General features: G+C 44.1%; 1 protein-coding gene across 1 annotated transcript; it reads right to left on the minus strand.

Moving 5' to 3' along the window:
• Positions 1–52,409: 52,409 nt before the first annotated feature.
• On the minus strand, positions 52,410–105,673 carry adamts18 (ADAM metallopeptidase with thrombospondin type 1 motif, 18). Its single transcript, XM_014126501.2, has 23 exons — positions 105,287–105,673; positions 105,096–105,174; positions 104,025–104,344; positions 86,445–86,712; positions 85,725–85,924; positions 85,425–85,508; positions 85,167–85,317; positions 84,201–84,306; positions 83,010–83,147; positions 82,714–82,867; positions 81,655–81,750; positions 80,978–81,126; positions 71,578–71,750; positions 69,726–69,856; positions 69,374–69,497; positions 68,345–68,589; positions 62,659–62,779; positions 61,987–62,113; positions 57,258–57,462; positions 56,302–56,496; positions 55,665–55,898; positions 55,126–55,312; positions 52,410–55,022 (listed from the first exon to the last, which is right to left on the minus strand). Exons 1-23 carry the CDS (start codon positions 105,386–105,388, stop codon positions 54,904–54,906), a joined length of 3,708 nt encoding a protein of 1,235 aa, XP_013981976.1. The 5' UTR covers positions 105,389–105,673; the 3' UTR covers positions 52,410–54,903.
• Positions 105,674–144,179: the final 38,506 nt, after the last annotated feature.

Below are 144,179 nucleotides of genomic sequence, written 5' to 3' on the forward strand. Positions count from 1 at the left end.
TTTCATAGTGTTGTTGTTTCCAGTACTTGTCTTATATTATCTCAAATGTATTGTCCATGTAAAAATGAAGGATGAATAATATCTGACAAAACCTTTTTAGTTCTATGCACTAAGCATTTAGTTAGAATTTTTTGCATCAGAAAACTGCAGTGTAAGAGGCCTCCCATTTTTAAAATGGACTGGATCTTTATATATACCACTTGGATCCTGTTTCAGTAATAATGAAATCTGACATTCTTGTTGAGTGTCCGATAAACTACGATTTATGTGGTAGTGGTTAAAACATGCAATAATGGTCCTCTGTGTATATCAAAAAAAGTTTAGTATACCTCCACTGGTATGCCACCCAGCCCTGGAGTTTTCACGGACTTAAAGGCTTTAATTGCGTCAAGAAGTTCATCTTTTGTAAGTTGGCCTTCACATGAGTCTTTCTGTACAGCTGTTCATTTTACATTATTTACAGGGAAAAAATCCATTCAATTAGCTTCGGTTATTGGAGATGGTGGAGACTGAAATGAAAACATATGCTTGAAGTACTTGACTTCCTCTTTCAAAATATAATTCGGTGAATCATGAGTAACTCCATCATTTGTAACAAGTTTTAGTTTAAAAACTTTGGTAGCATTTTTATGTTAAAGATTGAAAAAGAATCTGGTGCATTTTACCCCATATTCCATCCAGTTCGCTTTATTTTTATAATCTATTACGCTGGATCTTTTTTGAATAAGTTCCTCCATTTCTTTTTGTTTTTCCTCTAACTTACTCTGAGCCTCTATGGTAGATTGTTTTTATTGATATCTATCTGTACTGTTAGTCCTTCAATTTCCTTTGTTAATATGGACTCTTTTGACCTAAATTGCTTTTGTTTTATAGATGAGAACTGAATTGTGTGGCCTCCTAGGGCACATTTAAAAGTGTCCCATATAATAAGGGGATCTGCTGTACCTATGTTATGTCAGAAAAGGTCAGTTATAAATTCTTTGGTCCTAGTTAAAAACAAGTTATCATCCAGTAGGCTTTGATTAAATTTCCAATATCCTCACCCACGTGGAAATTCTGCGAGAGTAATATATAATTATGTGATGGTCCGACCGCATTCTGTCCCCTATCAACAATTTTTTAACTTTTGATGCCAGAGAGAATGTCATAAGAAAGTAATCAAGATGACTAGCTTGATTAAGCCTCTGCCATGTATATCTCACTAGGTCAGGGTATTTAAGTTAAAGACTATCATGATATACCATGGCCTCTTGTGCATTATGCCTGTATTGTCTGATAATCTCACTGTTTTAATATCCAAACATTCATTGAACGTTTAAACATGTTTCCGCTGTGACGATAATCATCAACACTTGGGAGTAGTTTTTCAAACAAACCTTTATTACTTGTTATGACATTTGCCTAATAATGATAATATTTGTCTGCTGTTTTTCAAAAAGCAGGAAATTAGTATGAGCAGCATTCAGGCAAGACGAGCATCTCCCTTTCAGACCTTTCATTCTCTTTCTTCTTCAAAGGAGCAGGGTGCTTATGACACTGAGATGAGAGTCTTGTATTCCTGAACCTCTTGCCACAGAGTCTTTCATGCTATCACCCACAGTTATGTATCAGTGTCAGCGCTGGGTTCACCCTGGTTTCAAAAAGACTTTGAGCAACTTTCACAGTCAGTGCTGAGTTCTGACTTTTTACCTGGTTACCACAAAAGGAAATACAAGAAAATGTGAGTGCCTCCTCGAGTGATGTGTTGCAGTGCCTACCTTCTCCTCATGAAAACATGCATTCAAACAGAGCTTGCTCACACTGGCACGCACACACGCACACACACGTGTGCCAACACACTGAGACATAAAATGTACCTCTAACAGTGAAAGTTATAAAGACCACAATAACTTTGTTAATGAGATGATACCTAGCCTCTACAGGATTCCTTATGCATTTGGCAATTAAGGACACCTGTTTAATTGCCCATTTACATCATCCATCATTTAGGATAAAAGTAAGTGAAATCAAATCAAAACAAATGTTATTAGTCACAATACAACAGATGTAGACCGTACAGTGAAATGCTTACTTACGAGCCCCTAACCAACGATGCAGTTTAAAAAAAAATCTATATAAAAAATACAAATAAGAAATAAAAGTAACAAGTAATTAAAGATCAGCAGTAAAATAACAATAGCGAGACTATATACAGGGGGGTACCGGTACAGAGTCAATGTGTGGGGGTTAGTCAAGGTAATTAAGGTAATATGTACATGTAGGTGGGGGCCAATGCAAATAGTCTGGGTAGCCATTTGATTAGATGTTCAAATAAACCAGAGCGTATTTTCATATCTTAACCTTTGGAGCCAGAGCATTAAGTACACATTTAAATATAATGTGTTGCATTAGTGAGTCACTACACTACACATCTGTCCTTGGTTTTGTCCTGACCTCCTATGTGAAGAGGTTACCCAACATTTGAAGTGAGATACATATAAGTTAATGTTTAATAAGTTGAACAAATATAAAAGGAAGAGGCAGATGCTATCAAGGAACAACATTATGTGAAGGTTTTTTTGTTGTTGCATTTTTTAGTATGGTATGTTTCAGGGTGGATTTCAATATGCACTACATGAAGTCCTTGTATGACATTATAAACAGCATAGCCATTTGTAGCCGTATTCAATTATAGCCATTTGATTTTAACAAATAAATGTGAGTCATGAAAGATGCACTACAATTTCTTGAGGATTAGATAGGATGTTGACAGTAGCAATGCTGTTTGACGGAGGTACTGTGAGTCAAAGTGGAGCTACATCAGAGTTCTATTTCATTTTTCAAGGCTAGATCATACCATAATTCAGCAGATGCTAAGGGCCTTTCAAGAAAGATGTTGAATCTGGCCTGAAGACGAATGAAACTTGTTGTACTGAATATATGTCAATATCAATTGCCAGAGTATATCTTGACATACAACACACATGGTCTTTCACAGCATATTGCGATTGTACACCATAATCACCTAATAATATATGAAAATGATAACCTGGAAAGGCCTCACAGCTTAAGTGCATTTCGGCTCTTGGTTCTGTTCCCTATCACCTATACCCCACTGTGCTCTGTGAATCAGAAGAGGAAAGGTGAACAGCATGCCTGTGAAACGGTGAGACATTTAAACACAGCTTTTCCTTTTCTAATTGCTTACAGGCTAATAACGTTGTTGCTTTAGAAAACAGACTGTTCTAAAGAAACATTATAAATGCGTTCCACATTGTTAGGCATTCCATTGTCTTTATTTAGTATCCACAGTAGGTCCACTGCCCAATATTAACATTCATCTAACCCATTTTGTCTTTTATAATTCTCATTATTTTATCTGGTGAGTTTCATTTAGAATGTAGCTCTTTTTAGTTTCTGTAATTTCTTTCATTGAAAGGGTGATCTCTTTTTTCATCTGCTTTGACTAATGGCAAGCTCATTGCTTGTTATATTTGACTTATCTGACAAACAGTGTGTTGTGTAATTTCAACGCAAATGATCTCATTAGCTTCCTTTGATATAACTTGTGTCGGCTTGAGAGAGATGAGGAGTAGGAGGAGAAGGAGGTGCATGTCGGGGAGAGGAGATAACAGTTTGCCTGCTCAAGCGTAGGGTTCAAAAGAGTGTTTAAGGGAACAACCTGTTTTCTCTTGATAAAGTGTATGATTCATAAACCTCAAAGGGCATTTCTGCCTGTATCTTGATGTAACTGCAGCCATGTTTCAGGTTTGACAGGTCAATCTACATGCCAAACATTGCTTTTAACAGAGATCTCAGTGACAGACATGGTGGTAGGGGAAAATAATTGGTGGAAAGAAAGTGGTAAGAAAATGGGCAGACAATTGTTCTGAGAGAAAGTGAAAAGTGAAGCGCAATAAAGACAAAAGCTCAAAGGTGAAAGTAAGTCTGAATTGCATCAAAGATATGGTACAGCATGCCATGAATACAAGCTCACATTCTCTCACACACCTATCACAGAAACCAACATTGTTCATTAATGCGGTATCTCACAATCTCTTTTGTTCTTGTTTAATTTCCCTGATCTGAGGCGATAACATTATAGCTCCACCAAGTGTTTGGAGGAGGTATGGTGAAGATGGAAATGAACAAAGAAGTGATGAACAATGAACAATGAACAAAGAAGAAATATACAATGTGCATTTATCCAAAAGTACAGTTTCTGGGAGGTGAGGAAAATAGTGGGTGTTCTAGTAATATGTCCGTGTTTTGTATAGGCATTTTGTAAATATTTTTTTTTTTTTTTTATTCATCATCACAATTGTCCACATAAGGTTATGCTGTGTGTATGTGATATTGCATGTCATACTACCACTTCAAAGAAGGATTCCAATACTCTGGTAATTTTAGGTCAGCCTGGCCCAGTCTGAAAGGAGAACATTTGAGAGGTATTGAGCTAGGTCAGAGAGCTCTACCCTCTTAGGGATCACTGTGCCCTCGTCTATTTCCTTCTCTCTCCAACCCCCCTACTCTGCTCTCTACTAGTCAATCTTCATTCTCATATTTTTTTCTGACTTCCTCCTGCCTACTGAAAGAGGAGTCACAATTTTAGCATGGCTCTGAAGAAGTCTGATGAAATAGAAAACCAAATACATTAGGTGAAAGGTACTACCCGTACTGATGAATGCCAAATCGACTAGCAATCATGCTGTTGGGGAAATTGATCCCAGCTTGGTCATTTCTGTGGTGCCGGTCAGCGTGAGCCCTGTTGCCTGCCCCATTACAATAGTATGCTCTGTAATATGTCAGTTGTCACACGCGTTATCACAATGTCAGTTCCAAGGTTGTAGCTGTTCATGCGAATGTGGGTTGATTGTGATAGTTCTAATCTAAGTGGATTCTGCCTACAGAACCCTGTCACATTTACTCATGTTACCCATGGTGCTGGTCTTCTGGGTTTGCAGTGTAAATAATACAGTTGTATCGTTCTGCAAATTACAACAGAACTTATCACTTATTCATTGTACCGTATCACAAGAACTGCTCAAACTATACAAAAGCTTTTAATAAATCAGAGTCTTTTGTTTAATGAACTTGGAAGAGTACCAGATCTGAAAATTAACCAACAGTGTTTGTTTTTCCTGTGAGTGTCCGCTTTCCCCTCTCTCTCCGCAGAGAGGGTGAGCTGATGTTTTGTTTACTGGCTCTCTTTTTGATTACTCTCTCAGCTTGGTTCTACTTTCATAAAAGAATGAATATGTTCATCGTGAGTCACTGGGAGATGTGGCTCACCAGGAGACCCCATGAGAAAATTATGGAGCTTTTTTGACAAATGCATATGCACAACGGAGGGGCTTACAACGCAGGGTTGAGCCCTGGCGGGTCCACTGGCAAAACACGTGTGCACGCACACACACACACACACACACACACACACACACACACACACACACACACACACACACACACACACACACACACACACACACCTCAAAATTAATTTAGACGATCGAAGAGCAATGGGAGTTGTGCTATATTTGAGCCCTCCACAGTAGGCCTACAGTAATTGAAGACATGTCACGTATGGTCCTGGATTTAATTGGCCATTTTAACTCTCAAATGTCATTTGAAGTGCAGTTTGGAGTCCATCTAAAATGTAAACACACAGCAGTTAAGTGACTGAGTTAACGTCGCAGCGCAGTACATTTTTAGGAGCTCCCTTGAAAATGATCATCTGCTCCTCATTCGCTGCTGCCTGTATGACCCTGGCATCCATGTTCTGCCTGGCTGAACCTGATTCTGATCTTTGGCCACAGGGCTCTGAAACTACAGGTAGAGTATTCATTTAGAGTGTGTGGTAGAGAAACCGGGAGACTGATACCCAAGATATAAGAAATCTTAACCTAGGTTTCATATCTAAAGCATGATGAGAATATAAAATGAGAACAGATGTTTTGGTATGTTTTTTTTAGCTAGTGAGTAGTCCTCTGAGTACATGTGCTCTGTAAATGTAGTCATTGAGTAAAATTATAACCATATAGGCAGTAAGTAGGAACAGTGGCAGATTTAGGTATAGGCGACACGGGCAGCCACCCAGGGCGGCATCTTGCCGGGGATGGCACATGGCGCCTGCACAAAAAAAAATCTGAATGGTGACATTTGCCCCATCGGTTTTCTGTCGCTCATTTGTACGTCACATCATTGATATCATGTCACCGTGTGGAAACGGGGGTCAGTTAACCTTGTCGGAGTGGGCGCCCTGATTCTAGTTTGTGAGCTAGGCAGGCTACTGCCTGGCAAGGTCTCCTACTCAGAAGTACGAGATGAGGAGGGGAGGTTGACCTCAGGTCTCCCCACTGGAAGCCCGAGGTAGGAGGAGCGGGGGAATCGACCAAATAGTGCACCTCTAACTTTGTACAGTACTAATGCAATGAGTAAAATCAGTCACACTACGAAATGCTACCAAATAAACCACAATTCATTCATAATATTATGAATATATACTGTAGTTTCACAGACAAATTGTTGCATTTTTTTCCTGGTTTGTGCGAAATCGTTAAGAATGGTTTAAAACCAGCCTGCACACCACCAAGGTGAATTGGTTTAGTCTTGACTCTTGGTTGCCAGTGTTGGGGGATGGGTAATGGATTGATGCTCGAGTGCCAAATCAACATAAATTTGTTTTTATTTGTCTTTGTTACTTCTTTTTGATATTGATGAGTCTTATTTTTATACATATTTTTATATGTATATCGTTTTCAATTTTATGATGATTTTTTTGTGTTGTTCCAAATGTCTGAATAAAAATGACAGTTAATGCAGAATGGTGCTTTTTTGGGGGGTTCGCCCAGGGAGCCATACAAACTAGAACCGCCACTGAGTAAGAATGTTTGTATCTGATATCTTCAGAACCCACACCACAGTGGATGATTATGTCATGTGCTGAGGGTGATGGAGGTTGTTTTTATCGTTCTATAACCAGGAATATATCTTCCATATTCTTCTCCTTTTAGCAAGCAGTTCCCCTTGTAGTACTGTCCAGGGCGTACCGTTTTATTGGCAAAGGACCCAATCCTGCAGACGGCTGATCGCTCCCTCAGCCCACCAGTTGTGAGCAAGTTAATCATTTTAGACCAGGCTAAGAACATCCCCCAAGGGGAGGCTGGGGTTCTGCTGTCGAGGGATTATTCAAGTTTGGGGAATACTGTCCCTTTATCGCTCACCAGCTTCTTTACAGAAGCTCCTCTCGGGCTGCCTGTCAGTTCAAAGCCCTTGAGTTTGGATGGTTTTATCAATGGTGATCCTCCCACTATTACATAGACCGCCATCTCTCTCCGCCTTCCCTTTTTGCTGATAATTCCTCATTGTGAGAATGAAAAAAAGTTATCACTGTTAAAACCTGGGTAATTTTGAGCTTCACTTAGTAATGGTTCCTTTTTTCTGTCTGTGGCCTTGTCCCACATTCCAACCTCGCCTGTACCAGTATGCTGACATGGTCTGTGCTGGAATAATATTATTCATTTGTGAATCGTGGCCTATTCTCAGGCAGCGGCACCGGCTGGTACAGTGAGACAGCAGTTTGCAGCGAAATGCATCTGAGGGCCATTGTACTTACTGAAGGTTATCGTCATTTTCTTCTTATCCCCACTCTATAAACTCATCCTTTTCTCAACAGAGGATTAGCACATGTATTATCTGTGTGACCTCAGAGCTGAGGGTCTGAGGGCCATCCTGTCTATGGTTTTTAATTCCCCAGGGGGCACAGAAAGGAGGGGAAGCAGTGTCACGTGGAGGGTAAGCAAACCAGACCACGAGCTCAACATATCTGGATGGGGGCACAGAACGGGAGAGTGACAAAGGGCTGGATTTTGATTGGCAATTATAGTGGAGCCCAGGCACAATGAGGCTGTGGATTTTATTTTTGTCTCTCTGTCTTTTAATCACATTGCGCGCCCTCTCAGACAATGAATTAATGTCCCACTTTTTCTTCTTCTTCTTTTTCATGTGGCTTTAATAATGGTGGGTAATACAATTTACAGGCACAGTCTTAAAATTTAAATAAGGAGACTGAAGGAATGAAAGGCTGGACGGACGTCTGTGGAGAGTTGCTGGTGCAGGTGGGAGAGAGGAAGAAAGTGTATAGGGATATGATAAGCACACACTCTTAGATGTCAGCCGGGGAGTTCAGGTAGGTTTTTAAGCACACTGTTTATTAGCTGCAAGTGTTGCCCTTTTATTCTTTTGTGGTTAGGGCTGATCATGATCAAAAGACTCAGATGAATCATGTACGATTGCCGTAGGATAAAAAAATTAAATAAATAAAAGGTCTTACGGTTTTACCTTTTGAAATCTGAAAAGTTGCTTCAGAATAACTACTTCTATTTAATTGACCGCTAGGCCTAGCATCCACTAGCTAGCAACACTAGCTCTGTTCTGGCTGTCTTTGAAACACTATCACTATATGTAATTATACTCAACATCCCAGTTCTCCATATCAGCATGGATCCACAGAGAGAATCCGGAAAAAAAACTTGTTATGTTGGTAAACCGTAAAGGCAAACTAAACTCAAATTAAGCTCTCGTCTGCATAGAATAATGTGCTGTGATTAGGTTGGCAATACAAGGGTTAACATCTAGCATCTAACCTAATAACATCCCTGTCCAATACATCATCCCTGAATTCGATTAAAGCTGTGATTTATTTATTTGTTTAGCAGTGAGACCCTGCTGTCATTATTTTCTCTTGTAAATAATTCAATAAAAGTGTCAGCTCCCTCCCTAGTCTACATTAAAATGATGTGTAATAAAGATAGTGAAGCCATGCAGCAGCACACGGGTGCAGTGCTCAGGACTAGCACAAGAAGCAGCAATAAACCTTGTTCTTTAACTTCCCTCTACCTATGGGCAGCAGTTGTCTTTTGGTTGTTACTTCTGGGGGACAGAGAGGCAACCGCCAACCCATGTGTCCTTCTGCACCTCTTCTTTCTAAGCCGGCCCACCAGGAGCCAGTTCTAATCTCCTGTAGGTGTGTGGAAGGCATTGGAACATTGGAACGGCTGGTTGCAACAAAAAAAAAGCCATTGGCACTCAGGGGACCATTTCTCCTCTAGAAGTGGCTGCTAGACATTAATTGCAGCAAGTCTGGTAGGTGAGAGGGAATATGACAATCTGAGATGGCAAATAGATTTTTGCTCTGCATGGAGCTGAGGCTCACATAAACAAGGAGAGAAAAAATAATTAGTTGAATGGGGAGAGGAAGCTGGTGTTCTATTGGGCAGGGTGGTATTGTATCAATTCCTGTTGCAGAAAACATATAAATATTACAGAGAGGTATTTCAGACGCCTCTCAATAGGAATGTTTCATCACACAGAATATAATTCCCAAACAATGTTGTTAAAACAACCTTTCCTCGCAAATTAATATAGTTTCTCATTAAGATATATATTTTCTTTTTTTTTACTTCAACTGCTTGGAAACGGGGATTCATAGAATTGTGGCATTCCATTTCAAAGAAACGTACACATAGCTTTCATAGCAATCAATACGGCATATTTATCACTTCAGTATGGTGGAGGCCTGACATTTTTCTTCTGAGGTTTTCTATAGGAGTCGTGTCATATTGTGTTCATCCAACATATTTTCTCTTGCAGGAAACCCATTGTCTCAGTAAAAAGCCTCTCATTTTATTCTTCGACTTGTTTACTTGGCTTAATGTGACTGATGCTTGCTTTGTTGAACAGTTGTGGAGCGTGACAGTGCTGTGCCGAGCTTGTGTAGTTTGGCGAAGAAAGGGAGAATTTTACATTTGATGTTGGGGACTCTCATATGAGACTTAATGACTCATCGCCAGCTGCCATAATTGCTCTTTCTGATTTTAATAAGAAATTGGACATAATACCATTTTAATGTGCAGTGTCGTGAACACTGCTTTTTAGAAATGCTTTCCTTTTTAGCTATGATAATAATGGTAATTACAAAGATTATGCTTTAATTGCTAGGGGGATAAATTACTGGGTTTTTCTCCCCTATCTACCAACTCTCTCATTGTGTAGTCTTGCAACAGGTTGCATCAGACATTAAAGGAATATTTGAACATACAAACTGGTCATATACAACTACAGCAATGTCAGAATTCATCAAATGATTGAGGATTTTATTCAACCTGCATGAAACTTTACTGTCAAGACACATTTTTTCGTTGAAGTTCTTGCAATTTCAGATTTAAAAAAATCGAACAGATTATATTATACATATGTATCTATTATTACTGGTTGTTAGCTATAACCTCATCATTTGAAATCAATTATTGAAACAGAGCTGTCTGGATGTAACACACGAAACAATATAATCTACAGTAACGAGATTTGTCTTATTATCATCCATTTGTTTGTTTGTTTCAACATGTACTGGATGGAACATCTGAAAACAATGTTTGACCTTGGAGTTAGTTATTTTTGCCAGAATGCAATCCTGGGTAAAAAAGACCAGCGTTTGCAATTAAAATTGAATCTCATTACGTGCTTCTTTGAAGAAATAGGAACAAATATTTACACAACGCACACACGCTCACGTAAACACACCGACAGATTACAATGTCATACAAACCTAAACTGCACATTTTCCTATTCCAGACCAGTAATTATGAACTTGGTGCCATCTGTTTGACAGGCTCATTCCTCTCCTCTTTGAGGATATCTGACGGGGACATCACCTTAGAGCTGGGGTGTCAGCTTTGAAAACTGTCTGATGGCTCTTCAGAAAGAGACCTCATGCCTGTGGTGAGGTGAAAGCCTATTGTTATGTTTATTTAATATCAACAGTGCCGTGACAATCTCAATAAAGGGCCATTGGGCTTCTTTATCTGCGTTACGGCACTGGGGATTGGTGTCATTGGAATTCTCCCTATTCAGGCTTTGAAAGCATTTTCTCCTGAAGCATGTGAGGGGAATACAGTTGAGTTTCTGCCACAAAGGGCATTGCATTAAAAAGCCATACCTCTGCTGGGTGACCTTTCACTGCACTGGGAGGTTGGCAAATTCCCTTTGGACACCTCGTCTGGCACTGTGATGGGAATGGCTCATGTGGTCAATTGATTCCAAATCAGGGATTCAAGGTGCAAAGTCAAAGACCATCCAGGCAAATGGCAACTTGTTTTGAGCCATTTCTATTGAAGCTCTCTCTGGGTGACTAGATGGTATGAATGCATGTTGGGGGCAAACAAGACTAAACGTATAAATTAAGACCCCACAGGAACAGAGGATGCTCAAACTGCTTCCTGCTCTGTTGCTAAGACAGATGGCCTCTCGAGCCTGTGCTCATTCAAGTAAGGTAAGCATTTCACCGTTAGTCTACAACAGTTGTTTACGAAGCATGTGACAAATAACATTTGATTTAATACATTTTATTCTAAATGCAGGCTTTTTAAATGCATGAATCTGCCCCATGTACTGTGTCGCCATACAAAGTATTACATGGTTTAATATAGATTTTGCTTATTCTTTGCGAAGCCCTTTAAAATTGATTTGTAGATTTTTATGCAGTTTCATCTTCGATCATGGGGTGCCGATGATGTCAACAGATTTCATTGGGCATGTACTAACAGCCAGGGCCGGCCCCAAGCATTGTCACGGCTTTCTTCGTCGGAGGACGATATAGCGAAATCGTCGTCTGAAAAGGTGGACCAATATGCAGCAGAGTTGGTGTTCATTTTCTTAATTTATTAACGAACGTTGAACACGGAAAAAACAAGAAAACAATAAGCACGACAAATGACAGTTTTGCAGGCTCACAAAAACACGCAATGCAAAAACAATCTCCCACAAATACAAGACAAACACACCCAACTAATATAGGACTTCCAATCAAAGGCAACACCAAACAGCTGCCTTCAATTGGAAGTCCACCCCAATTAACTCAACATAGAAACACACTCACTAGACTACACATAGAAATACATAAACATAGACCATAACTCAAAACCCGGAAATAATAAATCAAACACCCTCCTAACTAACACACCACCCTGAACCACATAAAACAAATACCCTCTGCCACGTCCTGACCAAACTACAATAACAATTAACCCTTATACTGGCCAGGACGTGACAGTAACCCCCCCCCCTCCTTAAAGGTGCTAACCCCGGAAGCACCTTAAAAAAAAAAAAAAACACAACCCCAAACAACAAAACAAAATTTGCCCTCTACTAAAAGGGAGGGAAGGGAGGGTGGCTGCCGTCAACGACGGCACTGTGCTACACCCCCCCTCCCCAACCCACCTATATCAGGAGGTTGCTCCGGTTCTGGCCGTCCGTCCGGTTCCAGGCAGTCGGGCCACTCTGGCAGCTCGGGGCAGTTTGGCCAGTCTGGCAGCTCGGGGCAGTCTGGCAGCTCGGGGCAGTCTGACCAGTCTGGCAGCTCGGGGCAGTCTGGCAGCTCGGGACAGTCTGGGCAGTCTGGCAGCTCGGGACAGTCTGGGCAGTCTGGCAGCTCCGGACAGCCTGGGCAGTCTGGCAGCTCCGGACAGTCTGGGCAGTCTGGCAGCTCCGGACAGTCTGGGCAGTCTGGCAGCTCGGGACAGTCTGGGCAGTCTGGCAGCTCGGGACAGTCTGGGCAGTCTGGCAGCTCGGGACAGTCTGGGCAGTCTGGCCACTCCGGCAGCTCGGGGCAGTCTGGCCACTCCGGCAGCTCGGGGCAGTCTGGCTCGGGGCAGTCTGGCCACTCCGGCAGCTCGGGGCAGTCTGGCCACTCCGGCAGCTCGGGGCAGTCTGGCCACTCCGGCAGCTCGGGGCAGTCTGGCCACTCCGGCAGCTCGGAGCAGTCTGGCCACTCTGGCAGCTCCTAACTAGTGGGTGGCTCTGGCGATTCCTCACTGACGGGCCGCACTGGCGACTGTTGACTGGCGGGCGGCACTGGCGACTGTTGACTGGCGGGCGGCACTGGCGACTGTTGACTGGCGGGCGGCACTGGCGACTGTTGACTGGCGGGCGGCACTGGCGACTGTTGACTGGCGGGCGGCACTGGCGACTGTTGACTGGCGGGCGGCACTGGCGACTGTTGACTGGCGGGCGGCACTGGCGACTGTTGACTGGCGGGCGGCACTGGCGACTGTTGACTGGCGGGCGGCTCTGGCGACTGTTGACTGGCGGGCGGCTCTGGCGACTGTTGACTGGCGGGCGGCTCTGGCGACTGTTGACTGGCGGGCGGCTCTGGCGACTGTTGACTGGCGGGCGGCTCTGGCGACTGTTGACTGGCGGGCAGCTCTGGCGACTGTTGACTGGCGGGCAGCTCTGGTGACTGTTGACTGGGTTTACGCACTTGAAGCCTGGTGCGTGGTGCTGGTACTGGGCATAACAGATTGGGAACACGCACCTCCAGGCTAGTGCGGGGAGCGGGAACAGGACGAGTCGGACTGGGTTGACGCACTTCCGGGTCCGCACGAGAGACAGGAGCTGGAAACCCAGGGCTATGGAGGCGCACAGTCAGTCTTGATCTTACCTCCTGCACAACCCGTCTTGGCTGGATGGAACTAGTAGCCCTGTACGAGCGGGGTGCTTGTACAGGGCAGACTGGGCTGTGCAGGGGCCTGATGGTAGCCGTGCGTAGAGCGGGAGTTGGGTAGCCTGGTCCTCGGAGGCGTACCGGCGACCAGATGCGCTGCGCAGGCATCCTCCTACCAGGCTGGATGCCCGCTCTAGCACGGCACCTGCGAGGGGCTGGAATAAAGCGCACCGGACTGTGCGTGCGTATGGGTGAGATAGTGCGCTCCTCAGTGAAACATGGCGCTCTCCACCTCATACGCTCCTCCATATAACCACGGGTAGCTGGCTTCCGGCTCTTCCTATGCCTAGCCAAACTACCCGTGTGCCCCCCCCCCCAAAAAAAAATATTGGGGGTGCCTCTCGTGCTTCAACGCCAGTCTTGATCCTCGGAAACGTTCCCGGTCCTTACCAGCCATACTCCATGGGCCTTCTCCGGCCATAACCTGCTCCCATGTCCATCTCTCCACATAGTCCAACTCATAATCCCACTGCTCCTTCCTCTGCTGCTTGGTCCTGGTTTGGTGGGAGATTCTGTCACGGCTTTCTTCGTCGGAGGACAATATAGCGAAATCGTCGTCTGAAAAGGTGGACCAATATGCAGCAGAGTTGGTGTTCATTTTCTTAATTTATTAACGAACGTTGAACACGGAAAAAACAAGAAAACAATAAGCACGACAAATGACAGTTTTGCAGGCTCACAAAAACACGCAATGCAAAAACAATCTCCCACAAATACAAGACAAACACACCCAACTAATATAGGACTTCCAATCAAAGGCAACACCAAACAGCTGCCTTCAATTGGAAGTCCACCCCAATTAACTCAACATAGAAACACACTCACTAGACTACACATAGAAATACATAAACATAGACCATAACTCAAAACCCGGAAATAATAAATCAAACACCCTCCTAACTAACACACCACCCTGAACCACATAAAACAAATACCCTCTGCCACGTCCTGACCAAACTACAATAACAATTAACCCTTATACTGGCCAGGACGTGACAAGCATAAGCGACATAAGCGGTCTCCTAGGGCCCCAGGTATATATATATGTATACTTTTTGGAACTCAATCTGTTGAGAGTTAGAACAGTAGAATACACCAGGTTCATTTTCAAAATTTGTTTGCGAATCAACTGTTTTTTTCTTGTTTGGTCAGATACTGACAGTTACTCAGTTAGCCCATGTCAGCTAACAATTTTTTAGATTGGTAAATTAGTCTAGCCGGGCCTCTCGAGTGGTGCAGTGGTCTAAGGCACTGCATCGCAGTGCTAGAGGCGTCACTACAGACCTCGGTTTGATCCCAGGCTATGTCCCAGCCGGCCGCAACTGGGAGACCCGTGAGGTGGCGCACAACTGGCCCAGCATGTCCAGGTTAGGGGAGGGTTTGGCTGGCCGGGATATACTTGTCCCATCATGCTCTAGCGCTGACTTCGGTTGCCAGGTGTCCGGTGTTTCCTCCGACACATTGGTGCAGCTGGCTTCCGGGTTATGCGAGCAGTGTGTCAAGAAGCAGTGCAGCTTGGCAGGGTCGTGTTTCGGAAGACATGTGTCACGTCCTGACCAGTAAAGGGGTTATTTGTTATTATAGTTTGGTCAGGACGTGGCAGGGGGTATTTGTTTTATATGGTTTTGAGTGTGTGTTTATGTAGAGGGGCGTTTGATTTATGTATGCCGGGGTTTTGGTCATTGTTCTATATTGTATTTTTCTATATCTGTTCTAGGGTGTTTAATTCTATGTTTAGGTTTTGGAATTGGGGCCTTCAATTGGAGGCAGATGTGGATCGTTGCCTCTGATTGAAGGTCCTATAATTAGGAGTATGTTTGTTTTGGGGATTGTGGGAGGTTGTTCGTTGCACTGCTGTATTTAGCATGCAAGACTGTTAGTTTTGTCGTTTCTTGTTTTGTTTAATATGTGTTCACAAATAAAGTTAAGATGAGCACTCGACCCGCTGCGCCTTGGTCCATTTACTACGACGACCGTGACAGTATGGCTCTCGACCTTTGCCTCTCCGAGTCTGTACGGGAGTTGCAGCAATGGGACAAGACTGTAACTACCAATTGGATACGACAAAATTGTGGAGAAAAAGGGCTAATTAAAAAAATTAAAAAAAATAAAATAAAGTCTGGCATTCTCTAGATTTATGGTGCTTTCAAGACAACTGGGAACTCGGAAAAAAAATGGGTTGAATCATGATATCGTCATTGATCTTCAGATCGTAGCTCTCGAAAGAGGCTGGATTTACAATTCCAAGTTGGTTGACCGTTCAAAACATATTTTCCCCGTCGGAGCTTGTTTATTCCCGACTTCCCAGTTGTCGTGAACTCACTGAAGTCAAGTTTTCACAGTTCCAAGTTAACAGTTGGTTTGAGCGTGACACAAATCATGCTTCATTGACAGCATGGCCAATATTGAATGTTTATCATTTTAAACTTGGAAAAAAAGCCCCTTAATCACAGCCACTCCACTGAATAGCAGGCTAGTGATTGCTTTGCAATGCTTGCAGTTAGCCACTGTCACTTATTCCTACTAAATGATTCCTACTAATTAATCACTGATTCCTACTAAATAAAAAAATAAAAAATGTTTTGCCTGTGAGGTGGTGGGGCCCCCCAACAAAATTTAACTTAAGGCCCCGCAAAAGGCTAGACCCTGCTCACAGCACACGGTAAAACCCTTCACACCTCATCTATAATCTTATATTTAGACACTTTACAATTGGAGGGTCTACATTATCATTATGAAACTGGAACCTTACAATTTTCTGAATTAACAAGGTAGATGCATCAAACATTTCTTGCCTCATTATAGCTTGTAATGTGTCAGTTGTAGGTTTTAGGGTTTGAAGATTGAGAGAAAAGAATAGGAATTGCACTTAATCCTGTGACAATTTAGCGTTTCAGCATGCATGTGACTTAATGAGTCATGGGACAAGATGAATAACCATACATACATCGCTGTAGAATTTTTTTAAAGAAGCTTCAAAATATGCTTAATCCTGTTCATAAGTGTTTTGAAGGAAAGCATTCCTGTCACATTTGTTTTCGTAAATACATGCTGAATCTGTGCATTTCTCTATTGTATTCGACAATGAAATATCATAAATAAGATTATGTTAGACATCAAAATTGGATATATTTGGTACATGCTGGAGAATAATTTTCCCACTTGAGATGGTAACATCTTTTATACATAATTATGACTATCACCCTTCAAGGATCAGGACATTATTTAATATCCAGTCTTGTGGTACTCCTACAGGCACTCTCTTCAAATGAGCTCACTCACTCAGTCACACATTAGTATATCAGCTAGATAGACACATAATAAGACTGACTCTAATATATGTATTCAACGTTTGTTTTTGTGACATTCAAAAGGAATTTTATGAATATCTCTTAAGGCAAATCATTGTTAGTTGCCAGGCTGCTGTCCATCATTATCCATGTCTCTTTCAGTGCACATTATCAATATCACAATGTGGTTAAACATATCCTGACGCCTTAAGGGGAATCAGAACTGGTTACAGAAATCATTTTCTTTCTCGTGGAATCTTCCAAGTTTCTTATGTCTGCATAGATGTACCTTGTCTCATGAACCATATCTTCCAGGTCTTATTATTATTAAAACAATTATATCAGTGTTCACCTCAAGCTAGGCTTAAAGTGTTTTTACCTTGTTAAAACAGCATGTTTTTTTTATAATTAAGATTCCCTGCAGCTGTTGTTGACCTATTCCTCCTCGCCGAGAAACTGCTTTACAGGGAATCAAAGGGAAGAGTTCCCACCACCGTCTCTTTCCTGAACTGTTAGCAGCATGAGTGGGGTTGTGGATGGTGAATATGTGTGAGAAGAATGCAATCTTTGTACTTCATCTATTTTTCTCCCCCTGTTCACTTAGCGAAGACATAAGGACTCTCACAGTCAGGTACATTTGGGCCTTAATGATGTCATGGTGAGGCCAGCTCGATGCTGAGCTGACCTTGATGAACACATACTTTGTTTTTACAGATGCAATTCCGTACAAAACATTGAGACATCTATTGCAGACATTATTAATACAATTCTCTCAGAGCCCCAATTAAATATACAAACATGCAGAAAGACTCAAACTCTTGGCATGCACCAACCACCTGAGAGTTGGCACTACCTACTGTATGTATATGACTAAAGAGTTCAGCACTGACACTGTAATGACACTTTCTGCTCACATGAGGTTAGGAGGACATTTCCGGGGTAGATGTCCTTGTCAGCCAAGAAGATAGCATTAGCGACAATGATCAAATCCACTGAAGATCTCAAGTTCACTAGCCTCATATTCGGCTGTGTTTATGTAAGATCCCAAGATGCCCGTAACTTAAATGAACTGTCAGAGAAGAAACAGATTCTACCAAGAGAGTTGAATATCAAATATGAGTATGCAGAATACTCAGAAATGCCAGAATATACAGAATATATATCAGATGGATATATTGAACAAGCATATCCCTAGACTCAGGCAACAAATAAATGAGTCAGGTTCGCTCTCCATCTTTCACCTTCTTACTTCCTCTCTCACTCACACAGCTGCATGCACCTGCACAACCGTAAGCACAGCCACTCTCAAATACACACACTACTGTAATTCACACACTGTTTTGCCAAGTGTGTTGTGTGAGCCAAAGTGAGATAGGATTAGGCAACAACAGAGCACAGCAGCCAGGGAGAACATCTGGCCCTCATCAGGGTGGATCAACAGGGAGCTTGGAACAGGGCAGCAGATGGTGGAGAGGTTTCCACACAATGGGGAAAGCCTCCCAGCCCAGACCCACAATCCCCGACACACACTTAGCCTCTCTACTACTCCCGGCTAACAAAGACAGACCCATAATAACTCAATGAGTATATTTCTACCTGTGTCATACTCCAAAAGAGAAGAGCATTACAAATTCACAGATAAATGCAACCTAATTCACTTTGGAAGTTGTGGCAAGCGGACATTTTCAAGACCACTTATTTGAGGACCTAAAATGATCAACGTTGAGAGAGAACCAGGTACTTGATGGCAATAAAACATAAGGGTTTGCTTTGTTTAATGAATTTTTTATAACCTTACGTGTCTCTGTGATTTATCTTTGAGTTAGAACACCATACACAATTCAGGAAACTGAAAGGAAAAGCGTTATTTAGCATAAACAAGGGCACAGCAACTGATTTTCAGCATCCATAAGATCTATGTTATGGACAGCACATCGTTTCACATAGAGTTTACATGGGGGGGGGTATGGCATTTTTATAAAAGGTAGGCAAATGTGGTAATTAAAAGTGTTAATTTCCTCATTTATATAAAACATGACTTTCTAATTAAGCAATTCTGTCATTTAAATGGCCGTCAAACTAGAATTGGCAGGGGAAATTCTATTGCCCATGCAGTGAGTCATTCCCATTCAACCTCTAGTATCTTACACTGTCAAATGTCACAGCCCTCTTCCTCAATTACTATTGGAGGCCTAAACCAAATTGGTTTGAGTGAGTAATCTGTGAGCAATCCGTGTTTGCTGAGGCTAAGGGAATGAGACTGAGAGGCTGTAGCAGCCCTGCCTCCAGGCAGCTGCTTTCTGCATTCCAGAATCGAGCAAGAGCAATTAACAGTTCTATTGCCTTTTCCCAGCACTTGACTGTGTTTGCTGTGTGCCATTAGCAGCGGGTATCACCTGTCAATGGACGCCCAGTCTCCCTGCCTCTACCCAGCCCCCAAGACTCGAGCTGTGATTGATGACAGGTCAGCCAGAGACAGCCCTCTGAATTTTCTATTCTTCCACAGGGAAATTGCTCATTTCTTAGAAGTCCATTTCCATTTTTGCAACAAGACAGCGTGCTAAGTTTATATATTACTCTGGTCCCAGGCGCTGAATTGTGATGAATTGTGCCACACATTGGACAGGAAAAATATTAATTTGTCGAACTTTATTGTTTGCTTTTTTTCCTCCTTGTCAGGGGGCCTACTTACAACAAAATGTAAATTTAAGTTGGCATGACATTCTTATTCAGATAAACGCAACGGAGCCTTCCCTGCGGTACCTACACAGTTAAGACTGTCACTTTGACATTGTGTTATTACTGGGGTCTCTAGCTTTTTAAAATACAAAACTTGTATCCTATTTGACGCGGCATTGGCTTCAAAGGGGTTATTTGTCATCATACAGATTTATGCTGTCATTCGGAGACATTTATATCACTTTAAGCTCTTTGGGTGTTCTACTTGTGGATAGCAATACCTCAGTGACAACAGCCTAGAATGAGACTGCAATGATTGTGACTGCGTTAATGTTATAGCTATGCTCCAAGAAATCAGCATCTGGTGATGAGATGTGGCCAATACCACTCCTATTGACTTTAGTAATCTACAGGTTCAGTGTAGGGAGATGGATTTTTTTCCATCTGGATTTGGAACAGGAATAAGTAAACATACTTTGAGAGAGATTTAGAGTTCTATGATTGACAGTGTTATCCATCTACACACCTGCAGATGTTCAGAGAAGCAACATTGCACAACTGAGTACTGCTTCTTCGACCACAAAAATAAATAAACTTGCCCTCTGTAGTTTTCTAACGTATATTTACCTCCATAGACGTGAAACAATTCCCATCAGAATAGATAGTGAACTACTTTTCTTTGAGTGTTGAAATACGAATGTTGAATACTAGCTGACAGGGTTCCAAAGGTTTTGTCCCTTGACGCCCTGATGGTGGCAAATCGATTCCTGACACCCCTGCCAGCAGTGATCTTGTCATATCCCGACATGGAGGTCTGGAGAGCAAGAGACCATAAAAGCTCTCATTGCATCCAAAAAATAAGTAAATTCATACTACTGAACACACTAAAATAGATAAGGATTCCAGTGACTGCATTACTAGTGTGTCCAGAAGTGACCTAATTCAGCCATCATTATACTGTAAGTACATTTTCGTCCTACAAATTGCCAATTTCTTAAGCTAACCACGGTCCACCTGGGGGCAGGGAGAGTATGTTTAAACATGATTTACAGCAAATTACTTCCACTGGAGGGCACAGGGCTGCTGTACTGTAATCACACTGGAAAAGTGAAATGAGAGAAATATATGTAGAATATGAGGATACAGTATATCATCTTTAGGATACCTTGGCTCTACAGTATATGTCCAATCCTAGTCAGACTGATTATTCCACTTGTTCACCCACATTACAAACTAAACTGCAGAGGCAGCATGAGTCTACAGAAGTATGAATGAGGTTTGTGTCAGCGCTTTCTGGTGCATAAGGGCTTGATGCACATGTAGTGTTTGATGACATCCACATCACACCCCATTGTGAGGAAAAGTGCTGAATTAGTCACCTGGTCTAGAGAGCAGACGTTAGTGCTAGTGGGCCTTGTTTCCCAGAGCCTTCCTAGTGTGACGTATCTTTAAGTGTTTCCCAAAACACCGTGGCAAGCACTCTCTTTGCGTGGATGTTTGGGAAACATTTAACGATGATAGAACATTTTGTAGATGCTAATGAATGCAGGAAATGAAGATGCAGAAAATGAAGCCCTGTTAATTGGTGTCTCTTTTAAGAAGGAGTGTGATAGGTGAATATTGGCAGTGCAGGCTAGAACCCAGTTTTGGTCGTCCGGGTTACAGACCCGCATTTTTTCTTGGTCAATTTTGAAAAATTAACCCGTTTTGTAATGTAATTTGTAGCGTACTATCGTCTTTATACATAATCGATTCCTATTATTCCTCTCGCCCTCTTTTTCTCTCTCGCACACACCCGCCCGCCCACCCACTCACACACACAAACACACACAAGGGAGCTGACAGAATGCGGTTCCCCCGCCCCCTGAGTGCCCTTCCCAGAGCCTCTGTCAGGACATCTTACTGCTGCCCGGTCTGAGAAGGCCACACAGCTTTGTCACCTAAAGAAATAAAAGTCACAGTTGATTTACCTGACGAGGGCTCTTTGTTTGGGCTCCCCTTGACCGCATACTGTATACCTTTTCGGGCTGGTGCAATGTTCCCTCCTTCCTGCCCTAGCTCTTTCCTTATTCAAAGGGTGCTCTGTTTTGGCAACAGTTCAGCTCAGTGGTGCTCAATCTTTTTAGAGGGTGATGTGGATTCTGAAGGTTCCCTGTGACCACCCACAACCCACAACCCCCCCCCCCCCCCCCCCCAGCCTCACACACAGTCAAAGTGACATTTCCTCAAGGTTGTGGTATGCAATGGTTGATCACTTGCATGACAAATAATCTGTATTTATATGATACAGAAAACCCTGTAGCAGAACAACACATCTATAATGCACAGTGTAGATGTCTCTTGGAAACAATTAGATTTCAACTATGTATGTGCCCTGTGGTCTTGGTAATGCATGGGTCACAGTCCTTGTCTCGTTAGATGTGTCGGCTCCTATTCCCTCCCGTTTTTGCCTCTACAATGTCTTAGACAGCTTTGTCTACGGAATGTTAAAGGTCACAAGCCATGTTACGTCGGCATGTTAATTGCTTTGCAGTTGCTTATAGCATTGTTGGCCTGACAAACTTTTCCTGGACAGCTCCGTTACATCATCCCAGAATCAATTGTCTAGGATCAAGGGCATTGAAAAGCTACATTGAAAAAAAAATGAAGGGATAATGGTAAATCATTCACTGGTATTGAACATCGAAGATACTAAGACTTTCAGGGAGCACTTCATGGACGTGTGATGACATTCAAGCCACATTTCTGTCTCATGCTCATTATCTGCATTCAAACCCAGACTAAGCCGACCATCTCTGAATCACTCAGATTTCCTCAAGTTTATGTCCTGATGTAATTGTGTTTTATCGATTCGGCTTTGCCTTGACACCTGGATAGCTCAGTAAATGGGCTGCAGAGATACAGTGGGTTTACCTGTATAAATACAAATAATTCAATGTAGGTATTACTTTTCTGAGACTGACTTTCAAGTGTTGATTTCCCCCCCCCCTCTGCAAGTGTTATTGATGTTACCAAACAGCAGGCTAATGGGGTCCTATACTAATGCTTTGTTTACCTACTAGGCTGGGCATGCCCTACTGGGCATTCTCTTCTAAATAGAATGTATGGAATATATTGAGAAAACATTCAATTACTGTACATATTTGTAATCTGGGCCCACATGTCATCTTTGGCACACAAAGTTGAATCTTCTCTGAAATTGATCATATGATAACATGTAATGATTTTTATAAAACAGAATTGCCAGAATGACATTCCCTAGCGTTGTGTTAGTTCAGTAACAGGTTCAAGCCAAGGCATTTCAAAGTACTGACAAAGACACACCAGTAGGCTGACTAGCCATTAAACCACAACTCAGATAGACAACAACAGAGATATCCCACATCAACTCATTCCCTCTCGATATAAAATATAATAAATTGCCATTTCTTATCTCCAATTCCTTTTTTTCTGTTATTTTCCTTGAAGTACTCGTGTCTTTCATGGTTCCAAGAAGGGCTCGTGAGCTGCAGTCTGGCACTGGGACCAAGAGTCACAGGGCTTTGAGAGTGGAGCTGAGACTCCATAGGGTCCTGAGATTGCTTTTGAACACAGATCTACCTGCACACTCGCCAGCAGCCGCTATGTACATCTTAAAGGCGTCCTTAAAGTGCCCTCTTCCTTGCTGCAGCGAACGGGAGAACGCATTAAGGGGATAGCTTAAAAGGCAGGTAGAGCCCTTGCGTGTGTGTGTGTGTGTGTGTGTGTGTGTGTGTGTGTGTGTGTGTGTGTGTCTCCAAGGTAATTTCACAACAATGTGGATGGACTTCAATGACATCCAGAGCATTAATGATAGATGTAAGTCCCAGTTCTCAGTTTTATTGACTGTCCAGTCAACAACTCAAGAGGCTTTGCCCTAGTAACACCCTCAACCACAATTACATCGCTGTAACATACCATCAACTGGAATTATCTTACTCTGACTTCAGAGCAGACACATTCTCCTTCCCCAGAGGACACATGGCTAGGGTTTGACTGTCGAAACTACTCACCTTTGTATTTGTATTTATTACGAATCCCCATTAGTTCCTGCCAAAGCAGCAGCTACTCTTCCTGGGGTTCAGCAAAATTAAGGCAGTTTATACAATTTGAAAAACGTTGCAATACATTCACAGATTTCATAACACACTGTTTATTCAATGGTTAATAACAATTTCCAATCATTTTTTCTCAAATAAATACTTATATAACACTTGTGGTTGTCTGCCATGGTCTGAAAAACAACAAGAAGGAGGAGGTAGGGAAACGTATTGTAGAGCGAATACTTTGTCCTACCAGTGAGCGGAATTGGCCCTTGGAGAGCTGAGCAGTGTCTGGCAGTGAAGTCAGGGGGAAAAATGGTGTGGCAGCATAAATTAGCACCTGAGCCCAGAGAAATCTGATCCACTGTGCCGAGCACATTCTGATGGCATCTGTATGCTCAGAGTCATTCCATTATCACACCAGAGGAAAAACACATACGTGTTCGTGCCTGTCTGTGTACGTGTCCTTTAAATATAAACCGTTGTTCCAGTAACATGGTACGACATGGGTGGCTCTTTTCCAAGTACAGAGGCCGTATTTGCATGTATTCGAAGCTTTTAAAAATAAAAATAAATGTGTTACTCTGTATCATTAAATATAATGTAACACAAGGGTGTCCTTGGGTTGGAACAGGGATATTGGAAAAATGACCCTGAGTAATAGAGTGTAGAAGTTAGTGCTAACAACAGACTGTGATTCTCTTGTTATTGAGTGTTTCATATTGGTAAGAGTTTAAGTGTTGTCGGAACTAATAGAGCTGGTGCTGCGATTGCTCCCTGGGGCAGGAAGAGGCAATACTCAGAAACTAAATCTGTAGGAGGCTGCCTTCTGCAGAGCTAACTGATGGACTTTGAGTAATTAGAGCTGCTATTTCCAAAATGCCTATAAAAGAGTTCCTTTACATCTGATCTGAGATGCTTTGTTTATTAAAACAATATTGGAAACCTGATCTTATACTACCTGGATGTTAGGCTGTACAGAACTGTAGCCAGATGTCTCATCATTAATATGACATGTATTTGTCTAGAGAGTTGTTTAAGAATTAATTACCGTGCTTTCTCATTCGTGAAAGAGTGATTTGCCAGGTGGAGTTGGATAAAATGAATGTGGAGGGATGGGCTGAAATGATACTGCCATGATAAACACACGGTCGGACCTGATCCATCAGAGAAGACAAGCCTGTAGATGTGAAATACACCAGTAGTGGCTCCTCCTATTTACATGAAATGATTAAATGTGTCCTTCACGGAGAATGCCAGAGCATTGGACAGCTCCCATTGACTTTGCCGTCTTGCCTCTGTCGGGTGCACTTTGTGATATCTAAATGTTGCCTTGACTGACTGCAGAATCTAAGGGAAGAGAGTAAGATATGCTGGAACAACACTAAATACAGAGTTTTTAATAATAAACCTTCAGTACTGTTCTTCAGAAAGTTCTGGATCAATACTATTCTTGAAAAGCAGACAAAAAGGAGTGTATCTTTGGGGATCCACAGTATTTTTTTGTCTTTTTTTTTTACGGCAGTGAGTGATCGTTTGAATTGATTCCAATAGATCCGTGTCAAACATTATTCATCTTGTGGACAAAAGTATCCCTATGGCAAAATAAATATCTGGATTGCAAGCAAAGAGGCATGAGAGAGTTAGCTGCTTGCTACTGGCATGGTCTAAGGTTCATAATGAGAGACAGAAAAAAAACATGGCCAAATATCACTTCCCTCCACTGAGATCATTTATTAGCCTGTCAGCCGGCATCTCATACTTAATTCATTCCACAATCATTTAACTAAGTGCAAGAATTATTTACATGTTTAATGCCGCCATAAACAATATTGACCCTACAGGTACACCGTTTTCAGAATTCCAAACTCATTGCCTATCAAGCAGATCAAGTTACGGAGATATGTACATTGAGTGCTTTTCCCCCTCCGCTATGGAGACTTCTGTGATACTTTCCCAGTTCCATGGGGACATTTTTTATGGAGACATTAGTAGACGCTAATATCTATGTTAATAACAAAAATCTAGTTCATCCACAGTCGGTGCTATGAGATAGAAATGATATCATAAACATGATCGGCCTGAGGATCATGTGTCAGTTCCATCACAGAGCTTAAGGAACCTTAATCATATCAGACGAGTGTAAGCACTAAGGTTTTATATTCCATCCGCATCACTTATTGTGCCTGATAATCCCACCTCAATGAATGAGCTGAATATCAGAAATGAATTACTGCCAGACTCTGTCATATCATGCTGTTGATGCCGTGGATTTATCACGCTGGGTTTATTTCTGCCTTTGCCTATGGAGCCATTGTATTGCCTGGGTCTCTGCAGTATGACTCCTAGGTAATAGCTCCGTAACTTGGCATTCTACAAGCGTGAATGAAGCTACACTGGGGACATTTGAACAGCATGAAAAAGACAGCACATTATACAGACTCTATCACTCAAAATGTTTCAACTGTCACTGATAGCGCCATTGTCTAATTTTACTACCTATGTATTTACCTGGTTGTTACAGGGTTGTTACGTAAGCAAGTAACAACCATTCCTCTAATAGCTTAAAGTCACATGCTTCTACATATGGGCTTTAAAGTCGCGTTGAAGAAAAACAACAGAGTGTGACGCTGACTAGTGCACCAAGCAACATAAGAATCTGCACTCACAGCTGTGTCTACAGACTACTGAAACGTTACCATTTTTTAATATGTCTATATATTTACTGTTTTGGGTCCAGTCTGTGGCGTGTTTCACTGGAAGTGTGGTTCTGGGAGGCGATAATGAGAGTATTTCTTGTGGTTCAGCGTGTAAACACTGGAGGAGACTGAACTCTGGCAGTAGCCATTCCCATTTGGCTCAATTAGGCCTGAAACTGAGACCATCAATGGCACTGGCCTTTATGGGAGCACGGCTGTTGGCGATGTTGGTGCACAGACTAAAACAAAATGGGAACAATCAAAGTCCATAATTAGTTGGCCCGAGAGGGTGCAATGGTATGTTTGGTATGTTTTCACTTGGCTTACCCAAGCAGAGTAATTCAGATGAATGCATATAGCCTCCAGGAAAAGAAAACAAAGCATTGCCGTTACCCCAATGTCGCATTAGCTTCCAACATATAGGGGTAGTCATTCCACCAATTGAATACCATGGGAGCGGTTGGATATGATGAAGATCTAGAATCATTTTTAGATGAGGGTTTAGGGGCAGAAGATGCACGGGGAGTGAGAAAAGCAAAACCTATCATCCCTTTAATGTGGTGTCAGTATGGAAACATGGGGACGGTTGGAAGCTTAGCCCAGCGCCAGGGTGTCTGAGATCTGGATTGGGATGTGAAGGCTTTTGGCAGGCTATGGAGAGAGCAGCAGATGTGACAGAGGATTGCTGCCCTGTCTCCTCCACAGCATGGCCTTCACATTCCCTTCTCACTCCTGCCTGCCCTAGCCTGGGTGGGTTCATTGGCTCTGGGCCCTCTTCCTCAGCACAGGGCTTCTAGTGGGGCAAATCAATGGTCATTTGACTGTGCTACTGGTGGGCAATGAGGAGTAGGTGGTGTGAGGTTTGGGCCTCAGTACTCCTGGTGTACTCACAGAAGGTAGCAGGTCTAATGATGGAGATTATTGCATATTTGGGAATGGATGCCAAGAGGGGGGTTTAGGTGCCCCGGGGGTGGCGGGGAGTTGGAACTAGATCACAAAAGCTGGATTGGCAGACCTAATCCCCCACTGCCACCCCCCACCCCCCTACCCACCATCCACCCACTACCCCCTACCCATGTCCTGTGATACAGAGATATTAAAATGCGGGGTATAATGAAAGTGCACAAGACTTGCATTACAAGCATGGATCTGGAGGGATAATGGAGTCACTTGATGCAGAGCAGCAAATGGTATTGTGTAGCACCACATGAATAGCAATGGACTGTACCTTTTAGACCAATCATGTATAGTAGAAGTGTCTCTGGTGAGTGGTGTGTGACTCACATTTGACAGAAATTAAAAGTGAAAATGTATTAGCAATGTCGAGATATTTCCATTTGTTCCATCTCTCCCATTGGTTTCAGATCTCACTGTGTGTCATTGTGTGGGGTTCTTCTGGGACGAAGTCAACTACTCAGTTGTACAACAATACTGGGGTGAAACAGTATCTTAAACAAGATACATTGTTATTAATAATTTAGTGTATTCACCTTTATTTATCTTTCAATACAATATTTACTTGTTGTCAAATGCATTTCAGGGTTTTTCATCATGAGTATTCTCTAAACACAGGCTTGGGGCTACACTTTGGCAACAGTCTACAGTGTTAATGTTTGATGAATGCCACAATAGGGAAGTAGAGATGTCTATACCTGTGCCAGTCTCGTTTTTTTGTCAAACTCTATTGATAACTGTTTATGGCTTTTACTTGTCATAGTTTCTCTCAGGAAGGAAATTTCTTTCCGGAGTTGTTTTCCCCTGAGGGCGGTTTGGGGGGATTGAATCAGGCAAGAGAAAATGGGTCACTCACTTTGATCACACTGCTGTAAGTCTAATACTTAATTCAGATATTTTTTTCTCCTTGTGTGCACATGCGTAGCCTACTGTGGCAAATTAACACAAACACTGATTCAATTAGCCATCATTGGACGACCATAAGATCATGTTATTCATGTCTCTGTTTCTGTAACTACCTTGTGGCCAAAGACCATTCTGTTTAATGGATATTCATTAAAATGTTTATAGTTTCTTGCTTCTTTACACCTCATAAAGAGCGAAATTGTGTTTTCTTGCTTTTTAGATTGGGTGAGGTGGGGGTTAGTGGCCCTCCGCTCCACAGACATGTTGCACACAATTAGAGCAGTGCAGAGGGACGGTATGGCTGTCATGTCGCCTGTTATTGTGTTACAGTGGTGCCTGTTCAGACGGCGGAGTGCCCTGTATACACGATTTGCGTTCCCCTAGGGCCGTCGCTGTTTAACATGTTCAAAGCACAAACAGTGCAACGCACGATTCCATGCGACAGAGCCCTCGCTTGTGCTGAAGTGAAATTTACAGTATGTGATATTATTGTGCTGTAATGGTTTGGAGGTTGATTCATGTAGACTGCAGTGCTTTCTCTTGTTTACCACACAAAAGTCAAGTGTCACCAGTCTCCAGCAAAAAGTGGAGCAAGCCATATAGGTTTGTCTGAGGCTATTGTGTCATTTAATCAGTTCACATGACTGGTCAGTAAGTTTTCACTGTGGCAACCTTTGTCTCTATATTATTCAAATCAAATAATCATAATAAAGGGTGCGTACATTTTGTTGTGTGTAAGATATTGGTGGTTTAAAAAAATGATAATTATGTTCATGAAATGATTCAGGAACCCACTGCAAGTGAAAAATGAAATCTGAAATTTAATTCATACCCCGGAAAGTAGTAGCCTATCTGTTTTCAGCACGATGAGACTAATCGGACCGGCTACAAAAAAAACCCAGTGTGTAGTTTGACAGACAGCAGAGGTCATAGCCCCATTTCTCTGGCTACGGGGCAAATGTGCACAATTCATTTGTAGGAAATATTGACAGTATCATTTGCATGTGTGCCATGATGGTGGAAGGTGGTTGATAGGAATGACAGAGAAATAGAGTATGATAGCTCCCAGAATCCTGGTGGGACGATTTAGGACAACAAATGACCCAATGAGCGCCCATAGGCTGTGACTGACAATGATGTTCAAGCTTTGCGTTTTCTGTTGCAATCATCAACCAGAAATACTTGGGCCATATACAAGCAGTTACATTTTTTTCCCTGATTCCTTTTCTGTTTAGGTTTTTCCCAAATTCTGTTTTCTCCAGGTTTCCTTTTTCCCAGTTTTCAGTCTCAAAATAACCCCTTTTCATATAAAAACCACTAGATTTGATGTTTTATCTCCACAACAATGCTTAAACCACATCAGCAGACCACTTTTGAGGTCTGGGAAAAATTGAAGAAACCTTTCATTCAAGTGCACACAAGTCAGAGACCATTGTTTGGTTAGAGATATTTCTGTAGTGCTCATGTGATTGAAGACTTTGCATAGTAAATGGCCACTGGATTTATGAAAATAATCATAACATCATTCTGCCAGGTACGCATAGGCTACTTGTAGTTACCATTTAATTGAGAAGGTTTTTGGGAAAGCCTTTGCATTTTTACCAGACGATGGCTATCATTAGCATCATCGCTAACAGCTACACAAAGGGTAGACAAATACCGTTTCAGAAAGTTGCAGGACAATACGACTCACTAATGCATTTTGTTGATGTCTTACAGTATGATTAACTTGGAAAATGCTTGAATTTTCAAATATGTTCAATCCATTTAGTGTATTTCCTAAGTTCAATACGTTTTTGAATATTGTTGAATTTCATTTTAATGTCTGTATTCCTTGATTCCGTCCGCATTCTCCGCAACACAGATTTTATAGCAGGTTGGCATTTATTGGGATGACTCATGAACTGGAGGCAGCTGCAGGGTAGTCACTAGCTGGCACAGCCACAAAGTCATCAAATCAGATTTTAAACCTAACCCTAACCTTAACTCTAACCTTATCACACTGTTAACCTTATGTCTATCCCTAACCTTAAATTAATTCCCAACGCACCATATTGGTCAGTGCTCTCCGGGCTCCTTGGGATGTCCATAACCTAAAGCCTAATCCTAACCTGAACCACTACCCTTACCCTTACCCAAAGCTCCAGACTTCCTCTGTGGAGATGGGAGAACCTTCCAGAAGGACAACCAACTCTGCAGCACCACCAATCAGGCCTTTATGGTAGAGTGGACAGGCGGAAGCCAATCCTCAGTTAAAGGCACATAACAGCCCACGTGGAGTTTGCCAAAAGGCCCCTAAAGGACACAAACCATGAGAAACAAGATTCTCTGGTCTGATGAAACCAAGATTGAACTCTTTGGCCTAAATGCCAAACATCACGTCTGGAGCAAACCTGGCTCCATCCCTACGGTGAAGCATGGTGGTGGCAGCGTCATGCTGTGGGGATGTTTTTCAGCTGCAGGGACTGGGACACTAGTCAGTATCGAAGGAAAGATGACCTAAGCAAAGTACAGAGAGATCCTTGATGAAAACCTGTTCCAGAGTGCTCAGGACCTCAGACTGGGGTGAAGGTTCACCTTCCAACAGGACAACGGCCCTAAGCACACAGCCAAGACAACGCATGAGGGACTTTGGGACAAGTCTCTGAATGTCCTTGAGTGGCTCAGCCAGAGCCCGGACTTGAACTCGATCGAACATCTCTGGAGAGACCTGAAAATAGCTGTGCAGCGACTTCCCCATCCAACCTGACAGAGCTTGAGAGGATCTGCAGAAAAGAATGGGAGAAACTCCCCAAATACAGGTGTACCAAGCTTGTAGCGTCATACCCAAGAAGACTCGAGGCTGTAATCACTGCCAAAGGTGCTTCAACAAGGTACTGCGTAAAGGATCTGAATACTTATGTAAATGACTACCTCATGAAACTGATTGAGAGTGCAAAGCTGTCATCAAGGCAAAGGGTGGCTACTTTGAAGAATCTCAAATATAAAATACATTTTTATTTATTTAACACTTTTTGGTTACTACATGATTCCATATGTGTTATTTCATATTTTTCATGTCTTCACTATTATTCTACAATGTAGCAAATAGTAAAAATAAAGAAAAACCCTGGAATGAGTAGGTGTGTACAAACTTTTGACTGGTACTGTATACATATGTATATACATTAAAACAAGATACTAAGTAGTTTAAACAAGACAGTACGTTATATCTTAGTAAAAAAAAGAAATATATATATATATATATTCAAATGAGATACTAATTCGTTTTAACGAGATACTAAGTTGTCCGGACAAGATCCCAGATCATTTAGTGGGAAAACAAGATCTCGTGGTTTTACCAATTTGACTTCAGATTCTGACGCTTATCCATGTTGCTCCAATCATCAAATTTCAATGTATTTTTTGACAACCTGGGGTGTAATTCTGAATGCTTATGCTTAGGGTTAAGGTTTTTGGATAGGGTTAAAAGAAAAACAACTACACTGTTAAGTTTATGCATTCATTCCAAATGGTTAAGGTAAGGTATACATGTGCTACACATAGAATTTCGCTGAATTTCTCCCATATTTGGAAGCTAGGTGAATTGCAACAGCAGTAGTATGCATTCAAAACAAATCCTCCCCCTCCCCCGCATCCCATTTCCCAGTAACATGGCGGAGACTCACACTTAAACCATTTACTTTCGGTTTTGGTCCACCAGCTTCAAACAGCTGTTAAAAACAATATTTTTTGTTATTGAAAATATATTTCACAGCGATGTAGATGGTAAAATGATTCCCTCCACTATTCAGTGCTTATTTTCTCACATAAACTGAAATTGAGCAAACAGTGTAGAATTTGAGCAACCAGGAAATGAGAGTGATTTCTACGTTGGCCATTTGACCCCATTTCCAGTAGATAACATAGCCACAAAGTCAAAACAGCTTTTCTATTTTGACAACAGATGCTGGCCCGGCGGGAGAAATCAACAGGCAAATATCACAGCCAATCAAGTAATACTGTGAAACAATATCCTTCCACTATTACTGAAGATATACTATGGATATTTTCTGAAATTACAATGCAAATATTCAAAGCAATCCTATGTGTAGCACCTTTAAGGTTTGGGATACGGTTAAAACAAAACAAAAATTAAACAAGTGTGTCACGTCCTGACCATAGTAAGTTGTTATTTTCTATGGTAGAGTAAGTCAGGGTGTGACAAGGGATGTTTGTCTGTTTTTGTATTTCTATGTTCAGTTTCTAGTTTTGTATTTCTATGTTGGCGTTGTTTGGGTTGATCTCCAATTGGAGGCAGCTGATCCTCGTTACCTCTAATTGGAGGTCATATTTATGTTGATGTTTGTCCCACCTGTGTTTGTGGATGATTATAATTTTGAGTAGTGTGTTTTCCTCTCTGCGTCACAGTTTGTTGTTTTTGTATTTCTAGTATTTGGTGTATTGCAACGTTTCACTATAAATAAAAAGATGTGGAACTACAAACATGCTGCATTTTGGTCCGATCCTTCAAACAGCCGTGACAAAGTGTTTTCCACTGGGATTGAAGACGCAACCCTTGGAAGGACGATGCTGAGCAGGATGAGCAACCCAGGATGTCAAAAACATTAATTTGAAATTTGACGTTTTAAGAAATGTGGATAAACATCAGAATCTGAAGTCAAATTGGTAAAACCGTGAGATCTTGTTTACCCACTTACATGAGCTGGCATTCAAAAGCAGCCCTGGTGCAGGTTATCAAATAATTCTCAAAGAATAATCTTATCAATGGATGGAATCAGTGAATGAATGTCTGCAGCAATGGTCTGACAAGCACAACTCGCGCTGCATAACAAATGAGGCCTAATTAGACAAAGGTACAATTAAGTACGAGATACTAAGTCAATCGAACAAGATACTAAGTCGTTCGGACAAGATAATTCCAATAGTCTAATTTGCTTAAAAAACTTGCCTTGGGGTTCATTTTTCACCATGCATTTTTTTTGGTACTTTTTCTTCAGCATCACGAGTCAATGTTCGCTCATTATTGTTAATCCTGCGTCTTCTCACTTAGGTGGTTTATTAGACATTCCTGAAAACATCTTGGTTCTGTTTACTGATTGTCTGGGTCAGTGGAGAGACACAGATCTTGACCAGTCAACTATCCCTTAAATGAATTTGAAATAAATCTGCTGGACTAGCCTACTGTTATAATCATTAGAGGCCAACGGACTGTGGGGACTGTTGGCTTTTAGCACTCTCTAAACCAGAGGATAAGCATGAGAAATAAAGAGGGAATGAGAGATAAAATGTAGCCCAACTTCCTGATTCTATCTGGTGGTATTGTAGTAGCTTGCTAAGTAGCTTGCTAAGTAGCTTGCTAAGTAGCTTGCTAAGTAGCTTACAGGACTGCATTTTAAGGCAGTGAACTTTAACTACATAATGTACAGTCTGAGGATGTGCTGTTAACTAAAGGATAGGATATCTTTATCACCCACAAATTGATGGCATATTTGGCAACGTCTAACAGCTTTTGCACTTGTAGCTGTGTTCTGCTCTAACCAGCTGGGCTACCAAAGTTGCAACAGGAAAGTAATACACTTGCTTAACGATTGACTTCTACTGGCCTAAAGCAAACTCCAAGAAACAAACGCTTCAAACTGTATTTGTATTCAACCATCATATAGAGAGGAGAAGGGGAGGGGTGCTCTGGTAGTTAATGCACTGAGGACTGGAGAGGTAGGACAAGCCTTTTAGGTTAAAAGGTTTTACACCAAAAGGAATGGGGGGGTATGTTGAAGGTCAAAACCATTGAGGAAAAGAAAGAAGAAACTTGTGGATTTGAGCTCAATACCTGTGTTTCCTTGCATGGAGTAGAGGGCCCAGGTACTCTCTGGCCCTTTAATGATTAATCAATACAATACGTCCTAAATTCCCAGGCCTATCTGTTCAGATATTTAAGGGCTAACGCAAAAAAAGACCCATCATCCATCTGGAAAATGTGACAAGGAAAGGTCGATATTTGTTTCTGCGAGTGGCCTGGTTACAGATTGATCGCACCTGACCAGAGCTGAGGTGATGTGCTGTTTAGAGGGAGCTGAGAGTGAGCTGCTGCTCAGACGCTCATTAAAACAGAATGGAAGCCAAACATCTGGAGCCAGATATGTGGGAATAGATCATCTCACATCCCATGATGAAAAACAGGCCCTCTGTCATCTCTATCTACCTCATCTCTGATGCTGGTACGCACTCTATCTTAGTTACTCTGTGTTTTTTTCTGTCTGACTATCTCTCCTAGCACCAGTTAGTGAGATCCTCTTGCTTTAATTCTGAAAGGCTGTTTATTTGGTGTTTGAGAACTGGCATAGAAACTAGAAAGTTCATTATGAGGGGTTTTGTGATACTTTTCACAGAGCACGGCTAGATCCCATTTAGCCACTCTGTGAAGCTGGTGACTCTCCAAGACTCTTGTATTTGATCTCTCCCCTGAGAATGTCTTATTCCCATGCTTGATGTATATCCGCATGCACAGCACCTCATTATATCAGAATCAGACGGCAACAATATGAATCACGAGCACACAGGAAAGCCAAATAACGTATTCAAAGGCCAGGCATATCTTTAAGAGACGTAAATAATAGACTTATTTGACTAAAGGGTTTTAATGCCCACTTATCCGGGAAAATGAGAAATGGGCTGGGGATTACTCTTTTTTTTATATATATATATAAATGTGTTGAGCCTTTGAATATTTTCTGCCTCTTTCTTTCAGAATGCTAGCTACATTAGAGCATACGGCTAGGGATTTGCTGCATGTTGTCCCCATTTCACAACAAGCAAATGATTGCATATGCCGCACAAAGGATCAAGCTGCGATTATCACCGCAAAACTATAACAAACAATGGGCACATATGCACACAAGCACAGACGCACGCACATGCACGCACCACCATAGAAAGAGGCATAGCCCACCATAGAAAGAGGCATAGCCCACCATAGAAAGAGGCATAGCCACTTGCATGAGGCTGGTATCTGTTGAAGGACAACCATTGTTTGCCATTTAGTTATGAAGACCAATCAAAATGATCAAACAACATAGAATTGAAGATTGGAAGAGTTCATCAATCGCTAGCTACCTCTTTTATCTACAGTATTCACAAAGACCATAAAAGAGGCATGATCTAAGAACAATAGCACACCTCACTCTTAGAGGAACCAAGGTGATACACTGCCATCTTGTGAGAGAATGATATGTAGACCTTCGATCTGAGAGTCTGAGACTATAATGGAAAACCTGGCAGCCCTTATCCATTAGCTGCTCCTAGTTTTAGGTAACATCAAATGTTAGGGGATCTTTTATGTGTGTACACACTCTTTGTCCTCATGCTTGATGGACTCATCTATAGCTCCTCGGCTGTGTCAGTGTTCCACTGTTCCTATCCCTGCGTGTTGCAGGTAAGTCGGAGGTGTATTATCCCCGCTATTGTCATAGCAATGGGACTTAAAGCTCACATGAACAGACCACTTGGAACTATTTTGATGTGCATTAGTATGGTAATTGTGTGCTCCGTTTGTTAGCCTCTCATCTGTGAAAATGTCAAGGCTAATCTGTCTGATTTCTAAGGAAGGGAGTGATGATAAACAAGAAAACGTGCTGTGTTTTCCTGTAAGTCTAAAACAAGGGACGGAACTGGATCCCATGGTTAACAGATTCCATCCACAACGCCAGCTTTAAGCATCTCTTTATCCGGTTTCTCACTCACTCTCTCTCTCTCTCTTTCATCCCCTCTCAGTCTGCTGCGTGTGCAGTAAATCAGACTTTAAGAGCCATAGCACTGATGCGCTCTATCAAAATCTTATTATCAGCCTGCACACACTTTACACTGGATTACTATATTCAGCTGCACATAATGCATCTGTGCTGGGGTTATCTACATGGACACTCTCGTAAAGAGAGACGGGTAGCATTTACAACCAGGCTCACACAAATATCCAGCCCTACGGTACAGTATGTTGCTGCGTTAAAAGTCAAAGGAGGGTGGTTGGATCGCAAATGAAAATCTCAGCAATAGCAGAAGGAGTTTTTAAAATGGCTGAAATGACCACACTACTCGTGAATGGTGCTGCCCGTACCGCTCTTGATTATAATACCCAATAAAGCAGCCAGAGGATGAGTGAGCACAAAGCCAAGGTTAATGTGGAGATGGAGGGTGGCGATACGCACACTCACACTCGGCGAAAGGGACCCTGATGACTTTTCATTTCCAATGTTCATCTTGTTATCTGTAATTGTTAAGGGATGATATGAAAGAGTCAGAGGCGCTGACTAATAACCATTTGTGTGACAGCCCCGCAAATTGATGCTTATGGTCCACCACAGACGAGCAGAGGTCGAGGGAGAGATGCTGTGGGCGGGTGGAGAGGTAAAATGCAACACAATTATGAAAATGGTCATTACATAATGCAATTTCGTTACATTGACAAATCATGTGGTTTTGACCAGGCGAAGGTATTTGCAATGAAGATGGTAGACTGCAGGGCCCTCAATACAGGCACACTTATAGTGCACAGAATAATGATGTGCTATTATTATTAAAGGATGTGAACATAAGATAAGTCATGAAAAGAATATTGATTTAAGAATTGGCCCTCCTGAAATCCCAGAATTCAAAGCCTCTTCCATTAATGTCATTATTGCCAATGCTCTTCTCCTTTACTCAGCCCTAACGCGGTTAACATACATCTCTTGTGAATTCACCAGTGTAATCATTATTCATTATTAACAGGTTTGATTACTTTAATGTTGAGTTATCATTCAGATAGTGCTATAACACTATACTAACACTAACACTACAGTAATGCATAGTATCCAGAGCTGGTCTCAGAGCTGGTCTCAGCTGCTGCTGTCTCCACCAGTGGATGAAGTGTGGGGGAAAGGTCAGTCTAACTGAGGAAGTGGAGAACAGACAGATTCTAAAGGTCTGTGGCATTGTCAGGGTGTCTGGGAAGGAAAAATAAGAACAGTGGATGTGGTTGACACATACTGTATGTTTGTTCATTCGGGATTAGTTTGACAGCTGTGATGTCATAGCATAACACTGGAGACTATGGTGGGCTTTCTGGAATTAGAAATCACATTTGCAGTCACAAATATTTTGACTTGGGGATCCATGCTAGATTCCTCCCAGGTCGCTGTGGGGAAGAAAGCTGTGATCACTGAGGGAAGCCTGGAAATATAATATAGAACATGGTTTTCCAGCTGCAAACACAAATTAGATGTGGATAAAAATAGATACATAGAGAGGGAGGAGATGGTTGTGGTCCCAGAAGATATCAAATGTGTGTATGTGTATGTTTGTGGACGTGTGTTTGTGTGTGTGTGTGTGTGTGTGTGTGTGCGTGTGTGTTTGGTTTTACTATCCTTGTGGGGACCAGAAGTCCTCATAAGTTTAGTAAAACAAGGAAAATTCAGACAAGTGGAGACATTTCTCCGGTTTCCAGAAGGGAAAAGGCTGTTTTAGGCTTAGGCATTAGGTTTAGGGTTAGTGTTAGGAGTTAGGGAAAATTGGATTTTAAATGTTTTGGTCCCCACAAGGACAGTAAAACAAACATGTGTGTGCAGTGTTGTACCACTAGAGACCGGTCTTGGACTTGAGTCCGTTCTCGGTCTTGTCTGCGGTCTTGGACAATGATGACTCATAATTTCTTCCCGAGACCACCAGCGAAGTAAAAAACTCATAATTATCAGCCCCCGTTCAGTCAACACATAAAACCGCTTTGCTAGGCCAAATATCCACACTCTTTTTCATGACACATTTTATACATATTCATAAAGTACTCTTCCTACTTTACTCATAACGAGTGGTGTAAAGTACTCAAGTAAAAATACTTTAAAGTACTAAGTATTTGGGGGGGGGGTATCTGTACTTTACTATTTATATTTAATATATTTATATTTTTGGCAACTTTTCCTTTTACTTCACTACATTCCGAAAGAAAATAATGTACTTTTTACTCCATACATTTTCCCTGACACCCAAAGTACACATTGTGACAGGAAAATTGTCCAATTCACACACATCCCTGGTCATCCCTACTGCAACTGATCAGGCAGACTCACTAAACACAAATGCTTTGTTTGTAAATTATGTCTGAGTATTGGAGTGTGACCCTGGCTATCCGTCAATAAAAAAATTACAAATGAAATTGTGCAGCTGGTTTGCTTAATATAAGGAATACTTTTAGACTTTTACTCAAGTAGTATTTTACTGGGTGACTTTTACTTTTACTTGAGTCATTCTCTATTAAGGTATCTTTACTTTTGCTCATGTCACGACTTCCGCCGAAGTTGGTGCCTCTCCTTGTTCGGGCGACGTTCGGCAGTCGACGTCACCGGCTTTCTAGCCGCCACCGATCTACGTTTCATTGTCCATTTGTTTTGTCTTGATTGTACACACCTGGTTTCAATTACATTATTATTTATTCCCTATTTAACCCTCTGGTTCCCACATGGTTTTGTGCGTGTTTGTTCGTTATTAAGTGTTCGCTATTTCTGTGAGGTGGAGTATTTTCCCTGCGTGGAATTATTTTGTGGTTTATTCAAGTAAAGTACGTTTTTTTACTCAGTTCTGTGTCCTGCGCCTGACTCCGTCCTAACCGCTGCACATTGACACTTGACAGCTCAAGTATGACAATTTTGTACTCATCCACCACTTCTCATAAAATTACTGTCCTTTACATTTTGGGGGAAAATATCCTCAAACCTTGTCATGCTTGTTGGAATTTCCTTGCCCTGCTAGTAGGGGAGACAAGGGAAAATTGGTTGAGAGCGACGCGCTCGCTGAAGGGAAACCGGGAGAAGTTGTAGCATATTTTGTATTGTTATCTATTATTTATAGGCCAGTTTTAGTTAGTGATCATTTGTAAAGTGGCTTTCTATTTCTCAGATTGCATTTTCCTTTACCATTCTAAATGGCTAAAGAATCCATATTTTCCACTGATATACTGGATATTTTCAGCTCTTATTATGGTGGCGATATGACACAATTACAATCATGGTCATGGATTGGACTCGCATTGTTGCAGTCCTGGGTCTTGACTCGGACTTGCCCCCCTCAACCACCTCCCAGTCTCGGTCTTGACTCAGACTCAATTTGCTCCGGTCTTGATCTTGACTTGGTCTCGCTTTAGGTGGTCTTGAACACACCACTGTGTGTGTGTGTGTGTGTGTGTGTGTGTGTGTGTGTGTGTGTGTGTGTGTCTGTGTGTGTGCGAGTTAACTCTCTGCTCCATAGGTTTATAATTCCAATAAGTCTATAAGTCAATATGTAGCATAGTAGTGGCCCTCATCTAGTTAAACCACACATCCATACACTCTTCTCCCTTTCTCCTAGTTAAACCACACATCCATACACTCTTCTCCCTTTCTCCTAGTTAAACCACACATCCATACACTCTTCTCCCTTTCTCCTGGTTAAACCACACATCCATACACTCTTCTCCCTTTCTCCTAGTTAAACCACACATCCATACACTCTTCTCCCGTTCTCCTAGTTAAACCACACATCCATACACTCTTCTCCCTTTCTCCTAGTTAAACCACACATCCATACACTCTTCTCTCTTTCTCCTAGTTAAACCACACATCCATACACTCTTCTCCCTTTCTCCTAGTTAAACCACACATCCATACACTCTTCTCCCTTTCTCCTAGTTAAACCACACATCCATACACTCTTCTCCCTTTCTCCTAGTTAAACCACACATCCATACACTCTTCTCCCTTTCTCCTAGTTAAACCACACATCCATACACTCTTCTCCCTTTCTCCTGGTTAAACCACACATCCATACACTCTTCTCCCTTTCTCCTAGTTAAACCACACATCCATACACTCTTCTCCCTTTCTCCTAGTTAAACCACACATCCATACACAACTCATCTCCTTCTAACACAACCCAGAGGCTGCCTTCTCCTCTGCCCTGTGCTTTCCCTTCCTGGAAACAGCAAGGTGACAGGAGGATGTCCTCCTACCTCCTCTGTGGGCGGTGCTGCTGTGACAAACAGCAGCATGACAGGCCATGTGATATGGTGTGACAAACAGCAGCATGACAGGCCATGTGACATGGTGGACAAGTAGCTGATGGGCACTCCACGGTAGGCGATAAACCCTGTCAATCTCCCAGCGTCAGCCACCTCCAGTCTCCTGTTCCACACAGGCAGCCTGGCCATTAACATTTCACAAAGTGCACCAAGCCACATTGATTATGAGCTCCCACAGCTGGTTAGCCAGATAATCCCACATCCCTCCTGGCAACGCGCTCCATTCTCCACACCTTTATTAATGGTCTATTTTTACATTGTGCTGTGTAGCCAATGGGGGGCGGTATGGGGGTGGTAGGGATGAGACAAGGGAGGTCTCCAGGGTGTCTAGAAAGGTCAGGGGAGGTAAAATGTCCTGCAGCCCCACCGGGGCCTTGAGCCCGGTCTTCCTGCTGACTGGCTCCCACTCAAGGCCCCCTCTTTACATGGAGCGAGGACAGGAGAGTATGAGGAGAGAAAAAAAGTGTTTTCTTCCGTCTTATATCTCCCCTACTGATAGTTGGTATTTAAGGAAAAGAGCTTTCTGAGATTGCTTTCTAGCTCTGCATATGGATGTGGCGTTAAGAGTGCTTACTGACACGCGGAGGGGTATCTGGGGAGGACTGCATGATGCAAAGAGAGCCTCTCCAATTAGAGGCTCCTCCACATCACCGACACATGGTGGCCTGGCCCATTCGCCACGTCAAACGCTCCTTTATCCCTCTCTCCTCTCCTCAGCCGCTGCCGCTACGCACACCCACCTCCACCGACTCACTCCCCTCCGTCCAATCACCTTTGTGCAGATTCAACCCATGCCGCTGAAAGCAAGGGCGACATTAGTTTCCCTGTTTTTCTCTCTCCATAATAAAAACAGGCGCCACTCTGTGTTGTTTTTCTCCTGCAAATTGATGCTTGTCTCGTCAAATGTTGTGAGAAAGAAAACACAGTTCTTTTCAAGCTGTAGGGAGTATGTATATGTGTCGGTGTTTCATGTGTTTTCATGTGGGACAATACAGCTTATCTGTCAGCTTCTTGTTGTACTTCTGTTTTCTTTGACACAATGAGTAATACACATCAAATGAAGCACTCTGCTCATCGTGTCATTATTCTGTTTGTCACTCACCCATCGGAATTAGCCATTTTTTTCTCGTGCCGGGTCCTGTGTATTCCATTCTCTATGGAATTGGGCCCTTTAATGAATTGTATTGTTTTAAAGGAGTGCTCTGAAATGACCTCTGTGATGTTAAATGGAATATCGGTGGCTACATGAAACAAAGGAAAATGTTGACAAAGTTGTCAACAACATTATTGAAAAAGTAACTTGTACGGATGGAGGGTGGATTTTCCACCTTCATTTACAACTGATGATAAATGATGACATTGTCTTGACTGGATGCCAGAATGAGGGCAAGAATGTCTCATCCAGGCCAGATTAATGGAGGCCTCGGTATTATCAGCCTGAGGTGAAATATTGTTGAGTTTTTGTCCATCATTAAACATTAATAATGGACAGAGTGCTTGGCTGGTCTCGTCTGTATCCGGGGAAGGGAGGGGGGGGGTTGGTTGGGCAGGCTGCGTGTACTGTGGAGGTGAGGACAGAAAGTCATGACCCTCCTGACATTCTCCTGTGCCACCTAAAGACTGTAGAAAGCAGGGTGTTGTATTATTTTCCCTTTTCCAGCATGCAATGTGGTTTAAACCCTGCACGGTCGAGGTTCACTAGTGTTTCGATAATGTCCTCCCACTGGCCAAGCCACACAGGGTGTGAGTCCCATATGGCGATATGTATAATTTTCCTATTTCCAGCATTCAGCCTGGTTAAGTGGAGGCGGCTGCTATAGACTTTAGCCTGCTGTGGTTTGCCTGTCATTTAGATGCCATTTTCTTTCTTTCTCTCCTCATCTCTCCCTCCCACTATCTCTCTGGGGCCCTCTGACAGCTGTAAAGGCTTGTATCAAGGTGTTGACCTCCACTGCGCCACCGCCCCCCCCCGCCTCCCTCTCCACTTGCTGAAGCCTCCCGCCAGCTCTCCCTCTCAGACACGGCTATCTGGAGCTGATCCTCAGCAGCAGATAACAATGTCTTTTATCTATGGGTTACCAGCACAAAGGGACCTCTGCATTGATCAAATGCCAACCAGCTGATGAGTCCTCAACAGACTGCTTTTACGAAGGCTGCGTCACCGCCTGGGGAGAGGGTGTTAAACGTGAACAGAAAACACAACGCTTCAACTCAAAGGTGTCACAACTCTTAAACTACCTGCAAGAACTGTTCTGGAGCAAATAAAGATTTGAACGCATTGATGAAGGAAGATCGTTTGTCAGCTTTAGCTGAAAGTACAACTCCACTGCTGTCTTACCCTAGCATAGAGATACAGTGCCTTGCAAAAGTATTCACACCCCTTGGATTTCTTCACGTTTTATTATGTTGGGTGGGATTAAAGTGGGATTAAAATAGATTTGATTGTCATTTTTTGTTAACAATCTGCACAACATACTCTGTATGTCAAAGAGGAAGAATTTTTTAATTTTTTTTTACATTTGTTAAAGATTGATAGAAATTCAATAACTAAAATATAGTTGTTGCGTAAGTGTTCACTCCCTTTGTTAAAGCAAGCTAAATTAGTTCAGGAGTAACATTTCAGGAGTAAAATGTGGCTTAACAAATCACATAATAAGTTGCATTGACTCACTCTGTGTCACGTCCTGACCAGTAAAAGGGGTTATTTGTTATTGTAGTTTGGTCAGGGCCTGGCAGGGGTGTTTGTTTTGTGTGTTTCGGGGTTTTTGATTTATGTTCTATATTTTCTATTTCTATGTTTATTCTAGTTTTCTATTTCTATGTTGTGTTTTTCAATGACCTCCAATTAGAGGCAGCTGGTTGTCGTTGTCTCTAATTGGAGGCCATATTTAAGTGTGTTCGTTTTTCACTTGTGTTTGTGGGTGGTTGTTTCCAGTATAGTCTGTGCACCTTATTGGACTGTTTTCGTCGTTTGTTTTGTTTAAGTGTTTTTCCTTCAATAATAAAGAAGATGATCAGTATACCTGCTGCATTTTGGTCCACTCCTTACGACGAACGTGACACTCTGTTATTAAATAATAGGGGTTGACATGATTTTTGAATGGCTAACCCTTTCTCTGTCCCCTATACATACAACATCTATAAGGCCCCTTAGTCAAGTGTTGAATTTCAAGCATATATTTAACTACAAAGACCAGGGAGCTTTTGGAAAGCCTCATAGAGAAGGGCAGTGATTGGTACATGGGTAACAATAACAAATCTGACATTGAATATCTCTTTAACCTGTTAGGGCTAGGGGGCAGTATTGACACGGCCGGATAAAAAACGTACCCGATTTAATCTGGTTACTACTCCTGCCCAGTAACTAGAATATGCATATAATTATTGGCTTTGGATAGAAAACACCCTAAAGTTTCTAAAACTCTTTGATTGGTGTCTGTGAGTATAACAGAACTCATATGGCAGGCAAAAACCTGAGAAGATTCTGTACAGGAAGTGGCCTGTCTGACAAGTTCTTGTTCATCTTGGCTCTTTTTATTGAAGACTGAGGATCTTTGCTGTAATGTGACACTTCCTACGGCTCCCATAGGCTCTCAGAGCCCGGGAAAATGCTGAATGATATCGAGGCAGCCTCTGGCTGAAACACATTATCGCGTTTGACAAGTGGCCGATTAGAGTACTCTGAGACTCATGTGCGTGCACGAGTCGACCCCGTGCTTTATTTTCTTTCCTCTTTTTACCTAAACGCAGATTCCCGGTCGGAATATTATCGCTTTTTTACGAGAAAAATGGCATAAAAATTGATTTTAAACAAAGGTTGACATGCTTCGAAGTACGGTAATGGAATATATAGAAATGTTTTGTCACGAAATGCGCCATGCTCGTCACCCTTATTTACCCTTTCGGATAGTGTCTTGAACGCAAGAACAAAACGTCGCTATTTGGATATAACAATGGATTATTTGGGACCAAACCAACATTTGTTATTGAAGTAGAAGTCCTGGGAGTGCATTCTGACGAAGAACAGCAAAGGTAATAACATTTTTCTTATAGTGAATCTGACTTTGGTGAGTGCTAAACTTGCTGGGTGTCTAAATAGCTAGCCCTGTGATGCCGGGCTATCTACTGAGAATATTGCAAAATGTGCTTTCACCGAAAAGCTATTTTAAAATCGGACATATCGAGTGCATAGAGGAGTTCTGTATCTATAATTCTTAAAATAATTGTTATGTTTTTTGTGAACGTTTATCGTGAGTAATTTAGTAAATTCACCAGCAGTGTTCGGTGGGAATGCTAGTCACATGCTAGTCACATGCTAATGTAAAAAGCTGTTTTTTGATATAAATATGAACTTGATTGAACAAAACATGCATGTATTGTATAACATAATGTCCTAGGGTTGTCATCTGATGAAGATCATCAAAGGTTAGTGCTGCATTTAGCTGTGGTTTGGGTTTATGTGACATTATATGCTAGCTTGAAAAATGGGTGTCTGATTATTTCTGGCTGGGTACTCTGCTGACATAATCTAATGTTTTGCTTTCGTTGTAAAGCCTTTTTGAAATCGGACAGTGTGGTTAGATTAACGAGAGTCTTGTCTTTAAAATGGTGTAAAATAGTCATATGTTTGAAAAATTGCATTTTTTGCATTTTTGAGGTATTTGAATATCGCGCCACGGGATTACACTGGCTGTTGAGTATGCGTCCCACCTAGCCCACTGAGGTTAAGCATGGTCAAGTTAATAATTATGCTGTGGATTACATATTAAACCACCCAGACACATCAAAGATACAGTCATCCTTCTGAACTGAACTGCAGGACAGGACTGAAACTTCTCAGGGATGTTACCATGAGGCCATTGGCGATTTTAAAACAGTTACAGAATTAAATAGCGGTGATGGGAGAAAACTGAGAATGGATCAACAACATTGTAGTGACTCCACAGTAATGACCTAAATGACAGAGTGAAAAGAAGAATACAAATATTCCAAAACATGCATCCTGTATGCAACAATGCACTAAAGTAATACTGGGGGGAAAAACACAGCAAAGGAATACACTTTTTGGCCTAAATGCAAAGACGTTTGGGGAAAATCCATCAGAACACATCACTGAGTAACTGCCTCCTTATTTTCAAGCATGGTGATGGCTGCATCATGGTATGGGTATGCTTGACATCGGCAAAGACTGAGGAGTTTTTCAGGATAAAAAGAAACGGGGTGGAGCTAAGTATAGGAAAAATTCTAGAGGAAAACCTGCATCATTCTGCTTTACAACAGACACTGGGAGAGGAATTCACCTTTCAGCAGGACAAAAACCTACAACACAAAGCCAAATCTACACCGGAATTGCTTACCAATAAGAGTATGAATGTTCCTGAGTGGCCAAGTTAAAGTTTTGACTTAAATCTGCTTGAAAATATATGCAAGACTTGAAATGGCTGTCAGGCCATGATCCCCAACATCTTGACAGAGCGTGAAGAATTATGAAAAGAGTAATGGGCTAATGTTGCACAATCCAGGTGTGGAAAGCTCTCAGAGACTTACCCAAGAAGAATCACAGCTGTAATCGATGCCAGAGGTGTTTCTGACATGAATTGACTCAGGGAGCTGAATACTTATGCAACAACTACACTAACAACTTCCACTTTGACAATACAGAGCATTTTGTGTAGATGGTTCACTTTTTTTTAATTAAATACATTTTAATCTCAATTTGTTACACAATAAAATGGGAAGAAATCCAAGCGGTATGAATACTTTTGTAAGGCTCTATATAGCATCACTGTCTGAACCACTGTAGTCTGTCAGTCCTACTGTTGTTGTCAGATTTAGGTGTTGGGGAAGCCCAATTGAGCACACAGTTAATGGAAACGGCATATAGCGTGATAATGCCATCAATTCCACTCCGGGTCCCATCAATTCAGCTATTACGACCTGTACTAGTCTAGTCCGTCTTTGATGTACTGCCATGCTTAAGTGTGCATAACCACATGGGAGTTTTTTCTCTCTCTCTTTTCAGATACTGTCAGAGGAGTGTATGCATGATGGTGAGGATATGTACAGTATGCATGTATGAGTTCATATGTGCACATCTCCATCTATGTTAACACGCCGTCTGGAAGTCATCTCTTGCGACTAGCTTAGCTATAAATCGGGAACCTGCGGCAACAGAGGGATTGGCGATGAATGAGAATCGTCCCTTGTGGTCTGAACAGTCTAAATCAACATTCACCTTCCCCTAGTATCTGCCCTCTCTCAGTGACTTGCGCCTCTTTGTGTTCCAGGCTGACCTTCTAGAGGAGAAGGCATAAATAACATATGGGGAAGGATGCAGTGACCACCAAAGCTCTTGGGTATTCAATGATGAAGGATGCTGCCAGAATAGCAAGCACTTCCATCTCCCAGAGCACAAGTGGCTCTTTGGACTTTATAAAAAGCTCAATGGTGCTTTGGTTTTTGTTCCATGGAGAGAGAGAACAGACACATTAACATTCCACCCACTTATAATACCTGTATTGAGATCTCTGATTAGAAAATGGTGTCATTTTGTACCTGCCTAATACTGTGGGTAATGGTTTGCCATAGAAATACATTGTGGAGCATGATATCATCTGTGATTATACTTATCTATGAATTGAGTTGCTATTCTCATCCCCTTATGAAAATGTCACAAATGACAGTGGAGTTCTCACAGTGGGCTCCTCGTACAAACATGCATCACTTTTGCTGCAGTTTGTCTTTCTCTCATCCCGTTGGAGGCAGCAGGAAGAATTGACACAACAAAGGAACTCTTTTGGTTCTTTACCATTGAGTTAGTTGAGTAACTAATCTATATCTCCTGCTGGTTTCAAGCTCTAAATAGCTGTATTTGGGTGCTTGCCTTGCAATCATTCCACAACAGCATGCAAGGAACTTGTGTAATTAAGCTCCACCATCCTCTGTGAATCCCATCCAGGGAATGGGACTTTAATTCTCCACTAATTGAGGCCATCGCAGGGGACAGACAAGGTATCAATGGCTCCTTGAGGGTTGGTGGACTGCTGAGAAGGAAGATTACAGTGGGTAACTGGTTCTCCACAGCGCAGTCAGACATGCCTACCCACCACCAACCCCCTCCACCTCCCCCCAAGGTCTCATATAGGAAAACCCGAGCCTCCCCAAAACAAACCGTGCATATTGGCTTACGAGAAAGTTAATGATTGTTTATTCTTTGTTGTTCTGAGAAGTAGGGGAGCAGGTGGGCTGATTGATTGGCTTAATTTATGCTGATATCTATTGTAATTGTTACCGTTGTTGACAGCTGTTCCGTCAGCTCCAGTGAGATGGTAGACCATAGGGAGCTAGAGGCACCCGCTGATGCTGTGTCTAATAAGCGGGTCCATTTGTAAATATGATTTATTTATTCAGGAGTTTCAAGAGGTGTGTATGCTTTATTTGCTTTGCGTTTTGCCGAGCCAACGGGGCTGAGCTAAGGCATGCAGCCCCAACAGAATTGTTTCCTTCATTTTTGGTGACAGTTGTTTTGTGTGTAATAACATCGGCAAATAGCGTCGCTGCAATACCTCGTTGCTTTCATGCTCACTTTACCAGAGGTGATGTGAAAAGAATTGACTGTGAGGAGCGCCTGTCGCAGGACGCCGTCACGGACGCCGTCTCCCACTTTCCCCATTTCAGTGAATAATCTGACAGCTCTGATGCCGCAGAGATTCAGGTAATGGTTTGCTGCTGTTGTCTTAGGGAGTTGTCTTGAGTTATACCTGCCTATCACACGTCTGCATGAGGGATCTTCAGAGACGCAGAGAGTCACAGGCTGCTCATAAAAATAGCTCCTGTTCTGTTCCAAGAGTTGTAAAGCATCTCTGTCAATGGTTTAGGGTTTAGTTTAGATGCTGCCTAAGCCGCATCAAGCGGGTTTCACATTGTTCTATACTTAGAAGAATGGCTTGTCAGAAGTCATTGTTTTCCAATGGAGGAGTGCAGAGGTTCAGAAGGGATGCAAAGCTAAAGGCTTGTTAAAATGTGCAAAAATAATGAGAAAGCTTAATCAATAGTACATTAAATCAACCTAAAAGATATGTACAGTTGAACAGTGCATGGTCCATGCACCACATACAGTTGGGCATGCGATTTGGCCAGCTTACGGTTCTCTTTGAAACAGCGTTTGACTAGTAAGCCAAGTCATTTTGCTTGCTTGTTTGAAGCTATGCTAGACCCTTTATGATTTATTGAGGTTTCTAACCTTGGCCAATTACATACAAATTCTCTCCTTGTTTTGCTGTGATGCCGGAGAGCACCTTGGCCCTGCAAAACAACACTTTGTTGCTTTGTTTGCAACAAAAAAAATGTCAACCTTGTGTGATTCTTGTCTTGCGTACTAATGTTTTCCCTTAGCGGGCAGGGTAGTGCTCCATTTACCTATTAGATCACTGGCACACCAAAACAAAGCCCGTTTTTCCCTTATTCATCAGGGGTAACACTTGGCACAAAAATGCTCTTATGCTCTTAAAACCAATGTTTTAGGAATTTATATCAATGGAATCACACAATAACATTCCATACAGATGCTTGTCAGAAGAGGCCAGACATTAATGGGGTATAAAGTACAGTAGTATGCAAAGGTTATTATTATCAAATGCATATTATATCAAACACGAAGTGGCATGTTATCAATGAAAATTCGGATCTACAGTAGGCCTATCAGAGATAACATGCGTTTGGTTAAATCTTTGATATTTTGACTGCTGATTTAATGCCTGTAATAAAAACCAGAAACTGTGATTTGTTTCTCAAATATTTATAGCTTATCTCTGGTTGACTTATTTATCATGCGTTCAGACAATACAGGTCACCCTGGCAAAGGAAATGGTCTACTGAGAAGAGGAGGTGGTGAACTCTGTCGGAATGTGTTTTTTGGTGAGCATTGTCCTCTGGTGGACGAAAAAGTAATAGACAATATTTGATAATGGGGGTGCCTCCACCAGAACGCAGTCAGTGTCATTGTCCCCACATTTTCTCTTTATCCCTATACAAGAACTGTAGCTGACTGTACAATCAGATTCGACATTAGTAATGTATCCTGCGATTAATCTTAAATGGTTGCACTGACCCGTATGTGCCCACAAAATGACGCATTGTTGGCAGTACTGTAGGTGACCCCAGTGTTTGTATTACTATGTAAAATAAAAGAATGTCCTCCAAAGCCATGCGACTCTAGGGAGGAGGGGTGGGCTGCTGTCTTACAAGTCAGGTACACGTCAGCACTTTGAAATACAACAGCGGAAATGGATCCGCTCACAGCTTTACATTGATTAATTCAAAGGTGTCAAAAGGAAGGTCTTCCCGAATGTACATTACGACAATTTAAGAGTCATGAAATTCTGCAGTGTGGCCTTGGAGCAGGAGAGGGAAGGCAATGCCAGAGAGAGAGAAAACGAGTGAAGGAGAGAGTGAGAGAGAGAGAGAGAGAGAGAGAGAGAGGGGGAGAGAGAGAGAGAGAGAGAGAGGGGAGAAAGAGAGAGGGACCAAATCCTTTGCTTCTACTTTGCTGCTGTTTCCTCTGCTCAAGGTCAGAGAGTGCTCTGCTAGGCTCGGTGGCCGCAGCTGGTGTCTACAGGGAAGTGGATTGTAATCAATTCGAACATTTCAAGGGGGAAATGATGAGAACGAGTCGCTCAAAGGAAGATAGATGAGAGAGGGCCGCCACAAACATACAGATCAATAATATGCATAGCCCAAAGGACAAAATACAATAAATAACAATTTTAATCGATGAGCTTGAATGGAATTGGAGTGGAAAGAAAATGACAGTACACTGAGAAATGTGCAGCGGGTGGACACAAACATAAAGGCATAGACACGTCTGGCTTTCATGTTGATATCAAATGTCTGTTAGAAATAAAATATAACTGATCTTGAGAAGGATTCACTACGAATCCAGATAATTAAACCAGGATAATAACATTACATTTACATCATTTGTTTTTGGTCATTTAGCAGACGCTCTTATCCAGAGCCACTTATTGTCTCCTCCAAGTTACAGTAGTTGTTTATGCTGTTAGGACACTCTATTGCATAGTCACTGTTTAGGATATTAATGCACATTCAGCCTGGAATTTGTAAATCTACTATAGACAATGGCTTGGTTAATTGCCCTTTGAAGAAATTATTGGTTCAACCTTGTGCTCAGATGTTCATTGGGATATTATAGAGTATGCTCGTAATCCAAAGTCCTACACAGGCAAGGCCACAAATGTGTCATGTAATATGCTCCTATTGTGTTTTGTAACCATGGCCCTAGAACCAATTGAATTGATACAAGACTACGCCATAAATTACAAACCAAGTCACATTGACACATTAATCTTATTACCTCATGTCATCTCACTATGACAACCATGAGAAACATAGTGTATCGGCTGTATAGAAGTGTACACTCCATGTGGACAGATCACCTCTTGGATCCACTCCCATCTGCCAGTCCTGACTGACTAACACTACATGGGGTGGCTCTATGGTTTCCGCTGCTCTCTCATAGCCCTGTCTTGCTGTGCTCAATGCAGCGAGACACTCTAATACCACTGGATCCCCCTATGAGAGCACTAAAGCATAGGTGTCACTCCACAAACCAAGTAGTGTTTCAGACAGGGGGGTTAATGCTGCGAGTCAACCTCTACAAAGTTGTGAAGGTTTAGGAGTCAGGGCTCAGGTCTGGATTTGGAGGGTACTAGGGAGGGTGGGGGTGAAAAGCGAGAGGGGTGTTGGGGGGGGGTCTGTGCTGGCTTCTGATTCAGTTGATGTGATGGCAGCATAAAGGCGGGTGAGAAGCTGTCAGTTCCTTTAAGACGATAATCCGAGAAATCTTTGCCAGTGACAAATGGGGCGATGGAACCTGCCATCTTTAAATTATAGAAGAAAAAAAATGGACAACTTCACCTGACAGCAACAAATGAGGCTTGTGCCTGGGCTCCTGCACAATCACACAGATCTAAACCCATCTGATGCCCTAATCCCCCTGAAATAACCCCACTGGGAATATCAGACAATCTCCACACACCCTGTCTGAGAATGTGTGTATAAGAGAAGAATGTGTGTGTGTGTGTGTGTGTGTGTGTGTGTGTGTGTGTGTGTGTGTGTGTGTGTGTGTGTGTGTGTGTGTGTGTGTGTGTGTGTGTATGTGCGTACATGTGCTCACACAAGTACGTGCTCAGTGAACTCTGTCAGACATTGTAGTGGGGATGGGAGAGGTGGCATTGAAATATGACAGTTCTCACTTCAATTGAAGTCTGCCCGCAGCCTGAGCGCTGGGAGACACAGAGAGATCACTCTCACACAGAAAAGGAGACGCTTACGGACAGAGCTCTGTTGAAATGTGATTAGAGTGACTGTCAGAAGTACGCAGCTCTCCAAAGCTTCACCTCACAGGGAGCTCAGAGGTGACTGCCTGAGTGAGGCTGAAGGATCGTGGAGTGTGGGGGTTACCACCAAGTTGCCACTTAGCTGGAGTTGGTCAGATGGCAACTTGTGCTTCACTGCCTTGAAAAACACCCACGACAACTAACTCAATGCTCAGTATGAAAGAAAGAAAAAGACTGTCGACTTTCAGCTTCAAATCAAAACACAGAAACAGTGACAGACCCATTTGGATGCTGACAGAGTATATAAAGAGATACAGTACCATATTCTTTGGAATGAATCATCTCTACAGTGTATTTCTAAATAAATTAACTGAAGTACATAATGAGGAGAAATAACCAAAGGCTGCACTGTAACGCAGTGACAGGTCTGTATGTGAGTGTTGTTGTGAGTGTTGTTGTGAGTGTTGTTGTGAGTGTTTAGGGAGGATGGAGATGACAGAGACCGGGCTGGTGATCATGGATGAAACAGACGGGGACTGTTATGCACAGGACCATGACAAGGCATACATCCTCCCATGAACCGAGTGAAGAACATAGCTGAAAAACCTCCAACTCCCAGCACCATCACTGCCCCTGAAAATCGACAAAATGGCTGCACTGATCCGCTAGGTGTTTATAATTCACCCTGCCATGCCTGCCTCTCAGTAGGACTGTAAGCGTGCAGTGGAAATGATGGGGGAATCATGCCGTCATGATTCAGGTTGGATTGAGAGAAACGTGTTGATTATACCCAATCATCCCTCCCGCTGAGTGTGGCACAAAAGTATTAGGAGCATCGGAGAGGTAGGGGGAATAAATCTTGTCATAGTTTTATTATAAAACTTTGAGAAAATGTATTAAATATTACACTGATCATGGTCTATATTACAAGCAGCTCCCCTCTCAACCAATAGTGTTCAGTTTCTCAGATCCAATGAAATAGGTAATAAATTACACACTTTTCCTGTTTTTACAGGTGAAAAGACAATAGAGCATACAACAACTGTACAGGACATGGAAAATAACAAGGACACATATAGAAATATGAATTATGCAAGGCTGATGAAAAACACACGTAAAATCAAATATCCTCCTACAGTCCAACGTGATATTTGAACGTCTATTTTGAGAGCATTCGTTCAACACCATAAACCAGGGATAATTCACACAGACAACTTACAGGAAATGGCGACTAATTGAGTGGTTTTATAATACAGAGTACCATTCCTGGTGGAAACCAGTTCATAAACATGACCGTGCGAGTATAGCAAGAAAGGCAGAGGGAGCAGTCAACAGTCCATCTTTGACCCTTTGTGAGCGTAGGTTGCAGGGATGCTGTTGAGGCCTGGTGAAGGCAGAGGAGGAAGCTGTGGTATTGGAAGGAATGGTAACCTCCCGTGATAATGACAGTGTTAGCTGTGAGCAGGCCAGACCAGAGACAGAGAGAGCCCTGCCCAGCACTGCCACCGTTCAGGAATGTCCTTCAGAATCATATCAGTCTTGCTCTTTCTGTCCCTCTACACTCTTCATCCCAAGCCACTGATGGAGAGCAGGCTGAGGAGGAGGAAAAACAACTCCCTGGTCATGAGTGCCCCTGACCAGACAAGACCTCTCTCTCTCTCTGTATGGGGCCACCCCTCTCTGGGGAGCAGGGGGAGATGTAGAATCTTTATGATCTATAGCAAACAACATCCTATACTCTAGCCATGCTCTTCCTGTTTCTCTCCCTGCTGGCTGGAAGTAAGTTGCCTTTGCTGTCTGTACAATTGGCTATCCCATTGCCTTCCACAGGGCCACTAGTGCAAATGGGATTTACCATCATGTAGCTGCGATCTACAGTATTTCATAGCACTAACTGATGCTAAAAATGAAGGTGGGGGTCAGGAGAGAGGGAGCGGGGGAGTGGAGGGATGCTGACATTTTCTCAAACAAACCAAACAGAGCTGGTCTGGATGGTGAGAGAAGGGGCAAAGTAAACAGAGTGAAGTATGCAGCAGTCCTTTTCAGAGGCATTTGTTGGTCTGCTCTGCTCCCCCCCCCCTAAAGTCTGTCTGCTCCCACCACGCCAGGCTCTGTGACTAACTAGCATTCTGAAAAAGTATGTCGAGAGAAAGTCGACAACCTCAACCCCTGGCTACCCCCGCCTCCCTCCCAACTATTCCGCCAACTCTCGCCCACCACTTCTCTCCACATCTCCCACCTGGCCAGGCAGAGGAAATAAAGCATCTTCTCTGACCCGGCCCCATCCACAGCTCCCTTTACTAGCCTGCAGACATTGATTTTCATTAATGAGTGGTGGAAGTCTGGGGGATCCTCTGTGGCTATACCCAGCGCTAGTTAATGATTTGGCATCATATCTACCCGGTGTGAAGGGACCTAGGTTCAGTGCTGCTGGCCCAATAGACAGAGGATGTTTACTTATCATTATGATGGATGGGGAAAGAACATATGGTTTCCCCCGGCAGCTGTCAGAATTGCACCAATATTTTCACAAGACACTTGGAGGATACATTACAATATGGGTAAGCAAATGTTATTTTCTCATATACAAATAGGCATGTATTCACAACATGACTATGTATGGAATGTACACATGTACTGTAAGTACTGTATCTCGTTACACAATAAAGCACCAATTATGAACCATGACAGATAGAGGGACCAGGCCTGATAAGTGCATATGAGAGTTGTGATCAAGTTTGAAAGTTTTACATGTATAATGTACAGTCTAATGATTGAATCTGCAGAGTTTTTGTGGTAGGCATACCCCTACATGTAAAGAGCTTGAATCATGGCGCACATGCAGCACACAAAGCCCATGGTACACCTGACAAATGCTAAATAACATGTGGGCCATAATAACTTAAAATGTTGTCTGAAAGCAGATGCCTTTAAATATAAAAAAACATTAGTGAGCTAAAATGCATATATTCTTAGAGCTCTTTTTGATGTTGACAATGTCTGGACATACAACACATGAATTTATACAGAGAGTGTCCTGGAATAATTTGTTGCATTGTATTTCCAGTTCTGAGAAGATGCTGTTTAGCATGAATGTCTTTACCCACATTGCCATCATTAGCACAACGTGTCCACAAACATGGAGATGATTCTCTTTTATTTCGCTAATCACTGTTAGTCAAGTACTCCAGGAACAAAGACTGCGCCTCAGTTCTCTTGTGCATTATGGCCCAAAATGTATTTTTGAACCACAGTGTCCTTTAGAGTTGTAGCGCATATTATGCAATTTCCCTCCAATTTGCAGCTAGAGGCTCATGGGAATAAGGAGTCCTCCAATCTTATAGCTTTTTGCCATTGCAGGACTTGCAGCACTGCTGTCCGTAGAACTTGTGATTGCACACACTGTGCTGAGGAACCAGGTGACACCAGCTGAAGTAGTCAACACAAGACTGTTCGTCTGACGGAGAGAGGATCAGGGGGATAGTGTTAATAAACGCGCACCAACAAAAATGTCAGACAGAACTTTACAATTGTTTCTATGAGTGGTTGAATTAGTTCACCTTTGAGTGTTGGCGCAGGAGCAGGAACGTGGGCAGGTACGTGAATAGGAGGAGCAGGACAGAAGTGTGTGTTGCAGGCCCGGGATGTTACGGGTCTCTGGTGGTTCAGGCATCCAGCTGCAGGACGTCCCTGTCTCAGACACTGGATAGAACGGGACTGTACCCCTCCCCCACAGGATACAGAACACTGAGAGAGAGAGAGAGAGAGAGCGAGAGAGAGTGTTGAAGATTGCACATAGAATATATTACGAATGCATACACCATGTCCTTTACCTCCAAGCTATGTCTAGGGAGAGGAGAGAGAGCCTACATGCATACAGACATCACAGGCCCCCTGATCAAGGGGAAGTCAGATGTCAGACTGTAAGAGGTTGCCTTGGTAGATACTACATACATATACATGAATATCACCCCCTTTGGGCCTGACAACAGAGAGGGAGAGAGCGAGAGGATGCTTCACTAAATCCACATCCATTCAACATGAATCCCCATCATGTCTGGGAGAACAGGCAGGGTGGATGGAGAGTGAATATGCGTACCTGCTGCCAAGGAGAAGAGTACCAGCCCAGGACCACTGCACTGGCTGTCCTTCCTTGGGCGACAAGTCGAGGCTCTGGGCACGGCCCCCTGCTGCAGGTCTGCTGGAGATCCCCAGAGGGTTTGGGAAGGTTCCTGCACCTTCTCATAGGGAAGTCTGTGTAGTCCCCCTGTGAATCCCTCTCCCCACAACGCAGCTCTCTCCTTCTGACCCCTGGACCACAGGATGTGGAGCACTGAGGAGTGAATGGCCAGAGGAGGCACCATTAGCAAAAAGAGAACGGAGAGAATAAGACAACGTGAGAACCCTCAGAGAGAAATACAGCTGGTCCCCCAGTGGAGCGAACAAGACAAGGTCACCCCGCATCGCCATGGCAACGGAGCTCAACTTATAAAGTGAATGTCTGAATGTCTGTAACGTTTACATTTGGTATTGAGGCTATTTGCTTTGTTTCCGAAGAGGGGACACAGCATCAGCACTCTGGATGTGTATGTTTGTCGCAAATGCATATCTGTCTAGACCTTCTCAATGCATGTATTGGTTTCATTGTGCGTCGGCGTGTACAAGGTTATACAAAGTATGTGTGGGTGTGTTTGTACAGCATGTGCGTCTGTCTGTCTGTCTCCGTGAGTCACTACCTCGCCCCAGGGTGTTGTGAACCACTGCAGCCGGTCATTCTTGGGGCAGCGGCGCAGAACGCAGGTCTCTTGGGCCTTGGGTTTGAGGTGTGGCTTACACATACTGTCCGGCACCACCACAGCCTTTGCTCCGGGGTCAGTGCTTCTGCAGAACACGCCACGCTTCCTCATCCCACGCCCACACGACTTGGAACACTGAGAGGAGAGCAGAGGAACAGAGGGTCTGGTAAACTCAGCCTGAACTCATACTGGGAGGCATGCTCAGAATGAGTTGCGTCTGAACCCTGTGAAGGATGCAGTCAATAAGGGGGATGTAGTCAGTAAGGGAGGTAGTCAGTGCACTGTAAAGTGCACTCTGTCTACAGTCCGAATGACCTGTGTCTAAATCACTCTGGGCTCTCTCTACAAAGAGACACACTCATCTTGAGATGGCCTGAGAACTCTGAAAAACAGTACAACATAACAGCGTAGGTCAGGTATGTTGCAGTGAAGAGGAAACGTCCCTCCAGGTATCTGCAGTATCGCTGACAGACAGGCGTTTACAGAAACAGCAGGTGGAGATCCCAGTCACCACTGACTCAGACGGAGAACACTGTCGCTGATCATGACTAGGTATCATAGCCTCTATAAATCCGGCCATGTCAGTTTTGCCTAGCCAACTCTAAACTGAGGGACTCACAATAATGGTGCGTGATTAATGATGATAATATGATTGAAATAGTTATGTTATATAGTACTGTTCTCAGGCCAGTGAGTACGCAATTAACCATGTGTCCAGCAGAGGGCAGTAAAGTGTTTTCTCCATGCAATAGGCCACCGCAGACATTTGCTTATTAATTGCAGCGTTACCTGACATATCTCAAAGTCCTATATTATCAAATTAAGAGATTTCCCCCCCAAACATTTTTTTCATAATGTAATGGCAGTATATGGGCATGTCGTGCAGTGTGGCCTACCTGTGACCAGGCCCCAGAGCTCCACTCAGGTGGGCAAGCCTGGGTGTGGCAAGGCTGCACCTGGGCTGGGGCGATGACGGGGCACAGGGAGTGAGCCACCACCTCCTCCCGCTGGTACGTCACCTTACGCAAGCACTGGATGTGACGTGTCTGTTGGCCACCTCCACAGGACTGACTGCAGGGCCCCCAGTTCCCTGTTGTCCAGCTGAGGAGAGAAACGGAGAGAGATGTGTCAGCCCATGTAGCAAACCAACAAACGCTCCTCAAAAAAGAGTGACTGAATTATGAGAAACAGAATGGCGGTAAACCTCTTAGACTGACTCATAAACCTGCACATAATCTCACTGTCACAAACACACACTGCAGAATAACTGCTGTACTCAGCAGTCAGCAGGGAACCTATCCAAACAGATGATTCGGCTGTATACTTTCCCCTCCTAACCTCTGTCATAAGCGTGTCAACCACATGACGCAGATCCCTAATCACGGCAAGGAACCACAGATTTCCTACATTTATTTTGGGTCTAAACACACCCATCACTCTCTACTCTATGCCCACAGGAAGGACAGAGACACACGCACACACATACAGGCATATACACACGCACCCACACTCACACAAACATACTGCACATGTGCTGTAACAGCATCAGTGCCCACCTCTGCACGCAGCACACACACGAGAATCTAAACATAAACAGTACATCCCTGGGGCAGACCTCCCAGCCACCCAGGTCTTCTATACCAGGCGGTGTCAGAGGAAGGCCCTAAAAATGGTCAAAGCCTCCAGCCACCAAAGTCATAGACTGTTCTCTCTGCTACCGCACTGCAAACGGTACCGATGCAGTCTGGAACCAACAGGACCCTGAACAGCTTCTATCCCCAAGACATAAGACTGCTAAATAGCTAGCCAAATTATCTGCGTTGACAATTTCTGCACTCACTTTTTTTTTGACTCATCACATACACTGCTGCTACTGTTTAGTATCTGTCACTTTATTCCTAGTTATATGCACATATCTACCTCAAGTTACCTAGCACCCCTGCACATCAACTCGGTACTGGTACCCCGTGTATATAGTCAAGTCATTGTTACTAATTGTGTAACTATTGTTACTTTTATTATTACGTGTTTTACTTTTCTATTATTTCTCTATTTTTTTCTCTCTCTCTGCATTTTTAGGATGGGCTCATAAGTAAGCATTTGACTGTCAGTCATCACCTGTTGTTTACGAAGTATGTGATTAATAAAATGTGGTTTGATTTGTATACAACATACTTAAACACTGCAAGGTTTCCACCATACAGTATTAGGCTAACCTTATACAGCCAACTCTCACCTTCAGTTAACCCCTTAGCCCAACTCTCCTCTCCCCTGGCCTGGTCTGGTCTGGCCGTAGGGAGGGACAGGATGCTACACTCAGTGTTTCCACTAGTTGTGGCCTTCTGGTATCTCTGGATCATTCTCAGCCTCTGATGAAAGCAGCCTGCCTCGAAAATAGACTGTGTCTTGGCATTTTGGGGCGAAGGGAGATTAGCGCAAATGACTGCTCTGACAACCACATGACCAGGGGCAAGGAGGATGGACAGCTAACTCAGTCGAGTTCTGAAGCTCCGGTGCCGACCAGCCACTCCTACTGCCCTTCTGTCAGACCTTTCATTTCCCTTCAAACCCAGCTCTGATAAATAAGAGAGAAGGCTAAACTGCAATTTTGAGGGGAGAAACACAACCCGTCTAGCAAAGCACCGGTTCAGATTTCTATTCTCTTTTTTTCCCCCACTGCAATATAAATAAAAATATGTGCTTCAATGTTGGCTTAGCTGTAATTTGTATTTCTGGAATCTTTCAATAACTCGCATATATCCAGCCATACAATTTAACTTGAAAAATGTAGGGAATATTGAGAAATACTGGATGGCTTGGTTACATTTTACTGTCATGGTACGGGGTGCATTTCGCTGGCATACGTTGACTTTTCATCGGATGCATAATCTGACTGATAAATTACTATACCAACAATCTGTTCAAGTGTAACGTAGCAGTGAAAGATCTTGCACAGCAACCAAAAGCACCTCAGGTTAGAACTTCAAGCACCATTCTAAACAGCAGTCTCTCTGAGCACCTCCTCCTCCTCCTCCTCCTCCCTGCTCTGGGCCTGCCTGCTGCTGTCTCCCTGTTTCTCCCATTGTTTAGTGCACGTGCCACAACTACCCAGGAAGAGCCAGGTAAGTAACTCTACAGCTGCAGCCTGCCTACAGGGATCTTCTCCAGAGCATTAAATAAACTATAAACTAAATAAATAATCAAGTCAAATAAATAAAAAGGGAAACAAAAGTAACATTGAGAGAGACAGACAGAAGAAAGGAGAGAGAGAGAGAGAGAGAGTAGAAACGGATGCACCAGGGGAACTGCAAAACTCTTTAAGGCATTAACATTTATCTTTCCGGTGACATCCTGGGCTGGCTGCTAGCGGGCCTCGTGGTGTTTGATCTCGCCATGCCCCATACTGCACAGAAGCCGGTGGCCCTTGCAGGCAAGCCTGCATTGTCTGGTTGAGGCTGGGGCTGGGGCCCCGAGACCAGTGCTCAGGCTGGAGTTGCTGGATTCCTGGCTGGCTAGACTGATCTGGCTCTGTGGGGATCCAGACTGTCTCTCTATAATAAAACATGGACAGACCTGTCAGCACTGCAGATAGTCGCTGGAAAGAGGCCTCTTTTACGTTCCTCCTTTTCTGTTTTGATAGCATGCCCATACAGTTTGGAAGTATTTGTAAAAGGTATCCCATAAATCCTGACACTTCATCAGCGGGAAACAGGGTCCACTGATACAGAAGTCTGGTACTGATGAACAGGACTCTGCTCTTGGATTTATGTTGATGATATCATTCACCTGGACGGCACACTTCCTCTCCAGCTCACACGGGGGCAGGTCATTAGTGGTCTGGTCCATTTAAACTTTTCCCCTGATAACAGATATAGTCTGACCCAGATTACAGGGAAGAAACCCCCTCTCAAATGGTGGGAGCCTCACAGAAAAACAGTGGCAGCATGTTTTAGTTGTAACTGATAGCGCCCTGGCTGGTTATTAACCCTCTCAGGCGGGCAGCACAGACTCGGGTCTTAGCCTTCTATACAGCGACGGAGCCGCCTTTGGAAATGTGACGTGGCAAAAATGTGACAGCAGCACATACCACAGAAGAAGAGAAGGTGATCTCTGTGGTATGTGCTGCTGTCAAAATTTGATGACGATAGTCCCCTGAGCACAGAAGAAAGTGAGTGGTTTAAGTGGTCTAGCACCAGGCCTACAACATGTCTGAGCGATAATGATGTAGAATAGAATGATGTACCAACGCACTCCCCAAGATGCAACAGTACCGTACTCACACAACAACACACACAGCAAAGGCACTCACTGACTCCCAGCAGGCTTAGAGTTGTTTCAATTACCCACTGTTATTGAACGATTTGTCAAGATTTGGACAGGGAAAGCTGCACTGGTTACTATTGTTTCTTTAAGGAAGTCATATGGTCCTGATTTCCACCTCACCCACCATCACTCATATACGCTGTATTGTAACGTGAGTGTAGGGGTGGGACTTCAGACAACACAGGCAGACAACAATGAGGAGAGGATGACAGGCGAGTGGAGAGAGAGAAGACGTTTGTCATCTCTTTGTCAGTGTGTCGGGCTCAAAGAGTCTCTCTACTGACGGGTTCATGGCTGTTCCTTTTGATGCAGGAGCATCGTAAATCGATCCAGTCCCATAGGAACTGAATGGATTGTCACTGGAGCAGAGCTCAAAGTGAAGTCCATTCAATATGCCAACTTTTTATTTGCAAAGTTGAGAATAATATCCAGTGACTGAAGAAAATGGTTGGTGTCTGAAATAAATTCCTCGAAGGATGAGACCAACCAAAATGTCTGAAAGGGTTGCTGGTGCCCAGTAAGTGTCTGGAAATTACTTTTACTGGTCTGTCGTGGTTGCAGAAAATTGTTGACTATCCCAATTTAGTAGACAGTCGTTAATAATTGCCAAATAAATTCATCTGTAATCTCTGTCTGGCTTTTTCTAGAATCTTCATTCTTTCTCTCCTGCGGTGAAGACCGGTCATTGAGGAGAAACGAGATGCTGTGGTGGTCTTCTTCAGAGCTGCCTCTGTGCTGAACCTTATCAGTGCGAGCAGTACTCAAACGGCCAGGCAGAGTAAAACTGAGCATGAGTGGGGCTGGGGCGGCTCTCTGTGGCCTAGAAGCTGTGGCTTTGAGCAGGGGCCAGCGCTGGGAATACCAGGCAGGCCTGCCCCTGTCTGGAGGGTATGTTAATCCTGTTTGGTTTGGGAGCCGGAGCCTTGGGTAGGGAACGTACGGGGCTCTCCAGCAGGACGCGACAAGGAGAGAAGGCTGAGTAGTCCCTGCCCACAGCAAAGAGACCACACCAGCATCCCAGACCAAGCCACAGCAGCTCGCCAATGGAACTACTGCACAGAAAGTAGGCTGAGGTTGTGGTATGTGTCTGTCAGAAAGAGAGAGAGAAGGAGAAAAAGCGAGAGAGAGAGAGAGAGAGAGAGCGAGAAACAGAGAGAGAGAGAGAGAGACAGAGACAGAGACAGAGAGAGAGAGAGAGAGAGAGAGAGAGAGAGAGAGAGAGAGAGAGAGAGAGAGACAGAGAAAGAGAGAGAGAAACAGAGAGACAGAGCGAGAGAGACCGAGAAAGAGAGAGTTAATTACTAGGCAGGGCAGGGCTGCGTGTTGCACAGGTGAGAGCTGAGCACTGGTCTGGTCTGAGGGTTGCACTGTGTCGAGTTGACTTGGGTCCGCTGATCTTGCAAACAGATGGCCTTTGTCGAGATCTGACCTGAAAGAGAGAAAAAGAGAGAGAGAAAGAGAGCAAGGCAGACAGACATCATTCTTTTCAGTTTTCCTTGTGTTTTACAACCACTGAAAGGTCACACAAAGCCCACTCTCTTCTCCCGTCTGAGCAACATGGGAGGGCTTGACAACTAAAGTAAAGTATGAACGAAATAGTGACAGGGTGCAGATAGCGATCTCTGCTCTAAGCTTGTCTAGAGCTCTCTGTCTGCTCGGTCTGCTGTCACCCTCCCTACTGGGATAAAGTGAATGGAGTAAGGGAGCCACTGATCCAGGCTCACATATAACAACACACACACATTCGCTGACATACATTGATGAGTGAATAGGACAGAGTACTCAGGGAGGTCTGTAAAGGACCAAGGGGAGACTGTGCAACCTTTTCACTGTCGCTTACAAAGATGCTTTTGATAAGCCAGAATGCACTTCCTGCCACCCCAATGCACCACACACACACACACACACACACACATACACACACACACACACACACACACACACACACACACACTTCTCTCATCCAAGGCTCACCTCCAGCACACGGGGCAGAGCAGTCGGAGCGAACCACTCCCCATGTGTAGTTGGGTTTCCTCTCACTGCGAGGCAAGGTGTACTCCCACACCACACCCGGGTTCTTACCCTGCAGCAGGATCTGAGGGAGAGGGAGAGAGGGGGATATGACAGTGATGTAATGGATCCGTCTTAGCACCTCGACAAGTGTGGTTAGCAGTCATTCTCCTCCCCTGCCAAAATAGACAAGTCTAAGCATACCCTGAAGTGGTTCCAAGCAATGGACCATAGAGAATGACAATGAAAAACTAAGACAAGTGAAGTGGCAGGAAACCAGTGACTTGGTGACAATGGCGTTGTGGAACTGTGTGTGTGTGTGTGTGTGTGTGTGTGTGTGTGTGTGTGTGTGTGTGTGTGTGTATGTGTGTGTGTGTGTGTGTGTGTGTGTGTGTGTGTGTGTGTGTGTGTGTGTGTGCGTGTGTGCGTGCATGTCTTTGTATGTGTGTGTCTGTGTGTGGCCCTTTAAGGGTCCGATAGACAAAGCTCTGTGACTGAACCAAAAACTGACCGCTTGGCAGACCTAGATGTTGGGTCATGGAGCACAGGCTGGGGTTGCTTCTAATGGAGTGGAAAGCTCTCAAAATGAAGGGCTGCTTTGTTCCCCATAGACTTGGCCAAAACTTTTTGGGGGACAATATTCAAACCAAACTCAGGGATTTGTTGACAATGACCAGCAGCAGTGACACTGACTTAATAGATTTAGGCATGTAAGCAAATAGCAAATTCTTTACCTATGACAAGTAATTGTTTCTCATATCAAACGCTAATATTTGTCTCAAATGTTGTTGTGTATGTGACCCAGTAAGACATACACACACACATGCTTTAAGAGTTTTACCAGCTAAATGTGCTAACAGCCTCAGCCCTCACCGTAGATGATCCCTATTGTAGTCCAACTAGAGTAAAGACAGGGGGTTTACACATAAATACATCTGTACTGGGATCAGATAAAATTACTGTGCATCTGTACATCTGTCCCGTGGGCACAGTCAGCGATATGAACTTTATGTGCATCCGGATAGATGCTGAAAGGCGCTCTCCGAAGCTCAGTGAAGCAGGACATGAGAACGTGAGACTGCTCTGTACTGAGTTGTACGGGCTCCAAAGGCACACTCCAGTGAGTCCACAACAGGTAGCAGAAACCAAGAACCTCGGCAGTAGGCATGGTGAGAACCAAATTGGATTGAAAGCGTTATCAGAGGAGTCGTTGCAGAGAGGGTCTGCTCGTGACGGCGCACACCTGTCACCATCGTTACGCGCATCAGACTCACCTGGACTCCATTACTTCCCTAATTACCTTCCCTATATATGTCACTCCCTTTGGTTCCTTCCCCAGGCGTTACTGTTTCTGTGTCATGTCCGTGTGCTGTTAGTGTTTCTTGTTTTTGTATTACATTGTGTTTATTTTTTAAAACACTCACTCACTGAACTTGCTTCCCGACTCTCAGCGCACATCGTTACAGTTAAGCTGACCCCCAGAGATTCCAGGCTAACTATGTTGCCTTGGAGTTGTGCCATTGGACCCTTCACGCTAGCCTGTCCACGACCGGTCCAAATTTACAGCAGGCACGGCAAACACAAGTTCCAGAACGTGGCCCCAGGGGCTCCCCTGTCCATCTGGAGCACAGAAAGCCACCTGACATCAGACACAACACGAGACAGCCCTCCCTGACCCTGCCTGCCTGTGAAAGTCCACAGCCCTAACTGCCCTCTCCCCACCTCCACCTCCATCCAAGCCTCAACCTAATTCACATTTTTTTATTATTATTATTTTTCATTTCACTTTTATTTAGCCAGGTAGGCCAGTTGGGAACAAGTTCTCATTTACAACTGCGACCTGGCCAAGATAAAGCAAAGCAGTGCAACACAAACAACACAGAGTTACACATGGGATAAACAAACGTACAGTCAATAACACAATAGAAAAATCTATATACAGTGTGTGCAAATGTAGTATGATTAGGGAAGTAAGGCAATAAATAGGCCATAGTGGTGAAATAATTACAATTTAGTATTAACACTGGAGTGATAGATGTGCAGAAGATGATGTGCAAGTAGAGATACTAGGGTGCAAAGGAGCAAAAAAATGACCTGGAGCCAGTGAGTTTGGCGATGAATATGAAGCGTGGGCCAGCCAACGAGAGCATATAGGTCGCAGTGGTGGGTAATATATGGGACTTTGGTGACAAAATGGATGGCACTGTGATAGACTACATCCAATTTGCTGAGTAGAGTGTTGGAGGCTATTTTGTAAATGACATCGCCGAAGTCAAGGATCGGTAAGATAGTCAGATTTACGAGGGTATGTTTAGCAGCATAAGTAAAGGAGGCTTTGTTGTGGAATAGGAAGCCAATTCTAGATTTCATTTTGCTTAATGTGAGTCTGGAAGGAGAGTTTACAGTCTAACCACACACCTAGGTATTTGTAGTTGTCCAAATATTCTAAGTCAGAACCATCCAGAGTAGTGATACTAGATGGGCAGGTGGGTGCGGGCAGCGATCGGTTGAAGAGCATGCATTAAGTTTTACTTTCATTTAATAGCAGTTGGAGGCCACGGAAGGAGTGTTGTATGGCATTGAAGCTCGTTTGGAGGTTTGTTAACACAGTGTCCAAAGAAGGGCCAGATGTATACAGAATGGTGTCGTCTGTGTAGAGGTGGATCAGAGAATCACCAACAGCAAGAGCAACATCATTGATATATACAGAGAAAAGAGTCGGCCCAAGAATTTAACCCTGTGGCACCCCCATAGAGACTTCCAGATGTCCGAACAACAGGCGCTCCAATTTGACACACTGAACTCTATCTGAGAAGTAGTTGGTGAACCAGGTGAGGCAGTCATATGAGAAACCAAAGCTGTTGAGTCTGCCGATAAGAGTGCGGTGATTGACAGAGTCGAAAGCCTTGGCCAGGTCAATGAAGACGGCTGCACAGTACTGTCTTTTATCGATAGCGGTTATGATATAATTTAGGACCTTGAGCGTGGCTGAGGTGCATCCATGACCAGCTCGGAAACCAGATTGCATAGTGGAGAAGATACGGTGGGATTCAAAATGGTCGGTGATCTGTTTGTTAACTTGGCTTTCGAAGATTTTAGAAAGGCAGGGTAGGATAGGTAGGTCTGTAACAGTTTGGGTCTAGAGTGTCTCCCCCTTTGAAGAGGGGGATGACCGCGGCAGCTTTCCTATCTTTAGGGATCGCAGACGATACGAAAGAGAGGTTGAACAGGCTAGTAATAGGGGTTGCAACGATTGCGGCAGATAATTTTAGAAAGAGAGGGTCCAGATTGTCTAGCTCAGCTGATTTTTAGGGGGTCCAGATTTTGCAGCTCTTTCAGAACATCAGCTATCTGGATCTGGGTGAAGGAGAAGTGGGGAGGCTTGGGCAAGTTGCTGTGCAGAGCTGTTGGCCGGGGTAGGGGTAGCCAGGTGGAAAGCATGGCCAGGCGTAGAAAAATGCGGTGCTTGACTGCTCTCTGATATGCCACAGTGGTTTCAAACAGACAAAAACCAACAATCTAACAACATCTCAACTTGCTATTCTCACATAATTAGAGTAGATTAATGCCTATGAAAATAATCATTAATACTTTGTCCCAGGGTATATTATTCATTTCACTGTAGCTCTCATTAGGCTAAGGGGAAAATGATGATGAATTACAGAGTGGCAGACATTGGTACAACTCCCCAGCATCACCTGCTGCCTGCCTGCTGCCCAGGTCCACAATCCTCTGCTCTGGACTGGCGTGACCCCACCGAACACTTTGCCACAAGAATGTGAATACAGAGAATAAGCCCTATTCTATTTCAAATAACATCCCTAGAGCTCACCATATGTTATGTCTCGTTTCTCTCCGCCTTTCTCCTTCCATTCTCCTGTCTGATTAGGCTATATATATGAACACTGTCAGAGTTTACCCTCACCACTCTTCAACATTTGTTTTCATAAATTGTTTCTAGTTGAGTCAGTTTCTCAGAACATTCAATAATGTTCTAGTTTTCCACGACAGCATAAAATATCTGCCAGGCTCAGTGGAAATCAGTTTCCTTCCCCTTCTGTTGCGTTTCTAATTTGGAACGTATTTAAGTCTCTCTCTCTGTGCCCTGACCCAAGCTTTTCAGATCTATACAGTTCAATTGCAGAATTATTTAAATCTTTTAATCTGTGTCCCTCTCTCTTCTATTTGTAATTACGGAACATACTTAGAGAGATTAATGTCCTCTCATTTGCAGATCAGCGACCTGCTACTGCTAACCCTGCTAGTGGACACATGACTCTTAGGCTACATGGGAGAAAACCATGTCAGTGCAGCAAGCAGCATGCTGTTACCACGCTGAGAATGGAGCCCTAAGCACTTTAAAGTCGATCAAATCAGGTTAGTTCAACTGTGTGTGGTGATGTAAAGCTAACAAAAACACATGTCTACATTGGAACTACACGGTCAAATCCCCCCTTTCTGCAAAATGACAAAAATTACTAAAAGGCATTCCAGGGATTTCACTATGGCATTTCTCGTATATTTATAGGCGCCGTTTAAACTTCAGCTCTCAGGTCACAGGTAGCCCGAGGCCGAGGGCTTTGTCCAAACTAGCTTTTACATGACTTTCACCTTGCCTTTGGTGGATAGATAACAAACCAAACTTTCTAAACTCACCTGGTTTTCCCCTCTCTGTTTCTAAGTTCAAAGGGCATGTGAAAAAAGCTTGCCACCGTTTACATAGCTATCTGGGGAATATATCCTCTACCTCTCAACACCCTAACTCTTAAATATACAAACTAAAGCATGACCAACCTTGAGAGTCACTTATTCGCCAAGGACAATCAATAACATTCAACTGTCAGGAGCTTAATTTCTATTCGTTTCGACCATCAGTTGCAGCAATGTGTGACGACAAGTAATGGCTTGCTTTTACCTCAGAGCTTAGGCCTCTGCTCTGACAGACAAAGATAATACATAAGAATGTGCTGAGCGTGTGCAAACTGTGCAGTGTCTGTGTCCAACCAGCTGCTATGTCTACATCTTTATTAACAGCACGTTTTAAAAGGAAAATACTACATCACAGGATCACATACTAGGGCCTGTGACACATAAAGTGAGGGGTCCGCTTTGACCTGGACGGTGAATATGGAAGCACGATGGCCCATTTAGCCTAACGGACACCTTTTTCTCCCTTCTCTCTCTTCCTCTCTCTCGCTCTGTCGGTCTCCCCCCCTCCCCCCCCCCACCCACCCCCTCTCTCTCTGAGATGCCTGACACCTCTCCCCGCTACTCTATTGAAGTTAAAGCCGCCGGCCCGGTTTCAGATCAATTTTGCGGAATGTGCAGATTTTGTTTCTTCTTTTGCATGACGTGCACGATTCTGGAAGTTCAAAGCGCATGGCGAGCTGTTTGAACCCCAGACCTCTTGATTTTAGAGATGAAAGCCCCGACGACATCAGAATCAGGACACAATTAATCCTGAACAGTAGCGTTACTCCCCTGTACCACTCGTTGTTGTTGGGAGTTTTCAATTTTTTTTCCCGCCCACCCTGCACTACAGCCCGGCCTTGTTTTCATCTGAGTGAGCGTCCGAGCGCTGTGCCAAGGCCCTGTCACCGCTAATTCGCTAACGGACGTCAGGGCAGACGGGGACGGAGGGGCAGCTTACTTCAAAGACCAGGGTCTCATTAGTGGGTCCAGCCGCGTACAGGCTCTCTGGGCGGTTGAAAGAGCGCTGATAGTCAAACACCGTCCCACCGAACTGGAACTTTCCGGGCCAGTCCACCGTCCAGTCCCCTGTCAGATAGTACTTCCTCTTCAGGGTGCGTACAGCCAGGTAGCTGGTAGAGATCTCCATCTCCTGAACATGGATGCTCCGAGCTCCAGGTGGGATGGTCACCATGGCGTAGTATTCTGAACAGGGAGAGAAAGAGCTCATTTACCTTCTGAGAGTCAGGAAATTGATTTATTAGAGATTCATCTTTTTTTTCAACTTGGCAACACTCATTACAGTGGATACACAGAGCACAATTTGTATAATAATCCCATACAAGCAACAGACTGTCATGGGTATTTTCAAGTATTTTATTGGGATGAATTCTCATCAAGACCAAACCAAAAAAGTAGATTACCAGTGCAAAAAAACACCTTCAAACGAAAAACTTTCCCTGGTTTTAATCTTACCTTTGTGCATTGAATTACAGAGTGTTTTATATAACATGATCATATGGTGCCATGTTTTCAGTAAAGAGGTGAGACAGTAAGCTTAATTCACTGAGACAGCATAAACCATTATAACTCTCTGCAGTACACAGCTGCCCTGGTGTAACGACGCATGCAAGCTGCCACATAAATAACTTTCCACTATATTAGAAGCAACCCCAGCCTGTGCTCCATGACCCAACATCTAGGTCTGCCAAGCGGTCACTTTTCGGTTCAGTCACAAAGCTTTGTCTATTGGACCCTTAAAGGGCCACACACACAGTGATCTGGAAAGGTTGCTATTAGCCAGTTGTGAGAGTATAGTATTAGGTCTGGAAGAAGGGACTGTCTCCCCTCTAGCATCTGCTAGAGAATTCACCCTGTCATGTTCAGATAACTCTGCCCCAATAACACTGTGCCAGAACTGTCCTACAACAGAGCTCCCCCTCTCGCCCACCGAAACATATGACCCTGTCAGTCTTCTTGTTTGACGTACCGTTAGCTCTGTGCTGGAGGACGTAATGGCCTTTGAAGAACTTGCAGGTGGAGTTGTCCCCTCTACAAACTCCACAGGCATCCAGAGTTGCCTTAGAGCCCAGGACCTGGTCACAACCCACCGGCTGCAGGATGGAAGTAAACAGAAGGAACTTAGATAACACAGAAAGCATCCTGTGTTCTATATCACATTCAGTTGACTTAGATGTAGTTTTATTTTTTTAAATTTTATTTTACCTTTATTTAACTAGGCAAGTCAGTTAAGAACAAATTCTTATTTTCAATGACGACCTAGGAACAGTAGTTAATGTGTTGCTGTACAGTACATCACGTTCCTCAAATCTGTAGTTTACCTCACAGACTCCTTCGATGCACACGTCACCTCTGTGGTCTGAGCAGGATGTCCCATCCTTGACTTTGCTAGCCATGGCAAAGAAGAAGGCAAAGTCCTCAGCGATGCAGTACAGCTTGCAGATATCCTCAGCTACAGAGGACATAGAGAAGATTTATGTTATGTAACATTTGTGTTATAAACAAGATCATGATGGTAATTCTGCACCTGTGCATTAGCCAATTCCTCCTTCCCAAGTGTGAGTCTCCAGGATTGTATAGAGAGCACAAACCTCCTTATGGCCTCTCTCTTTGTCACTGGTACACTCCATATTACAATGTGGGGATTAGGACAGGGCTATGGTAATGAAGGAGCCGTACTCGGCAATTGATGAGGCAAGATAGGAGCCAATCGATGGAGTACTGGTGAAGAGTGTATACAGGGTACTATTGTGTTAATGGTGCATGTCCACTGCAGCGCAATGTACAGAACCTCTGGGGACTGACGGAGTAGCAGAACCTCTGGGGACTAAAGGAGTAGCAGACCCTCTGGGGACTGAAGGAGTAGCAGACATCTGGCACAATTCACATACGTCAGACCTGAAAGGCTGTTACAAATGAGCCCATGAAACAGGGAATGCAGAGAGGGCAGCTTCTCCACAAACCTCACACAGAGCTCCAGACATAGGCTCCCGGGTTCTACTGTACAACACACAGTAACAGTCTAATGACAGGGGTGTTACCAGCAGCATGACAGCCTGGGGACACAAGGGCATCATTATCTGACCAGCTTCAGTTTTGAGACTGTCTCTGGCTGTTCAGATTCCTTCCATCTTTTCTTAATGCCAATCTCTTACATTACCGAGGATGTGTACCACTGAACGCATTCCAGAAGCATTTTACGGATTTCTATTTGACATTTCATGTTAGTAATTCACATCCGTAGGCCAAGGCACTTGATTTCATAAAGTGTATTGGATCTGGTGCTTAGGGCCCAGTTAGACCAGGGTAAGACTGCCTTTACCTCCTGGTACCTCGGCTTGTCAGCTGAAAAGATGCCAAGGTCAGACACCATAGGGAGTGTCTCTCCACAGGGAGAGAGAGAGAGGAGGGAGACCGGTGTGGAAGCACTCTACAATCAGCCTTTAATTAACGGAGGCGACCGTTCACCTCAGGCCCCAGGAGGCTTTTCAGGATCTGCTGCTGGCATCTTCATAAGTCAGTGTCTCGCAAAGGGAATGGGGTGACAGCCAAACTCTCTATCTCGTTCTCTCTCTATCTATCTCTCTCACTCTCCATCCCTTATCTCTCACTCATACAGTATGTATGGTGTAGACACAGGTAAAACCTGCCTTAAGGGCTTCCTTTATAATATATTCTTTCTCCCTGAGAGAGAGCGGGTGGCTACATGTTTCCCATGTAGATTAGACTGAAAGGTTATCCACAGCACTCCCATGCATGAGTAGACTGACACATTGATATGGTGCACATGAGGCACATTTTTGGCTTCATTATTCAAATTAGTAAACAAGGTTTGTCACAAAAGTTTTAAAAAGATTTGCAAAGTCATCCAACATATAGCCTAATTTGAGAGTTTTACAAGTATAAACAGGACATAAAGTTCTGATCAATCTGCAATGTTAATTAAATGCATTTTTAACAAGCACTGTATTTAACTCGACTGTGTTTTCTTACATCTCTTGATTTATAAAGTCGCTCTCATACTTTTGGATTTCCTATAAATGTCCCTCTTGGGGGTACGGCGAATCTATAAAATCTGGCTGAATGAGGTGCATTCTTGATGTACTCTGCTGGCTCATTCAACATTTACCCTGTTCCTAATTACAGGGGGAATTGAACAAATAGTTGCCATACCTTCCACCTTGGTGTAGGGCTTCCATTTGTAGTACCAGCCCCTGAAGGGTTTGCTGTTGTACTCAGCACACTGCTGGGCACGGAAGTCCACTCCGCTTGGCTGGCACGGCTTTGTGTTACACAGCTGGTTGAGACGAGCGGAGCCCTGGCAAAACTTCCCGTTGTGTTGTGGCCTAAAGAAACACACAATTAACACATGTAGACCCGACACAGATGTGACATAGGTTAGGGCAGGCGTTCTCTTCTTCTCATGTTCAACACATGGGGAGAAGGGACTCAAGCCAACATTTCTAGGGCCCTGTTTTGACAGTTTCAAAGCAGAAAGAAATAAATCACATTTAAGACTCAGCAAGATCAAGTCAAGACCAAGTATACACTGCCTGCACAATTATTAGGCAAATTGTATTCCTCGGGATTAATTTTATTGTTGAACAAACACAGTGCTCTCAGTCAATCCAAAATGTTATTGAACCTCAAACCTGAATGTTTAACAAAGGAAAAGTGAGTATTGTCTTTCTCAGGGAAATATATAAGTGTGCACAATTATTAGGCAACTATTAGTGTGCAGAATTATTAGGCAACTAAATTACAAAAATAATTTCTCTCAACTCACTTGTTTATTCTCAATTTTTAGAGTGGAGTCTGTCCAATGAGTCTGTCAGTTTCTTGATCTGTTCACGGTCAATTTTCGCTGAAGCAGCAACCATAGCCTCCCAAATGCTGTTCAAAAAGGTGTATTGTCTTCCATCACTGTAAATCTCACGTTTGAGAAGGGCCCACAAGTTCTCAATAGGATTTAAGTCAGGTGAGGAAGGGGGCCAGGTCATTATTCAGGCATCTTTGAGGCCCTTGCTGGCTAGCCAGACAGTGGAGTACTTGGATGCATGTGATGGAGCATTGTCCTGCATAAAGATCATGGCCTTCTAGAATGCTGAGGACTTCTTCCTGTACCACTGTTTGATGAAAGAATCTTCCAGAAACTGGCAGTAGGTTTGGGAGTTGAGTTTCAGTCCATCTTCAACCTGAAAAGGTCCAACTACCTCATCCTCAATGATAGCAGCCCATACCAGTACCCCTCCTTCACCTTGCTGGCACCTGACTCAAAGTGGTGCCCTGTGCCCATTACTGATCCAGCCACAGGCCCATCCATTTGGTCCATCAAGACTTTCATTTCATCTGTCCATAAAACCTGTCTTCAGGTATTTCTTTGCCCAATCTTGATGCTTCAACTTGTGAATCTTATTCAGTGGTGGTCTTGTTTCAGTCTTCTTGACCTTGGCCATGTCTCTGAGCACTTGACACCTTGTACTTCTGAACACTCCAGGTTGGTTGCAGTTCTGGAATACGGTGGCACTGGAGGATAATGGGTTCCTGGTAGTTTGCCTTATAATTCTTCCCAAGTCTTTTGCAGTTAATTTGCGCCTTTTCTTCTCCATATGTTTTTTGCGCCCCAGTTGACTATTCGCAACAAAACGTTTGAATGTCCGATGGTCACACCTCAATAGTTTAGCTATTTAAAGAGTGTCGCATCCGTCTGAAAGGCATTTTACATTTTTGGCTTTTCAGTGTCAGTTAAATTTCTTTTTTGGCCGATTTTACCTGAGGTAATGAGGCTGCCTAATAATTATGCACACCTTGATATAAGGTGTTATTCACTTTCGCCACACCATCCCTCATTACACAAATACATATCACCTGAAAATGAGTAAATCCAATAAGCATTCAAGTTTATATGGTTTGGAGTTCGAAAATGTGAATAGAAACAATGATAAGATCAGAATACTCACTTGCCTAATAATTGTGCACGCAGTGTACAATGACAGCCTCAAAACAACCCTACAACTCAGCTTAATGGGTTTTCATCCAGGTTCCCAACCACTCCTGTGAAGACAGCAGCCACAAGTATCTCCACTCAGCCACATGAATAGAAAAGGCCTCTGTTCTTAGAAACAACCTAACATTGGAGGCTGCTGAGGGGAGGACGGCTCATAATAATTGCTGGAATGGAGCGAATTGAATGGCATCATGCATTTGATACCATTCCACTCATTCCCCTCCAACCATTACCACGAGCCCGTCCTCCCCAATTAAGGTGCCACCAACCTCCTGTGAAACCTACTCACACCGTTTCCCTGTTGTGAGCCTGACAGGCTGTTTTAAAGTGGAGCAGTGCACATCTTGGGCAGGCTTCCACTGCCTAACCTCAAAACAAATGAATCTCCGTTAAGCTCTTCCTGCTGGAGCAGAGCCAGCATTAACTTACAGCTAAGGGAATGTGTGGGTGTTGGTGTTTGTGTGTGTGCTTGTGTTTTTACACATGGGGAACAGTGTGTTGTTCAATGAGAATGAAAGTCTTCCATGATTCATTCAAGTAAGTGAGTGATATGTCTTTATTTCAAAAGCCCTGGGAAGACAAACAGTTGAAGTCGGAAGTTGTTTTTGAGTCATTAAAACACGTTTTTATTAACAAACTATAGTTTTGGCAAGTCGGTTAGGACATCTACTTTGTGCATGACACAAGTAATTCTTCCAACAATTGTTTACAGACAGATTATTTCACTTATAAATCACTGTATCACAATTCCAGTCGGTCAGAAGTTGACATACACTAAGTTGACTGTGCCTTCAAACAGCTTGGGAAATTCCAGAAAGGTATGTCATTGCTTTAGAAGCTTCTGATAGGCTTATTGACATCATTTGAGTCAATTGGAGGTGTACCTGTGGATGTATTTCAAGGCCTACCTTCAAACTCAGTGCCTCTTTGCTTGACATCATGGGAAAATCAAAAGAAATCAGCCAATACCTCAGAAAAAAAATTGTAGACCTCCAAAAGTCTGGCTCATCCTTGGGAGCAATCTCCAAATGCCTGAAGGTACCACGTTCATCTGTACAAACAACAGTATGCAAGTATAAACACCATGGGACCACGCAGCCGTCATACCGTTCAGGAAGGAGATGCGTTCTGTCTCCTAGAGATGAACGTACTTTGGTGCGAAAAGTGCAAATCAATCCCAGAACAACAGCAAAGGACCTTGTGAAGATGCTGGAGGAAACCGGTACAAAAGTATCTATATCCACAGTAAAACGAGTCCTATATCGACATAACCTGAAAGGCCGCTCAGCAAGGAAGAAGCCACTGCTCCAAAACCACCATAATCAAAGCCAGACTACAGTTTGCAACTACACATGGGGACAAAGATCGTACTTTTTGGAGAAATGTCCTCTGGATGTCCTCTTTGTCCTCAAAATGTCCCATTTTGCCAAAGTTGTGGCAAAATGGCTTAAGGACATCACGAAGCCATCACAAAGCCCCGAACTCAATCCAAAAGAAAATGTGTGGGCAGAACTGAAAAAGCACGTGCGAGCAAGGAGGCCTACAAACCTGACTTAGTTACACCAGCTCTGTCAGGAGGAATGGGCCAAAATTCACCAAACTTATTGTGGGAAGATTGTGGAAGGCTACCCGAAATGTTTGACCCAAGTTAAACAATTTAAAGGCAATGCTACCAAATACTAATTGAGTGTATGTAAACTTCTGACCCACTGGGAATGCTGAAATAAATCATTCTCTCGACTATCATTCTGACATTTCACATTCTTAAAATAAACTGGTGATCCTAACTGACCTAAGACAGGGAATTTTTACTAGGATTAAATGTCAGGAATTGTAAAAAACTGAGTTTAAATGTATTTGGCTAAGGTGTATGTAAACTTCCGACTTCAACTGTATGTGCATTAGTAGACAGTCTGTGTTAAAATGCCAACCAAATAGACACAACACTCGTCACAGTCACCCAGACAAACTCTGAGAAATATTATTGGATTTCATTGCCAAGATCAAATATTTAATCGAACAAAACAATATCAGCCCAGACACTAAACAGCAAAGCAACACAGAACTTATAAAAACAAAACACAAAAAAAAGAAAGAAAAAAAAGACCTCATACCACTAACTCCTATCAAACCACACTCAGCGAAAACTTTACGTGCATGATGTTCAGCATCAAAGCGGCACACATTCCATAGTATATTTTACTGTCAACACTTATCTGAGCAGAGCTTACACAGAGAAAAGCATGTGCTGTTAACAGTGGATTGTTACATATAAAACCCGGAAGGCAAACGTATTTCTGGTGCGTCCCGGAGCTGCCAGAAAGGCCCAGAATGACAGGCTCTATTAAAGGTATCAGTGCAAACCTCCTGTTTGCAGAGCACCTCTCATTTTGTGTGAAAAGATCTGGGCCTGAGCTCCCAGTCTGCTCCTATTAGGGCTTAGGAATGGAGACATATAGGCCCATATGTTAGACTGCTTGTGAGAGATGCGGACAACCAGACGTTGTCGGGTTCTAACAGGGGTTCGGGTGCTACTTGTTTCATTCAGGGAGATGAGATGCAGTAAAGGATCATTAACTACATTCAGCCGCTGGCTCATTTTTTCTTGAGCGGATAGTCAGGGGACCGGAACATAATTACAAATCATTTGTAGTCTGCAAACTGACCGCAAGAAGCCCAAACAAATATAATATTTGACTAAAACATAATAATTTCAAACCTTGCTTACATTTTTATGCGATCACATATATCTTTCTATTATGCGTGGGAATACTTTGGAACAGATTAAAAAAATTAAAATCACTTGGAGCTGATTTGCTGGTGTTTTTATAGTCTTTTATGTTAAACAATTCCATTTTTTATATATATGACATTTCCAGAAAACTTGGGGTGGCCAAATAAAACCACACGCGGGCCAAATTCGTCCCACGGGCAGCCAGTTGGGGGACCCTGCAGTACAGTATCTGGCCCCCTACTCGGTAGATTGAAAAAAAGTTTTTGGATAGCTGACTACTCACTCACATGCCTAAGGGTGGTACCAGCCAAGTTTCACTTCTTGTTATACCCTTTTTCTTTTCTTCTCTCTCTCTCAACAGATCCTATACCTCCAGCATCCCAGAGGGACACTAAATCTCCCAGCGGCAGCAATGAGTCCAAACTTCAGTGGACTAGAGGTCATCCTGTCTGGCTAGTCATCACCTGTTCTCTCCCTTCCCCCTCCTTGTCCTCCCTTCTCTCATCCTCCTCCCTGTCCCCACACAGCGACCACCACTGCACAGGGTCATTTCTCTCAGGCTCCTGACCACCCTTAACCACCACTGGACCTCCTACTTTGCTGCCCTGCTTCCTCCCCAGTCACTCCACATCAGTACTCCCACCTGAATCAAAGGCCTGCTGGGACCTGGGCCTCCCTGCTCGATCACACTCCCCTCTGTGCGGTGCGGAGCCCCCAATGAGCCCTACTGACCTATCCCCTCAGGGCCTACTGGACCTCCCCTATGCCAGGCTGCGATTAACCCAGGGCTCTGCAATCTGATAGCATCACAGGCTGCACATGCTGTCAATAACTGCTGTGTTTTAACCTTTGTAAAGCATCTTTAAGAGCCTGTCAGATGCTGTCGTGAAACAGGCAATCTGATCATCTCCAATCCCATGCAAGCTTATAAAGGGTTTTACCATCAAACACCAACTTATAAAGGGTCTTACCATCAAACACCAACTTATAAAGGGTCTTACCATCAAACACCAACTTATAAAGGGTTTTACCATCAAACACCAATTTATAAAGGGTCTTACCATCAAACACTAATTTATAAAGGGTCTTACCATCAAACACCAACTTATAAAGGGTCTTACCATCAAACACCAACCTATGTTGCCATATTAATCAGGACTGTAAATGTATTTAATCTGCCAGGTGATTGCTGTGTTCAGAGAGGATTCCCTCGCTACATTTTATTTTATTTTACAACCCCTGCAAAGTATGTATGTTAGGTAGCTATCGATTTGAAACTTTTGAAACTGTCTTCAAACAAATAATGTTTACTGAATATAATTGCATAATACATTGTATAATATGTTCTGTTGTTTTTGAGGAGAGAACATATTCGACCCTAATCTGTAAACTACACGGGGATGTTACAGTCTGATAGCCAAAACAAGTGGGCAGATTGAGGGTAATCCATCTTCAGAACCACAGATTATACCAAGAGGGGGCTGCCAAAATAATCTGACGGGTTGCTTAAAAAACACTCTCCTGTTCTCACGGATCAGAGCTAAAATGTGATTTAAGGGGACAAACAGATCCAACAGTCCAATGGTGAAATGGAAGACACTGTGCTCAGAAGGGAGTTATATATGATTCTAATATTGTAATGGATATATAGCCAGTTTGCTATAGCAGGAAAAGAATCCTGCAGCAAGAGGAAATGTAAACTATTATCTGGATTATAATTCATGGACATTTGTGTAGGGGTTGATGCATTTTTCGTAAGGGAAAATCCAGTCTGTAGTTTTTAAGTGGAAATTACAAATCACAATTTAAACATCAAATACAATACAAGTTTTACATTTCCTGCATTGCAGGAAAGTTCTCCTGCAACAGGGTAATCAAATTAAGATCCTGTAGGATCTGTAGGTAAACTGACTCGGAACAATTTTAGGTCATGATTCGCCATGATTCCCAATTCGCAACATCAACCAAGATTCAGCATCTGCTTCTTACTAAAAATACCTCTTTATTGCCCCCCCCCCAAAAAAAAAAAATCTGCATGACTCTTAAAGTGGATTATAATTCTATAGCTCCATGTATGCTAATCACTGACTGTATAATGTGCATCATATGAGGTTCTGTCTGCCTCTGGCTCTATCTCCCAGGCTGGTCCAGGCTGGATTAAGTGAACAATCAGGTACAACAGAGAGGACAGCACCTCACCAATGCCAGTCCTCCAACACAGCCTGTTGACTGGACAGAATGTTGGGGGGAGAGGGAGAAGTAGTTTCCAATTCTCTGCTGAGGCACTACATCCAATCCAATTTAGGGTTCCCCCTTGTAGCATGTGGGATTTTTAGATTCTTTTTTTTTTTTGTTGCTTTGTCTGCATGCATTTATTTGAGGTAACAGTAAAAACCCACTGAGACGTTACGCCATTAACAAAAAGAGACATACGTAAGTGAGGAAGGTAAGTTGGACTTCCCAAGCCACATAGTTTCCACACAGGGACAGCATAGGGACACCTGTGCCTGGGAAGGTTACTCTATCCTGCCTGTGCTGAGAGGAGATATCCTCCATCAACCTGCTGCAACTGCTGGGAGGAAACACCTGGGCTTACACCATCAGACACACACACACTCACACACTCACACAAACACACACACACACACACACACTAAACTGTCCTGGAAATCATATCTGCCATTACATTTCTAAATCACAGTCTTGTTAAATTATATTTCTCGATCATAGTCTAATTGGTGTGGCTAACAGATCGTCTTACTCATCAAAATTACGGAACAAAGAAATCAGTGTTCTCAACACACTGGAAAGGTTTGAGTTAAAAGTCTTCAATATCCTTGATGCAATCAAAGTGGTTGAGTGCCTGGATGTTATCCAATAGGCATGATCACATCCCATCCTGCAAGACACAAACCTGAGAACAAGCCAGATGCTAAGATATCTAAGCCACCTGTCCATCAATAATGGCCCTCCTTCTTTCAGCTCCTTGTCCTTTTCTGAAGCAGCCAAGCCCTCTGAAGCCAAACCTGTCCTCAGGGGGACTTGTAATCTCAAATTAATCCAGAAGCCAAAGGTCAGATGCAATCTGGCTCTACTTGAGGTTTCACATCAATCTGACTACTAGTGGGAGTACCATGCAACAAGCACCCAAAGTCTGACATCAACCAGACGTATTATGAGAACAATCTAGCAAAGAGACATAGTGCACAGAAGATCTAACTGACAAACTAATATGAACCTGAGAATTGTATCTAGTGTTGGGGCATTTGTGTGCTACGTCTCTATATTTACATTTGTGTGTGTTCGGTGTCTGCCTCGGCTGTGAATGCTTGAAGAATAAGAGGTTTGTGTTGCCCAGGGAAGTCAGAAGATTGGGCGAGTAGCTTGAGGCAGAGAATTGAGTAGCACTGTGGTCTGAGCAGGTTAAACTGGCATGAGAGAGATCCCTTTAATCTGGACTGCTGTCTTTTTGTAGACTGACAGATAATAGCGTTTATTGGGCTGACAGCCAACTGGCAGGCAGGCAGCCAGGCAGGCCACACTCTCAGGTGCTCAGTTAGTACGTCAGGGGGAGCTGACTGGGAGGAAGGCCATGTTTACCTGTCCAAATCCAACCCTGTTCTGTTTGCACAGAGCAGACACACTTCATGTGTTCTATGGTAGTGCTGGTAGAGACTTAGCGAAGACAAGCAACAGCTGAGGTAAAATGTGGCTAATCATGCCTCAAGCTCATCTATCCATCAGCCGTCTTGTATGGAGCATTACCCCTGCCAGACAAGGTAAAGTGCCTCAAAAGAGGGAGAAGTAACTATCACAGTAAGAATCCTCTCTGGGGTATTACCAGGGGATGTTGAGTTCACCCAGTGCAAATCTAGGCTTGTTATGGTAGGAGAGAGTGGGGTAAGTTGAGCCAAATGGGTAAGTTGAGCCATCCTTGTACACAAAATGTATTATTCGACCAAATATTTCGACCAAACATAATTTCAAGGAGTCATGGAAAAAGTGGTAAGCAAGCTAGGTAAAAAAAAAAAAAAGATTTTCACCAAGTGAAATTAATTTAGTGTGTTAGATGTGTCAAGTAGATATTTTTAAGACTGTTTTATTCACCAGTTGGGGTCTCTATAAGTGTGAATATGAGGTCCTAAACCTAGCATGAAAGTGCATCCTTGTAGCTGTGTGGGCTAATATAGTCAAAATGGGGTAAGTTGAGCCAATGGTCGCGCCAAGGGAAAGTTGAGCAAATTTTTCTATTTTCGTCACAGGTGTAATGCAAGGCATTATCACTGGGATATGAGGTAACAACAGGGCCTAGCCTATGTTAATTAGTAAACGGCTTAACTTACCCTGTAGTTCTGCCAAGATACCACTTTTTTGGGACAAGCTAGGTTTTCAAAACTGTAATTCTTACATGAATTCTGATTATTTTTAGGGATACACAACATCGGCAGCGTAGCCTAGTGGTTAGAGTGTTGGACTAGTAACCGAAAGGTTACAAGATCAAATCCCCGAGCTGACAAGGTACAAATCTGTTGTTCTGCCCCTGAACAAGGCAGTTAATTAACCCACTGTTCCTAGGCCGTCATTGAAAATAAGAATTTGTTCTTAACTGACATGCCTAGGTCTCCAGGTGTTTCTCCAGGTAAAATAAATATGTAGGTATATTTGTTAAAAAGAATACTATATTTCCTGTGACAGAGTGATACTAAATGTAAAAAAATTCTCAACTCACCCCTAGTAGGCTATGCATTAAAATAGCCCAGAGTGAGATTCTAAATTAGCAGTGAACTCTTATGACCCCACCTGACCCCCTAGTATGGCTAATAGTACTGTACCTGGGGCTGGTGCAGGATCGCTCCCTGTACATAACCCCTCCCCCACAGGTCCTGGAACAGTCCGACCACTCAAACCATCCTGACCACTGACCGTTGACAGCTCTCGGACCGTGGTCACCATACTTCACACACTGGCCTCGCCGACACCACTGTTGAAAGAGGAGAGAGAGAAAGAGAAAGCGGGAGAGAGAGAGATGAGGGGGAGGATGAGGGCGGGGTGGAGAGAAAAAATGAAAATGTTGAGTTAGTATCGGTGGTAGGATCTTTGGCTTGCCCCAGTGCTGAGGTTCCTGGTTTGGGTGAATGCCCAGCACCACACCTGGAGACCTAGGCCTATCTGAGCCAAACCACACACTCACACACATCACCACCTTTCTCTCTCTCCCACTATCATCTTTCACTGCGGAAAAAGAATAGGAGCATTGTGTTCTTATGGGACATTTAACAATGCACAAAACGCTCCTGCAGGTGTGTGCATATGTGGATTTGTGAGTGAACCTGTCTTTTGTGCTTGTGCTTGTACCTTGGGCATTTCTGTAAGCGTCCCTGTGTGTTTTTACGTCTGTGTGTGTTAAAACGTGTGTTACACTGAGTGATACTGTTAGATGGAAATCCCTGTCTCCTTCCATCCCGTTCACGATGGGCAACATTGCCATGGAAACAGATGGTACACTTACCATGTCAGTCCCACAGCTGGTGCCCTCAGCAGCGGGCATGAACTTGGTCTCACACCGGTGACCTGTCCTGTGGCACCACAGTGATTTACAGATGTCCTGTCGAGTGACCAGACACACCAAACAGTGAGTCCAGCATCTGCCTCCCCTCATCAGAACACTACCACTACACTAACAACACCCCACTGCCATGGTTACAAGCAATAACCCCCCCATTTCCAAAAAACCTGTCAAAACCAATCATTGTATTCCCTGAAACACGCTATTCATGTATCTTTTATTCCTTCCCACAATGCAGCAGTAAGTATGGAGAGATGAGGCATTGGGAGCCAGGCAGTGGACCTGTGCCACGCTGGCCTGCCGCCCGATTGCATCTGGCAGACAGCTAGCGAGACCGGGGTTATGAGAGAGCTGGTCCCCCCGTGCTAATCTAGCTCTGCAGCAGACTGACTGGGCTAGTGTGCCACGGCCAGCCGTAAGAGCAGAGCACGTGGCTAATTAGCTCTCCTCTGCACCATGCGAAACGACCGCAGAATCCCAACAGAGGGAAGAAACACAGGGAGGCAAACATCCCAAATCCTTGTTAATTAAGATGTAGAGTCACCTACATCGAGGTTTAGGAGACGGGTTCAAACTTAGGGCTGGGGTTCAGGAGAACACAGAAGGTTGTATGGGGGATATACAATGGCTCAGGCTATACCATGAGCACTAATCCTACAGATGGACTGGCGTGGATGTTGATTTCCCACACACAACCTCCTATTCTTGACCTGTTCCTTATTCATGCTGGATTTGCATGTCAATGCATGTCTTGTTGAATGTAGTATAGTGGAAGGTTATAGAGGCCCATTCCCTTAGGGTTGTGTTCAAGTCTGTTGGACCCGTTTTGAATACTGTAATTGGAGGTTAAATACGGCTGTTTCGAACATATAATGGTTTGTCCCACAAAGATAATGCAAATGAGATAATACTGGTTTAAACCCTACCTATGTTTCCCAGTAGCACACTTGTCAAACAGTTTCGTGCAAACCACTAACGAATGTGCCTTTCAGTGTCAGGTACCTTGACAAAGTCCAGGTTGCACAGTTTAGCCTTGGAGCCAAACTGCCACTTGCACTGCGTGTCAGCATCATAAAGCTGGCCTGGGAGCTTCTCTGGGTATTTATACTGCCCAATCTGCCTGGGCTCATCCACCAGACACGATGCTTGAGCTGTTCTGTGGAGTAAAACCAAGAAACACTGAACAATCAGACAGGGACCTATCATTAAAGACTAATAAACACGAACAGGTGCATGAGAACCACACTACATCATTACATGCATGGCAGCCATATCAGAGGTCAATTTATAAGGCTTACCCAAGGAAGCGGCTGAGGTATTGGCGACTGCAGGCAGACCATGAGAAGACCCCGTTGTTTCCTGCCAGGGTTGGAGACATGATGTTTCCTTCCGCTTTCCGACAAGGATTCCCCTCTCCATCATGGATCATCCCAAAACTGCCATAGAGACAGATCATTAAGAAGGAGAGAGAGAGAGAGCGAGAGAGAGAGAGACAGAGCGAGAGAGAGAGAGACGGAGAGAGAGAGAGAAAAAGAGACTGTAAATGTCCAACCTCAGGTCAGAAATCTACTGGTCAGGTTGGAACTCTTACCCTAGTAACCTTAAAACATTTTAGTTTTATAAAACTCGTTAGGCTCCATGGAGTGTGATGGGTCACACGTTTCTGACATAGCCTCACGCTTGGTTTAGAAACATGTGTTATCAACAGGCATGTGTTGATATAGCATTAAAAACGCTACCCTCCTACACTACAGTACATAGCTGAGGTTCACTAGTCTGTAAAGGTTCACTAGTCTGTAAAGGTTCACTAGTCTGTAAAGGTTCACTAGTCTGTAAAAGCCGACGTCATCTATTTAGAAATTACATCTCCTCAATTTGTCAGTGATTAATGGTATTTGGCCTGGAAGTGGTTTTCATCTCAACAATGTGCAAATTCTGGGAATGATTCCTATTAATTTGACCAAAGTGATTAAGCCATTAAATTACAGGAATTCTGACATACGCCAGCTCGGCGTATCGAAGGAACAGGTTCTTTCCAGTTTGTGTTGAGAGAGTGCCAAGCAGACAAAGGGCTTTACCATAATAATTCAATGTCAAATGTCAAATATAAACAGCCTCTTATCTCGATGGAAACGTGTAAACACAAACAGAGCATACCCAACGCCTGTGGCACTTTATATGGTTTCACACATTGTCATGGAGCAAATGAAGTGCTTTGCTAGCGTAATGCTATTGTTTCGGTCTGTATTTCTTGCTTTAACTGGACCTTCTTTGATGTAGCACTGTAAATTAAAGCCATCACATTGCAACTAAGCATAGCTTTCTATAACAACAAAGCTTGTCGCACGAATACACTGTTATATTGTAACAAGTTCATCACCTGTACTAGGTGTTCTCCTGTTCTCCTAAAATATATGGCGGTCTATTCTGCTCCTTGTGAAGGTAAAGCTAATGGCTAGTGCTAATAGCGAGGGCATTGATGGACTTACTTGTGGCCTGATTCATGAGCGATGGTGAAAGCTAAGCCCAGTCCTGTGTCTTCATTAATCGTACAGCTCCGGTATTTACTACACATTCCACTTATTGGAGCAAAACCTGCAGAGATAAGCAGAGGAAGAGGGAGAAGGAGAGGAGGAGAGGTGTAAAGTTAAAGAGTATTGTAAGGGAGATATCAGGCTCAAATATGTATTCATACAAAGCTACTATGTCTATCTACAAAAACCATCAGACAAAATAACTGTTCTGCGAGAAGGAAGGCCGTAGGCAGTGTTACAAGACAAACTTAATTTCGATTCAGGCATTACTATCGCCAACCTCAAAAATGCAAATCCTGCTTTTAGAGTGAGCCAAGACTGCTGTTACATGGCAATAAATGCAGTCTTTACAGTTTAATTGGTCCACGGACAGCATGAACGCTATGTATTGTAGCATGAAAGCTGTGGGTTGTGTTACAAAGAGCATATTTAAATCAAGGCCTTGCTTGTTCCTCATACTGTACGTCCCAAAGTGCATACTTGTGGTTTAGGGCCATTGAGACTAATTAATTATAGTTGGCTGATGCTTCAGTTTTAACTGATCTGACAATGCTGCCAATCGTTCACACTATTGAAGAGAAGGAGAGAACGGGATGGGTGTAAGATGTGGGTGGGTGGGTGTGTGCATGTATGTGCGTGTTAGTGCATGCGTGCATGTATGCATGGCTATACTTTTGTAAGTGTGTGTTTGTGAGTTTTGACAAGGGTGTATTTAGTGCAGGTAAAATTCCTTGCCGGAGGGAGTCCAGGCAGAGCATGTAGGATCCCGCCCACCCTGGAAGTGACCCCATGACCTCTGGTGCTGTCTAATCCCCCAGCAGCACCGTGACTAAGGGCTCTAATCTCCAATAGTCACCTCAGGGGCCCTGGCTGACCTACTTCACCCCCCACCATCCCCTCCCTCCTGGGGTGAGACCTTACCCAGGGTGTCACATGGCTCGTTCTTCCAAGAGCAGATGTCCAGGCCGGTGAGAAGCACAGCATGGTCGTGGCGCTTTCCGATCAGGCCCGACTGCCACTGGCAGAAACTGTTGAGAGACTGGTCAGCGTGGTGGTTGATGGACAGGCCGAGCTGGGGAGGAGACAGAGAGGAATAGATCATAAGGGGAGACTGGAGGATTCATGACGTTGGGGAGGCTGGTGATTTTATTGTCAGGCACTCAGATCGATGTGACTCACTGGATCTTGCTCTAGAAGAAGCAGGCTGACCACCACAATGTTGATATCAGTTCCGATGGTGCCATCTTTGAAAAGGCTGGAAACCTAAAACAAAACAAACCCAGATTGGAAGTTTGAGATTAACAGTCTGGTTCAAATTAATCGTTGCTTAACATTTTGTGCGAAATAAATACATAAATCATGACATTCATTGTTTTTTAAGCATTAGGCCAGGGTTTTTCTTTAGGAAAACCTACTTCGGGATATGTTACATGACTGATGACTGACTGACTGACTGACTGGTGTCCCTCCCCTGCTCACCATGTTCATAACAGTGAGGACGTAGGTGGTGACATTCTCTCTGCCGTGTTTCTCCAGCATCTTCCTGTCTGCCACCACCAGCGTTTCCACATTCAGGCCCCCCACCTTGTTAGATGTGATGGGTGATCGCTTCGCCCTGCCTGGGAGCTCAAACTCATCAGGCATGATGAGACGATCCTTAGCAGGGGGCTTGGGAGTGTCTGCAGAGATATGGTAGAGGGATAGAGGGCAGGTAGGGAGGGATAGAGATATGAAGAGAGAGAAAGAGGAGACAGGGGGGAAATGCTTTGGAAAGGATCTCAAATGACAGCTCCTCCTTTTTCCTGGACCTTTCCCTGATAAGAGCACGGGGCCGGCAGAGCGTTGAAAGAGCAGGAAATATTCAAAGTCATTCACTCCTCAAGCTGCTTGCGAGTATTCATTTCAATAAAGGCCAGCTACTTTATACCCTACACTATCTGAGTGCTTTTTCTTTCATAGTACATTATACACATTACATCATAAACAATCAGTAGTGGAACATTTTGACATTTTGACCTTTATTTTATATTTGTTATTGCACTGTTATCGTTCTGTTTCTGTGAAAAAACTACAATGCATGTCTCTCTACCATCTCTACTATCACTGTCCTGTACAAACAGTCCCACGTGACTATAATGTGTTTTTCTCATGTGAGCCAATCAAAGGCAGTCATAATAATAAGGAAGTTCCCTTACATACATTGCCTGCGGCGTCCACAGAAGTGTTGTCTCTGCAGCTTCCCGTGCTGGTAGTCGTGGTGATGCTGGTGATGGTGCTGTAGATATGGGTTGTCAGGTTGGGAGCTGTGGATAGATCCCTGGCCACCATGGACTTTGTGTTCAGCCGAGCGTTTGTAGACCACGTGTGGGTGGTGTCCACTCGGGGAGCTGTAGTTGTGCTCTGCAGCTAGGTGCTGGGGCAAGGGGGTGATGAAGTACTCATCATCAGACATCCGGATCAGACCTGACTGGAGAGCACAGATATCCCTGGGCATTAGATTTATTCATCAACATTAAACATTCATCATGGGGGATGAAGATGAGAGTCGGATCAGTAATAAGTCATGTAGATTGTCATGTGTTAAGGAATGGTGTAAGTAAGAGGTCTGGCAGCAGTTCTTAGATAAGGCCTGAAGGGACATAAAAATAGAGAGGAGTCATCTCAAACCAGACACAGACACAAGAAACCCTGGGACAAGGTGCTGTCTCCATAGGTGTTTCCATAGGTCAGGCACCCACAGGGATGTGACTTACTGTCTGTCAGGATGATAGCACAGGGTATCAGAGGTATTCTGGGGCAGCTGCTCCTCAACACAGGATTCTAAACCCAGAAGGATAGTGGGATAGTCGGCTTCCTATTTCGCAACAAAGCCTCCTTCACTCATGCTGCCAAACATACCCTCGTAAACCTGACCATCCTACCGAACCTCGACTTCGGCGATGTCATTTACCATAGCCTCCAACACTCTACTCAACAAATTGGATGCAGTCTATCACAGTACCATCCGTTTTGTCACAAAAGCCCCAGATACTACCCACCACTGCGACCTGTATGCTCTCGTTGGCTGGCCCTCGCTTCATACTCGTCGCCAAACCCACTGGCTACAGGTTATCTACAAGTCTCTGCTAGGTAAAACCCCGCCTTATCTCAGCTCACTGGTCACCATAGCAGCACCCACTCGTAGCATGCGCTCCAGCAGGTATATCTCACTGGTCACCCCCAAAGCCAATTCTTCCTTTGGCCGCCTCTCCTTCCAGTTCTCTGCTGCCAATGACTGGAATGAACTGCAAAACTCTCTGAAGCTGGAGACTCTTACCTCCCTCACTAGCTTTAAGCACCAGTGGCAGAGCAGCTCACAGATCACTGCACCTGTACATAGCTCATCTGTAAATAGCCCATCCAATCTACCCCATCCCCATACTGTATTTATTTATTTATCTTGCTCCTTTGCACCCCAGTATCTCAACTTGAACATTCATCCTCTGCACATCCTACCATTCCAGTGTTTATTTGCTCAATTGTAATTACTTTGCCACCATGGCCTATTTATTGCCTTACCTCTCTTATCTCACCTCATTTTCACATGCTGTATATAGATTTTCATACTGTATTATTGATTGTATGTTTGTTTATTCCATGTGTAACTCTGTGTTGTTGTATGTGTCGAACTACTTTGCTTTATCTTGGCCAGGTCGCAGTTGCAAATGAGAACTTGTTCTCAACTAGCCTACATGGTTAAATAAAGGTGAAATAAAAACTAAAATGAAAATTAACAACAATTCTATGCACCCAAAAGGTTTTTGGCATTCCACAAAGATACAGCACCCTAAAGTGAAAACATGAAGCAGACCAAACTTGTTGGTCCTTTAAAACCTGTTGGGGCTTGGGGGCAGTATTTTCACAGCCGGATGAAAAACGTACCCAATTTGAACAGGTTACTACTCTGGCCCAGAAACTAGATAGAACTTTGGATAGAAAACACTCTGAAGTTTCTAAAACTGTTTGAATGGTGTCTGTGAGTATAACAGAACTCATATGGCAGGCAAAAACCTGAGAAAAAATCTAGCAGGAAGTGAAAAATCTGAGGTTGTAGATTTTTCAAGTGATTGCCTTGACTGTATACAGTGACTTAGGGTTCATTTTGCACTTCCTAAAGCTTCCACTAGATGTCAACAGTCTTTATAACAGTGTTTGAAGATTCTATGGTGAATTTGATGGGAATAACAGCCCAAGGAAGTAGGTGTCCCATTATAAGGCATGGGCTCAGTCACGCGCAAGGACTTGGGAGCGAGTTGAGTTCATATTCACTCCTAAAGAGAACGGATAGGTCCGGTTGGAATTTTATTCAAGATATATGATAAAAACAACCTAAAGATTGATTCTATACATCGTTTGACATGTTTCTACAAACTGTAGTATAACTTTTTTGACTTTTCGTCTGGACTAAGTAAGCATGCGCATTGTGGATTTGGATAGTGAACCTAACGCGCGAACAAAATGGATTATTTGGACATAAATATGAACTTTATCGAACATTTATTGTGGAGCTGGGGTTCCTGGGAGTGCCTTCTGATGACGATAATCAAAGGTAAGTGAATATTTATAATGTAATTTCTTAGTTTTATTGACTCCAAGATGGCGGGATTCTGTTTGCCTGTTATTGGTGTCTTCTGGTCTGTACTCAGATTATTGCAAATTGTGCTTTCGCCGTGAACCTTTTTGGAAATCTGACAAAGCGGTTACATTTAGGAGAAGTGTATCTATAATTCTGTGCATAACACTTCTATATTGATCAAAGTTTATGATGAGTATTTCTGTAATATGTGTGCTCATTGTGCTCATTCACCGGAGGGTTTGGAGGGAAAACATTTCTCAACATTACGCGCCAATGTAAAATGCTGTTTTTGGATATAAATATGAACTTTATCGAGCAAAACATAAATGTATTGTGTAACATAATGTCCTAGGAGTGTCATCTGATGAAGATCGTCAAAGGTTAGTGCATACTTTTAGCTGAATTTCTGGTATTTGTGACGCCTGTCCTTGCTAGGAAAATGGCTGTGTGGTTTTTCTTGTGTTGGAACTGTCCTAACATAATCTCATTTTATGCTTTCGCCGTAAAGCCTTTTTGAAATCGGACAATGTGGTTGGATTAACGAGAAGTTTATCTTTAAAATTGTGTAAAATAGTAGGAATTATGAGATTTTAGCTGTTTTGAATTTGGCGCTCTGATTTTCCACTGGCTGTTGTCAAAATCAATCCCGTTAACGGGATAAGAATGGGAAGGGGTCCCCTAGAGGTTAAAAACTTGCTGTAAGTAAAATATTGTGTGCTATAGCTTGGAAAATAAATACAAGTGACTCTGAATGACAACATAATGTTTGTTTCCAACATTTGGGCTGTTTTCCAAAAGAAGTTAAATCCGCTTCGTGTTTTGTTTCCTTGCCACGATACTAACTAGTATTGTGAAACTTGTATTGTCCTTGCCCTAGTATTCTAGGGACAGTACCATTCTAAATACAGCAATTCTTTCCTCGTCCACAACATTTTCCCACAATGGACCATAATTTGAAGTAAGTAAAATGTTTGAGTATTTTACTGTTGATAATACCCCACAATACTGTATAAATTACAGATTTCAGATACAGTGTAGTTTACCTCTCAAACACGGCCATAAAAAAACTCCTGTGCACAACCTAAGTACTGTCAGTCACCATGGATACAGCGGTCAGATACAGTGAAAAAAAATATAAAGTAGCATGATGCAAGACAGCTTTATAGATGATAGTGCAGTCAGAGTGTAGCTGGTAAAAGGTTGTCAGAGAAGTTCCTAACTAGTAGTGTCTAAAATGTTTGCAGGTCAACAGAAACAACAACCCAAAGTGAAAAAGTCCCTTTTGAACAGACCTCTGCCAGAAACGGTTCTTTAATTAACCAGCTCTTCAAGTAAAGGATTCCATTACACTCCAAAGAAAGGAATAAAGTGTTGAGTCAACCTCTCGAAGACTGCCTGTAAAAACACATTAAGGCGGGAGGCCATTACTCTTCAAGCATCAGCATGGTCCTGTTGACGGAGCTAGCACTGGAGGGGACTGAATCAATTTGATTAGTGAAAAGAGCCGAACACAGCGGCATTTCCTTTACATGTTAGAGGAGGGCTACAATGTATGAGATAGCCTCTCTATGGAACCCTTTCAGCAAGACAACAACTGATTGAAAAGATCCAATATTGTCTCTTTGTCTTCCTTCGAGGCAGATAGCTAGGCTTTTCTTCAACACCCATCGTTCCCTGTGGGGTGTGTGTGTGTGTGTGTGTGTGTGTGTGTGTGTGTGTGTGTGTGTGTGTGTGTGTGTGTGTGTGTGTGTGTGTGTGTGTGTGTGTGTGTGTGTGTGTGTGTGTGTGTGTGTGTGTGTGTGCAGTTTGATGATTGCATGGAGCAATAGGTAGGGGAGACAGGGGTTTAGGTTCAACTCAAAAGTAATAATATTCTTTCATAAATTAGGCAAAGGTCAATCAAGAACAGAACATAAGGCACCAAGCTACTGTAACACCTCTGAAAATGCATTTGACTTACTCACTAGTCAGCTTTCTGTCTATGGGTCATGTGCAACTGCTTCAGCACCAAGTCCTACATTTGGAAATCCATAGCAATATGATCAATCTTTGAAAGTTTGACATATAGATACAGAACAACTTTCCAATTAATAAAACATTTATAATGCATCAACTGTAGATTCCTTATTTATACCATTACACTATATTGTGGTGTAAAATATTATTTCAAACATCACCACAGGCTGACAGTTTTATTTATACTGAAAATAAATATAAACACAACATTCAACAATTTCAAAGATTTTACTGTTCCAGATCATATTGTCACACCCTGATCTGTTTCACCTGTCTTTGTGCTTGTCTCCACCACCCTCCAGGCGTCGCCCATCTTCCTAATTCTCCCCAGTGTATTTATACCTGGATCGATGGGCGGCTTCGAGAAAGTAGGAGGGAGAGGGAATCTGTGCCCTGTCGCCCTCGTTCGCCTTTGATTCCCACCTCGCCTCTGAAGAATCCTGGAGACCCCGAAGTCTACATGTCCGAGTGAACCCGACGTCACCCGAGTTCTCTCTGGAATCACCGAGGGCTGCCGAGGGCTCCTTCGGAGTCCAGGCACCTGGGCAGGGCTAGATTGACTCCGGCTGAGCGCTTATGCCGATTCCACACCCAGAGTTGTCTATATTGTGGAGCTACGGGACATTTCGTAGCTACCTGCCCATTAAAAACCCAGGCTCATCAAGAAGGGGCGAGTACTCTGGTGGACCATACGGATAACTTTTCCTCTCCCCTTACTCGCACCCCTTTCCATGCCATCCTGCTGTGGGGGAACCAGTCGAAATCTCTTCGGGTACTCATCGACTCTGGGGCCGATGAGAGTTTTTTGGACGCTAACCTGGCATAACAGCTGGGCATCCCCACTCAGCCCCTCTCCATTCCTATGGACGTTAGAATGCTGGATGTGCGCTCTATAGGCCGGGTCACTCACAATAACACTCCCATCAACCTACGAGTGTCAGGGAACCACAGCGAGGCTATCCAATTTATGCTGATTAAGTCTACTCAGGTTCCTGTGGTATTAGGATTCTCTTGGCTCCAAAGACACAATCCCATCATAGACTGGACTGCTGGTGCCATTATGGGCGCCACGCCCATTGTCTGAAGTCAGCGCAGCCTTCCCAGGGACGTCTTCCTGTGGGCTCGGATGTTGCCCCATACTTCTCCGCCATTCGCGCGTACCCCGAGTACCAGGACCTCCGGGAGGTTTTCAGTAAGGCACGGGCCACTTCACTTCCTCCGCACCGACCCTCCACACCGAGCCCTTGTGGAGAAGGACAAAACTCTGCGCCCATGCATCGACTACCAGGGCCTCAATGACATCACGGTGAAGGACCGCTACCCGCTACCACTCATCGCTTCGGCCGACTGCCTTCAACATGACCAGTGGCCACTACGAATATCTGGTCATGCCATTTGGACTTACCAACTGCTGTGTTCCAGGCCCTGGTTAATGACGTTCTCAGCAACATGTTGAACAGGTTTGTTTTCATCTACCTCGACGACATCCTCGATTTCTCCCACTCAGCCCAAGAACATGTGCTCCATGTCTGACAGGTCCTCCATCACCTCCTGGAGAACCAGCTTTTTGTGAAAGCGGGGAAATGCGGGGAAATCCATCGCCCGACCATCCCCTTCCTTGGTTACATCATCGATGAAGGGAATGTACAGATGGATCCCGGGAAGGTGAGAGCGGTGGTGGATTGGCCCCAGCCTACGTCCAGAGTGCAGCTGCAACATTTCCTGGGATTTGCCAACTTTTATCTGGGTTACAGCAGCCTGGCTTCCCCCCTGTCTGCACTCACCTCTCCCAAGGTTCCTTTCACATGGTCCCCAACTGAGAACTCAAGCACCGCTTCACCACTGCTTCAACATTGGTTCATCCTTACCCGTCCCGTCAGTTCGTGGTAGAGGCCGATGCTTCAGATGTCGGAGTGGGGCTGTCCTGTCCCAGCATTCTGCCCTGGACCTCAAGTTCCATCCCTGCGCCTTCTTCTCCCATAACATCAATGCCACGGAGAGGAACTACGATGTGGGGAATCGTGAAGATGGTGTTGGAGGGGTGGAAACGCTGGTTGGAGGGGGCGGAACATCTGTTCATTGTGTGGACGGACCAAAAGAACCAGGAATGCCATGCGTCTCAATTCCAGGCAAGCTGGGTGGGCCCTGCGTTTCACCCGGTTAAACCTACTGACCAGGATCCAAGAACATCAAGCTGGATACGCTGTCAGGCCGATATAGCCCCATGGCTACACCCTTGGACCCCGAGACCATCCTTCCACCTCGTGTCTGGCGACGTTATTCAGCTGGGAAATAGGGAAGCAGGTCCATGAGGCACAGCGTTCCCAGCCGAACCCCGGGGGGGGGGGGGCAGATAACCGGATGTTTGTGCCTGACGCTGTCGGCTCCTCGGTTCTGTAGTGGGCCCACTCCACCAGGCTTGCCTGCCACCCATGCTCCCGTCAGACCCTGGCCTTTGTGTGGCAACACTTTGGTGGCCTTCCATGGTCCCGGACGTCTCTGTGTTTGTTGCCACCTGCACAGTCTGTACGCAGAACAAGACTCCTCGGCAAGCTCCGGGTGGTTTTCTTCAACCACTTTCTGTCCCTCACTGTCCCTGGTCTCACATATCCCTGGACTTCGTCACGGGTCTTCCCCCATCTGATGGCAACAGCACCATCATGACAGTAGTGGACCGGTTTTCCAAAGCCACCAACTTCATTCCTCTCCCCAAGCTACCCCCTGCCAAAGAGATTGCCCAGCTCATGGTTCAGCACGTCTTCTGGATCCATGGACTCCCGGTGGACATGGTCTCCGGCGGGTGCCCTCAGTTCTCATCCTGGTTCTGGAGGGTGTTCTGCACGCTCATTGGGTCATTGGGCCAGCCTGTCCTCCGGTTTCCACCTGCAGTCCAACGGCCAGTCGGAGTGAGCCAATCAAGAACTGGAGACAACTCTTCACTGCCTTGTCTCCGCCAAACCCAACCACCTGGAGCCAGCAACTTGTGTGGGTTGAATACGCCCGCAACACCCTCCACTGCTCTGCCACTGGGCTTTCGCCTTTCGAGTGTTCCCTGGGGTATAAGCCCCCTGTCTTCCCAGAGCAAGAGGAAGAGGTTGGCATACCCTCGGCCCAGATGTTTGTCCGCCGCTGTCGCCATACCTGGAAGAGAGCTTGGTCAACTCTTTTCAAGACCACCTCCAGGTATCGACGACAAGCAGACCGCCACCGGACCCTGGCTCCCTGGTATTGTCTCGGGCAGATGGTATGGCTGTCCACTCGTGAGTCCCGCAAACTTTCCTCCCGCTTGTAGTTGTCCTTGATGTCCTTTGTTTTTTTTGCATTGTTGTTTTCTATTTTCCGTTGTCTTTTTCTTTTTTCTCTTTAGTTAATTGTCTTGGTTGATGGTGCATGGAAATCATTTTTTTTTTATTATTTTTTATTACATTTGTTTTCTTGGGGGGGCTGTGGGAGGGGTCTCGGATGGTTGAGGGGCAGCTATTGGGGAACTGTGGGGGGATCTTGGAGGGTTCGGGTCCCCGTTTTTGGCCTTGTGGGAGATCTGTCAACATGCCCTTGAGCAGGGCATTGACCCAGGATACTGTCGCTCTGAATAGAAGTCTGTTAGATGACTGGTGTGATGTAGTTGTTGAGCGGCTTCACTGCAAGTATATTGTATGTTTTGGATTCAATAAAAAAAAAAAGTAATTATAATAATAATAATTAAAAAACCTTTCCCCCCGCTTTATCAGACCTTTCCCCATCTCCAAGATCATTAGCCCCTTGGCTGTTCATCTTCTGTTGCCCCGTACCCTCCATATTCATCCCACTTTTCACGTGTCTAGGATTAAACCCAGCCCTTTGTCTCCTGTTTCCAGGGCCCACCCCTCTCCCCCATCTCATCGTGGGCCAACCGGCGTACACGGTGAGCCACCTCCTGAAGGTTCGACCGCGGGGAAGGAGATTCCAGTACCTGCTGACTGGGAGGGTTATGGCCCGGAGGAGAGGTGCTGGGTCCCCACATGGGACATCCTGGACCCAGGCCTCATCGCTGAGTTCCAACGCTGGCACCCTGGTCAACCAGTTATGGACCCAGGTAGGATACCAGGTGGCGCCCCTGGGGGGGGGGGGGTTGTTACGGTCACACCCTGATCTGTTTCACATGTCTTTGTGCTTGTCTCGACCCCTACTCCAGGTTTTGCATATCTACCTCATTATGCCCAGTGTATTTATTCCTGTGTTCTCTGATTGTCTATTGCCAGTTCATGTTGTCTTGTCAGGTCTTACCAGTGTGTTTTCCCATCTTCCTGCTTTCTCAAGTTCTGTTTCCTAGTTTCCCCGGTTCTGACCATTCTGCCTGCCCTGACCCCGAGCCTTATCTTGGCAAAGGAGAAATGCTCACTGACAGGGATGTTAACAAATTTGCGCACAACATTTGAGAGAAATAAGGTTTTTGTGCATATATGAACATTTCTGGGAACTTTAATTTCGGCTCATGAAACATGGGACCAACACTTACATTTTGCGTTTATATTTTTGTTCAGTGTAGTTTTGAATGAGTTAAAGTTGAGCAATTTGCAACAGCACTCTAGTTTAAGATTTGAAATATAAGACAAGAACACAGTTAACATTAATCTGGCAGCAACGACCGCATCCAAGAGTTCTGGAAGAGTTCCCTGTGCTGTGCTAGCTGAGCATGCATTTATCGCAGTCCGTGAAATGTGTCATGTTGCTGTAGAATGAAGAGGCAGTGGTTTGGTTTATTCCGCCTGGCAGAGCTACCAAACAGACAGGCTGATAAACACCCTGGCCTCTGACAGACCATCAGTTCACTGCTGTGGATGTTTATGTCAGCAGGGTAAGAGAGCGTTAGACAGCGCTGGGGAGCAGGATGTATCCACCTGGCCTTACAAACAGAGGGATAATGGTGAATGGACTGTAAGCATTGGCAGACTAGGGGGGGAAAAAATATTTTATTTTGGTCAGCACTACTATTATTATGAATTACCTAGTCATTCGTTTATGTGATGATGTGATTTCATGAGACAGAGAAAGAACTGAGTGAAGAAAGGTGAATGCAGCCATTTCATTTTTGTTTGGTTTCCCCAAACCTCTGTCCTTTCTCCCATTTGATGACCAAGTTAAGCAGTTCATTCAACTCTCTGACCATGTCTGAGATCGTTGACTAGAGTGCTGAACCTCACACATTCCGTCTGGCCATGGAATGCCATCTAATCTCACCTCCTACTCTCCAAATCCAGCCCAAATAGCTGTGCATTGTCATCCACACCCCCCAAACCCCTCACACCCCATGACCCCTGTCCATTCTCTATGTGTGACACCCACCTCCCCCTTCACCCTCCTGATCCACATTTCCCCAGACTAGCAGGTGGCAAAGTAAACACAGGCGCACAAAGGGGGAGCCATGCAGAAGCTCTTGTTGTGAAAACAGTGGCGGGTCATGGCAGACTGCCACCATGCACAGGCATCCGCTCCCAGACTCCCACCTCCTGGGACAGGACAGGGGGACAACGGGGGCACTCTGGGGAGGCCAAGTCCACCATAATCCCATCCATCTCTCTTCCCCCAGGACCTGACAGAACCACCAAACCACCCCGTATCGCTCATTCCTCCCCTGATGAGGATCAAAAGGCCCTGTGTGTGACCCAGGGGCTCTTGTCAAACTTGGTTCTGTTTCTCCCATGATAGTAATGGGCAGTAATGGCTTCGGGCGTCCGTCGATGTCTGTCAGCCTCGTTCTCTGTGTTGCTCCAGTGCTTTGTTGAGGCAGAGTGATTTCTCTTTCCGACTGATGGGTTTCAATCAAAAGGGGGTTTACACTAAATGCAGTGACGTCTATTTTGGCCTAGCCACAGGGTACCTTGTGTGCCTTGCCTTCCTGTGTCACATTTTCCTCCTCGTTCACCAACATGACTTCGGCAGAGCCCCACAGGCCTTAAAACACTGTGTCCAGACAGAGAAAGAATAACCGTACAGCCAGGACCCCTCCCTATGAACCAGCCAGAGCTAGCCCTCGACACAGGCCATAATCTAGGAGTAGACAGTGTGAGGACAGAGAGCAGGGAGTCACTGACAAACATGGTGAGGATACACAATGCTATACTGGATTTAGAAACTATTCCACTGACTGAATAGCCACAAGACTTGAGTGCAACCCTCACTGTCATTTCATTACACTTTTCCACTACACTGTAAAGATCTGGCAGCCTGGTCAGTCTGGTGCCTGCTCCAGCCCTTTGAACTGACGAGTTTAGGGATCTCACCAACTAACTCACAGCAAACTGTCAAGCAATATAGGCCTATGCATGGATATATGGATGCTATTTGTATAAATCTCTGCTATGCATTACATCAATAAAGATATATATTTTCTGCTCATTTTTGCAGTGGTGGTAGTAGTAGTAGTTCATCGGAGGTGAACCCATTTTTAACATTTGCATTTGTTTTGTAAAGCTTCCCTGAACTAAGCTTGTGGCATTAACAAATCTGTAAGCGACAGAATTACTCACACAGACTGAAACTGTAAAAGAGACAGAGATGGAGGAGACAAAGAACCTCTTCCAGGTTCTAACCTCTATCTGTGTACAGTCTGTTAGCAGATTAGCCTGGAATCTCGCTAGCCACTTCCTGTTGTAATGTGCCTCCTCCCCTTTAACCCACAACAAAAGTTAACAAACACCCTGGAGCAAATCTACTGTTAGCTAGCTAGCGCTTCCCATTGTCTGCCAACCCCACACACTACCTCCCACTCAATTATCACACATGTATTCCATTTGTCTCAGAAACATACCACACTTTACTATAAAATATCTATCAACATCTTCCAGCAGTTAGCAGTATGCTTGATAATGGGAGGAAATTGATTCCATCTGTCGAGATGTGGTGCGTCTCTCTTCTTGTTCTGCCTGAACTGTATGTATGTGAGAGTCCTGCGAAGACTAGTAGAACTGTAAGATGAAATGTAAAAGTACAACACTGAAGGGACAACATGCAAAGAAAACATAAACATACTCGTAGCCGTAAAATATCAGTCATATTAGATACTAATACCTCAATATACTGTATTTTTTCTGGCAATGCATTTAATACATGTTTTGCTATGTATAGTAACATGCTGTTAAATGGATGATATTCACGACAACATATTTCATCTGAAAAGAACTTGAGATGTATTGAATTTCACAGGAAGTAGAGAGACACCAGGTCCTCAGACTTCAGGGAAAGCTGGCACATTGATGTGGCAGACCTCTAGTGATCTCCTTAAATGTACACTTGTAAGAGTTACACAGATTAGAGGGAGATGTCCTCTGTTAAATGCCAGTCTATTTCTCCTCAGACCTGCAGACATCAGACGACTCTCCCCCCCACCACCATTCTCAGATCACAGGATAACATGCACATGGTTACTCTGAGTCGACAGTTTTCCGAACCCAACAGTCTACATGTTGAGAGTTAGCTAATACACCAATGGTCTCAGACGACTTCCCTATGGAAGCTATTACAACATGACTTTGCTTTTGCTTTCATGTGGTTTTCTGAGGCCTGTGACTACATACTGTAACCTTACACATTTCGACCATGCATGTTTTCAGTGTAAGTACGGGACACAATTTATAGCTCATTCCTTAGGATCTGTCGCGGGGGAAAACGTAATTAGTTTGTCTTTGTGTAAACTGTAGCTGCTTTTAAGGCTCCCAACCATGACATTATATTTTAAAGTAGTAAGTGCTTACATGCCGTTAAAGACTGGGAGAGATGTGTGAGAAACCCAAAGCCAGTGATTATAAAGCTCTAAAACACATCTGCACTCCAGCTCAGCGTTACATGTGACCACAGTGTCGGCGAATGCAGACCAGAGCATCCACATCACTCAGCTTCTGTCAGCTATGGTAAAAGGATACAGGCCATTATCAGTCCAAAATACAGCCCACTTCTGTGTGAGCGGCCTATGTCTCCATGTCTATCATTCGACCTGGCCCATAATGATTTGAGTTTGCCTCAGCGTTAGCATAGAGCATTCCACAGAGTGTGTGGCGTCACTAATTGCCTTTAAAGAGCATAGACACCCACTGAGCAGCCCTTGTTCTCCAAATAAAGCAGAGGTGGGCCTGGAAACACCATGGGTAATGATGTTATACAGCCCCCTTATCAGCTGAATCGAATGGGCAAGGTTCAACTCATTTTCCTGTCAGACCAGTTGCGACCAAGTAACTTCCTCTGACAGTGGATGATGACTCTCTGCAGGTGGCCAAGTTGGGAAGTCCACTATTTCTGGCACTCAGTCACTCCCAAACTCACAAGAGGTCAGAAATAGAGAGAAGAAAAGGATATGAGGGGAAAAGAGAAATTGATAGAATCTTAAAGTAAATATGGGATATACTGTATATGGTTCTGTGTTCAATTTAGCTAACACCTTTACTATTTCCATTGTTTCCAGTACCCTGCCCTGAACCTCAGACACTGTCACTAGCCGGCTACCATCCAGTACTCTACCCTGCACCTTAGAGACCGTTGCCCTTGTACAGCCATTGAACACTGGTCACTTTAATAATGTGTACATACTGTTTTACCCACTTTATATATGTATATACTGTATTCTAGTCATGGCTCATCCTATATAGCTGATTGGGGACCTTATTACTGATGAATGTGCTTTTTCTTTCTGCTTGCATTTTGTATTTATATTTTGATGTGTGTATTTTCTGTAATTTCTGTAAAAGAGGCCGTGGTCTCAGTATAACTCCCTGATAAAATAAAGGTTAAATAAAATTAAAATAAATATTTACTGCTATACACACTTTTTCTATTCATATACTGTCCATACTGTCAATACACACCATTCACATACATATATATTATTTCGATTCTGGACTCACATCCGGAAGCTAATTTCCTGCAACTCTGTCCATTTTACTATTGGGTTTTGTTCTGTCTATTTCAATCATTTATTCTCTCATTCTAATATTTCTAATACTGTACATTTCATATTATTTACACTGTTTATGCACACCGCATATTTTTTTATATACTGGACTCTTGACATAGCTCACTCTAGTATATCTACAACTGTACATATAATTCCTAGAATATCTTGTGTAAATTTATCCAGTGTAGATACGTAGAGATTGCATTTGGATTACTGTTACAGTGCTATTTGGGTTGTTAATTGGATTCGTTATGACATTTCTTAATTTCTTTATTTTTACTTTTTGGATTATGTGTGTATTGCCTTGTATTGCATCGTATTGCTGCACAGTTGGAGCTAGAAACACCAGCATTTAGCTGCACCTGTGATAACATCTGCAAAATCTTTGTACGCAACCAATAAACGTTGATTTGATTTGTTCTGCAACCATGTTTGTGCACGTCTTATACACAGAGAAAAATGTTCACTAAAGCAGCCATACCGGTCAAAACACTATCCTCATCTGATGACAAGCCAGAACCACTGTTGGAAAATAACATATTGTCTAACAAAAGCTGTACTGCATCTACTGTGCTGACACAGACGGGTCGAGGAATATGTATGGATTCTGCTTTCTGAAGTGACGACCACTTCAGCGCTTCTCATTCGTCTTGCGTGAGAAAACCCAAGCCTGTGACAAGAGCAGAATGGCGAGGGCCTGGCTCCCTCTCCTACTGGCATCTAGCAGTGGGCACTACATCACTGTCACCACAGAGACCACCAGGGAATCGCCCTCTGCAGCGCTCACAACACGACCGGCTCACGTCGTATGTGGCATAACAGCCTATGAGTTATGAGAGGGACGAGGGAGCCATTGTAACTACAGAGGCCCAACAGACGTTCCAATTTGTCCAGTCCTCTTATGAAAATGGACAAGTACAAATGCCCAAAGCCCTACCTAAGAATCCCTCCTCATGTATCAGGCTCAGCCCTACTCCCTGTATGCCCTGCATCCATATGGAGCCCATTGTGGGGAGATGGAGCCCATGGGACACTGAGCAGAGAGAGTTGTGGTTTACAGTAGGTCATATGAGGTGCTGAGAAAGAACTGATCTACAGCCATCTTGTTTATTTCAGGCCTGTGCACAGCATTTAAATATGATACTCTCCAGAGAAAAGTTAACTTCAGGACAATCATTTATGGCCACCACATCACCTATAACTCATGTTTTGTAATATATGTAGGACTTTAAAAATCCCAATAAACCGGTTAAATGACCAATACCACACCACGGGAAGAGAATGAGTGTATTTTTTTCACACAGAGAAACGTCTTGCGACTTACACCTCGTCGAGAAAGACAAATGTGCATGTTTGCTGAAATGTTTCCTTCCCTCAGATCATTGTTAATGGACATCACAACTGTCCCTGAGTGGTATTCCACGCGTTAGGGTGTCAACGACAACAATAAGGCACTAAACTAAATAAACAACTTGCTTTGAGGTGTCTGAGAGCAACAAGCTGGGGAATGAGAGAAAGAAACGGAAAAGGGGGAGGTTTGTTTTCACACTCATCCCCTAGTACCTGAGGGTCATTAAAAAGACCCCTAGTACACATCCAAACAGACTCAATTACCCCCCTAATTAGAACAGGTCTACAACTCCACAGGGGTTGTGGGAAAATAATACACCTAGCCCTCTCAGGCTAATTTCTAAAGCAAAGAACAACAAAAAACGTGTTCTCAGAATATATGTGGTTACCTAAGAGAAAGTGACCTGCTTTAATACCACAGGAAACACTGAAAGGAGAGATGACACACAGTGACCATATTTACATGCACCCTGTATTCCGGATGATAGCTCATATCCCGGTTTTGGTCTTACTCGGGATAAGCTGTTTACATGCACCCACTCACGAGTATCCCTGTATCTGTAAATAAACAGAATATTCCTAATTGGTTCATATGGGTTAAATGGAATATTAACTGAAATATGGACACTGACTGTAGGGCCTATAACCTCTCACATGTAGAGTAATAAAACATTAACTCTTGCAGAATTATGCATTTCTTGCTGTAAAATTATACAACAAATGTTAATTTTGTCTCGGCAACAGGAGTGGTGAAATCGGATTTCTTTCTTTCAGCATCTCTTGAGAAAACGTGAATGCGTGCGTAACGTGTTATCTTTGACGCTGTTATGCAAGCAGACTATTTCAACCACATAAAATATGCGCCCAAGACGAACGTGAAGTCTTATCAGAAGCGTGTTTCATCGTTTTCTCAGCTAACACTTCAACTTTAAAGGGTGTGGCTGTAACTGTATAGACTAGAGAGACACGCACCCTAATGTGGAAGAGGGGGCTTGGGAAAGGTCCTGGTCGAGTTTGTCATGGTCGGACACGCTTAGCCAGAGAGCCGGAATCCGCTGAAGGGGCAATCTAATGGCTCAACAGCCAAACAATATAGCTGGTCCACACACCAATGCTCCCGCCGTCCAATAAGATAATAAATGACATATTAAGGAAGGTCTCAGAGAGTGCATCCAAGCCTACTGGTCGTGGGCTGGAACAGTTCTTGTTGAGTTCAGTTCAGCTCTTGGGGACTGGTCCTTGTGAGGAAGGGCTGGCTCTGTCACCCAGTGTCCGGAGCGATGGCCTGAGGAGGACAGCAGAGCTCTAATTGATCTCTCCCTGCATCACAGAGGAATGGGAGAGCAGTTTTGAACTTGCACTACAGAGGAACTGAGACCAGCACGACCCTGAAAGAGAGAGTGACTGACGTCAACCACCGTGACCTCTGGTACCAGAGAATGCAGGCAGAGAACTCCTGTGTGCAACCAGCAATAGCTGTACTAGTTTAAAAAAAACTGGTGTCTTTAAGTCATTTGAGGTCAGCAGAAAAGAGAAAAAGAGAAAACACTATTGACACACAAAGGAAGTACATGTCCTTCTCATGAGGAATGTAATTAAAAACACCATGTTAAATTATTCAGGATTTACTAAGCAAATCCCCTATCCCCGGTCTTAATACAGAGTCTGCCTGTTCTTGATTTAAAAACAGAATCCCCCTCCATCTGCTAGGGGCATGATGCTGTCAAACAGTAGTTAAGAGAACCAGCGTGGGCAGACTGACGGACCGTGAGCCTGTCTGTCTGTGTGCCAGCAGTGGGGACCTACTGTACACTACCACAAAGAGGGCCTCCATACGCCCATAGAGAGATCAACCATCCCCCCTAGGAGCGCCACTCCAAACTTGGAATGAACATTCTTCTTCTTGCACAAAAACAATCAAGCTCTCACCCAAACAGGCTGCCAGTTATCCTCTGTTTCCAGGCAAAAGAAGTTGCTGAGGATCAATGGGGGATGAATGGGTCCTCATTTGTACTTAATCCAAAGCTCCTCGTGAAGGGGAAATGACATATGGGGTTAAACTCCTCCAGGCTATGCACTCTTTTAGTGTAACAGACAAACCTTCTTTCCGGTGCATTTTTTCGATCTTCCCCTTTTTTCAGTTTTAATGTACTACTGTAAAAGTAGGTGTTTGAATGTAGCTCTCCCTCCTGTCCGTCTGAAATCTAAAAGTAGAAGCACATTTTAAGAAACGATGGACTAAGTGAATTTCTGATGGCCCTCAGGTCATCCTTGGGGAAAAAAAGAAAATGGGAAGGAGAAAACAGATCAAAGAGTCCTTCCAGTCTATTCAAATGCTACTGCTCCCAAATTACATTGTGTCCTTGCACAGTTTTAAAAGAATGGGTCACTGCTGTTTTATTGTGGAGAAGCTACTACTAATGAAAGGGACAATACAAAGATTAGCACTGCCAGCCAAGCGGCTGAAACTTCACCCTGGGTTTAATTGCACTGAACAAGGGAAATGGGGAAGCAGGGCAAACAAGGGACAAAATAGCAGGCAGCAGAGGAGGTAGAGGCTATTGGCAAAAATAAAGGTATGTTTTATGGAGGCCTAGTGTCCGGGGTGGGACATGTGATCTGCGTGTCCAACCTGAGGGAGGAAATAGTGAGAGAGGCACTAAGGGCAGCAATTTAAAAAACAGAACTGTCTCTTCTCCACTCCCCCCCCCCCCACAAACACATTATTTTCCTCTTTCATTGCTTACATTGCATATTATAAAGGTGGTTTGACACAAGATGTAATCCATGAAAAGTCTAAATCACAAGAAAAAAAAACTGGTGTATGTTTCCTGACACAGGATAAAGTGTAACGACTCAAGGGGACACTTACCAAGCCAGAACATGTAGATATGGCTGCAGAGGAAGCTGTGAGGTTGTGTATAAATCCCTGATACAAGCAGTCCTGATGGGCTGGCTCCTGTGCCAATGTGGTGATGCCCTCTGTCCCCAGTACCTGTACTGTGAAGCCCTCTGCCACTACCATGGAAGGCTGTAAGTCCAGGTGCATGTCCCACCCGAATGCAGATAGTCTGTAGTGTACAGGGCCCCCCATGGACGGTAGGGACCTCTTATTCCGGCCTCGCCGCAGCATATCGTGGGACACATACCCACCCTGAGCATCCACCTCAATTGGCGTCACAAACACATAATCTGGAGGAGAACCACAGAGAAGGTCACTTACCAAACCCACATCCAATGGGTTCATCTTATTTGCACAAAGCATTTGCACAAATCTCAATTCCCTCTAGTCTAATTATACTGATCACAGTGTAATTGGTCAAACAGTGTCATAATATTTAACTGATTTATGAGGGGAGTATTAGACATCATCAAATCATGTTTCAGATCCAAAAGTCGTTAACGTTATTCCCCTATCAAAGCCTATATCGATCGAATAAACATTTATTCAATAAGAACACGAAGACACCCATTATTGAGGAACCGTATCAGACGCCACGTAGGCCTAATAGGAACGCCCAGAAACAAATCCAGATAGTTTTTTACAGTCACATCCACTCTCACTGGTAAATCAAAGAATGTAAATCATCTAAACTAGACCCGCCCCGTACCCGGCTGCTCAAGGAGGAAACTGCCGCTTCTGCAGGGAATTCCTTCACCGGCGCGTGGCTAAAGTTTACCAGCCAAGAAGATGAGAGGCAGTATGCGCGCAAGACACCATGAGCGCAAGACACCATGAGCGCTTTACCTGGCGACTCATCGATAAACCTGACACACCAAATACAAGTAATGCGTTTTATTAGTTCTGAACAGTAGCTATGTTATTGTTTCATTCTAAAGGATTATAAAAGTTACAGACTGTTGCAGACTACAATGCTGTTAGTAAACATTTTCTTATCAGTTATGGAGAGAAGTAAACAACCGGCCCGTGCAAAATACGAACCGTGATTCAGTCCACTGGTGTCACTGGCAAAAGTGGACGAAACTGAGTAAATGGAATGTGAGCAGTAGATATGCAGCGTCTGCAAAACGACAGGTAGGAACAAGTTAATGGCACAGCATGCGCAACAGTTTAGTGTAACAGGCAGCCTACTGCAATTTAAACGTATATCTGATTATACAGTTGTCACCTGCCTTCAATGTGTTCCAGAACCACAGAGTGGATAAAATCTTCACTGATGTGCAGCTGACAAGTGGGATAGGCAAAGTCCATATCAAAAGAAAAAGGCAATCCATGTTGGCATGCAATACCTCCTCTGTTACCTCCTCAGAAAACACAGAAGTAATAACCTGTGGCAGCGGATAATGCAACTGTAAGACATTGCTAATTTCTTTAGGTGCCTTTTACATATAATCACGTCAAGTCCGCCGGGTCCATTTGGCTGTGCATGGAGAGGTAAAGCGCACTCGTGCGTCTTTCTGAAACAGGTAGCAAATCGCCGGAGTGCTGACTGTGCTCTCTATAGTGAACAGTGACAGTCAGCTCCGGCAGACTGTAAAGCAGCAGTAGCACCCGCGGGTGGAAACGAAGCGGGGCCAATCAGCAAAGAGCATCATCTTCTCTGAGATAAGTAGCCTACTGTTGTGTAGGGAAGCTCTTAACTTTCTTTGGCTCAGTGTTGAGTTGAACAAATTCGTGCTCCCTACACACCCCGCTGGGCAAAAACGGGTTAAATCAACGTTGTTTCCACGTAATTTCAACCCAAACAAATATATGTGATAATGTTGAATCAACGTGGAAAACAAATGTAATTTGCAAAAAGTCATCATCATAAGATAATTTCATATTTTTGTCACCGAGTTTTGAGAGCTAAATCCAATGACATGATGATTTTTTTGTTGTTGATTTCACGTTGAATTGACCTTAGTTGACAACTAGCCAAATGTAAATCAAAACAAGACGTTGAACTGACGTCTATGCCCAGTGGAAATGATATAGAGATTTTAAATGAATATTGCAGGTAGAAGCAACTTTCCACATCAAGGAAGATACAGAAAGTATTTGATTGGATGCGAATTGTGTAGCCTATAATTCAAGGTCAGATTTTCATTCCACTTCTGGAGTCTTATAAGAAATTGCCCACCTGACTGACCTTTGTATGAAATGTAATTATAATTTTTCACTTACTTTTTTGAATTGTCAAATGTTATTTTTTGCAAACGTGATATTTTTTCACTTGTCCAGTGTGTGTTTACACTTGATTTGAACACTTGTTATGATCATTTTGCACTTGCTTTTTCCAAGTGTCAAATGGCATTTTTTGTTCCCGTGTTCTTTACACCTGTCCAGAGTGCATTTACAGGTGACTAGAACGCTTGTTATGGTCATTTTTACACACGTTTATTATACCTGTTCAGCCTATTAGGTAAGTAATGGCGTTTTTGTAGTTGTTTTTGGATAATTGCCGAAAAAAACTTATTTGCTAGAATTTAAGCATTTATGTATTGGAAAAAAAACACATAAAGGCTTCATAATTCATAAATGTAGCTTCATTTTAATTAGCTATCCATCATTTTTCCTTGTCTGAAGTGAGGTTTAAGTCCATGTGAAAAAACAAATGATGACACTTTCCATCCACCAGATGGGATTGTTTTGAGAAAAGTACCTACTTTTCCAAAACCCCATTTGTTTGATAAATAAATTAAAGCAATAATAGTCACTGTACTTTCCAAACCACAAAGGCTGGATTAAAATGTTTTCTAAAAAGGAATTTATAAACTGTTAAGGAGGCAGAGGAGGAAAGGACCAGGGTGCAAGTTCTGGTTTCTCATGAATTCTCCCATCCTCCTCCAATGTATTCCATATTGCCCACTTCCTAACCAGACAGTAGCAACAAACTATTAAAAAAAGGTGCTAATTTCATTCATCTACAACATTTTAAAAATGGTAGTAGACCTTTACAGGAGACATTTCCCTGACCATAGTCTTGCTCAAAAATAATGAGACTGTTTCAGTATGTAAAAAGTAACAGTACAAAACATACATTATTTTAGCAAACATAAAATAATAAGTGAGTTTTGACTGAATATATATTTAATAAATGTTTCAAAACAATACAAAATTACTCACATCAGGAATAAAAAACATTAGAAACAGAATAAACTAAAATAATTCTGTCTTTATTTCTGATGTAACAATTGTTCATGAAGCAAACATTGTATTACTTGGTGAAGGTGTGGTAGAAAGAAGCTGTCCATTTTCCTCCCCCTCCTTCATCCGTGGTGCTCGTTCAACATAGCATTTGGAGATTCCTGTGAACATCAACATCTTCCTAACAACAATTTAGACTAGACAATTCAACAGAATTCAGTCTTGTTCTTGTTGATGATCGGTACAACATGAGACAGATAGCAAGTAAGCAAGGCATGGTATATCAGACCGTATACCACGGGTATGAGTCAATATTACCTGTTTACTGTTGGTAACCAGTTTTTAATAGCAATAAGGCAACTTGGGGATTTGTGGTATACGGTATTTTGCCCCGTTTATCAAAAGTGTTGGAAAAACTTGTCTATAATCAACTGACTGGCTTTATTGATGTTTATAGTATTCTCTCGGGTATGCAATCTGGTTTCCGCTCAGGTTATGGATGTGTCACTGCAACCTTAAAGGTCCTCAACGATGTCACCATTGCCCTTGATTCTAATCAATATTGTGCTGCTATTTTTATTGACTTGGCCAAAGCTTTTGATACGGTAGACCATTCCAATCTTGTGGGCTGGTTAAGGAGTATTGGTGTCTCTTAGGGGTCTTTGGCCTGGTTTGGCCTGGGTCTTTGGCCTACCTCTCTCAAAGAGTGCAGTGTATAAAGTCATAAAATCTGCTGTCTCAGCCACTGCCTGTCACCAGCGGAGTACCTCAAGGCCCAATCCTAGCCCCCACGCTCTTCTCAATGTACATCAACAACATAGCTCAGGCAGTAGGAAGCTGTCTCATCTATTTATATACAGATGATACAGTCTTATACTCAGCTGGTCCCTCCCCAGAGTTTGTGTTAAATGCTCTAAAACAAAGCTTTCGTAGTGTCCAACAAGCTTTCTCTACCCTTAACCTTGTTCTGAACACCTCCAAAACAAAGGTCATGTGGTTTGGTAAGAAGAATGCCCCTCTTCCCACGGGTGTTATTACTACCTCTGAGGGTTTAGAGCTTTAGGTAGTCACCTCATACAAGTACTTGGGAGTATGGCTAGACAGTGCACTATCCTTCTCTCAGCACACATCAAAGCTGCAGGCTAAAGTTAAATCTAGAATTTGTTTCCTCTATCGTAATCACCCCTCTTTCACCGAAGCAGCCAAACTAACCCTGATTCAGATGACCATCCTACCAATGCTAGATTATGGAGACATAATTTACAGATCGGTAGGTAAGGGTGTTCTCGAGCGGCTAGACGGTCTTTACCATTCGGTCATCACATTTGCCACCAATGCTCCTTATAGGACACATCACTGCACTCTATACTCCTCTGTAAACTGGTCATCTTTGTATACACATCGCAAGACCCACTGGTTGATGCTTATTTATAAAACCCTCTTAGGCCTCACTACCCCCTATCTGAGATATCTACTGCAGCCCTATCTACTGCAGCTCCTCTTTTCAGTTCCCTGCAGCTAGCGACTGGAACGAGCTGCAACAAACACTCAAACTGGGCAGTTTTATCTCAATCTCTTCATTCAAAGACTCAATCATGGACACTTACTGACAGTTGTGGCTGCTTTGTGTGATGTATTGTTGTCGCTACCTTCTTGACCTTTGTGCTGTTGACTGTGACCAATAATGTTTGTAGCATGTTTTGTGCTCCTACCATGTTGTGTTTCTACCATGTTGTTGTGATGTTGTGTTGCTACCATGCTGTGTTATCATGTGTTGCTGCCTTGCTATGTTGTTGTCTTAGGTCTCTCTTTATGTAGTGTTGTGTTGGGTCTCTTGTTGGGATGTGTGTTTTTGTCCTATATTCATATTGTATTTATTTATTTATTTATTTTAATCCCAGGCCCCTGTCCCCGCAGGAGGCCTTTTGCCTTTTGGTAGGCCGTCATTGTAAATAACAATTTGTTCTTAACTGACTTGCCTAGTTAAATGAAGTTTAAATAAAATAAAATAAAATATGGCCAATACACCATGGCTAAGGGCTGTATCCAGGCACTCCGCGTAGTGTCGTGCTTTATAGCTAAGTTAGCCAAGTTGAGCAAATAAATCTCAGCTTGCTAACTAGCCTAGCCAACCAATTACACAACAAATATACACAAAGTAAACAATTATTTTCCAAAATAAAGATAGTCTCAACCAAATGACAAGTACAAAGAACTATTGCTCTGATCCACAACGTAACAACCATTAGTTACAGGCTAAACAGAAGTATATTGCTAGCTAGCTAACTAGCCATGCTATTTCAATGAAAATAAGCTATCTAGCCAGTGTCAGCTTAGTAGTTGTAATGCTATGTGGAAATAGTTGTTTTAATTTCTTCCTCCATTTTTCTCACCAACGCCTTGCCGTAGCGTTTACATTCTGTAAATGTAATTTACTCATTTTAACAATTTGATCCATATTTAGAAACATCTCCTCTCTCCCTGAGTAAGCGATTCGTCGCAACAGGCTGGAAGTCAAACAAAGTCAAACTCACAGAAATTTATGTGAGAGGGGCTACAATGTGGTACTTTCAGACGCATGAAATGTACCCGTTACTACACAGGCGTTCAGAACGTGTGCAGTGGCACAATTTCATGTGTCTGAAAGTACAATATTCAAACGTTCGAATCACCTGAACAGGTGTAATGAACGCATGTAAAAAATTACCATAACAAGCATTTAAATCACCTGTAAACACACACACTGGACAGGTGAAAAAATCATGTTTACAAAAAACAACATTTGAATCTTGAAAAAAGCAAGTGAAAAATGATAATTACATGTATTAAGACGTTTTGAAACTCTTGGCCTTCCATATAGCGCCGAGACTGCCGCGCAGCTCCCCCGGGACTGCCGCGCAGAATAAATAGAGTATCAACCCATGGAGAGAAGCACAATATTTAATGTTAGTTTAGTTAACACTACCAACGTTTCCGTTTACTGTGGCAATTGTGATAGAATCAACTCAATTATTAGCCACTTTCAATGCATCATACTGAAACAAAACAAACTATGCAAGACTTAGTATGCAAAACTAACTATGCAGGATATTTTGTTGTAGGATTCTATTGGATTGACACGCACGACTCAGCCCGTAATCTACACAGACCGGTGCGGTATAAACAATCAGAGCTGAAGTAGGCCTATATGCAATTTTAAACTGGTTGGTTCGAGCCCTGAATGCTGATTGACTGACAGCCATGGTATATCAGACCGTATACCACGGGTATGACAAAACATTTATTTTTACTACTCTAATTACGTTGGTAACCAGTTTATAATTGCAATAAGGCACCTCGGGGGTTTGTGGTATATGGTCAATATACCACGGCCAAGGGCTGTGTCCTTAAGAACAGCCTTTAGCTGTGGTATATTGGCCATTCGATCTCCAACTGTCACAGAGTAATGAACGTGTAGGGTTCAGGAGTCGGGACGAGAGAGGCAGGCAGCGTTTCTCAGCCAGTCGAAACCATGAATCAGCTGGCATCATTTTTATGGATATAAACAAAGAAATCTCAATTGAAAAAAGGTCAAACAAAACAAAGTGCAGCTAGTTTGCAGTCTTTCCAGCTTCAGTTTGAAGATATTGTGTTAGTTGTGTTGTTGGCTAGCTCCTCTGAACAACAGTGCCCTAATGAATTTTCTTTGCCAGGTGAAATCGTGCCTCATCAGCTCATTGTTATGGATGCATACAAATAAATGTCTCTAGAAAACAGCTTACACAAATGCAGTTACTTTGTTATTCTGTCTGCACTGTTTGACATGACTGTATGTTAGCCGTAGTTGGCTAGCTAGCAATCAAGGGATAAGAACGCTGCCAGCCAGTATGGCATTGGAACATTTAGAAACAACGACCGGGTCGCGTCCATAGATACAGAACAAAAAGACTGAACGACTGGGTCACGTCTCTGGCAACCGAACCAGTAGAATGAACGACCAGCCATCTTGGGTAGCAACCCTACATTTGTTTCGGGACTATATCTTGTGGAAGGATGAAATAGTATGAATAAATTCATAAAAATATATTTTTTTATGAAAATATCTAAATCATTATTTTAATATGTTGGTAACCCGTTATATAAAAGTTATAATCCCAGAGAAGCTGGTGTTTGGAGGATATATTGGCACAGTTTGCCGTACCAATATATCCTCCAAACACCAGATTCTTGGGCATTATCACTTAAATACACCATTGCTATTTATGGCTTCTGTGAAATTTACTTTGAACTGGACTGTTTACAGCATGAGCAGTCATGAGTAGATGTGCTTGTTTTGAGATCAAAGCGAGAGCTGCATGTAGCTACGTGCACACATTTTGTTAATATCCTTTGCTAGTTAGTGAGTTATTAGCCCAGTTATAGATCATTTGAAGTCAACAAGTGATTCCTTCCTGCAAGAGCACAACACATGTACATCTTTGAAAAACTTAAAGGGGCAGTGGTGTAATGGGAGACAGGCTTGAATAATGTAAGTAGCCAATAGACAGGCATAATTTGTCTGATTCTCTGTAATAATGGTATGGGAATAATAATGTGTTTTATTTTGTAAAGTGGTTTCTTGCATCAAACACCACAACAACATTTTCAGTCACCTCCTTGTCTGAAGGACAAGTGGATAAATGTTAAGCCCAGCATGTTTTTTCAAAAGCCTACATTGAACACCACACATTGGGTGCTATTTCCATGTTAAAATGTTATGTGAGGCATTTTCTCCATAGTTTTTTTTAATCAAGGCTCAGGAGAAAAACCAGATACAGACAGACAGTTTCAAAGTAAAAAACAGTTCATTACAGAAACAGGGGGGCAGGCAAACGACAGGTCAAGGGTGAGGTCAGTAGTCCAGATGTCACGTCCTGACCAGTAAAAGGGGTTATTTGTTATTGTAGTTTGGTCAGGGCGTGGCAGGGGGTGTTTGTTTTGTGTGGTTCGGTGTTTTTGGTTTATGTTCTCTATTTCTATGTGTATATCTAGTTTTCTATTTCTATGTTGGGGTTTTGGCAATGACCTCCAATCAACAGCAATACTACTACTAGCAAATAAATACAAATGACACACACCAATATTGGAGGCCATATTTAGTTGGATTTGTTTTCACTTGTGTTTTGTGGGTGGTTGTTTCCAGTATAGTCTGTGCACCTTACTGGACTGTTTTCGTCGTCAGTTTATTTTGTTTAAGTGTTTTCTTTAATAAAGAAAGAAAATGATCACTTTACCCGCTGCGTTTTGGTCCACTCCTTACGACGCCACTGACACCAGAGCAGAGTCCGAAAGGTACAGAACGGCAGGCAGGCTCAGCGTCAGGGCAGACAGAGGTCAGTAATCCAGGGTGGTGTGACAAGGTACAGAATGGCAGCAAGGCTCAGGGTCAGGGCAGAATGGTCAAAAACCGGGACAGCTAAAAAACTGGAACTAGAGAAAGACAGGAGCATGGGGAAAACTCTGGTAGGCTTGACAAAACAAAACTAACTGGAAACAGACAAACAGAACACAGGTATAAGTACACTGGGGATAATGGGAAAGATGGGTGACACCTGGAGGGGGGTGGAGACAAGCACAAAGACAGGTTAAACAGATCAGGGTGTGACAGTACCCCTCCCCCCTCTAGGGACGCCACCTGACATCCTACCTGGGCGCAGAGCTGGTTGAACCTGGTGCTGGCATTGAAACTCAGCGGTGAGGCCTGGGTCTGGGATGACCCTAGCGGGGACCCAGCACCTCTCCTCCAGGCCATAAGCCTCCCAGTCAACCAGGTACTGGAATCCCCTGCCCCGCGGCGAAACCTTCAGGAGGCACTTCACCGTGTACGCCGGTTGGCTGTCGATAAGACGGGGAAGAGGGGTGGGCCTAAAAACAGGAGACAAAGGGCTGTGAGACATAGATTTTAATCCTAGACACATGAAAAGTGGGATGTATATGTAGGGTACGGGGCAACAGAAGACGAACAGCAGAGGGGCTAATAATCCTGGAGTCGGGGAAAGGGCCGATAAAATGGGGGGAAAGTTTGCTGGACTCCACCCGGAGGGCAGATATCGAGTGGACAGCCTACCCTCTGCCTGAGATGATATCGGGGAGCCGGAGTCCGGTGGCGGTCCGCTTGTTGTCGATACATGGAAGTGGTCTTGAGAAGAGCCGACCGGGCTCTCTTCCAGGTACAGCGACGGCAGGGGACAAACATCTGGGCCGAGGGTATGCCGACCTCTTCCTATTGTTCCAGGAAGAGTGGGGGCTGATAACCCAGGGAACACTTGAAAGGCGAGAGCCCAGTAGCAGAGCAGGGGAGGGTGTTGCAGGCGTATTCAACCCACACGAGTTGCTGGCTCCAGGTGGTGGGGTTGGCGGAGACAAGGCAGCGAAGAGTCGTCCCCAGGTCTTGCTTGGCTCGCTCCGACTGGCCGTTAGACTGAGGTGTGCGGAGGACAGGCTGGCCGATGACCCAATGAGCGGGCAGAACGCCTTCCAGAACCGGGAGGAGAACTGAGGACCCCAGTCGGAGACCATGTCCACTGGGAGTCCATGGATCCGGACCATGAGCTGAGCCGTCGCTTTGGCAGAGGGTAGCTTGGGGAGAGGGATGAAGTGGGCGGCTTTGGAAAACCGGTCCACTACTATCAGAATGGCTGTGTTTTCATCAGATGGCAGGAGACACGTGACGAAGTCCAGGGATATGTGAGACCAGGGACGGTGAGGGAAAGGTAGTGGTTGAAGGAGAACAGCCGGAGCTTGCCGAGGAGTCTTGTTCTGTGCACAGATCATGCAGGCGGCGACAAATGCGGAGACGGGACCATGGTAGGCCACCAAAAGCGTTGCCACACAAAGACCAGGGACCGACAGAAGCTTGGGTGGCAGGCAAGCCTGGAGGAGTGAGCCCACTCCAGGACCAAGGAGCAGACAGCATCAGGAACAAACATCTGATTATCTGCCCCCCCCCCCCGGGGTTCGGCTGGGAACGCTGCGCCTCACAGACCTGCTTCCTTATTCCCCAGCTGAGTGCCGTCACCAGGCACGAGGTGGGAAGGATGGTCTCGGTGTCCAAGGTTGTAGCCACGGGGCTATAGCGGCTTGACAGCGCATACGGCTTGATATTCTTGATCCCGGTTGTTAGGAGAGGGAGAAGTTAAACCAGGTGAAAAGCAGGGCCCAGCTTGCCTGGAATTGAGGCGCTTGGTGTTGCAGAGATATTCCTGGTTCTTGTGATCCGTCCACACAATGAACGGATGATCCACCCCCTCCAACCAGTGTCTCCACTCCTCCAATGCCATCTTCCCCACGAAAAGCTCATGGCTCCCCACATCGTAATTCCTCTCCGTGGTGTTGAGGCGATGGGAGAAGAAGGCTCAGGGATGTAACTTGAGGTCCAGGGCAGAACGCTGAGACAGGACATGCCCCACTCCGACATCCGAAGCATCGGACTCCACCACGAACTGACGGGACGGGTCAGGATGAACCAACATGGTAGCTGTGGTGAAGCGGTGCTTGAGGTCCCGGGAACGTCCGGTCCGCAGCTGGGGACCACGTGAACAGAACCTTGGAAGAGGTGAGTGCAGACAGGGGGGAAGCCAGGATGCTGTAACCCGGCGATAAAAGTTGGCAAATCCCAGGAAACGTTGCAGCTGCCCTCTGGACATAGGCTGGGGCCAATCACCACCGCTCTCTCCTTCCCGGGATCCATCTGTAAATTCCCTACAGAAATGTTGCAACCAAGGAAGGGGATGGTGGATCGATGGAATTCACATTTTTCCGCTTTCACAAAAAGCTAGTTCTCCAGGAGGCGCTGGAGGACTTGTCGGACGTGGAGCACATGTTCTTGGGCTGAGTGGGAGAACACGAGGATGATGCCGAGGTAGACGAAGATTCAACGGGTTCAACATGTCACAGAGAACATCATTGACCAGGGCCAAGGAACACAGCTGGAGCGTTGGTAAGGCCAAATGGCATGATCAGATATTCGTAGTGACTGCTGGCCATGTATCTGCACCAGGTGGTAGGCGTTCGAGAAAACGCCTACCACTTAGTGCAGACAACCCACGGAATTACTCCAGCAATGTGTGGCGGCCAAGGTCTGGAACCGTTCCATAAGACCACAAAGCAACTCCTCGTACCTTCCAATGGTGGCTCCTTGGGAAGAGACGGTATTGCGGAGATGGTTCAAGTCTGCTAGGTCCATCATTGCCAGTTTGTACTATCAAGACTCAGGAGAAGACCCAGATGCAGACAGTTTCGAAGTAACAAAAGTTTATTACAGAAATAGGGGGGCAGGCGAACGACAGGTCAAGGGCAGGCAGAGGTCAGTAGTCCAGAGCAGAGTTCGAAAGGTACAGAACGGCAGGCAAGCTCAGCATCAGGGCAGTAAATGCGCCCTGGAAGTTGCACAGAATTTTCATGTTAAAGTTTGCACTCAACAGACCTGAAATTTGCTCAGAGGGAACATTGGTTAGCCCCCCCCCCCGCCCCCCTAGATTTGATTCCCTATTCAATATGGCATCTTGTGTAGGCGTCCTGTGTAGTAATTCCAACAACCCTATAAGGACATACAGTACCAGTCAAAAGTTTGGACACACCTACTCATTCAAGAGTTTTAATTTATATTTACTATTTTCTACATTGTAGAATAATAGTGAAGACATCAAAACTATGAAATAACACATATGGAATCATGTAGTAACCAAAAAAGTGTTAAACAAATCAAAATATATTTTAGATTTTAGATTCTTCAATGTCGCCACACTTTGCCTTGATGACATTTGCTCAACCAGCTTCACCTGGAATGCTTTTGCAACAGTCTTGAAGGACTTCACACATCTGCTGAACACTTGTTGGCTGCTTTTCCTTTACTCTACCGTCCAACTCATCCCAAACCATCTCAGTTGGGTTGAGGTCGGGTGATTGTGGAGGCCAGATCATATGATGCAGCACTCCATCACTCTCCTTCGTGGTCAAATAGCCCTTACACAGCCTGGAGGTGTGTTGGGTTATTGTCCTGTTGAAAAACAAATGATAGTCCCACTAAGCGCAGAAGGGATGGCATATCGCTGCAGATTACTGTGGTAGCCATGCTGGTTAAGTGTGTCTTGAGTTCTAAATAAATAATTGACAGTGTCACCAGCAAAGCACCACCACACCTCCTCCTCCATGCTTCACGGTAGGAACTACACATGCGAGAGATAATCCGTTCACCTACTTTGTGTCTCACAAAGACACTGCGGTTGGAATCAGAAATCTCAAATCTGGACTCATCAGACCAAAGGACAGATTTCCACCGGTCTTATGTCTGTTGCTCATGTTTCTTGGCCCAAGCAAGTCTCTTCTTCTTATTGGTGTTCTTTAGTAGTGGTTTCTTTGCAGCAATCAACCATGAAGTCCTGATTCAAGCAATTTCTTCTGAAAGGTTGATGTTGAGATGTGTCTGTTACTTGAACTCGGTGAAGTATTTATTTGGGCTGCAATTTCTGAGGCTGGTAACTCTAATGAACTTATCCTCTGCAGCAGAGGTAACTCTGGGTCTTCCTTTCCTGTTGCGGTCCTCATGATAGCCCTTTTCATCAAAGCACTTGATGGTTTTTGTGACTGCACTTGAAGAAACTTTCAAAGTTCTTGAAATTTTCCAGATTGAATGACCTTCATGTCTTGATGGACTGATGATGGGCTGTCATTTCTCTTTGCTTATTTGAGCTGTTCTTGCCATAATATGGACTTGGTCTTTTACCAAATAGGGCAGTCTTCTGTATACCACCCCTACCTTGTCACAACACAACTGATTGGTTCAAATGCATTAAGAAGGAAAGAAATTCCACAAATTAACTTTTAACAAGGCACACCTGTTAATTGAAATATATTTCAGGTGACTACCTCATGAAGATGGTTGAGACAATACCAAGAGTGTGCAAAGCTGTCAAGGCAAAGGGTGGCTACTTTGAAGAATCTCAAGTGTAACATATATTTCGATTTGTTTAACCCTTTTTTGGTTACTACATGATTCCTTTAGTTATTTCATAGTTTTGACGTCTTCCCTACCATTCTACAATGTAGAAAATAGTAAAAATAAAGAAAAACCCTTGAATGAGTAGGTGTGTCCAATATTTTGACTGGTACTGTACAGTATGCCATTTATGGCAAACAAGAGGTACAACTTGCTGTATGTGATTATTTATGGTGGCTGGGGATTGACTGTGACATAGTGGCCTTTGTGCACCATGCTTGATCCTCTGCAACCCTTTTACTTTCCATCAAAGCCCAGGGATCATCTTCAAATGTATATGTTTGTGGAGCTGTGCTATGTCTTTTTGCCTCATTCAACATAAAAAAAAACTCCACCCGCAGGCCAATTAGGCATTGGAAATATCTAAAGGCAAGTCTGTCTGTGACAGCCCTTTCACAGACTTTACTTCACAACCAGACATCCAACATTTCCGCTACTGGAGTATCCCCAGCATCATTCCGGATTGGGTAACATCCCAGTTAGTCAATGGGTCTCTTTGGTATGCAAGCTGCATTTGCTGAATGCCTATAGCTAACTGTAGAAATAGAAACTGATCACCCCAGAGCCCTGATACCCTGACAATTATACAGGAAGTATATTACCCTTGTTGTTGCAGCTTTCCCAGAATGACCAGTTAGCTGTGCAAGCTGGTCAGGCCCCAGAACTACAACCACAACTGGATACTTTGTCTCCTCACCCTTTGAAGACACTCTCATGTCCTGGTCACCTCAAAGACTTTGAATCAACCTTGCACACTTAGTTTTAGTAAGGAATGTAGGGCTGTACATAAACACTACTGTTGGATAATGTTTTCTTCCCTGAAACTTGGTTACGTTACTATGTGGTTGTATTGTGTGGAATTGCCCATTGTTGATATGCTGAGATTAAGTGTCACGGTTGTCGTAAGAACGGGACCAAGGCGCAGCGTGTGTAGAGTTCCACATCTTTATTCAAAAGTGAAACTTCAAGCAAAACAAATAAATCAAATAAACGAACAACTAAACGTGACTACGTGGTGCACAGGCACAAACACAAAACAACATCCCACAAACACAGGTGGGAAAAATAGCTACTTAAATATGATCCCCAATTACAGACAACGATTACCAGCTGCCTCTAATTGGGAATCATAACACCAACATAGAAAATATAAACTAGAACACAACATAGAAATATAAACAAGACTACCCCCTAGTCACGCCCTGATCTACTACACCATAGAGAAACAAGGGCTCTCTATGGTCAGGGCGTGACAGTACCCCCCCCCCCACAAAGGTGCGGACTCTGGCCGCAGAACCTGAAACCAAATGGGGGGTTAGGGGGGGTGACTAGTGTCGGAGGTGGCTCCGTTGCGGGTCGTAGCCCCCCCAGACCCCGGATCCGACCATGGCACCGGGCTGAACGCCATGCCTGGACTGGGCACCGGCGCAGAGGAGAGCTCCCGCCATAGAGCGGGACTGGACACCGTGCCTGGACTGGGCACTGTCACAGAGGAAGGCTCCGGCCTTGGAGCGAACCAGACGCAGTGCCTGGACTGGGCACCGGCGCAACGGAGGGCTCCGGCCATGGAGCGGGACTGGACGGCTCCTGCCCTGGAGCTGGACGCCGTGCCTGGACATCGGCGCAGAAAAAGACTCTGGCCTTGGAGCTGGACTGGACACCATGCTTGGACTGGGCATCAGCGCAGGGGAAGGCTCTGACCATGGAGCTGGAGGTTCCGGACCGTGGACCGTCGCAGGAGGTTCCGGACTGTGGACCGTCGCAGGAGGTTCCGGACTGTGGACCGTCGCAGGAGGTTCCGGACTGTGGACCGGCGCAGGAGGTTCCGGACTGGGGACGGCGCAGGAGGTTCCGGACTGGGGACCGGTGCAGGCGGTTCCGGACTGGGGACCGGCGCAGGCGGTTCCGGACTGGGGACCGTCACAGGAAGTTCCGGACTGTGGACCGTCGCAGGAGGTTCCGGACTGTGGACCGTCGCAGGAAGCTCGGGACCATCGCCGGAAGCTCGGGACTGTGAACTGTCGCCGGAAGCTCTGGACTGGGGACCGTCGCCAGAAGCTCTGGACTGGGGACCGTCGCTGGATACTCTGGACTGTGAATGTGCACTGGAGGCTGAGTGCATGGAGCCGGTACAGGTGGCACCGGACTGGTGACACGCACTTCAGGGTGAGTGCGAGGAGCAGGCACAGGACGTACCGGACTGGGGAAGCGCACTGGAGGCCTGATGCGTGGAGCCGGCACAGGTGTTACCGGACTGGTGACACACACTTCAGAGTGGGTGCGAGGAGCAGGCACAGGACGTACCAGACTGGGGAGGCGCACTGGAGGCCTGATGCGTGGAGCCGGCACAGGTGTTACCGGACTGGTGACACACACTTCAGAGTGGGTGCGAGGAGCAGGCACAGGACGTACCAGACTGGGGAGGCGCACTGGAGGCCTGATGCGTGGAGCCGGCACAGGTGTTGCCGGACTGGTGACACACACTTCAGGGCAAGTGCGAGGAGCAGGCACAGGACGTACCGGACTGGGAAGGCGCACTGGAGGTCTAGTGCGTGGAGCCGGTTCAGGTGGTACCGGACTGGTGACACACACTTCAGGGCGAGTGCGAGGAGCAGGCACAGGATGTACCAGACTGGGGACACGCACTTCAGGGCGAGTGCAAGGAGCAGGCACAGGACGTACCGGACTGGGGAGGCGCACTGGAGGCCTGATGCGTGGGGCCGGCACAGGTTGCACCAGACTGCTAACCGGATCCTCTGGTCGGATGTTGAGCAGAACACACTTGCACAACATCTCTCTCATCTCTCTCTCTCCCAACTTCCCCATTGCCTCCCTGATGGTCTCTGGCTCTTCAGGGTGAGTGCAAGGAGCAGGCACGTGATGTACCGGGCTGGGGAGGCGCACTGGAGATCTGGTGCGTGGAGCCGACACAGATGGCACCGGAATGTTGACCTGATCTTCAGCCCGCCTGCGTTGTCGCATACTCCTAGCCAACTCCATTCTCCGGTATCCCTCCTCACACTGTTCCATCGAATCCCAGGATGGCTCTGGTACTCTCCTGGGGTCGACCGATCACCTCTCTATCTCCTCCCATGTGGTTTCTGGCTCTTCCCTCTGCTCAGCCGCCAGCTCCATGTGCCCCCCCCCCAAAAAAAAAATCTTGGGGTTTCTGTGGCCGTGGTCTGACGACACACTCCACCAGAGTTTGCCATTCGGGCTCTGGCACTCTCCTAGCTCGACCGGCCACCCCTTGTGCCCCCCCCCCAAAACAATCTTGGGGTTGTCCTTGGGCTTTCTGTGGCCGCGAACCCCGGCGTCGTTGCCTTCCTCCATCATTACCTTCCATCTGCCGCCAAGGAAGGGTCTCGCATCCACACATCACTTCTTCCCATGTCCAAAACTCCTTCACCTGGTGAACACGCTGCTTGGTCCTGGTTTGGTGGGATATTCTGTCACGGTTGTCGTAAGAACGGGACCAAGGCGCAGCGTGTGTAGAGGTCCACATCTTTATTCAAAAGTGAAACTTCAAGCAAAAACCAATAAATCAAATAAACGCACAACTAAACGTGACTATGTGGTGCACAGGAACAAACACAAAACAATATCCCACAAACACAGGTGGGAAAAATAGCTACTTAAATATGATCCCCAATTAGAGACAACGATTACCAGCTGCCTCTAATTGGGAATCATACAAAACACCAACATAGAAAATATAAACTAGAACACAACATAGAAATATAAACTAGACTACCCCCTAGTCACGCCCTGATCTACTACACCATAGAGAAACAAGGGCTCTCTATGGTCAGGGCGTGACATTAAGCATGAACACACATTGAAAAACTTGTTAGCTTCGGCTATTCAAACACAACAGAGGTATGGCAGTGCCACTTATAGTCCTAGATATACCAAGAGCCTTATGAAACAATTTTAAAGACAGAATAACACAATACAAAATGAACAAGGGCTACCTATATGCAGGCAAAGGTGTTTGAGTGTAAACATGTTGGCCATATCGGATTCAGAATTGAATTTTCACAATTCTGAAAAATGCCTCTCATTTACAAATTTCATATTTACATGTGATTTTACCTCCATCAAATGTTATTTTGGCAGCCATATTGCATTTGAGGCTAAAAATAAAGCTAATCTGTGATAGCCCCCTGACCTAATTGCAAGACTAGGGGTTAAAGATACAAAATCCCCAAAAATTGTATTTCGATGTCTGAGCCCATTTGTTTTCCTTAGAGCTGATTACAATAGCCACAACATCAACAAAAGTGTAACTGTATGCATTTTTGTAAGGCAGGACCATACTGCACTGACTGAGAGCACATTTGACCTGGAAAGTTGTCTATTGAACAGCTACCAAAAAAATCATAAATATTCCTAGTTGGTATTTCCACATATTGTATCTGTGTGTTTACAGGTCTGTATTTCCAACATGCTTTAAGATATCCTAATGTTGTTTGTTTCTGTATGCAAGCCAGACAATTGACAACTTGTATTCTACATTTCAGCATTATTAGAGCTTGCAATATTGGGTTACATGAGCTTATATGGCCCACCCCCCTCTAGACAGGCATTATTCTGCACTGAGTTAAAGGGGTGTGTCACAATCTATCAATTGAACCCCTTTTGCAGTAAAATATTTTTACACATCTATCCAGTTCATATATGGAAGACCTTAGAGATTGTCACGACTTCCGCCGAAGTCGGTCCCTCTACTTGTTCGGGCGGCGTTCGGCAGTCGATGTCACCGGCTTTCTAGCCACCGCCGATCCACTTTCCATTTTCCATTTGTTCTGTCTTTGTCTTACACACCTGGCTTCACTCAACCAATTACTTGTTTATTATTTAACCCTCTGTTCCCCAAGTTGTTTTTGTGAGTGATTGTTTATTGTAATTCGGTCCGTCTTTGTGGGCTCGTGATGTTACTTTGTAAATTTGTCTTTTTGACTAAAAGTACGTTGATTACTCATATCTGCTGTCCTGCACCTGACTCTCTACACCAGCTACACACAGGACCCTTACAGAGATATGGAAAAACATGGTTGTGGTTTGTTATACCTTGGGTAGGGGTATCAAACATTTTTGTGGGCCTTGCCACTAGCCTATTAGGGAAAAGACAGCTGCACCTCGGCCAACCAGCTTCACTCACTAGACCATGTGAAATTATTCAGAATCAGAGTATTTGGCTATTCATGTGTTATAATATTACTGTGGGCTGTATGGGTAGGATGTTTTCCACTAATGATGTGATGCAGTCTAGGCCACCTGTAGCACACTGACACCTCAGCTGTAGCTACCCATTACCTCTTCCTCCACCAACTTTCACATCTGTGACCTGTGTCACAGCAAGACCCCTGAGCTCCTGCCATGTCTGGGAGCTGACAGAGGACAGCAGTGACAGGACCATCTGAAGGTGTTGCTTACTTCTACGGCTCTCTGTCAATAGCTTTTCAGTGTCATAAGCTCCCTGCCTGTTATTTGGTATCATAGACCGTATTTGCCATAAGGTTGTGTACCTATGATTGGCATTATTATCTTTTTTTAAACAAAACTGTATACTTAGCCAAAACAAAATATGCCAGTTTATGATATAATAAAAAATATATATTGTTGCAGATATTAGAGTTAGGGCTAAAGTCTAAAATACATGTGATTTTCTTCACCTTATCCAAGTTTCAATCAGTAAGTGACGGGAATTGTGAAGGGTCCAAAAGGGTTCTTCGACTGTCCCCATAGGAAAACCCTTTTTGGTTCCAGTTACAACACTTTTTGGTTCCAGGTAGAACTCTTTTGGGTTCCATGTAGAACCCTCTGTGTAAAGGGTTCTACATGGTACCTTGTTTCTAAGAGTGTGGTTGTCTGTGCGGTTAGGATTTCAAAAGTACTCATTCTGAGATAATGCGGTTGACATCAGCGGTGTCAGGCCAGTCACCCACAGCCCTCCTAATGTGCCCAACCTATGGAACTGTTAAATTGCAAGGAGGACGGAGGGCAGGAAAGCACATTTTGCTTTGACTACAATGTGGTTGTTTACCAGATGGTTCTTGTTTTCCAATGTTTCTCTTTCTTCTCTCTTTTCAGTCCTGACAATGCAGGATAGAGTGGCCACAGATGGCCCCAAACTGAACAAGGCCACACCACACCACTGTGTTCACAGATGAGTTTATATACGGTACGCTTGACCAACTGTCCAAAATGTCCCAAAAGTTAAGAAGTTCACCCAAGCCTCTCTGTTCACTGGAGCCTGTCAGACAGCTAAGTTGTTTGTTTCAGGAGAGGAATACAAGATATCACATTACGAATACATGTAACTAGTGTGGTTCTCGTGGGGATGGATATAAAATCCCAGAAACCGCAACAGGACATGACATCTGATAACAAAAGACATGATTAGCTTACATACTGTGAACCGAGAACTCTCACTTGCTGTCATTTCAATATGCAAAGCGTATGCTATCATAAGCAACCCACAGCAGTTTCCGCAGCATTTGCTCTGGGAGCTGACAAAGATAATTAGTGAATTCTGTTTTGAATCAAATTATTTACCCAATAACACAAATACTCAATGAGGTCATAACCAAAGGGTAACCTTAGAGATTTTTTAGCAGTTTTTCCCATTCTCTTTTCCTCCATTAGTTTTGTTTGTTTTTAATTTGTTTGTTTGCTTATTGTGTGGTAGTCCCTTTTCCAGCCGTGGCTTGAGTTCAGATTCTTGTGCCAGCATCCGTATACTGCTCCCTGTATCTGCTCCTCATTTACGGTCCTCATTCCCTTGTAATTTCATTGCTGGTCATATCTGCAAGCGTTTTGGGGGGAGGAGTTCTGCTATTTCTCTTAGATTTTATTTTGGGTGCTTTTAGTGGTTGCCACTGTGGCAGCCATATGTTTGCCTGTCACTCAGTCAGTGCTCGTCCTTTGCCCTTGTGATTTTCCGTAACTGAGCAGAAATAACCCTGTTTTGTCTGCACGACATACCACCGATGCCATATGCTTTTTGCCATTGAGCATGCATGGAATACTTTCAATTACTTTTTATGTACTTTTGAGGAGTGATATTCAACTTAGATTGATCACTGTTCCTATGTAATTTTTAGTGTCTCTCTAAGTCAGGATTCAGTCATGGTCATCATTTTCGGGAGATTCACTGAAGAACACACATTAGCCGAAGTCAAATGATATACTGTATAGGCTAACCTCAGCATATATCATAATTGGATCCTATGTACTTAACACTCCCAACAACCACACTTGGGTTATGGGATCATCAATCAGAAGATGTGACATGAGCACACATTGGGAGGAGGGGTACGGTGTGGGGTCTCTCACACTGTTTATTTTTCTCCAGGCTTAACACTTTATCCTTGCGATCATCCCAGTTATCCCATATCCCAGTTATCCCAGTCTAAATGGCTGCTGAAGACCACAGCCTGACTGTTATCTCATCCAAAAATAAAGATCAAATGTTTCAGGGGAGACAAGGCTCACCTTTTATGTAAAATGGTCAATGTTATGCGTAACATCATTCATTTAATAGCACAGACTCTCATAGACCACTGATCAACGTAATTATCTGGAGAGTTGAGTGTAGCTAGGATGATGTTTAGTTTTAAGGTGAAACATGGCAGGCGTTGTTTCCTGAATAAACTATTTGACCTAAATTATTATCCCAATAAATTGTGTCAAGAATCACAACCAAACTAGCAGCAGTGTTACGACATAGTAACATCTCCAAGGGTTTATTACTGCTTAGCATTTTTGCTTAGCAGTAGAGAGAAACATTTTACATACAGTGTGTGGTGGGATTTCCCCCGTTTTACTTTGATCTTGAGGCGATTACAGGTAAAAAAATATTTCATCACTTTTAAGCCAGATGTCAGGAGAAAGAAATTGCCCATTTCCTTTGAATCAGCACTTTTTTTCTCTCCATCTTTTATGTCCTCAAACAAATTGAAGTGCTAACTGTTTTGTGTGTGTCTGACATGTTTCACTGAGCAGTTTGTCACATAGCAAATACGTCATAGCTGACTGTACCGAAACATTTAAGCTACATGACAAGGGAGTAAGTCATACAGCCAGCATCACTACAGCTAGGTACAATACAGACATGTCATTTTCACATGCCTACTTACTGAAAGAGGGTTAAAAGACAGGGTGCATGATAGATTGATGATATTCCATCTAAACGGTCTTGATGCAAAAGTTTATACAGACAAATAATTATACACTTCTATTTTTGACATCGAGAGGATCGGCCTGGTGGTGGCAGTGCATTGTTTATTGGCATACATATTTGGTCAAGATGGGAAGAAAGTCGTACCGCTTCGGGCAGACTGGGTCATGGGAACCCATTATGTCCCATTATGTCTGGAGAAAACCAAACACTGCATTCCACAGTAAAAACCTCATACCAACGGTCAAGCATGGTAATGGTAGTGTGATGGTTTGGGGATGCTTTGCTGCCTCAGGATTCTGCTCTGTATCAGATAATTCTACAGGAGAATGTCAAGCCATCCATCTGTGAGCTGAAGCTAAAGGGCAGCTTGGTCATGCAGCAAGACAATGATCCAAAACACTCAATCAAGTCTACATGAAAATGGCTAAAAAGCAACAAATTTGAAGTTTTGGAATGGCCTAGTCAAAGTCCAGACCTAATCCCAATTCAAATGTTGTGGCAGAACTTGAAATGAGCAATTCATGCTTGAAAACTCACAAATGTCGCTGAGTTAAAGCAGTTCTGCTTGGAAGAGTGGGCCAGAATTCCTCCACAGCAACTTCAGAGACTGATCAACAACTACACAACACGTTTGGTTGCAGTCATTTCAGCTAAAGGTGGCACAACCAGTTATTGAGTGTAAGGGGGAAATTCCTTTTTCACACAGGGGAATTGGGTGATGCATAACTTTGTTAATTAAATAAAGAAAATAAGAAGTATATTTATTTTTTGTTATTTGTAAACTCAGATTCTCTTTATCTAATATTAGGTTTTGGTTAAAGATCTGATAACGTTCAGTATCAACAATATGCAAAAGTAGAGAAAATCACTGTCTGTGGACAATGGCTTCACTCCAGCTCATGTAGTGTTCCTCTTTACGTCACTTTTACGAATGTTTTTCCGACATGACCGGTCAAATTTGGATCAAATATAAAATGGGACTTTTAGTTGGAAGGATGAAACAAATTTGAATGTTTAACAGCAACAGACTTGTACAATCTTCCCTTTAAACGTCAACACAAATGAAAACAATAAAACAAGTTACTGTCGCAAATAATATCCAGCTGAATGATTTAGTGAGAAAAGTGCCAACCACTTTTTTCCAAAGATTTGGGCTCGAGGGCTCTTAAACCGTACTATAAATGATGTGATCAGAAAGCGTACCATTTGGCCCTGGTCCAAACCATCTGGGAATCTTTGGTAAGAGGCACTAGAAGTAGAACCCAGACAGAGAGTAGAGCAGTACCAGGTCCCAGACTGTACCTGGCGCTGTAGGTGGGCCCAAGGCCTAGGGGGGTGGGCTACACCAGCTAAGCCACCTGGCCTCCACCTGGCTCAAAGACAGACCCCTCTCAAGTGCACTGCCGCTCATCTCACACTTTGATGCAAACAGATTCACAAACACGCACACACACACCCATACTGATTCACTCATTTTTCACGTTGTCATAGGAAACACATATCGAAACATACACTACACAGCAAGCACACATAGAAACCAATGATGAAAGGAATTAGAAATGGACTTTCATGTGTTCTTGTTTATCCATCTCAATGTAAACTGCACCAGCATGACTTAATGATTGTTCAAGATTTTTATTATGAGTGAGTCATGTACTGTCTCCAGCTGTATTGATCCAACATGAATCACAACAGTTGTCTGAAGGACAAGTCCCTGTGTATTTCTAAATGCCTGTGCATGCATTTATAGAGAAACTTTATAGGAACCATAATGATGCATGACGCTCAAATAACCCATATTACAAAAAAAAAGCCACTAAAAAATTTGGAATGAATAATGGCTGTAATAAAGCAAAAGTCATGCCATATTGTTCAATTACTCACTACAGTCAAGCATAGAGATCATTGAACGGTCCCTCTCTGATTACAGGCTACAGCATAACAGTAAAGCTGTACAGTAGATCATATCACAGCATATGGTGGAGTCTGACTGACCCAACATTGTCCCACTTTAGTGTATGTATCGACTGGTCTTCCTCTGGATTTATGTCCAGCTGTACATTTGACCTTCTAGGTACCTATAAACCTTTTAGATCTGTAATCTATTCCCCTCTGGTTGGATAAGACCATCTTTGATCACAAGCTGGCAGAGAGTGGATGGAGGGGATCTGATTTAGGAGTGTTGAGGAGATCTATACTGTATCTGTAGTGTTATTCTTTTTGGGGGATGTAGTAAAATAGGTTGATAAAGAATACATGTCACTTAAAGCACAAGTGCATCCAGTGTGGGTCTTCTACAGACTCCCAATATCGATAGCAAGAATGAATCTCTCCGTACACTGTAAGAGAACTGACCACTCTCCCTCTCACTGGACTATGGCTTCAAGTCCTCATAGCTCAGCTTAACATTTTTCCAACTGCTGTGGGGGACAGAAACATGACTGCACAAAATGTTAATACATTGTTTAATTTGCATTAGCCACGGTCTGGTGGTGGAGTCGTGCCCTGAATTTGACTGTTTGTATGGCTCACTTCCCACCTACTGCACCACCGAATGACCAACTGGCAGGGCTGCCTGCAGAAGTGTCCTGTCTTATCCTGAAAACATTACTCACATCTAATCAGCCCGACCTGTTCGATCCAGGCTCCACCATGCAGATACATCGACATTACAGTGAAACCCTGCTATTTTACAACCTGGATCTTTTCCTCATTGATAGATAGTGAGGTGACAGTTAAATAGTCTAATCAATAACAACATGGACAACAGAGAGAGACCTCTCCTCTCACAATCTTCCCCGGAAGATTTCTGACAAATTATCTTTCTGAATAGGGCAACACTCTGTGTTAAAATTGGATAAACTGAGCTTTGAGGACTTTGTTTTTTTTCTCCTTTTCTTTATTTTGTCAATCTCCACATACTTTCAGGAATGGGATTTGGGTTCCATCTTTCCAGAGTCTAGAGTGAGAAATTGCAGCCAATGTGGGTGTTTATTTTTTCTAAAAATGAAGATAAAGTATAGGTTTTGGCCTTTGAAAGGCTGTGTTTTGTGGATTTGAGGTCGGAATCTAAAAGACTGAATTAACCACTTCAGTGACTGGTGAGAGATACATTATAGAACCTATGTCCATTAGTTTATGGAAGCCAGCTTGGCTAAAAACTGTTAATGCATGTTTAAGTGTGTGTGACTGGAATGGCGTGATGAGTTTGAGCAAGGCCTTTCCTTTACGCTGCCGCCACTTCTCTAACTTCAGTCCCTATGAATTCATAGGATAATTTTTTCTTGTTTTATTAAGAGGAGATTGCGAAATAATGTCTATCTATAAATGTAATTTATATGACAAGCAATCCTGCCAAAGGCGCTGTTGTCACGTCCTGACCAGTATAAGGGGTTATTGTTTATTGTAGTTTGGTCAGGACGTGGCAGGGGGTATTTGTTTTATGTGGTTCGGGGTTTAATGGGTAATGTTCTTGTTTTGTATTTCTATGGTTTTCTATGTTGTGTATTTCTTTGTGTTGGCCTGGTATGGCTCTCAATCAGGAACAGCTGTACATTGTTGTTGCTGATTGAGAGTCATACTTAGGTAGCCTTGTTTCACCTGTCCCTTTGTGGGAAGTTGTTGTTTGCATAGCTGTGTGTGTAACCTGCAATCCTGTTCGTTCGATCGTTTTCTTTGTGTTCAATAAAAGTCACTATGAGCACTCAACCCGCTGCGCCTTGGTCCACTACGTACGACGACCGTTACAGAACTTCCCACCACAAATGGACCAAGCAGCAGGGTAAGGAGCGACAGAAGAATTATGTGTACTATACGGAAACTTGAACATGGGAGGAGATCCTGGACGGGGCTGGACCATGGCACCAGGCTGGGGAATATCGTCGCCCACCGGAGGAGATAGAGGCAGCCAAGGCGGAGCAGGGCCGGTATGAGGCTCTATACACACGGTTGGCATTTAAGGCAAAAAAGATTTGGGGGGGGCACACGGACAGTTCGGCGGAGCCGAGGATGGAACCAGAGCCAGTCGGGGTTAAATTGGAGGTGAGCAAAGCACAGACTGTAAAGGAGTTGATGGGAAAATTGGAGGAGAAAACTATGAGAGAGCTGCTGTGTTGGTGTTTTAGGCACGACATTCGCCCTACGGAGCGTGTCCTAAAATTGATGTCACCTGAGTCAGCTCTCCATACTTGTCCTGAGGTGCGTGCTAGCCGTCTGGTGAAGATAGTACCAGGCCCACGCACCAGGCCTCCAGTGCGTCAGCCCAGTCCAGCTCGTCCTACTCCTGCTCCTCGCACTGGTCCTGAGGTGCGTGTTTCCAGTCTGGCACATCCAAAGCCAGCACCACGCACCAGGCTTCCAGTGCGTCAGCCCAGTCCAACTCGTCCTGTTCCTGCTCCTCGCACTAGCCTTGGGGTGCGTGTATCCAGTCTGGCATCTCCAGTACCAGCCCCACGCACCAGGCCTCCAGTGCATCAGCCCAGTCCAACTCGTCCTGTTCCTGCTCCTCGCACTAGCCTTGGGGTGCGTGTCTCCAGTCTGGTACCTCCACTATCAGCTCCACGCATCAGGCTTTCAGTGCGTAGTCCCCGTCCAGAGCTTCCGACGACAGTACCCCGTCCAGAGCTTCCGACGACAGTACCCCGTCCAGAGCTTCCGACGACAGTACCCCGTCCAGAGCTTCCGACGACAGTACCCCGTCCAGAGCTTCCGACGACAGTACCCCGTCCAGAGCTTCCGACGACAGTACCCCGTCCAGAGCTTCCGGCAATAGTGCCTCATCCAGAGTGTCCGGAAACAGTGCCCCGTTCAGAGTGTCCAACGACAGTGCCCCGTTCAGAGTGTCCGGCAACAGTGGCCCGTCTAGAGATGGCCTACAGTCCGGAACCGAGTGAGACGGCCCACAGTCCGGAACCGAGTGAGACGGCCCACAGTCCGGAACCGAGTGAGACGGCCTACAGTCCGGAACCGAGTGAGACGCCCTACAGTCCGGAGCTCCCAGAGTCGCCCTACAGTCCGAAGCTCCCAGAATCGTCCTTCTGCCTGAGGTCTACAGCGAAGTGCTTCAGCCCGAGGTCTACAGCGACGTGTCTCAGCCAGAGGTATTCAGCGGGGGTGGACAGGTTAGGTGGTGGACTAAGGCCAGAGCCTGAGCCACCTCCACAGTAGGAGGATTTGGGAGGGGGGGGTGTAGCACAGGAAACGTCAGTGACGGCAGCCACCCTCCCTTCCCTTTAGTTTTGGGGGTTTATTTTGTGTTTATTTTTGTGTGAGGTGCATCCGGGGTCTGCACCTTTGGGGGGGGTACTGTCACGTCCTGACCAGTATAAGGGGTTATTGGTTAATGTAGTTTGGTCAGGACGTGACAGGGGGTATTTGTTTTATGTGGTTCGGGGTTTAACCTCTCTAGGCTAGGCGGGACGAATTCGTCCCACCTACGTAACAGCCACTGCTATCCTGTGGCGCGATTTTCAAAACCTTAAAAATCCTATTACTTCAATTTCTCAAACATATGACTATTTTACAGCCATTTAACTTCAGCGTCTGATCCCGTTAGCGGGATCAAAATCCAGCGAAAAATCATATCGCCAATTAGCATTAAAAAAAAATCATAATTTAAAAAAATAAAAAAATAAAAATTGTTTTTTTATTTATAGATACACCTCTCCTGAATCGACCCACGTCGTCCGATTTCAAAAAGGTTTTACAGGAAAAGCAAATCATTAGATTATATTAGATGAGTCCATCGTAAAAAGCAGCTTCATAGCCATTTTCCGACCAACCACTTGCATCACATATAATCAAAAAACAGCTAAATGCAGCACTAACCTTTTAGAAACTTCATCAGATGGCACCCCTAGGACATCATGTTATACAATGCATGCATTCTTTTGTTCAATAAAGGTCATATTTATATATAAAAACAGCATTTTACATCTCTGTCTGAGGTTGACTACATAATTTCCCCTCAAAAGCGTCCCGGTAAACAATGCTACATTTCCCTAAATTACTATCCTATAACGATTTTTTAAATGTATATTGTCAATCTAACATTTATAGATGAATATCTCTTGAGAACACCCGTCATACCAGATTTTAAATTAACTTTACTGGGTAATCACACTTTGCGATAAAAGGAGATGCGATACTCAGAAAATTAGCTAATATACAGAGCTCGGCGCCATCTTGGAAAGAATCGCATGTCACATCTCATCTTGTATAATATTGTCAATAATCGCCTACCTTTAGTTGTCTTCATCAGAAAGCATCCCAGGTCCACAACAGATGTATTTTCGGTCAAAAAGTCCATACTTCACGTTCCATTAGCCTGATGTTGGTAGCGCGTCCTATGGCTCTCTCCAAGCTCAGGGCTGAAGTTCATAATAAATGCAATGCTCGCGCATGTAGGTTCGTTCAAACATGTCAAACGTTGTATAAAATAAATCTTCAGGGCCTCTAACACCAAGAGAGCCAATAAGATTCGAGGGGGATGATGTCATGGCCTTTAAAACCGTATCCAAAGGTGGGGGCAGACATGGCCGCCGGCGTCATAATGGTGATGGCCCATCCCCTGTGACCAATTTCAAACTCGTGTCATTCACTGAGTTTTGACTCTATAAGGCTCAAACCACTGTGAAAGGACTGGCGACATCTAGTGGAAGCAATAGGAAGTGCTCACTGAACCATGGTTAACGGTGTGATTAATAAGGAAAGATGAGAAGTCGAGTCCACAATTCAGAATTCCACTTCCTGTTTCAATCGGTCTCGGGGTTTTGACTGCCATTTGAGTTCTGTTATACTCACAGACACCATTCAAACAGTTTTAGAAACTTTAGAGTGTTTTCTATCCATATATAATAAGTATATGCATGCCCTATCTTCTGAGTTTGATTAGTAGGCCGTTGAAAATGGGAACGATTTTTTTTCAAAATGCGCTGTGGCGCCCCCTATCCTACGGTATCCTCAAGAGGTTTTAAAGACAAGACTCTCGTTAATCTAACCACACTGTCCGATTTCAAAAAGGCTTTACAACGAAAGCAAAACATTAGATTATGTCAGCAGAGTACCAAGCCAGAAATAATCAGACACCCATTTTTCAAGCCAGCATATAATGTCACCAAAACCCAGAAGACAGCTAAATGCAGCACTCACCTTTGATGATCTTCATCAGATGACAACCCTAGGACATTATGTTATACAATACATGCATGTTTTGTTCAATCAAGTTCATATTTATATCAAAAACCAGCTTTTTACATTAGCATGTGACGTTCAGAACTAGCATACCCCCCGCAAACTTCCGGGGAATTCGCTAACATTTTACTAAATTACTCACGATAAACGTTCACAAAAAGCATAACAATTATTTTAAGAATTATAGATACAGACCTCCTCTATGCACTCGATATGTCCGATTTTAAAATAGCTTTTGGTGAAAGCACATTTTGCAATATTCTAAGTACATAGCCCAGGCATCACGGGCTCGCTATTTAGACACCCGGCAAGTTTAGCACTCACCATAATCATATTTACTATTATAAAAGTTTGATTACCTTTTGTTGTCTTCGTCAGAATACACACCCAGGACTGCTACTTCAATAACAAATGTTGGTTTGGTCCAAAATAATCCATCGTTATATCCGAATAGCGGCGTTTTGTTCGTGCGTTCCAGACACTATCCGAAATAGTAAAGAAGTGTCGCGCGCATGGCGCAATTCGTGACAATAAAATTCTAAGTATTCCATTACCGTACTTCGAAGCATGTCAACCGCTGTTTAAAATCAATTTTTACGACATTTTTCTCGTAGAAAGCGATAATATTCCGACAGGGAATCTCCTTTTCGGCAAACAGAGGAAAAAATCCCAAAGGCGGGGGTGGTCGGGGTCACGCGCATAAGCCAGTGTCCCTTGATCGGCCACTTGAGAAAGGCGATAATGTGTTTCAGCCTGGGGCTGGAATGACGACATTCTGTTTTTTCCCGGGCTCTGAGAGCCTATGGAAGACGTGGGAAGTGTCACGTTAGAGCAGAGATCCTTAGTAAATGATAGAGATGGAAAACAAGTTCAAGAAATGGTCAGACAGGCCACTTCCTGTAAAGGAATCTCTCAGGTTTTGACCTGCCATTTGAGTTCTGTTATACTCACAGACACCATTCAAACAGTTTTAGAAAATTTAGGGTGTTTTCTATCCATATGTAATAAGTATATGCATATTCTAGTTACTGGGTAGGAGTGGTAACCAGATTAAATCGGGTATGTTTTTTATCCAGCCGTGTCAATACTGCCCCCTATCCTAAACAGGTTAATGAGTAATGTTCTTGTTTTGTATTTCTATGGTTTTCTATGTTGTGTATTTCTTTGTGTTGGCCTGGTATGGCTCTCAATCAGGAACAGCTGTACATCGTTGTTGCTGATTGAGAGTCATACTTAGGTAGCCTTGTTTCACCTGTCCCTTTGTGGGAAGTTGTTGTTTGCATAGCTGTGTGTGTAACCTGCAATCCTGTTCGTTCGATCGTTTTCTTGTTTTGTTTTTGTTTTGTTTGTGTTCAATAAAAGTCACTATGAGCACTCAACCTGCTGCGCCTTGGTCCACTACGTACGACTACCATTACAACTGTGGTATGTATGAATTCTGTTTTATGCATTGCGAGGAATGGTTAACATCTTTTAATTAAAATTTGACTTATCGAAGACTAACTGTTTTAGGTCACTCCTAAAATAGTCCACCTTTCATACCTGGCAAAATGGAACGAGTGTCACGACACCGACGGATGGTGGCGCCCCTCCTCGGCCGGGCGGAGCTCGGCGGTCGTCGTCGCCGGCCTACTAGCTGCCATCGATCCTTTTTTGTTTCACTTTCTGTTGGTTAGGTCTAGGTAGGCACGCACCTGTTTTGAGTTAGTTATTAGTAGGGGGGGTTATTTAGTTTAGCGTAAGATGTCTGAGTTTGTGCGTGATTATGTTTCTTGTCCGTTTTGTGTGCTTGAGGAACGTGTGCTGGTTTTCCTCTGCCTGTGGTTGGTTTCTTTGTGTTCACCACCGCAGAAGTATTTAAGGGCTGCGTCCCTATTTTTGGCGACCACATCTATTTTTCTGGAATAAAGAAGTGTGGTCAAGAATTCTCTGTCTCCTGCGCCTGACTCTACCTCTCCTGCTTTCTTGAGCCAGCTCGTGACAACGAGGTGCATTAGAAGTTCAGTGTATTTTCTCTTTACACGTCTCAGTGAATTCATAGCATAAGTTGAGGTGGTTTGGGGATAAATGTCATCAGTTGATTCCCCATCTTAACAGCCATTAACGGCCTACTAATCAGACTCAGAAGCTAGGATATGCATATAATGAATACCTGTGGATAGAGAACACCCTAAAGTTTCTAAAACTGTTTGAATGGTGTCTGTGAGTATAACAGAACTCATATGGCAGTCAAAACCCCGAGACAGATGGAAACAGGAAGTGGAATTCTGAATTGCGAACTCAACTTCATCACGTTGCCTATTAATCACACCGTGAGATATCGTTTATTGAGCACTTCCTATTGCTTCCACAAGATGTCGCCAGTCTTTACAAAGTGTTTTGAGCCTTCTACAGTCGAAACTCAGTGAATGAAATGCGTTGGAAATTGGTCACAGCGGGAGGGCCATCACCATTATGACGCTGGCGGCCCTGTCTACCCCCACCTTTGGAAACGTTTTGAAACACATTGAAATCGTCCCCCTCGAATCTTATTGGCTCTCTTGTTGAAACAGGCCCTGAAGATTTATGTTATACAACGTTTGACATGTTTGAACGAACCTAAATGGGAAAAAATTGCTTTTTTCCGACACGGCTGTCCCGCGGCCGGCAGAGCTTTGGAATACTGCCTTCAGACGCGCTAACAACAGCAAGCTAATGGAACATAAAGGATGGACTTTTTCGACCGAAAATACATCTGTTGTGGACCTGGGATTCCTGGAAGTGCTTTCTGATGAAGACAACTAAAGGTAAGGGATTATTGACAATATTATACAACATCAGATGTGATATGCGATTGTTCCAAGATGGCGCCGAGCTGTATTTACCAGCTCATTTTCTGAGTATCGCATCCCCTTTTATCGCTAAGTGTGATTACCCAGTAAAGTTATTTTTAAATCTGGTATGACAGGTGCTTTCAAGAGATATTCATCTATAAATCTTAGAATGACAATATTACATTTTAAACATGTTTTCGAATAGTAATTCATTAAATTGTAGCACTGTTTCATCGGATGCTTTTGACGGGAAAATAGTTAGTCAACGTCAGACGCCGATGTAAAATGCTGTTTTCATATATAAATATGAACTTTATTGAACAAAAGAATGCATGCATTGTGTAACATGATGTTCTAGGTGTGTCATCTGATGAAGTTTGTAAAAGGTTAGTGCTGCATTTAGCTGTTTTTTGGTTATTTGTGATGCTTGTGGTTGGTCGGAAAATGGCTATGTTGCTGTTTTTTACGATGGACTCCTCTAACATAATCTAATGATTTGCTTTTCCTGTAAAACCTTTTTGAAATCGGACGACGTGGGTCGATTCAGGAGAGGTGTATCTATAAAACGAAAAAAAAAAATAATAATTTTTTCTTCAAATTATTACATTTTGTTATGCTAATGGCGATATGATTTTTCGCTGGATTTTGATCCCGCTGACGGGATGAGACGCTGAAGAGGTTTTAACCTGTTGGGGCTACAGGTTAGCAATGAACCCCGAGTCGGGATTGCTAACAAGGCTGGAAATTCAAAACATCAAAAATCTAATAATTTCAATTTCTCAAACAATTAACTATTTTACACAATTTAAAAGATAAACATCTCCTTAATCTAACCACATTGTTCGATTTTCAAAGAGGCTTTACGGCAAAAGCATAAAGTTAGATTATGTTAGGACAGTACATAGCCACAAAAGTACACACATCCATTTTCAATTCAAGGTCAGGCATCACCAAAAGCAGAAACCAGCTAGAATTATGCACTAACCTTTGTCAATCTCCATCAGATGACACTCCTAGGACATTATTACATTTTACATTTACATTTACATTTAAGTCATTTAGCAGACGCTCTTATCCAGAGCGACTTACAAAATGGTGCATTCACCTTATGATATCCAGTGGAACAACCACTTTACAATAGTGCATCTAAATATTTTAAGGGGGGGGGTTAGAAGGATTACTTTATCCTATCCTAGGTATTCCTTAAAGAGGTGGGGTTTCAGGTGTCTCCGGAAGGTGGTGATTGACTCCGCTGTCCTGGTGTCGTGAGGGAGCTTGTTCCACCATTGGGGTGCCAGAGCAGCGAACAGTTTTGACTGGGCTGAGCGGGAACTGTGCTTCCTCAGAGGTAGGGGGCCAGCAGGCCAGTGGTGGATGAACGCAGTGCCCTTGTTTGGGTGTAGGGCCTGATCAGAGCCTGAAGGTATGGAGGTGCCGTTCCCTTCACAGCTCCGTAGGCAATCACCATGGTCTTGTAGCGGATGCGAGCTTCAACTGGAAGCCAGTGGAGAGAGCGGAGGAGCGGGGTGACGTGAGAGAACTTGGGAAGGTTGAACACCAGACGGGCTGCGGCGTTCTGGATGAGTTGTAGGGGTTTAATGGCACAGGCAGGGAGCCCAGCCAACAGCGAGTTGCAGTAATCCAGACGGGAGATGACAAGTGCCTGGATTAGGACCTGCGCCGCTTCCTGTGTGAGGCAGGGTCGTACTCTGCGAATGTTGTAGAGCATGAACCTACAGGATCGGGTCACCGCCTTGATGTTAGTGGAGAACGACAGGGTGTTGTCCAGGATCACGCCAAGGTTCTTAGCACTCTGGGAGGAGGACACAAGGGAGTTGTCAACCGTGATGGCGAGATCATGGAACGGGCAGTCCTTCCCCGGGAGGAAGAGCAGCTCCGTCTTGCCGAGGTTCAGCTTGAGCTGGTGATCCGTCATCCACACTGATATGTCTGACAGACATGCAGAGATGCGATTCGCCGCCTGGTTATCAGAAGGGGGAAAGGAGAAGATTAATTGTGTGTCGTCTGCATAGCAATGATAGGAGAGACCATGTGAGGATATGACAGAGCCAAGTGACTTGGTGTATAGCGAGAATAGGAGAGGGCCTAGAACAGAGCCCTGGGGGACACCAGTGGTGCGGAGACAGATTCTCGCCACGCCACCTGGTAGGAGCGACCTGTCAGGTAGGACGCAATCCAAGCGTGGGCCGCGCCGGAGATGCCCAACTCGGAGAGGGTGGAGAGGAGGATCTGATGGTTCACAGTATCAAAGGCAGCAGATAGGTCTAGAAGTATGAGAGCAGAGGAGAGAGAGTTAGCTTTAGCAGTGCAAAGAGCCTCCGTGACACAGAGAAGAGCAGTCTCAGTTGAATGCCCAGTCTTGAAACCTGACTGATTAGGATCAAGAAGGTCATTCTGAGAGAGATAGCAGGAGAGCTGGCCAAGGACGGCACGTTCAAGAGTTTTGGAGAGAAAAGAAAGAAGGGATACTGGTCTGTAGTTGTTGACATCGGAGGGATCGAGTGTAGGTTTTTTCAGAAGGGGTGCAACTCTCGCTCTCTTGAAGACAGAAGGGACGTAGCCAGCGGTCAAGGATGAGTTGATGAGCGAGGTGAGGAAGGGGAGAAGGTCTCCGGAAATGGTCTGGAGAAGAGAGGAGGGGATAGGGTCAAGTGGGCAGGTTGTTGGGCGGCCGGCCGTCACAAGACGCGAGATTTCATCTGGAGAGAGAGGGGAGAAAGAGGTCAAAGCACAGGGTAGGGCAGTGTGAGCAGGACCAGCGGTGTCGTTTGACTTAGCAAACGAGGATCGGATATCGTCAACCTTATTATGTTATACAATACATGCATTTTTTGTTCCATCAAGTTCATATTTATATCCAAAAACAGCATTTTACAGTAGCGTGAAATTCTGATTTTTTTCTTCTCTGAAATGCTTCCGGTGAACATAACAAAATTACTATTCGAAAACATTGGTAAATTATAATATTGTCATTCAAAGAATAATATATTATCATCTCGTAATTGCTACCGAATGGCCAGATCTCAAAATAACTTTACTGGGAAATCACATTTTGCAATAAACGGGGTGCTATGCTAAGAACAATAAGCTATGCTATACAGTTAGCATCATCTAATATCGATAATAACATTGTAAACATAATACTACTTCCAATACCCTTGGGCCCAGTTCAGCTGAGATCCCCTTTATTCAAATGCCACACACACAAGTGTACAGGCACACGCACACACTTAGCGCAATACACTTAGCTCAGGAAGTTTACTGAAGCATAAACAAGTGATGCTTTAATAACAATCAGCTTGGATCACCAACTAAGTTACAAAGTTGTAAAGTTCAAAGAAATACTTTGTCAATATGAGAGCAATCAAAACAAAATAGACAAAGTAATATGAAGATGCAACACACAAACATGCATGCACTTATTAGCAAAGATGAATATATTGTAACAAATTACATTTCAATATTTTTATTATAGTCCCAAAATAAAGTTAATATACGGTACCAGTACAAAGTTTGGACACACCTACTCATTCCAGGCTTTTTCTTTATTTTTACTATTTTCTACATTATAGAATAATTGTGAAGACATCAAACCTATGAAATAACACATATAGAATCATGTAGTAACCCAAAAAGTGTTAAACAAATAAAACATTCTCTCAACCAGCTTCATGAGACAGTCACCTGTAATGCATTTCAATTCATTAACAGGTGTGCCTTGTTAAAAGTTAATTTGTGGAATTTCTTTCCTTCTTAATGCGTTTGAGCCAATCAGTTGTATTGTGACAAGGTAAGGGTGGTATACTATTTGGTAAAATACCAAGTCATTTGTATGGCAAGAACAGCTCGAATAAGCAAAGAGAAACAACAGTCCATCATTACTTTAAGACATGAAGGTCAGTCAATTACAAGATCTTTAAAGTTTCTTCAAGTGCAGTCGCAAAAACCATCAAGCGCTATGATGAAACTGGCTCTCATAAGGACCGCCACAGGAAAGGAAGACCCAGAGTTACCTCTGTTCATTAGAGTTAACTGCTCCTCAGATTGCAGCCCAAATAAATGCTTCACAGAGTTCAAGTAATAGACACATCTCAACATCAATTGTTCAGAGGAGACTGCGTGAATCAGGTCTTCATGGCCAAATTGCTGCAAAGAAACCACTACTAAAGGAAACCAATAAGAAGAAGAGACTTGCTTGGGCCAAGAAACACGAGCAACGGACATTAGACCGGTGGAAATCTGTCCTTTGGTCTGATGAGTCCAAATTTGAGAATTTTGGGTTCAAACCTTCATGTCTTTGTGAGACACAGAGTAGGTGAATGGATGATCACTGCATGTGTGGTTCCCACTGTGAAGCATGGAAGAGGTGTTATGGTGTGGGGGTGTTTTGCTGGTGACACTGTCAGTGATTTATTTAGAATTCAAGGCACACTTAACCAGCATGGCTACCACAGCATTCTACATTGATACGCCATCCCATCTGCTTTGCGCTTATTGAGACTATCATTTGTTTTTCAACAGGACAATGACCCAACACACCTCCAGGCTGTGTAAGGGCTATTTGACCAAGAAGGAGAGTGATGGAGTGCTGCATCAGATGACCTGACATCCATAATCACCCGACCTCAACCCAATTGAGATGGTTTGGGATGAGTTAGACCGCAGAGTGAAGGAAAATCAGCCAACAAGTGCTCAGCATATGTGGGAACTCCTTCAAGACTGTTGGAAAAGCATTACAGGTGAAGCTGGTTGAGCGATTGCCAAAAGTGTGCAAAGCTGTCATCAAGGCAAAGTATGGCTACTTTGAAGAATCTAAAATACATTTAGATTTGTTTAACACCTTTTGGTTACTACATGATTCCATATGTGTTATTTCATAGTTTTGATGTCTTCACTATTATTCAACAATGTAGAAAATAATTCAAATAAAAAAATTACTTGAATGAGTAGGTGTGTCCAAACCTTTGACTGGTACTGTATAATCCTAACTAAAGTCCCAATGGCCAATATAAATAAGGATGTCCAAAATCCTAGAAAAGTCCTAGATCCAAAAGTAAATCTCAATGCAAAGATATGCAAAATTAAAAAAGAAATCTATATCCAAAATGATGTTTGCATGCCCTCTTAAAAGGAGGAGCTACCGAAATGGAAATGGCAGACATATTTTAAAATGAAAAGTTTGTTTAACCTTGCAAGGATTTCATCATTTAAACCAGTCCAACAGCACCTTCAGAAAGTATTCAGACCCCTTGCCTTTTTCCGCATTTTGTTAGGTTACAGCCTTATTCTAAAACATATTGTGGCAGACCAGGGGGTTTGGTGTAGATGTTTACACAGATCAGATACAGACAGAGTAGGATTAGCTCGGTTTCAAGAGTGTTTATTTAAATAATAAATCAAAAGAAACCGGGAAACCGTCTTCTGGGCTCCGGGTCTTGCTGTATCCTGTCGGGCACAAAAACTGAACTCCCTCCTTGTAGCTCAGGACCGTCTCCAACTAAACGTAAGTCACCTTTCTTCCCCCAGTCCTTCTCCTTGTGTTTATGGGACTCGTACAGCTTGTGAGCAATCAGCCCTTGATTACTCACAAACCACAATCAGCCCCAATTAGTCCTGGCCGGAGAGCCCATCGAGACCTGGCACGTCCAGCAGAGGGAGCCATCGCCTCGTGATGTAGCCTCAACAAGTCCCTGGTGGCTGACCTGCTGTACACCCCCCCCAGCCCAGCTCTGTCGGGGAGGGGGCTGTCGTCAGTGCGACATATGTCTCCCTTCTCGATAGGGCATCCGCATTTGCATGCTTCGCCCCTGACCTGTGCACAATAGAAAAAGAGAAGCGTTGTAGGGACAATAACCACCTGGTGACCGATCATTTGTGTCCCTTCCCCTGGCCATCCAGACCAGGGGAGCATGGTCCGTGACCAGGGTGAAGTGGGTACCTAACAGGTAATACTTGAGTGTCTAGCACCCACTTCACCGCTAGACACTGTTTCTCAACAATCAAGTACTTTTTCTCTCTAGGTATTAGCTTTCGGCTTATGTACATGATGGGGTGCTCCTCACCATCGTGTATCTGAGACAGAACGGCCCCTTGCCCCATGTCACATGCATCCGTCTGGACTAACATCGGCACCTGGAAATCGGGTGTTACGAGAATCGGATGGGAACACAGTGCTTCCTTCAGGCGCCTGAACGCCGCTTCTGTCTCGACCGTCCATTTTACTGTTTTCGGGAGGCGGGCCCTGGTTAGATTGGTGAGGGGGGAAGTTGTAGCCGCCAGTCCCAGGAAGGACTTGACCTGTGTCTTAGTGCGTGGAACGGGCCAGTCACGTACCGCGTGAACCTTCCTCTCCTGGGGCTTGACGTTCCCCCGTCCGATCAAATACCCCAGGTATGCCACCTCCTCGAACCCTAGTTTGCATTTCTTGGGGATCGCTGTCAACCCGGCTTGCCTGAGGGCGTCCAGCACCGCCTGGTGGCGTCAGGTGCTCTTCCCAACCTTGGCTGTGGATGATGATATTTGCGTACTGCTGGTGGGGTCGAAGTACTTTGTCCATCAGGTGCTGGAATGTGGGTGGGGCTCCATAGAGACTGAACGGGAGCACCCGGTACTGATATGGTCCATCTTGTGTCGAAAACGCCATCTTCTCCCGGGAGGTGGCTGTCAACGGTACCTGCCAATATCCTTTGGTCAGGTCAAGGGTGCTGATGTACCAGGCCTTTCCCAATCGGTCAATGAGTTCGTCCATCCTCGGCATGTGGTAGGCGTCGAACAAGTTGATGTTGTTCACACCCCGGAAATCATTACAGAAGCGCAGGCTACCGTCCGGTTTGGGCACCAACATGATGGGGCTGCACCATGCACTGTGGGACTCTTCAACGACCCCCATCCTCAGCATAGCCTCCACTTCCTGCTTCACAGCCTTCATTCGGGCCTCCGGAATCCGATATGGCCATTTTCGTACCGTTTCCCTGGTCCGGGTACGGATGTGGTTTTCAATGAGGGTTGTGCGGCCTGGCTTCTTGGAGAACACCGCCGTGTTCCGATCGACGAGCTCCCTGAGCTCTTGCTTCTGGGCCGGGTCGAGGTCCTCATTGCTCGGGACCACCACTGGTACCATTGGTGTCCTGGGTCCCGACCATAACACAGCCAAGGCTGTCCTCTCATGCCACTTCTTAAACAGGTTCACGTTGTAAATCTGTTGGGATTTCCGTCTCCCTGGCTGCCATACATGGTACTTGATGGGTCCTAGCTTCTCTCTCACCTCGTATGGCCCGTGCCATGTTGCCAGGAACTTACTTTCGGCTGTGGGGATTAATACCAACACCCTGTCTCCCATCTGGAATTCTCGGGGCTGGGTTCCCCGATTGTAGACCTGGGCTTGGGCGCGTTGGGCCTTCTCCATATATTCCCTTACTACTGGCCATATGGCTGTCATCCGCTCTCTCATCGTCTCCACGTGCTCTACCACGCTGCGTAAGGGGGTCAGTTGGGCTTCCCACACCTCCTTGGCGAGGTCCAATAGGCCGCGTGGCCTCCTTCATGTAGAGGAGTTCGAAAGGGGAAAACTTAGTGGAAGACTGGGGTACTTCTCGGATTGAGAACATTAGGTGGGGTAGTATCTGGTCCCAGTTCTTCCTGTCCTGCTCGATGACCTTCCGCAGCATTTGTTTGAGCATTTTATTGAACCGCTCGACGAGCCCATCCGTCTGTGGGTGAAAGACGGAGGTCCGGATCTGCTTGATCTGCAGGAGAGCACACAAATCTTTCATTAGGCGGGACATAAACTCAGTACCTTGGTCTGTCAGGATCTCATTCGGGATGCCCACCCGGCTAAAGAGGTGGAACAGCTCCCGGGCGATTCCCTTGGGTACCGCCGCCCGTAGGGGAATGGCTTCGGGATACCAGGTGGCATAATCTACTATCACTAGGATGTACCGGTGTCCTAGTGCTGTTTTTACGAGGGGTCCCACTATGTCCATGGCGATGCATTCAAAGGTCACCCCGATGATTGGTAGGGGGACCAGTGGGTTTCGGAAGTGTGCTTTTGGGGCAGTGAGTTGACAATCCGGGCAGCTGCGACAGTAGTCTTCCACGGCTCTCCTCATCCCGGGCCAATGGAACCCGGGCGGCGATCCGTTCCCGGGTCTTCTCCACTCCCAGGTGCGCCCCCAACAGGTGGGTGTGGGCCAGCTGAAGAACGGTTCCCACGTACCATCGGGGCAGCAACAATACCTCTTGAAGTTCCCCCTGTTGGTGCGACACCTGATACAAAAGGTTATTCTTGATTAGGAAATGGGGGTATCGCCAGTCAATCACCCCCGGAAGTAGCTGTCCATCCACCGCTGTCACTTGGGCTGCAGCGGCTTTCAAGTTCGGATCCTCCCACTGGGCCTTCCCGAATTCTCCCCTCAGTTGGCCCCCAGCGGGGGTCTCGACTGGCCCCTCGAAATCGAGAAGGTGGAGGCTGGGCTCCTCCTCCAGTGGTTCCCCAGGGGGGTCGGGTTCCGGCGCCCCCTCCGACTCCGGACCCGTAGATACAGGTTGTTCAACCAGTTGCTTCCGGGCCGCACAGGCGATGGGTCGTCCCCGCTCTCTTCTTCTGCCGGCTCGTCACTTTTTCTTAAGCTGGTGCCCTCATAGGGCCGCGAACAGCGCACAATCCCGTCCCACTAGGAGAGGTACCAGCAACTCTGGTACATCCACCA

Source organism: Salmo salar, chromosome ssa11 (assembly GCF_905237065.1).
Source record: "Salmo salar chromosome ssa11, Ssal_v3.1, whole genome shotgun sequence".
Classification (NCBI taxonomy): domain Eukaryota; kingdom Metazoa; phylum Chordata; class Actinopteri; order Salmoniformes; family Salmonidae; genus Salmo; species Salmo salar.

Excerpts from the sequence above, each read along its gene's own strand:
- adamts18 (XM_014126501.2), bottom strand. The coding sequence starts at position 105,388 with ATGGATTGCCTTTTTCTTTTGATATGGACTTTGCCTATCCCACTTGTC. Across the intron at positions 85,318-85,424 it reads TTCTTCTAGAGCAAGATCCA|CTCGGCCTGTCCATCAACCA; the intron begins GTGAGTCACATC and ends TCTCCTCCCCAG. Across the intron at positions 55,313-55,664 it reads ACTCTTCTCCTTGGCAGCAG|TGTTCTGTATCCTGTGGGGG; the intron begins GTACGCATATTC and ends TCTCTCTCTCAG.